The following is a 121,896-nucleotide window of genomic DNA, read 5'->3' on the forward strand; positions in this document are numbered from 1 at the left end:
CATCACTTTCTTGAATTGCCCAGATTTTCACAAATGAAAACCTTAGCGAGCATCGGCGATATACAAAAATGCTTGGGTCGCCCATTGACTTCAATGGGGTTCGTTATTTGAAACGAACCCTCGAGCATCGCGAAAAGTTCATCTCGAGTAACGAGCACCCGAGCATTTTGGTGCTCGCTCATCTCTAGTTATCACATTTCATTATTCTGTGCGCTGAACGCCATAAAAATGAAATCCAAAAAACAAAGGCAGAATTTTTTTTTTTCATAATCTCCCTACAAATTTTTTTACAAAAGTTATGCAATACATTATATATACCCCAAAATGATGCCATCAAAAAGTACAACTTCTCCCACAAAAAACAAGCCCTTATATGGCTGTCAATGGAAAAATGATAAAGTTATGGCTCCTGGGACGCAACTGCAAAATTTGTTGAAATTAAATGATTAGACCATTTAAAAAACCTGCCCTGGTGGGTCTGACAGGGGGGTAAGAAACCCGCCACTGAAGGGGTTAAGCAATCAAAAAATGAATTTTCTTATAACTCTGTGTTTCTTATAGCTCTGCCCCCCAATGCCCCTGTGCCGCTCTGTTCCCATTGCATAGTGTCTCATTGCATCAGGTATATATTTCTACTTCGTAGAAGAAAAATTAGAAACAAGGGTTTTTATTGTTCAAAAATGGAAAAACTTTAAAGTATTACAATTATTTTGTAATCGTAGCGACCCGCAGAAAAAATGTATTGTGTCATTTATGTAGCATTATTAAGATTGTAAAAAAAATTCAAAATCAATGTGTTTTCTCTCTGCTCTCAAAAAAACATTAATATAAATTTTACAATACATAATATGTACCCAAAAATAGCACCAATGAAAACTAGTTTGTCACGTAAAAAAGATCCCTCACAGGGCCATGTTGACGGAAAAAATAAATAGGTTATGGCTTTTGAAAAGTGGAGATGAAAATCCACCAAAATCGTTGCAGCCTTATGGCCAAAATAGGCCATGTCCTTAAAGCGCTATGGTACATCTGCAAATTTAATTTATTTTTTGCTGACTTTGTTTTTTGGTGGATTATCAAATGTTATCATTGAGAGAAATCCTCGTTTAGGCCTTGTTGACACAAGTGCTGTTTTAACGCAGTATAGGTGATTAAAAAAAAAAAGAAAAAGAAAACGCACCTTTACTGCACTAAAAATTGCGTGAATAGGCAGCTGCTCGAGTAGAGAGAGAAGCCCCACAGGGCTTTGGGATTTCCCCATAGCAGGGCTATGGGTTAATCCCCCATAGCTCCGCTCTCTCTCCCTGCTATGGTACATTAACCCATAGCCTGTTCTCTCTTTCCATCATCTGGGGATCCTCGAGGGTTATACCCATAGTGCAGAGAGTGGGCAGGGGACATAGGGCTTCTCACAGGGATTCCCCATAGCAAATATAGAGGGGGCAGAGCCAGGGGGATCCACCCTCTAGTCCCACCTCCTCAGAGAAGCCCTATAACCCTGCCCCCTTCTCTCTCCCCACTATAGGAAAACACCTTGAGGAGAGAGGCGCAGGGAATCTCTTACTGACCCCCACTGCTGGGGAATTGTCCAGCAGCGGGGCAGGAGAAACACCTTGCTGTTTTCAGCTGGACATTTAAAACATGCTGCCCAGAAGCACATTGTAAATGTCCCATTGTAAATTCCTGTTAGTCCCCAAGGGGATTAACAGTAACTCCCCCCCCCCCCCGAGTCCCCTCATCCCAGCAGGGACTAACAGGAGTTTACATCTGGGACATGTGCTTCTGCACAGCAGGTTTTAAATGTCCTGCTGTAAGCAGCGAGGTATTCAAACTAAGTAGTCTCCTTTGTTTTTTTCCAAATTTCCATCCTTTTCAATATCATTTTGAAGCCACAATGTGCTAAAATACAAACATGGAAGGTAAAGTTTAACTCACCTGGTGCACGGTGGGTAACACGAGCTAAGGAAATCCCACCAACATCCGCAGTCAGCATGTGGGTATGTAGATAGATCCTTTTTCCACGATCCAGTGGGCCTGGAGAGACGTCTGGACCAAGGAAAAAGCTACCAGGAGAACCAGGAGCTTGCAATGGAGAGGACCAAGAAGGCGAAAATAGCACCCCACGCTCTTTATGGAAGAAGGTAAACTTTTTCCATTAAAAAAATAAAGTATGGATATCCATGGGTAGTTTAGAAAACTATACACATTATATATAAACATGTATTTTACAGTAAATATACTCATTTTAAAATTAAACTATAAATTGCAAAAAAATTTTTTTAGCTTTTTTACCCCTCTAGCTGAAGAAAGAAAAAAGAGGGCAGTAAAATAACCACATGGGGGTAAAATCCCTAAAAAATGGCTGGACTAAGAAGGTGAAAATAGCTCCATGCTCCTTATGGACGAAGGTAAACTTTTTCTATTAAAAAGTATATAATGGATATCGGTGGGTAGTTTAAATCCATAGGTTTATTGCAACGCGTTTCAGGATTTTGAAACCCTGCCTTTCTCAAGCATAAAACAAAACTCACATAGACTAATACATATATATACATTTAAAATAACTCACAATGAGGCGTCCGTCTCGGAATACGTAGATAGACTGCTGCGGAAATATGTATTCTGCCTACCGACTCACCTAAAAGATACAGGGCACCTACTGGATTTAATGAAAAATGTTAATTGGAAGACTAAGTACATCTGGTGTACTGTAGATGTCGAAGCCTTATACACTGATATCCCCCACCACCTCGGAGTGTCTGCAGGTAAATGGTTTCTGAACCATCCACTCATGCCCCTCAACAAAAAAAAACGTCATTTCTGAATCTATAGATTTCATTCTAAAGAATAATTATGTCACCCATGAGAATCAATCTTATTTACAGACCAATGGGACAGCGATGGGGAGCAGATTCATCCCATCGTTCGCAAACCTATATGTGGGGTACTATGAAAAGGAAGCATTCCTAGACACTCGGATAAGATTCCATCGCAGATTCATTGATGACGTTCCGATAATATGTGAAGGAGCAGAAAGTGAATTAAAATCATTTATCAATCATTCATCAATGGTCTAAATCGTAATAAAATGAACCTGTGCTTCACGGACACCAGAGATAAAGGTAGAATAGTACTTCTAGATTTAGTTTTAACACAGAAGAATGGTTCCATCAACACCATTACACATTCCAAAAAGGTTGCCAAAAACAGCCACCTACATTATAACAGCTGTAGAGATGAGCGAGCATACTCGCTAAGGACAAATACTCGAGCAAGTATCGTCCTTTTCGAGTACCTGCCCGCTCGTGAGAAAAGATTCGGGTGCCGGTGGGGGTGAGCGGTGTGTTGCGGGAGTGAGTCGGGGGGAGCGGGGTGGGGGGAGAGAGAGATCTCCCCTCCGTACCCCCTGCTGGCACCCAAATCTTTTCTCACATGCAGGCAGGTACTCGAAAAGGGCAATACTCGCTCAAGTATTTGTCCTTAGCGAGTATGCTCGCTCATCTCTAAACAGCTGGAAGAACAATATTCCCTTCAGCCAATTAAAGAGAATTAAAGGGAACTGTACGCACGAAGATGACTGAGACTCAGGAAGAAATGATTAAAACACTCTTCACGGAGAAGCAATACCCAGTTACATTGATAGATAAATAATGCATATAAGAGGCTTCAAACTGAAACTGAAAAGGAGGGAAATTTGGAAAAAAACAAAGGAGAAAGAAGAAAAGAATATAAAAGTAAAGAAAGAACATGCGCTTCAAAAATGCACTTTTTTTTCTTTAAGTATAGTAATAATAATGGGGAAATAAAACGAATTTTAAAGAAAAATTGGAAGATTCTTAAATGGGATCCGTATTTGGAAAAAATAATAAAAAAAACATCTTAAAATAATTTTTTTCAAAATAAGACGCTGCAAAATACATCAGCCCCTACAGACCGGAGTACAAAAAAGAAGAAGAAAAACAAAAATCTACAAAGTGCGGGGGGCTTTTTTTTGGGGGGGGGGGGGATGGATTAGATGTAATAAGAATAGATGTAAGTGCTGCCCGCTCATGATGCCTAAAGGAAATGAAATTAAACAGGGCGATGACATCATATCTATAGAACAAAGAGTCACCTGTGATACTAAAGATGTGATTTATGTGTTGGAATGTCCGTGCGCCATAAAATACGTGGGTCGTACGATCAACAAGCTGCGTACCGCATAAATAAGCACTGAATGAATATCAAAAATAATTATCAAAAACACAATGTATCCAGACACATTTGGGCGAACAACATAACTGCGATCATAAAGAGTTAAAAATAACACCGCTTCAACATCATATGTCAAATTAGGTCACAGAACTAAGAAAAAAAAAAGAGACGCACTGGATATTCCGTTTAACGACCCCGAGGCCCCACCTATTCAGAGGTTTACGGTAGAGGCTAGCATGGGTTTTCTCAGATCCTAAAATGCACATTTGATAAAGTTTGTTTCAATTGTGGTAAGCACGAACGTTCCAGTATCAAGTCACGTGTTCTGTCTAGGAGGGTAAGTCCCTCCCCGATAGTGACGTCACAGCGTACCACGGGGTACCCAAGACGGACGCCTCATTGTGACTTATTTTAAATGTATATGTATACACCTATGGATTTAGACTACCCACCGATATGCATACTATACTTTTAATGGAAAAAGTTAACCTTCATCCATAAAAAGCGCAGGGATATTTTCACTTTCTTGCTCCAGACATTTTTTAGGGATTTTACCCCTATGTGGTTATTTTATTGCCCTTTTTTTTTTCTTCAGCTACCAAAATTATTTTTCCCGCATTTTTTAGGGCTATTTAGGGCTGTTTTTTAAATCTTTTCTTACTGACTTTTCTTTTTTTAGTTTTATTAGGGGTAAAAAAGCTAAAAATTTTTTTTTTTAAATTTATAGTTAATTTTAAAATTAGTATATTTATGGTAAAATACATTTTTATATATAATTTGTATAGTTTTTTTATTACAGGGCCCATATGGCGATGTTTTGGTTGGTGTCGGCTTCAGGTAATTTTCTTTTATCATTTTTTTTTCATTTCATTCTGTAATTTTGTTCTTTCACTTATTTTTGTAACTATTTTTTCTACATCTATGTCCTCCATGAAATAAGATCTCTGGGGGTCATTCACATGTCCTTTTTTTATTTCATACTTTACCACTGCAACTGGGGCATCCATATGACCAGCATCCATAGGAGCCCCAGTTACAGGGGAAAACATTCAATAGTCACTAACAACAGCTGATCAGGGCTAGTAGGACCTGCAGCTCTGCTATAACATGGGGGCACCCAGAGGTCACATGATCACCGGGTTGCATAGAGGAACTAGCACTTCCGCTTTCACTCTGATGTACATAGCGCTCATTTAGCGCTACGAGGCTGAGAAAGGAGAAGGCAGAAGCTTCTCCCTTCTCCTCCAGGTCCTCGGCTAAATGAAATCTGTATTGCATTTATTCAATGCATTTTCAATGCCTCAGATGGGTAGCATATATCGACCGGCCGTGAAAAAGTGGCCGATATACGCTCATGTGAATGAAGCCTGAGGATGAAAAAGTCTAGAAAAGCTCCAGACCTGCAGGTACATCAGTCTATGGTTATTATCTACAGATGGAGCACATGCAGGACTGTTCTACTCTCCTGTTACATCACTCCAAGAGCACAACTCACAATCCTGCAAGAGGGGAGAAAGAACCCAAGCGAGCAGCAGAGGACCAATAGAAGACCGTATAGACACCTCTGGTCATGTGTCCACTATTAGCGTATGTTCAAACTGCAATCGACTGCAGAGAATCTGCAGCACCTCATACTTGGCGAATCCCGAGTGGGTTTTGGTGAGGAAACGCCACGGATTTGCAGCGGATTCTTGTAATGGTTATTGTCCACATTGAAAAGCTGCAGCATAAAAATTGACACGCAGCGGATTTTACATCCGCACCTCGTTATCCTTAACACACAGATTTAGCAGCTGCAGGAAATGTTTGGTGGAAGGGATTTACTTTTTCTTGCAATTGTAGATGCAGAATTAACACCTAAATCCTAAGGCCACTCTCACACACCGCTTTTACTGTGGCATCCTGAGCGCCGCACTAACCACAGTATACTGTCTGTTCTATTGTCTCGCGTTTTATTGCACTTCACCGATCACAATGATCGCGTGCGCTAAAAAGCGCTGTCAATAGCTGTGACATGCATTCAAAAACGCTGCTCAAAATCAAGCTAGAAATGACGCCTCCATCTTGGCTACAAGATGTGATACGGGTGGGCATGGAGGCTCTAGTTGCCTGTTGTATCACCTCTAGCTTGGATACAAGATGTGATACGGGCAGGCATGGAGGCTCTAGTACCCTGTTGTATCACCTCTAGCTTGGATACAAGATGTGATACAGGCAGGCATGGAGGCTCTAGTACCCTGTTGTATCACCTCTAGCTTGGATACAAGATGTGATACAGGCAGGCATGGAGGCTCTAGTATCCTGATGTACCGCCTCTAGCTAGGCTACAAGATGTGATACGGGCAGGCATGGAGGCTCTAGTACCCTGTTGTATCACCTCTAGCTTGGATACAAGATGTGATACGGACTGGACAAGGAGGCTTTAGTACCCTGTTGTTTCGCATCTAGCTTGGATACAAGATGTGATACGGGGGGGGGGGGGGGGGGGCATGGAGGCTCTAGTGGTATTCTTGTATCTACCAGAAGTGTGGGTGGTGAAAAGATACAGTCTGCTTGACAGGCCGGCCACTCCCCCGTCAGGTCCTGGCACTGACTAAAAGCGCCTTAGCCGACGCTGGAGTGGCCTGCATAATCGGACAGTGCCGCAGTGGCTTTGCTGCCGGGCTGTCAGCATTCTGCAGCGGTGGGGGAGACTGAGTGGACGGAGGCACAGTGTGTTCTCAGTCGGCCTGCCTGCACTGCCTAGTGCTGGCGGAGAGTCAGGGAGCGGCGGCACCAGCAGAGACGCTTCCCTGTCAGCCTCCCTGCACTCAGCAGTGGGGGCGGATTTTGGGGGACCTGCGGCGGCCACAGCACAGCGCTGCCTCAGAGTGAGTGACGGAGAGAGAGGGACACAGAGGCTGGAGGGCAGCGGCGGACAGTGAGGGAGCGGCGGGGGCGGCAGAGCAGTGGCCGCGGACACTAAGGGAGCGGGGGACCTGCGGAACTGATAGTCAGTCAGGGAGGGAGGCAGGGGGCGGGGATGCTGGAGGGCAGCGGCGACACTGAAAAGAAAGGGCGGGGACAGAGCTGGCTGACGCTGTGGCTGGGATGGAGGGTTACAGTTAATACAGAGAACAGCCGTAAGCCTAACCTTCCATCCCAGGATTAACAAAATCCACAGTCTTGGCAAATCCCTAGTGGGTTTTGGTGAGGAAACACCATGGATTTGCAGCGGATTCTTGTAATGGTTGAAGTCCACATTGAAAATCTGCAGCATAAAAATTGACACGCAGCGGATTTTACATCCGCACCTCGTTATCCTTAACGCACGGATTTAGCAGCTGCAGGAAACGTTTGGTGGAAGGGATTTACTTTTTTTTCCAGCACCTAAATCCTAAGGTCACTTTCACACACACCGCTTTTACTGTAATTAGCGGTACAACAGTCCCACTGATTTTAATGGGACTTCACAGACCCGCACTTGAACGCAGCATTTCTAACACCACGATTTTTGAGCACTGTCAAATTTGTGTGTTTTAGAACTTTTTAATGCACCTCATCACCCATCACAATGATGGGGTGCGGTAAAAGGCGCTGCAAATACTGACACACAGTCAAAAACGCTGCTCAAAATCACTGTAAAAATGCCGCCTCTAGCTTGGATACAAGATGTGATACGGCGGGCATGGAGGCTTTAGTACCCTGTTGTACTGCCTTTGGCTTGGATACAAGATGTGATACGGATGGGCATGGAGGCTCTAGTACCCTGTTGTACCGCCTCTAGCTTGGATACAAAATATGATATGGGCGGGCATGTAGGTGAAGGCTCTAATACCCAGTTGTACCTCCTCTAGCTTGAATAAAATGTAATATAGGCAAGCATGGAGGCTCTAGTACCCTATTGTAACACCTCTAGCTTGGAAACATGATGAGATATGGGCGGACATAGAGACAGAGGCTCTAGTACCCTGTTGTATCACTTCCAACTTGGAAACAAGATGTGCTATGGGCAGACATAGAGGCTCTAATACCCTGTTGTACCGCCTCTAGCTTGGATACAAGATGTGATACAGGGGGGCATGGAGGCTCTTGTACCCTGTTGTACCGCCTCTAGCTTGGATACAAGATGTGCTACGGGCAGACATAGAGGCTCTAATACCCTGTTGTATCACCTCTAGCTTGGATACAAGATGTGATACAGGTGGGCATAAAGACTCTACTACCCTGTTGGTCAGCCAATAGCTTGGCTATAAGATGTGATACAGGCTGGCATGTAGGGCAACAGGTTCCGTGTGGTATCCTGCGGCATATCGATCCACATTTACTGTAAGTCTCTAGATAGATAAAACTCGTAAGCTATCAAAGTTAGCGTCCCAGATGGTCCCATACATGATCTATTGGTGAGAAATCTGGTGACTGGGCAGCCACGGAGGTGTGACAATGTTGTGGGGGCTCCTGTGACCCTTATGTGTGCGGCTGATCCTAATACTGCTGGAAGCCTCCATGAGAGGAACACATGTGGCTAAAGGATGTCCTGCTGAGCTGTCATTGTCCCTCGTACCACTACTAGGGGTGACCGACTGTCATATGCGATGGCCCCCTGACCATCACACCAACAGGGGGCAGTATGCCCCTCCACAGCAAAGGCAGGATTGAGGCGCTCACTCTGAGGTCTCCAGACACGAATACGGCCGTTGTCTGCGCCCAAACTAAAGCTAGACTCGTTTCTGAAGTCAACCCGGTTCCCCTCCATAGCAGTCCAGTTTCTGCACTTTCCACGCCACTGCAAATGGTGACAGCAGGTGTCAAAGGCCGTACACATAATGGGCACCGTGAGACAAAATAACCTTCAGCGAAGCAACTAAAATGGCTCCAACAGACACAGAGGTGTAACGATGGCGCCCCCTGTCTCTGGATGGCAGGAACGAAACAGTTGGAGCTACTCGTGCTTGTTGGATGATCCTCTCTATTGGTGGTCTGTCGGGGGTCCTGAGCCCAGTCACCTTGAGTGCCCCCATCCACTGGTCCCAACACCTCTTAACAGTCTGTTGAGAACGGTTCAGGTGGGGCACAATTTTCGATATAAGCATTAAGCTCCTCACATCCAATAGTGCGCCTCTCTTAGACTCTGGTAAGGCGGTGAAATCTCTTCTCTGCATTGTAGAGGCATCTAGTGGTCAAGAAGCTCTACAAGCGGAAGAAGAGGTCACTACACACAAGGGGCCTCCGAGAGCCTGTCACACACAGCTCTGCTACATGCGCGTGTCACACACAACACACACAGCTCCGCTACACATGCGCATGTCACACACTACACAGCACTGAAACATGCGTGTCACACACAGCTCTGCTACATATGCATGTCACACACAGCCGTGCTACATATGTGCGTCACACACAGCTATGCTACATAGTCTTCACCGGCCTCTGCTAGTTTAGCATCTGTGATGACGTCACCGTGACATTGTAGGGGCAGAGCTAAGAGCCGATGTTTGATCACATGACAGTGACATCATCACAGGTCCTATCAGCAGATGGCTGCTGTCAGGACCTGCAGGTTTTTAGTAAAGTGAAGCACCAGTGATGACGCCAGTGCCCTGTGATCAGGGGCAGAGGCCAGGTGACTGATCACATGATGGTGACCATCACAGGTCCTGTGAGCACAAGGCTGCTGTCAGGCTCTGCATGTTTTATGCTTTAGGACCTGCGATGACGTCACCATCATGTGATCAGGGGCGGAGCATGAGAAGCACTCACACACGGACAAGTGGTTGTTAATACTTTAATCCACACACATACAAGCAGTGATAATCGGTCACAAACAATCAAAACTGAATACAAACATCAATAGTTCACCCCCCACGTTGCGTCTGTGATTACGTTTCTCAGTTGCCCTGCTGTATAACTACATTATAGGGTGGGGGTGCTGCTTTTTATACTCACCCGAATCCATGTTCCAGTGCTGCACCCCCAAGAAATCAGTGTGCACAGTGTGACTCTTCAGAAGGCTGTGTGCACTAAATCCTATAGAGATGATAAGGGGTATTATTACCTCTGTGAAGTCAGCACCCCATCTTTCAAAAAAGTTAATTTTTTTATAAGTTCTGGATGCACCCCAAAGAGTTCTAGAGTTCCCAATTAATTTTTAAAATAGTTCTAGCAAATTAGGCAAAAAAATCAACAAATGTATCTCTGCGGTGCTAACTTCCAAAAATGATATTACTAAATCAGCGAGAACTTTGTAAATATTGGTTCTAGAGCTTCGAGCATTAAGAGCTTTCTTCAGAACTCTAATAAAATCGCAGGATTTCCCAAAAAATTATTTACACATAATAACTGAAATTTGTTTGATCCGGCATTTGAAAATCAGCAGAACTTTGTAAATATTGGTTCTAAAGCTTCGAGCATTAAGAGTTTTCTTCAGAACTCTTGAGGTGCTACCCAAAACTCTTATAAAATCGCAGGATTTAAAAAAAAAATTAGTTCACATAACGTTGAAATTTTTCTATCCGGCATTTGAAAATCAGCGAGAACTTTGTAAATATTGGTTCTAAAGCTTCGAGCATTAAGAGTTTTCTTTAGAACTCTTGAGGTGCTACCCAGAACTCTAATAAAATCGCGGGATTTCCCAAAAAATTATTTACACATAATAACTGAAATTTTTTTGATCCGGCATCTAAAAATCAGCAGAACTTTGTAAATATTGGTTCTACAGCTTCAAGCATTAAGAGTTTTCTTCAGAACTCTTGAGGTGCTACCCAGAACTCTTACAAAATTGCGGGATTGCCCAAAAATTTTGTTACACATAACTGAAATTTTTGGATCCGGCATTTGAAAATCAGCGAGAACTTTGTAAATATTGGTTCTAGGGCTTCGAGCATTAAGAGTTTTCTTCAGAACTCTTGAGGTGCTACCCAGAACTCTAATAAAATCGCAGGATTTCCCCAAAAATTATTTACACTTAATAACTGAAATTTTTTTGATCTGGCATTTAAAAATCAGCGAGAACTTTGTAAATATTGGTTCTAGAGCTTTGAGCATTAAGAGTTTTCTTCAGAACTCTTGAGGTGCTACCCAAAACTCTTATAAAATCACGGGATTTCCCCCCCAAATATTTACACATAATAACTGAAATTCTTTTGATCAGGCATCTAAAAATCAGCGAGAACTTTGTAAATATTGGTTCTAGAGCTTCGAGCATTAAGAGTTTTTTTCAGAACTCTTGAGGTGCTACCCAGAACTCTTATAAAATCGCGAGATTTCCCCCAAATTTTTTTACACAAATGAAATTTTTGGATCCGGCATTTGAAAATCAGCGAGAACTTTGTAAATATTGGTTTTAGAGCTTCGAGCATTAGGAGTTTTCTTCAGAACTCTTGTGGTGCTACCCAGAACTCTTATAAAATCGCGGGATTTCCCCCAAATTTTTTTACACATAACAAATTTTTGGATCCGGCATCTGAAAATCAGCGAGAATTTGTAAATATTAGTTCTAGGGCTTCGAGCATTAAGAGTTTTCTTCAGAACTCTTGAGGTGCTACCCAGAACTCTTAGAAAATCATGGGATTTCAAAAAAAAAAAATATTTATCCATAACGTTGAAATTTTTGGATCCGGCATTTGAAAATCAAGCCTTGGTCACACGGGCGTTTTTTCCCGCGATTTGCGGATCTCAAGACGGATGCGCATCCGCAAATCGCGTGACTGGGGCCGAAAAATCGCCCCCAAATTCTGCTCCTAGCCACGTTTCAATAGAAACGGGCCGGAGCAGTTCAGCGCTGTCCAGCGCATTGAATTCAATGGAATCGGCAATACAGCCAGCTCCATTGAAAGCAATGGGCTGTGGGCGATCTCACGATGAATTTTCGGGAAGGGCTTAAAAATATATGCCCTTCCCTGAAATTCATCCAGAAGTGTGTAAAAACAAAAAAAAATATACTCACCTGGTCCCGGCAGACGGAGTTCAGCCACGGCCGGCCGGCAGTTCTCCTGAACTGCTCAGAGTAGTATTCAGCAGCCGGGGCTTTAAAATCCCCGCCTGCTGAATGAGCTGCCTCTGATTGGTCACAGCCTGACCAATCAGAGGCAGCTCTCACTCACACCCATTCATGAATGGGTGAGTGAGTGCTGCCTCTGATTGGCTCAGCGCAGGGACCAATCAGGGGCAGCTCTCAGCTGAATGACAGCTGAGAAATCTCAGAAATCTCGTCCACACGGGATGGCAAATCCGCTGCGTCTAAGCCGGCAGAAGCCGCCGCTGCGGATTTGTGTAAATAATTTTTTTTAAAATTCCGCGATTTTATAAGAGTTCTGGGTAGCACCTCAAGAGTTCTAAAGAAAACTCTTAATTCTCGAAGCTCTAGAACCAATATTTACAAAGTTCTCGCTGATTTCCAAATGCCAGATCCCAAAATTTCAGTTATGTGTAAAAAAAAATTTGGGAAATCCCGCAATTTTATAAGAGTTCTGGTTAGCACCTCAAGAGTTCTGAAGAAAACTCTTAATGCTCGAAGCTCTAGAACCAATATTTACAAAGTTCTCGCTGATTTTTAGATGCCTGATCCAAAAATTTCAGTTATTATGTGTAAATAAATTTTTAGGAAATCCTGCGATTTTATAAGAGTTCTGGGTAGCACCTCAAGAGTTCTGAAGAAAACTTTTAATCCTCGAAGTTTTAGAACCAATATTTACAGTGTTCTCGCGGATTTTCAAATGCCGGATCAAAAAAAATTCAGTTATTACACTACCGTTCAAAAGTTTGGGGTCACATTGAAATGTCCTTATTTTTGAAGGAAAAGCACTGTACTTTTCAATGAAGATAACTTTAAACTAGTCCTAACTTTAAACAAATGCACTCTATACATTGCTAATGTGGTAAATGACTATTCTAGCTGCAAATGCCTGTTTTTTTGTGCAAAATCTACAAAGGTGAATAGAGGCCCATTTCCAGCAACTATCACTCCAGTGTTCTAATGGTACAATGTGTTTGCTCATTGGCTCAGAAGGCTAATTGATGATTAGAAAACCCTTGTGCAATCATGTTCACACATCTGAAAACAGTCTAGCTCGTTACAGAAGCTACAAAACTGACCTTCCTGTGAGCAGATTGAGTTTCTGGAGCATCACATTTGTGGGGTCAATTAAACGCTCAAAATGGCCAGAAAAAGAGAACTTTCATCTGAAACTCGACAGTCTATTCTTGTTCTTAGAAATGAAGGCTATTCCATGCGAGAAATTGCTAAGAAATTGAAGATTTCCTACAACAGTGTGTACTACTCCCTTCAAAGGACAGCACAAACAGGCTCTAACCAGAGTTGAAAAAGAAGTGGGAGGCCGCGTTGCACAACTAAGCAAGAAGATAAGCACATTAGAGTCTCTAGTTTGAGAAACAGACGCCTCACAGGTACCCAACTGGCATCTTCATTAAATAGTACCCGCAAAACACCAGTGTCAACATCTACAGTGAAGAGGCGGCTGCGGGATTTTGGGCTTCAGGGCAGAGTGGCAAAGAAAAAGCCATATCTGAGACTGGCCAATAAAAGAAAAAGATTAAGATGGGCAAAAGAACACAGACATTGGACAGAGGAAGACTGGAAAAAAGTGTTGTGGACGGATGAATCCAAGTTTGAGATGTTTGGATCACAAAGAAGAACGTTTGTGAGGCGCAGAACAAATGAAAAGATGCTGGAAGAATGCCTGACGCCATCTGTTAAGCATGGTGGAGGTAATGTGATGGTCTGGGGTTGCTTTGGTGCTGGTAAGGTGGGAGATTTGTACAGGGTAAAAGGGATTCTGAATAAGGAAGGCTATCACTCCATTTTGTAACGCCATGCCATACCCAGTGGACAGCGCTTGATTGGAACCAATTTCATCCTACAACAGGGCAATGACCCTAAACACACCTCCAAATTGTGCAAGAACTATTTAGAGCAGAAGCAGGCAGCTGGTATTCTATCGGTAATGGAGTGGCCAGCACAGTCACCAGATCTGAACCCCATTGAGCTGTTGTGGGAGCAGCTTGACCGTATGGTACGCCAGAAGTGCCCATCCAACCAATCCAACTTGTGGGAGATGCTTCTAGAAGCGTGGGGTGCAATTTCACAAGCTTACCTCAACAAATTAACAGCTAGAATGTCAAAGGTGTGCAATGCTGTAATTGCTGCAAAAGGAGGATTCTTTGACGAAAGCAAAGTTTGATGTAAAAACAATGTTATTTCAAATACAAATCACTATTTCTAACCTTGTCAATGTCTTGGCTCTATTTTCTATTCATTTCACAACGCATGGTGGTGAATAAGTGTGACTTTTCATGGAAAACACAAAATTGTTTGGGTGACCCCAAACTTTTGAACGGTAGTGTATGTGTAAATAATTTTTGGGGAAATCCTGCGATTTTATTAGAGTTCTGGGTAGCACCTCAAGAGTTCTGAAGAAAACTCTTAATGCTCGAAGCTCTAGAACCAATATTTACAAAGTTCTCGCTGATTTAGTAATATCATTTTTGGAAGTTAGCACCGCAGAGATACATTTGTTGATTTTTTTGCCTAATTTGCTAGAACTATTTTAAAAATTAATTGGGAACTCTAGAACTCTTTGGGGTGCATCCAGAACTTATAAAAAAATTAACTTTTTTGAAAGATGGGGTGCTGACTTCACAGAGGTGTATTATTGTATCTTGACTCCACTGGAACCTAGGGGTTTGACAGGAGGCACGCCCGTCAAATCCCTAGCTCCTGATAGGGTGAAGGCACAAAGGTCCTAGCTGTAAATTCTGCCATGTTACTGCTGTAACATGGCAGCATTTACATGTCATCATGTAAGGCTAAGAACTGTAGTAACCCTCAGCCTAAGGCTGCAGCACCGGGACAAATCTATGCAGACGCTGCAGCGTATCAGGTCCGTCCCGGCCGCCATTTCAGCCAAGCGTGGTACGCGCCCAGCCGCCATCTCCGTTGCGCCGGCTGCATCAGTGGTCCATAACGGGCGTTACCGGGAAAGCAGAGTCACTTGGATGTGGGCTCCCTGCTGCCAACGGCGCACAGCGGTTCTACACTGAGGGAGGTTCTGCCTTCTGGGCCGCCACCGTGGAAGGCACTCGCTCCTGGGGGTGCACGGCGGCAGAGACCACTGTATGGCTCTTCTATTAATCTTTCGTGCCCTTGCAGGACCTGCAGCCGAACACCCTGTGCAGCCAATCAGGTTCAGGGGGCGTCACCCTGTCAATCTTGACTCCACCAGGAATTCCTGGTGGCGTCAAGATACAATAATACCATGATAAGGTGAATACATGCAGTCACAGTGTGCACGCGTGTGCTGACCTGCTGGGGGCGCAGTGCTGGGACGGGGGACTTGGGGAGTATACGGCTATGTTCACACAGGGTGAAATTTGCTGTGAGGTACAGCAGAGCCGCAGCGCAACATCCACATCAAAATCATCTGGTGCGAGAATTCGCCCTACATTAGAAGAGGTGGAATCTGCGCCAAAACCGGGTCCAATCAGACGGTGCGGATCAGAACCAGAACCGCAGCACAGAATATATGGGGGATGCCTGTACGGACCCACATAACAATCCCCAATGTGTGAGAGCGCCCTTATAACCGCTCCCTGCGTCCCTCTACCCCCATCTATGACCCCATGAGGTAGTTCAGTAACCACCATGGTGATGACAGAAGCCCTGTGCGGTCGGACCGCCCTCATGGTTACCTTCCCGCCGCATTTTTCCCGCCCTTCGTTCGAGGAGTCACGTGACCGTCACCACACAGAAGCCCCCGCAGCCTCTCCCACCTATCAGTCACGTGACCGTCATCACACAGAAGCCGCCGCAGTTTCCCCGCCTAGCAGTCACGTGACCGTCACCACACAGAAGCCGCCGCTGTCTCCCCGCCTAATAGTCACGTGGTCTGCTTGGCGAGCTTTTTGACGAGCAGCAGGTTTCCCTCACGGTCGGCGAGATGCAGCGGCAGTCACGGCTGAAGCGGGAGCTGCAGCTCCTCAGCACCGAGCCGCCGACCGGCATCAGCTGCTGGCAGGTGGACGATAACATGGAGCAGCTGCGGGCGCAGGTGGTGGGCGGCTCGGGCTCTCCCTACGAGGGCGGGGTGTTCAGCCTGGAGGTCGCCGTGCCGGAGAGATATCCCTTCCAGCCGCCGCGCCTGCAGTTTCTCACCCCCATTTACCACCCGAACATAGACACGGCCGGCAGGATCTGCCTGGACATCCTGAAGCCGCCGCCAGAGGGCGCCTGGAGGCCCGCGCTGAACCTGTCCTCCGTCCTCACCTCCATCCAGCTCCTCATGAACGAGCCGAACCCGGAGGACCCCCTCATGGCGGACATCGCCCGGGAGTACAAGTACCACAGGGCGGCGTACACGGCCACAGCGCGGGAGTGGACCGAGAAACACGCCAAACCCCGGGAAGCGGCTGTCAGTACCGGACAGAAGCGGCGCAGCGCTGACCAGCCCGAGCCCGCCAAGAAGCCGCGGCCCGGACTGCAGTGACTGTACAGGACAGTGCAGTAGCCTCCCTCGCCACCAGGTGGCAGTAGTGTCGGACTGTTGTGTTTGTAATAAAAGCATATTGTATACAGAGAGGTCAGCTGTCCTGCCGTGAGGGGTGACCGACAGCAGGGGGCAGCAAACTTCTCACCACATCAGTATTATAGTTACTGACAAAGTGCTCATTCACATGGATGTATTTACACTCCATATTACAGCTGTATTATTTCTGTGTGTAATTAGCGCCGCCTGCACAGGGGGGATTTGAATTGTGGAATCCAAAGCGGGCGTCCACCACCTCCAGATTCGGCAGCACATAAGCCCCTAGCACGCTACGGCAAATCGTGATCTCATCTCCACGAGCGGAAATCAATTGTGCTTTTCCTCTCGCGGAGAAGAAAAGGCATCCTGCTGCGATCCTGTGTAGACTCCTCATGGACGACTACTATTGAAGTCGATGGAAGCCGTCAGATCAATGACCTTGTGGAAGGGTTGTGGATTCTGCGTCGTCGCTAGGTGATGACATGGGAAAACCAGTGATTGGAAAAAAAAAGATGAACGAACAGCGCGCGATGGCCGCGTGTTTACACACAACGCTTGTTGCTCAAAAGATGGCGTTTGAGCGATAATTGTCTAAATTGGCCATTACTTTCATTGTCTCCATTAACCGCGTATCACATGCAACGCACACGTAATGTTTGGTGAAAAAACTCCTGTGGACATGAGGCCTAAATATGAATGTTACATGTGTTATATAGTATTACATATGTATATTACACTATGCAGAGGAGAGGTCTGACATCACAGCTCTCTTCTGCGTAATGTTGACCCCCACCCCCTGACATGGGAGCTGTACAGGGAAATCTCAATGTCGGATGAGATCAGACGCTAAGGCCGCCTGCAGACGAGCGGGTCGGATCCGGCAGCGAGAATTCTCGCCACGGGACCCGACCCCAGAGCCTGCAGGGACGAGCGCGTACTCTCCCGCGCCTGGCGGCCCCGGCTCTTTCATATGCCGGCTGCAGCGCAGCCGGCGCATGCGCAGACCGGAGCCGGCGGCCAGGTGAGTGCGTGCCCCGCACAAAAATAGGACACGCCGCGGTTTGTTTGCTGCGCGAGATTTCGCGCGGCCAAACCGCGGCCATCTGCATAGGAGTGCGTATTGTAATACACTCCTATGCAAACTTTCAGTGGCGGAAATACCGCTGCGGGATTTCCGCCCGTGTGCAGGCGGCCTATGGGTTCCTGTCCACAGCAGTGATTTCGCCGGTGAATCACTCCAGTCGCCCATAGCATTGCTATGGAAAGCGCCAGCACCTGTCCACGAGCAGAGGATCATTGCGATTCTCCGCTCACGGCGGGCAATTTGTAGCATGCTGCGAATTGCCCCGATTCTCCGTGGCCAGCCTATCTATCCTGCTCCCGCGGCGGAGATCTGCCGCGGGACTTTGCATCGCCCGTGGACAGGGGGCCTAAATTGGAAAGGGTTAAACACCATTGTCTTGCATTGGGTTATTCAGACTCTTCACACAAGTATTTAACGCACCTAGAAAAAGAAGAATCAGCACGTCCTATTGTGGTCCTTGTTACGGACTGTAATTGCTCATTAAAGTTAATAGGATAGCGTAAATACACAGTGCATACCCATGTTATATCTGTGTGGTTGCAGGAGAAACTTGGGACCTTGTGTTTTTTCTTTTTTCTTGCGCAGGTAAAAACGCAGGAAGGCCCAAATACACACAGTTTTGGTCCATGAAAATATGGTGTATTGTACAGACCGAAACAGCATCCGTGTGAATGAGCCCTACATGTAACTACTTCCTACATGGCTGTAACCATATGAGGTCTCTGCCGACGGGGCGTATGGGCTGTAATGTGTACAGCACTGTGGGAGACGAGTAGCGTTGTGCGCATATGTTTGTGTGAACAAGGCCATAATCACACAGTGAACTGATGAGCGCTGCCTACAGCTACACGCACCTGAGCGGGAAAACCGTGCGCTGCAAGACCCACAACTCATACGAATTCGTATAAGGAGCGGCATAGTCAGTCTTTTCACGCCCCTCAGACCACATCGCCCGTTGTTTTCAAAAACTGGAAATGTGATGCAAGGTTTTCAGCCGTGGACGGTCCCTGGCCACGTGATTGCCGTTATCCAATGGATAATGGCGATCATGTAAAAGTAAAAAAAAAGGTTTACGTTTAATTTCCTACTCACTTATCACATTGGTGAGGGGAGATGACACTTCTTACCTAAGGCCTCCACATCTGAACCCTGATGCAATCCTCCTCCACGGACCTTCCCTGGTTTCTGTGCATCCGCAGGAGCCGGGGAGGGCACAGGAAATTAAAAATCTCCTTGCTCCCGTCTACCAACAGTCGCCGAGAGCCTGGAGCAGTGACCGCAGGCCTCATTGAGCGGTCCCCAGTCACATAATAAAAACGTAGCGATCTATTTAGGCCGGCTGCACACGGCCGTGATGGGTCTGCCGTGGAATATTCCGCGGCGAAGTCCGTCATGGCGTCCCCCAGAGACCCCATACTTACCAGCGGATCCGGCGTCCTGGGTCCCGCATGACGCTTCGGCGTGACATGCCGGCCACGTCACAAGACACGCCCACAGCGTCACATGACGCGGCCGTCCGTGTCATATGACGCGGTAGGCGGAGAGGCGATTTCACGCTACAGCGGAAGATAGCGTGAACGGACGGCTTCCATTGACTGCAATGGAAGCCGGCCGCGCGTATACCCGCGGCAAATAGAGAATGCCGTGGGCGAGGATGGGAGATTTCACGGTGCGGAATTCTGCACCGTGAGCATTGACCTATTAGGTTCAATAGAACCTAATAGCTGCGGGCAACGCGGCGGAAATCTGTCCGTGGGAAGGAGGCCTTAGGCCGGTCTCACGCGACCAGATAGGAATTGCGGATTCCGCATGCGTTTGGTCCGTGGTAATACGCAGATCAATCAAATGCGTAGGATTACACAATTTCGCTCACATTAGGTTGGCTGGAATTACGTAATCTACTCGCAGAAGACAACACAGCAGGTTCTATATGCTGCAGATATCCACAACAAAGAGCCCATTGTGCTCCATGGTCGCGGATATACCCGCAGCCCATATGCAACTACATTGTGTACGGGCTGCGGGTACCCGTGTCATCGCTAGGTGACGGCACAGGAAATCTAAACCAACAAAATGTGTAGTGGGCATGACCACCTGCGTGCATATGCAGTTATGCGCATTAGATTACGCAGTCGTATGCAGGGCCACGGCCGGGTTCACAGCTGCAGGCCGCCGCAAGTGGCTTCCACATACGCCCATGTGAGTCTGCAATATTCAAATCATGTAGATTGCATCTTACAGGTAGCGAAGTCCCTCCATTGAATAGCTGTAATTGGTTCATCGAGCACCGGCTCTGAGGGTTCTTGAGCGCCGCTGCTCACCCAAATCAGAGCAATCTCTTCCTGGAGGCAGGGTTTTCAATTCCCGTTATCAGAAGAGATGCTCTGTCGGCGCTGACAACTGCACGGAGGCCTGGAGGAACGCTGGAGAGCAGCAGAAGGGACCCAGACGGCGCCTGCTGGGTGACTGAGACATCCCCTGAAAATAAGACCCCCGTGCCTTATTTTTAGACAAAAAATATCACACAGTTCAGTTACGGCATCCAGCTTCCTTGGCTGCGTTAAAATGTAGCAAAAACGCATGACAACGCTGCTCAAACCACAGTAAGTGCAGCATTTTTGCCAACGCCTGTGTGAGGGAGGCTGAAAATGTGAAAAATGACCACTTTTTTTCCCCCCAAAATATTCTTAATTTTGGCGCTTTTAATACACACATTTTAGCGGCCTATTTTTACCACCTAAACTAAGTACAATATGTGGTGGAAACACTGTCAGAATCACTGGGATATGCAAAACCTTTACGGAGTTATTCTGTGTTAAAGTGACACAAGTCAGATCTCCAAAATTTGGCTGGGTCATTTAGGCACAAACAGGCTGGGTCACTAAGGGGTTAATCATTTTAAAACCTGCATGTGATTTTGTGATGTGTTTATTGGCTCTGCAATGTTTTTTATAGGTCAAAAACTTATTTTGCATGTTTCTCTTGTAAAAAAAAAAAAAAAAGGGTGGCCAGTAACCATATACCAGATTGGCATAGAACTGAATGTAGATTTAAAGCGTGGTTTAGGCTGGATTCACATGAACGTATATCGGCTCGGTTTTCACGCCGAGCCGATATACGTCGTTCTCATCTGCAGGGGGGGGATGGAAGAGCCAGGAGCAGGAACTGAGCTCCCGCCCCCTCTCTGCCTCCTCTCCGCCCCTCTGTACTATTTGCAATAAAAGGAGGCAGGGTGGGGGCGGGGCTAAATTCTGCAAATTAGCCCCACCCTGCCTCCTTTCATTGCAAATAGTGCAGAAGAGGCAGAGATGGGGCGGGAGCTCAGTTCCTGCTCCTGGCTCTTCCATCCTCCCCCCCCCCCCTGCAGTATATCGGCTCGGCGTGAAAACCCAGCCGATATACGTTCGTGGGAATGCAGCCTCAATCTGCAGTTTTTGAACCACCTGCCAGAGTGATTTGCAGTGCAAAATGTGCATCAGATGGTGCAGTCTTTGTTGTGATTGTAAGTGCAGAGATGCTGCCTCTTTGCCTCCGCTACCCACAGGGTGAAATGTGATGCACCAACAATTTACCTGCTCCAAATATGAAATCTGCACTGCCTGTCGATTCTGCGTTTCCCCCTTCCCCCCCTTCCCTACTCCCACGAGAACTTGTCCTATTACACCTATTGGAGAACACAGGACCTCGCCGCCTCTAGAGGATCTGATGATGTGTGCTAAACTTGTGGGCTCATAGGAGCTGAATCGCTGAGTGCCAGGTTGCATCAGATAGACGAGGGCGGAACTCCTATCGGATGTCGCATGGACAAGTCTGTGCTGTCTGATATACATGGGCACATCATGCTGACCATACAATGGACACTAATAGGGCCTGCCAAGAGTTTTTCCATGTGGACCGTTAATCCACATGAAGACGTCTGTGTATAGCCTTACGGGCCATAATTGAGCCATATGCTGTCCGTGGAATTTCACAGATTGCACGCGGCCCCATAATGCATTGGTGTGGCCGAGGCCTAATATTCATATCCCCATACTCAGCATTTCAGCTCCTAGGAGTATAAGTTTAGTTTATGGGGCTCTTTGGAGCTGGGAATCCTTTTAACTAGGCAGTAGAGCGCAGCTTGGGAATGGCGCCTTTGGCACGGAATAAGCTGGGGGTCCGGTGATTAGAACCACTTTTATGTTTTTGTACCATCCTGAAAAGAGCTTAGGCTGCCTGTCCACGGGCATTGTGAAATCCCGCTGCGGATCTCTGCCGTGGGAGCCGCGCCCGGGAGCAGGAGCCGGCAGACGGATCTCCACTGTCACCCTGTCTGACAGGCTGACCGCAGAGAATCGCGACAATTTGCAGAATGCTGCAAATTGCCATCCGCGAGCGGAGAATCGCAGTGACTCTCCGCTCATGGACAGGGGAGCTGCGCTCTTCATAGCAACGCTATAGAGAGCATTCACTGCATTCCCCACAGCCGGATTATCGCCGCGGGGAACGCAATTCAATAACGCCCGGTGAGAGGCAGCCTAAAAAAACAGATATAAATATACGTCATGTAGTTGTGAAGTGTACATGGAGCAGGCATGGGAACCGAGCCTTCTCTATAGCCGGTGGTTATCGGCTCTTTTTGACAACTGATAGCCACCAGCAATTACTGGACCGGAGATGCATGTCAAATCGCGTCCTGCGACATACGGGCTTCCCTTTTGGGAGCTACTATTATTTTGTCTATGTAATAGCATCCTTTTGGCATCTGGTGTATTTTGACTTGACTTAAAGATTTTTTTTTTTTGCATTGAGGTATTATCCAAAAAAAAAAAGGCAAATCATGAGCAAAATTAGTCCCAGCAAACAGCCACAGATTAAAAATAAGCTGGACTGTCTATATTGCCTGTAGCAACCAATCACAGCGCAGCTTTCGGTTGTCGTTTAGTGTTGAACAAACCGAAAGAGTCGAACGGTTTCAAATCAAAATTTTCTAAAACTTCGATTCAGCGCAAACCCGAACCTGGGGAAGTTTTCTTCAGCTGAACCACTGAAAGGAAAAAGACAAACACGTGGGGAGATGTACAGCTGACCAGCAGGCTTGCCAAAAAGCTACAATCAGCCAAGGATACGCGGGAGAAGGTTGTGCGCAGTAATCAGGCCGTGTAAGAGGGATTTACTCACCAAGCTCATTCTGTCTGTTATAACTGTTCTTTTCTCGTCTCTGCTCTCTTTGTGTATCCTTGCTGTGATATGTACACTAAGGCCACTCATGCAGGTGGTTTTTACCACGACATTCGATTTCAATAGGCATCTGATCGCGGAGCATTGCAGCGTTGTGATTTTCGAACACTGTCTGCTCTATATATTTTTTTTAGCATTTAGCACTCCATCACAATGATGGGGTGCGCTAAACACACTGTCGGCCGCAGAAATCCGCTGCCGAAAATGAAAGTAAAATCGCAACACTTTGCCCCATCCATGTGTGGGAGTGGCCTAAGACCCGTCACCACGGGATAGCTGGATTCTGCTATTACTGATAGGGCAGGGCTAGACCTCAATGATATAATCTATGAAAACCTCCGATCGGAGCAAGTCCACCAGCCATGAATACCGCCTGCTTCTCTGCAGAAGATCCCGATCGGTTACAGAAACTGAAGTAAAAAAAAAAAAGGTCAGATCTGTGTTAGCGAGATGTATGGGTTTTGATGCTAACCCAGGAGTACTCAACCATTTTGCCCATATCTTAATAAATTTGTGGCATATATTCCCCTCCCCCATGGTATTCTGTTAACTTGGTCTCTGAATCCTCCCAGTATGGGGACATCTCATCTAACCGCTGCTGCGCTATCAATGTCCTCCCGATATATAATTTTGCTAGTGCTATTTGTTCTTGCTCTTCCACCAGAAGGTCGCTCACATATCCCAGGATGCACACTTAGGCTCTATTCACATGGGGCAGTACGGTTGCAATAAAAAACGCATCAAAAAGTGCATTTGCAAAACTTACAAACAGTAAAAACACACATAGCTTCACCAGTGCACTTTTTGGTGTGGTTATTATTGCAGCCGAACCGTCCTGTGTGAATGGAGCCTAATGGTGTGAGATCTAGACTGACTTTATACACATTGTTAATCAGGGAGTGTACTTCAGTCCAATACCTATTTAGTTTTGGACGATGCCACATCATGTGTATCAGCCTCACAGTTTGTAAAAAAGTTGTAAGCCTAGTATGCACTGTAAAACCCAACCTCATATTCCTATATCCTAATTTGATGAACTTTTGCTTAAAAACAAATATTTTATCAGAAAAAGGTCACCCGAAATCAACAATTCCATTTGTTTTATATATTAATGATTTATCTAATATGCATGTACTTTTGTGTACGTCATCAAGCTGGTTCCAATTTTACTCTTGTATTTTCTGGCTGGTTGACAAGTACTCTCATCTACATAGTTGCTGTCTTTAGACTCTGTATTACTACCACTAGGTAGTGGATCGTAAGATGTTGATGCAGCTAGGCCTGTTGAGTGCCCCACTTCTGCTTTGCTTTCCACTTGTAGATAGTAGTGTTGTTTGTCTTCAGTGGATAACCATTGGCTGTTACCTTTTGTAACAACAAACAGGTCATTCAGGGCAGCATGTTTTCCCCTCCGGACATATTCATCATAAGTCTTCAGCACTTTGTCAAGCTTTGCTTGTATTACTTGATCCGACACATGTGGAAAATTCAATTTATTGTACCATGATTTCTCAACTTCCTTGGATTATTTCCGTTATTCGCACCTTTCTTCCTTTGATTTCTGCTCCACGAAACGTGTACCATCCAATAACTTGCAATTCTGCGTTTTTCTTCTAGTGATGATTCTAAAGGCACACTTCCTCTTCTTCTATGTGACTGCTGATATCTCATCAGATTACTGGTTCAGATATTCTTCTGTACTGTATTATAACTTATCTTGTGCAACATTGCATATGGCTCCTGAAAAAAATATAAACAAGTAGGAAGTTGAATTTTTTTACTCAAAAGTCTTTTACACACTCAAGTGAGTTCTAGAAAGTTTCATAAAGTTCTAAGAAGTATTAGAAAGTGACGCTACTTCTTTATTTAATTATGTTAAATAAATTGTGATTCCAATTTATTTTCTTGGGGTGACCTTTATTAAAAATTTAGAAGAATTTTGGTAGTTTTCAGTGTTTTTATATACAAGTTCATCCATTTATGATATTTGTCCAGCCTTTATTTGAACATTTCCATTGAAGAACTCGCCCCTTCATCGTAACTTGTTCCACTCATTGATCACCCCCACTGTCAGAAATATGTAATATCTAATCTATGTCTCCTCCATTTCAGTTTCATCCCATTACTTCTAGTCTTTCCTTGTGCAGATGAGAATAGGGCTGATCCCTCTGCACTGTGACAGCCCTTCAGATATGCCCAGATGTAGGACTTTGCATTTCTCCTACTCTACAGTAGTTCAATATTTTTGTTAGAGCACAATTACTTTGTTTGACCAGCGGTATTACTGACAGATATGTGGAGCAACGATAGGGGCCAAATTGTCTCCATCTCCTGCTAATTTGATTCTTGGTGGGAGGAAAGGAACATATTTTCAGATAATAATCAGCATCTTCATCACATTCTCTGGTATGGTCGTTTCATCGATGATATTCTGATAGAGTGGAATGGAGATACCAACCAAATATCCAATTTTGTTTCTTTTTTAAATGATAATGATGTTAATCTACAATTTACTAATATTTCTCACAAACATTTTATTAACATTTTGGATATTATGTTAAGTGGAAATTCTGAACTAGGACCAGTAGTTACAACACCCTATGGCAAAGATATAGCTAGGAATAGTATTCTTCATGCCTCCAGCAGTCATCCACCACATACAGTAACCTCTATACCAGTGGGGAAAGTTATCAGACACAAGCGTGTTCAGACACTGTGGTTTTTGACGTACAAGAAGAGTTAATTACAAACAGATTCACCAAACAAGGTTTTCTGTGTTGGGTTGTAAATAGAGCTAAATGTATAGTTCGGGTTATAGATAGATAGAGAATTTCTGTTTTCTTCCAAATGAAACTTGAGGAAACCCTCCCCATCCTCGAAATGTCTGATGTAACTTTCTTCACTGTTTACAATATGGAATATAAACAGGTTGTGGACATCGTTAGCACATTGGAGTGCTGATTCAAGATGAGATACTAAAAGATATTTTAAGTAAAGGGTGCTGTTTTGTAGTGTTATAGTAATATTTGTATTTAGTTAATATCTTAGTAAATAGCAGCAGCTAGATGGTTAACTTGTTCAACAGTATACACTAGGATGTATTAGATTCTTGTATTCACCTCTCACAGACCTTTCTTACGTGAGAGGTCTAAATTCTGATAAGAGAAGCTGCTCATTCTCCTCCCTTGCATTCCTTAAGCCAAGCAGTAGTATTAAGAAGTTTTTTCTCCCATTAGTTTAGTTTCTTCTTGTTTCTTGGAAATCATGTGTTTTAGTAGTAATACACACCTTAAGGTATTAAAATATGTTAATCATTAGAAACTAGAGCATATCCTGAGTTCTTAGGACTTTAAGGGTATGTATCTCTATTGCTACGTCATTTGGAGTTTATTTGTACCATGGTGCTTTTAATACATCAGAAGTAAACTGCTTTTGATACATGATCTGTATCTGCATGCACGCCTTCTCAATAATCAATTTGAAACATACAGTGAAATCAGAAGGACCTATTGGGGTTCCGATAACAGCAGCAAGGAGGGGATGTATCCTAGAAAATCACTTGTCACCCAGTCTATTCAGATAATGAGAGGAAAAATGTGGCTGCCCCATAATGGAAATTTTAAGTGTGGGAGGAATATTTACAAGTCTATAGGTTCACATTCCCAATAAACAAATTCACCAATGCGAAAGGCAGACATTCTTTTGATATCTGTTATAAAATAAATTGCAACAGTAAATATGTAGTATATATCACTGAACGCTCGGCATGCTGGCTGCAATATCAGGCATAATGAAACATCTGGATGGGGAGAACAGATGTGAGGGACCACTAGACAACTAAAACACAGAATTCTTGAACACATTTCTGACAAATATTAGAGAAGCCAAACATCTATCGGGAGCCACTAAGCACTTTATCTACCAGCATAATTATGATTTTACCTTTTTCTGACACTATGGTATTGAAAGGGTTTTTAAGCCCATCTGCAGAGGTGATAGAAAGAGGAAGCTGTTATACAGAGAAGTTCTCCAAAAGTCCATTGGAGCATCCACAGGCGCTCTCCAGGAAACTGGATGCAATCATAAACTGCGGGATTGGGTGAGCTAACACTTTCTCATGAAAAAATTCTGTAGACCATAATGCTACTACCATAGGCTTGTGTTCTTCCAGCAATGATTGCAGTGTGTTTGTTCTCTAATGTTTCTCACCTGATATGCCAATGTCCTTCCATTCAATGAAAAAGAAAACATGGCCAATCAGCGGTGGTTCAATTCTGATACTGCTGTGCAAATTGAAGCTTTTTCTTCAGATGCACCTTTGTTACATAGGTGCAGTGACCATCCATCTGCTTCAGAGCCCCATATGCCGTATGGTTCACTGAACTGTTGTATTAGACACACCTCTGGTAGCCCCCTGGTTCCTTTTTATGGTTAGCTGCTTTACTGTAGTGTCAGTTGGACCTTGCACACCTAAGTTGCCAATGTTCACCTTTCACATCAATAACATGTGGTGCTCTGCAGTTTTCACGTCTGTTATTCCCAATAGTGCCATTTGTCCACTCATGATGCACTTTCACCACAGTAGTGTACAAACAGTTCACAAAGTGCGCTAGTTGAGAAATACCGCCACCCTTGGCCTGAAAGCCAATAACCATCCTTGTTTTTAACTCTGATAAATTACCCCTTTTACCCCTGACACGATATGTGAGCACACGGCCTATCGTACACGTTATGTACCCAAGTCAGCCCACCAAATGTCACTTCCTTCATGGGCTATGCGCTACTGAAGTCGAAAGCAGGAGGTGATCATGATAATGTGACTCGATTGTGTATATGTCTGTAGTAAGAGCAAAATGTGATTGTTCTCAGTAAGAGAAACCAAGTTATCTTGTAGTTATAATACCTTTTAATGGCTAACAAAAATACATGATATTAAAGTGAGCTTTCAGACCTACTCTGGGCCCTTCATCAGGCATAATGAAACAGATCTGGATTGGAAGAACAGATGTGACGGCAACTTTAAATCACAGCGTCACAGAAGAATTTGGGAGTATAAATTTATGGCCATTTTTGATTCCCCTTAAGAATAGAATGAACCTTGGATCAAGGTTCTTGCATCAGTGTAGAAAATTAAAGGTCTGAGGGAAGTTGGGGAAGTATACTTGGGGGGCACCCTGGGTGGTGTGAGGAGACACCTGGGGGGGTGGATCAAGGGATGGTGTGGTCTCTTTCCAAGGAGAACACCCAGAAAGGGTGATATTCCCAATCACTGTTCTTCAGGCTTGGTGAAGGGTCTTACATTGATTTGAGGGAATACTACCACCCAGTAGGTGGCACTGCAGACGTAGTGTTCCATCTTTCTTATGTGCAGGTCTGAAGTAGAGACAACTCACAGGCCTGTGAGCCCTCAACATATCAGTTTGGAGATCATAAACCTGCTATATTCCTTACCAGGGAATGTATTTACTTCTCTGCTTATCTTGTCTGTATTGTTTTAAGTGCAAATTAGTCTCCCTATGTCTGTGCCTTTACATTTGTAAAAATATATCCCATCCAGATCTGTTTCATTATGCCTGATGAAGAAGTAGGTCTGAAAGCTTGCCCTAACATCATGTATTTTTGTTAGCCATTAAACGGTATCATATCTACAAGATGACTTGGTTTCTCTTCCTGAGAACAATCACATTTTGTACTAATGGCTAACGTAGTACCAAACCCCGCTTTTTTGTAGTAAGAGCCGCACACATATCACCATGTTAATGTGGCCTCAGGATACAATATGTCCAGCATACATTCTACCCCAGGGCCATTGTGACTTGAAACCATATTCAAGACAGACAATCCAAATCTGCAGCACATACACTTTGTTGGAAAATTCAGCCTCTAAGCATGGACATTTCACTGGTAAACACATGTATTACTGTAGTGCCTGCCCTGATTAGCTGTCTGGTAGCGCTACCCTATGATAAAAGTGTGGTACTACATGCCCGGTACTGCTCTGTATCTGTACCACGATGAGCGGCTCCTTTGAACACCAGTTGAGAGCAGCTACATGTTATTTTCTGGTGCATTGTGTACTCTACAGAAGCCCCTGCCCTCATCATAGGAAGGGGTTACAGCTTCCAGCAGCTCTTTCTGACTCTTAAATATATGGACCTGCTCTATCTGTATCAGTTATCTGCTTCATTAGAACGAATTACCAGTTTTCCATTGAGTTATGGCTTCAGCATACATTTTTTTTCAACATACAATGGTTCTCTTGGAGCCATTTAATATTGTATGTTGACTTTTTGACTCTGTAACTGAGTTGACTCGCCGGGGAAATTGCTTTCCACCTATTCCTGGTTTTATTTTTGACCATTATTAAAAAATAAATAAATATATATAATGCGTTGAGGTCTGATATTAACACAACCAGTTATCTCCTGACTGAAAAACATATTAAGTTTGAGGTCACATTGCTTTGGTTGAGATATACGCCCCAATAGTCGCTGAGTCTCTTACTTTTGCTGGCTGAAACTAATGGTGCTGCAAGCTTGCATGATGCACTACACGTACTATTGGCAATGACACCCTCCCTATACAAGCATTATGTGTGTACATATAATACTAAGCAGCCACCCCTCCCAAATGTTATGGTGTGTGAGTGGTTTCTCATCAGTATGTTGTACGTGCTACCTGCCCCATATAGGAGTTTCCTCCTGCATGCAGTTGGGAACTGGTCCATGTACCTGCCCTTGAGATATACGCACCAACAGTCACTCAGCCTATGCCCTTTCCTACCGGAACCAGTAAGTTTCACCTTTCTTGGGGTCCCCATTATCTCTCTACCTCTGCTCAGCTGCCCTGTGTTGACATTTTCAATTTGTCACTTTCTTTGAGTGTCTTCTTCCCGTCTTTAGATGATTGAGGAATCTGGGACTTTAGTTTTGTGTTTTTTGCAATGTCCCACTGACTGTCACCTACAGATCTTTGGTGCTCTCCATCCAGCTGACTAGCTGCTACCTCATCGCCCTTATGATTGCCCAGTGGAGTTGCTCGCTGGTGCTTCTATTCTGTTCAGGCGGATCTACCACCTTTTTGAACGGGAGTTGAAGGTACTCTGAGAATACCTGGACGAAAATTTGAAAAAGGGGTTCATTCAATTTTCTTCTTCCCCAGCTGGGGCGCCCATATTTTTTGTGGAAAAGAGTGACTTAACCCTGCAACCATGTATCAATTTCAGGGAGTTAAATAAAATTACAGTAAAGAATTGCTACCCCTTCCCATGATTGCAGAGACTCCGCTCTGCCAAGATCTTCACTAAACTAGATCTAGGTGGGGCCTATAACCTTGTATTGGGATGAATGGAAGACTGCTTTTAAGACAAGGTACAGTCATTTTGAATACCTAGTGAATGCCATTCAGCCTTTACAGTGCTCCCGCCACCTTCCAGCACTTTATCAAAGATGTATTTTGAGACCTGTTGGACCAATTCATATTGGCATATCTCAACTACATCCTTATCTTCTCTGATAACTTGGAGGAACATCACAGGCATGTTTGGGTGGTCTTGGAATGACTGCAAAAGAATAATCTCTACATCAAACTAGAGAAGCGCGAGTTTTAAAAGACCCAAATGAAATTCCTGGGAGACATTATCTCCCCAGTCAGCTTAAGTATGGATCCCAGTAAGATTAAAGCCATGCTGGATTGGCCCATTCTAAGAAATTTGAAGAAAGTACAGCACCTGATTGGTTTTGCGAACTTCTCAAAAGATTTACTAAGGACTTCAAAAAGGTTATCTCTCCTATTACCTCCCTCAAAAAAAAAAAGCACATGCGTTTTCCTGGTTCCTGGAAGCGCAAATTACTTTGGAGAAACTAAAGACTCTGTTTACTTTAGCAACAGAACTGATCCACCCAAGACCAGAATTGCTTTTTGTTGTTGCATTGGATGCCTCCGACTCTGCAGTGGGCGCTGTCCTGTCACAACATATTATCACCCATGGAGAAAAACTATGACGTCGGAAACAAGGAGCTTCTAGCCATCAAGGTGGCTTTCACCGAATGGAGACACCTCTTGGAAAGAGTCAATTATCCAGTAAAGGTTCTTATTGACCATAAGAACTGAACCTTTTGGCAGAACAGAGAAATTCTATCTGTGAGACAAGCACGAAGGCCCCTGTTTTTCTCCAGGTTTAATTTTTTCCTATCCTTTTGCCCCGATTCCAGAAACGGCAAGGCAGATGCTTTGTCCAGAAAATTTCCGGAGCCTGAAGAGGGGTCAAACACTGACTACACTTAATTTTTAGGTATCCTGCACTCTGAAGACCTTCTAACAAAGTTTAAGGGAGGATACAAAAATGATCCTTTCCTGAGTCGTCCTTCTAAGGATGTGAAGCTTTCTTTCAAAAATGGACTTTGAAGACTAGAACACCAACTATATGTTCCCGAGGCTGGTTGACTCAAAGCCCTTTAACTAGTTCATAATTCCAAGCTTGCCAGTCATCTTGGGGTCAAAAAGACTTTGGAACTTCTGCTTTGTTCCTTCTGGTGGCCTGACTGCAGGAGGGATGTGATGAGGTATTTCACCTCTTGCGAAGTATGTGCTCAGAACAAGACGCCACAAGCTCACTGTTCCGTTCGTGTGGGCAAGTGAGCACCGGGCCCACATAAACGTTACCAAGAAGGTTAGGAAACACCAGGTGAACTACCACAGATTAGCACCTTTCCCTATCTTCTGTTAGGGTTAGTGACAGACCTACTTGAGCGGGGACATCACCCCAATAAGGGGGGCCCAGCGGTCTTTGGATCTGGGCCCTAGCTGCCCCTAGGACCCACGCACCCTGGATAGGACACATACACATGCCACCACCAACAGAAATAATTGGACAGGGTAAGAAAGCAGAGCCAGAATCACACCATACAGCAGCAAACATGCAAACACTAACAGCAGATGTTAACTCTATAAATGCCAGGTATTAGTTGACACTTTGATCACAATATGGAAGGTAGCAAGCCACTTCATGCTAGTCCCTACACTAACCAGGAGTCCAGCGACATAACCAAACAAACACAAACCTTTCTTGCAGCCACCAAACATAGAAACTGCTCACACCAGAAACAAAGACAGACTGAATACAGAGACAGCTGACCACACCCACACCTGGGGAGACAGCTTTATGTGTACTGACACAGAGCGATTGGCTGACTGGCTGAGCCACACACACACCCAGCCAGCACAATCCCCAACACCTGAGCAGGAGAGATCCAGAGCACCTGTAACACCACAGGTCTCAGAAGACAGATGTGACACTCGTCCTCTGGGTTTCCTACAACCTCTTCCAGTCCCATGCAGGCCATGGGGATCTATATATATAGACTTTATAGTGAATCTGCCCCCCTTGAAAGGAATGACTACCATCCTTGTTGTTGTGGACCGACTTGCGGAGATGGCTCACTTGATCCCCATACAGTCGTTTCCCACCACCGAGCATACTGCGGAGTTGAAATTTTCCGACTACATGAAATTCCTGATGATGTGGACTCTGACAGAGGGGTTCGGTTCACGTCAAAATTCTGGAAACACTTCTGCACGGTCCTGGGCACTACAGTGATTTTCTCCTAAGCTTTTCATCCTCAGTGTAATGGCCAGACCGAGAGAACAAACCAGACTCTGGAACAGTATCTCCGCTGCTTCATTTCCCATCTTCAGGGCGACTGGGTGGATTATCTACCAAGGGCGGAGTTCACCTACAATAATGCCAAACACAGTTCAACTGCCCAGAGCCTGTTCTTTGCCAATTATGGTACTCGTCCCGTCTTTATACCTGGCCTTGAGATCAACACTCCTGTCCCAACAATCACAGACTTACAGTGTTGACTAAAACACAAGAGAAGTTGAAGGAAACATTAAAGGAAGCCCAAGATGCTTATAAGGTGTCAGACAAGCATCGCCAAGCAGCCCTTACCTTCCAAGTGGGTGATAAGGTGTGGTTATCTACCAAAAGTTTAAAACCTCATGTACCTTCTCCCAAACTTGGACCAAGATTCATCAGACCCGTCCAAGTTACAGCAAGAATCAGCCAGGTGGCCTTCCGTTTAAAGCTCCCGGAAAGCCTCAGAATCCATCCAGTTTTCCCACGTGTCCCTGCTTAAACCTTTTCAGGAAATTACCTTTGCTCAAAGACAACCACCTCCCCCTCCTGTAAAAGTACAAGGGCAGGATGAGTTTATTGTGGAAAAGATCCTGGACTCCTGTAGGCACCGAGGCAGGTTGCAGTGCCTGGTGCAGTGGCAGGGATGTGGTCCAGAGGTAACCGGCCAACAATGTTCAAGCTTCTAGGCTGGCAAGGGAGTTTCATGGCAGGTATCAAGGAAAACCAGCCCTTGGGATATCCGAAGATCATCCTGGAAGTAGGAGGGAACTGTCAGGATGTTGTCCCCTCCCAGTGAGCTATCCAGCTTGCTGGACAAGTTCCCCTGCTGAACCTAGCCTTGTTCCATAATCCCGGTTATCTAGTTCCTGCCTCTTGGTCCTGGCCCTACCCTGCTTCTAATCAGGCTCACTATAAAAGCCTGACTCTGCCACTGCACCAGCGCATGATTATAGTGCTTCACAGCCTTAGTCAATCTCCTCTCCTGCCTCCTCCTCTACAAACCACCTGATACCGACTTCTATCTTACCTCCTGACCATTATACCCACCTCTTCCTTTGTACTGCAACCTTAGACCATCTGATACTGATCTCTGGCTTTCTTCCTGACTACGATACCCATTTCCTTCTTTGTACTGCAACCTGAGACCACCTAATATAGACCTCTGGCTTCATCCTGACTACTGTTCGGACCTGTATGGTTTCTACACCCTCAGCTCCAAACCTAGCACCAGAAATGCTACAGAAATCCTTCTTATGCACTGGGATCTGGTTGGGGATTAACTGGTGGAACCTACTTGCCCTGATCCAACTGTGCTTTTTTTTTTTTCTTTCAAATTCAAATGTTTATTAAGTTTATGATAAAAAAAAACAGAGAACCAAATAGCATACAACTATAATAGAAGAAAAAGAGTCCAATTCTGCAGCTGAGATCCAGGGTAGTCCTGAACAAACCAATTGTAATATGTAGACTAGGCAAAAGATAACATCAATAACAGAGTGGAATCCATGCCATACATAAGTGAATATGTGCAGGCATATGCTGTCCGAGTGTTGCTGAAACCTGAGTCTATGGATTAAATAAGCCTACAAAAAAAATTGGCACTAGTCACAATAAGGATTAGCGAAAATGGGGAGGGTGGTAAAGAGAGATGCAAAGAGAAAGAAAAGAAAGAGATAGGAAGAAGAAGTAAGAGGTTAATTCTAGAGGCACTAGATTCCCTGAGGGATATAAGTACTAAGGGGTACCAAATACTGGAGAGCATTTGTTCCATGGTTCTGAATAGATGATACTGTGTAAAAGAGGGGCACACTCCAGAGCATCCAAAAAGCAGTAGGGGCCTATTTAGAAAGTAGACTAACATACAAGAGTGCAATATGCCAACAATAGTTTAAAGGTTTCCCAATGAAATCAAATGTCAACGCATCAAGTTCAATCTTCTGGAGAATGGTTGACCAGTTCCTTTATTTCCTTCCCTGCATTACGGCTATTTCCGCAAGCCAATCTTCTTAGGTTGGAGGGTCCCTAAATTTCCATTTTCGCAGAATCACTGACATTTATATGCACATCCGGGAAACATGTAGATCAAAGCTGCTTCTAGCAAGTGTGGGATAAGGATGTTAGTAACCTGATGTATGACTTTAAGAACCATGTCCTAGAATCGCCGGAGGGCTGAACAACCCCACCAGACATGAGACGTAGTGCCACCCAGTCGCTACATCGCCAGCAGTTATCTGGTACTGAGGGATACCACTTATGGAGTGTTGCAGAGACTTGCTACCACCTTGTCAGGATTTGAAAAACTGTTTCTTGGGATTTCATCTCAATCAAAGCTTTATGAGATAGATGAAAGCATCAAGTCCACTGTGCCATCATGAATTTACCCAATTCCCTCTCCAAAGCCCCGCAATGTACAGGCAGATGCTGAGAAAGTAGGGAGAGGAGTAATTTGTAAATTGGCGATGCCAAGAGTGTTTTTACATGCAGCAGCCATCAAATTACAGTAGTTATTTCATATGTATTGGAATGTATGTTAACCATATGGCTTCTTTCCATTATTTCATAAACTTTGGCAAATTGTTTCCTTTCAGAGGCGATGCCCATATGTTGTGTAATCTCTCTTATGTCTTCCATTTCCTGGTAGAGAGCTGACATACAAGGCTTTATGTTACTGAATGATATTTTCCTTCCTTGCCTATCTGCTTTCCTTACTTCCTTTAAGTAACGTTTATTTTGTGTATCTTAATTATTTACATTTAGGGCAGCTAAAGGGGGTTTCTGGTCATTCTCTATTGATGACCTGTCCTCTGGATAGGTCATCAGTAGTTGATTGGTAAGGCCGCTGTCAGTGCAGCAGAGCTGGATGTTGTCTTTGAGGTTGGAGCTGGATGTGTAATAGAAGGCATCTCTTTTATTGAAATCAGTAAGAGGGAAGCCTTCTATTACACTTACACCTTCAACCTCAATGTGGATTCCCAATTCTGTTGCACTAACAGTGGGCCAGATAATCAGCTAATCATGGGGATTCCAAACGGCTGACCCAATCGATCAACTACTGATGAACTGTCCTTACATGAGGCAGAAGGCTTAGATTGCCTTAGGGTAGAGACACCCCTGGATGTGAGAGATATGGCTGTGTGAGGGGTGGTAGATATTGTGAAGGGGAAGATGTGGTTCTGAGGGTGGAGGATAGACTGGAGGAAGTTAATGTCCAAGATGCCACATTCACTAGAGATGATCTTTCTGAGAAAGGAAGGGAAACAATGTGAAGTAAGGGGGTGCTGTTTTAACCCTTTCCCTGACACCTGGAGCTCCTTTCTACTAGGGAGAGCCTGCACCACACTACACCGCCCTCCATGAGCATAGACCAGCACCTAAGATCAAGTTCCTCACCACCATCTTTTACTGTAGTGCATCGGGGTGGGAGTCAGAGTGATAGCCACCATGACCCAAAGCTGCTCCTGTTCTGGTGCGCTGCAACAACACCATAAACAAAGTTATGGTGGTGTTAGGTGACGTGACAGGGAGCTGGGTAATGCATTTCTTATACTCAATGGCTCCCACAATGCAGCAGTGTCCCCCTTTGAAGTCGGTGCATGGCACGAAAATCTGACTCATCAGTCCTGTGCGCATGCTCTCCCATAGACTTGAATAGAAGAGTGCGCATGCAGGATTCTGAAAAGAGTCAGATTTTCGTGACACACACCGACTTCAGAGGGGGACAGTGTTAGATTTTGGGAGCTGGTGAGTATAAAAAAATACATTCCCCGACTCCCTGTCACGTCCCCTAAATCTTGTTTATGATGCTGTGGTTTATTTCTCTTTACGAAGCCAAGACCCTTGCTCTACACCTTGCAATCACATATATATAACATGGTCACGTGACATACAACAATATACATTTTTCAAACATAACCCAGACAGTAACCCATTTAGTGCAATACACAACAAATTAATTCACATAGAAGACACTGACAATACAGATGCACAGGGCAAACACACACACTTTTGCAGGGGCCCCTTTAACTCTGGGCTACTACACACCAAATTGATGAAGAGATGTAAAAGGAAATAAAGATAGTCTGCTATTTGAGAATGTTCGAGTTACGAACTTTGCAAGATACGAACAAGCCTTTCCTGCAGTATAATGTAATGCTTTGGCATTACCTCATACTGTGCAGCGATCGGACAGGCTTCTATCAAGCCATATCATAGCATAGTTTGATAGGCACTCTGCATAAGCAGCACTGGGGCATTTCAGAAGGCCCCCGGCTGCTGTGGCAGCCGCATGACATCCCGCGAGGCCATATGGGACCCCTGAACGTTGGGTGCCAGCTGTTTCTTACAGCTGGCACCCAGCCGCAGCAGCCTCGACAAGCCATGCTGCTCATCGGAACTGTAAGCTCTTTAAATGCCGCCGTCAATTCTGTGAGTGGCATTTAAAGAGTGAACTGTTCCGATAAGTGGCGCAGCTTGTTGGGGCTGCTGTGGCTGGGTGCCTGCTAGAAGAAAATGCCAGCATCTGACGTTGTATGGAGCAAGAGCTACCCGTGATCCCCCTCCATACAAGCACTTAAGAACAGCTTTCTGGAACCCATGTAGGGGACTTTCTGTACATGAAGAAGACTTCTATGAGTCAATGAATCAAGGTATTAAGGAAATAATGAATTCTTAGTATATATAGAATGTGAATATTTATTGATGTAGTGGCCCAGAACCAGCGGGCCCCTCCATAATGTTATATGTCTGTCTCATGCCATTTTCCCGTCTGTGTCTTAATTGTGGAATGCATCAGAGTTATGTGTATTGCACCTTTGCAGCTGAGCGATTTCCTTCTGCTTGGCCTGGGACCAATCTACTCCGAATATGCCCGTGCTATCACTGAATGCTGAGTGAGAGAAGGACCGTTGCTTGGCCAGAAGTAAGACACAGGAAACGTGAGTGTTGACTGATAGAGAATAGGAGAGAAAGAGAGTCACTGGGAGCGGATCACACAGATAACTAGGACTGTGGATTGTCTGGATTACCCTGAGAGTCCTCCCTGTCACACCACCTTGACTTGTAATGCCTGTGCCAAGCTAGTGTTATTAGTTGGAATTCGCCGAAGTTACAGTTAACGGACACTACCGACCGTTCCCCATTTGTCCAGAAAGTTTCCCTGTGTGTGGACTAAGTTATTTACTTCACTAAGATTCACTGCAGAGGATGGATCCTCTCTACCCCACCATCTCCTCATCTGTGGGCCCGCTCCTCGGAGGCTGCATTAACCAAAAACAATACAGAGTGCAATGCATTTTGGAGCTGTAACCGCTCCTTTCTGAAGCACAAATCTAATGTACGATAATAACAGATGTTTAAAAGTATCAATATAGATTATGAAAGGTGCGAAAAGAGGAAGAGTATAACACACGAAAAAGGGAAAAATACACGGAAAATACATGATTAACCCCTTTCCGCTCCAGGGTGTAAGTTTATGTCCTGGGAGTGGGGTACTTCCCACTGGGACCTTACGTCCTAGGGATAGCGCGGGATCACATATGATCCCACGCTATCCGGCAGCGGGAGCCGGCTGTCAGTCACAGCCGGCGTCCCGCTGCAACAGCGGGGATGCATCGGAGATGCGCCCCCCCCCCCCCAGCTGTTAACCCCTTCCCTGCCACGATCTAAGTAGATCGCGGCAGGCAAAGAGTTCACAGAGGGAGCGCGCTCCCTCTGTGTCTTCGGCCGACTCTCGCGATGTTATCCCGAGAGCCTGGCCTGTCGCCATGGCAACAGGATGCCAGACACTGGTGTCCTGTGTTGCCAGTGCCTGAGATCGCTGTATAAGCGATAAGGCATGGCAGGGCTACTGCATGCCTTATAACAGTGATCATCAGGGCTGTGGTGAAAGTCCCCCAGGGGGACACAAATGTTGTAAAAAAAAAGATTTAAAAAATGAATTAAAAAAAAAAGTTTAAAAAACCCCTTTTTTATGCTTTTTCTCAGATTAGCATAAAAAAAGGTAAAAAAATTAAAAACCCCACATATTTGGTATTGTTGCATCCGCAACGACGCGCACAATAAGTTGCACATGCTTTTGACTGTGCACGATAAAAAGCGTTTTAAAAAACGCTAAAAACGGAGGCAAAATGCTAATTTTTAGCATTTTGCCTCACTAAAAACGCAATAAAAGTGATCAAAAAAGCCGTATGTACCCCAAAATGGTAACACTAAAAACTACAGCTCGTCTCACAAAAAATAAGCCCCCATAGAGCTCCGTACATCAAAAAATAAAAAGGTTACAGGACTTTGAATGCAGCAATTTAGAAAAAAATCTTTTTCCAAAAAAAGGGTTTTTATTGCAGAAAAGTGGGAAAACCTAAAAAAAAATGTAAGAATTTTGGTATCGTTGTAATCGTACCGGCCCGCAGAAAAAATGGATTGTCTTATTTATGCTGCATGATTAACGCTGTAAAAAAAAAAAATCTATGGCAGAATTGATGCGTTTTCTTTCCCTTTTATCACTAAAAAAAAAAAAAAGTTTTACAATATAGTCTATGTACCCAAAAATTACGCCGATAAAAACTACAGTTCGCCACGCAAAAAACAAGCCCTTATACGGCCATGTTGACGGAAAAATAAAAAAATTATAACTTTTGATAAATGGAGAAGAAAATCCGCCAAAAATCCTTGCGTCCTTAAAGGGGTAGTCTCGCGGCAGCAAGTGGGGTTATACACTTCTGTATGGCCATATTAATGCACTTTGTAATGTACATCATGCATTAAATATGAGCCATACAGAAGTTATTCACTTACCTGCTCCGTTGCTAGCATCCCCGTCGCCATGGTTCCGTCTAACTTCGGTGTCTTCTTGCTTTTTTAGACGCGCTTGCGCTGTGCGGTCTTCTCCCTTCGGCTCCGCTCGGCAGCATCGGCCATCATTGGCGTTTTGGCTCTGCCCCCTTGTACGCATCATCGCGTAGCTCCGCCTCCGTCACGTGCCGATTCCAGCCAATCAGGAGGCTGGAACCGGCACACGTCACGGGGCGGAGCTACGCGATGACGCATACAAGGGGGCGGAGCCAAAACGCCGATGCTGCCGAGCGGAGCCGAAGGGAGAAGACTGCACAGCGCAAGCGCGTCTAAAAAAGCAAGAAGACACCGAAGTTAGACGGAACCATGGCGACGAGGACGCTAGCAACGGAGCAGGTAAGTGAATAACTTCTGTATGGCTCATATTTAATGCACGATGTACATTACAAAGTGCATTAATATGGCCATACAGAAGTACTTAACCCCACTTGATTTCGCGAGACAACCCCTTTAAGCCCAAAATAGGCCATGTCCTTAAGGGGTTAAAAATCATATGGTTATGTAATGAAAGACTTCAAATTTATACATTAAAGATATAATATGCCTGATCTGAAATACATGTCTGAGTAGATTAATATACAAGACTGGGAGCATAAAAGAAAGCATATAAAATGAAGCACAGAGAATCAAAGCTGGAATACACAGCCTAAACTAATGACAAGTCACCTAAGATGAAGGTAGTGGCATATAGAGTGTTAAAAAAAACTAGCATATCTTACATAATACATTCCCTTAGGTAAAAATTAGTATCGGCATCGGGGTGAGCAACAGTAGACAATAAATAAATGTAAACATAGATACAACCATGAACTGGCATATCTTTCATAATGCATATCGGAAACGGGGTAAGACGATCATGCAGAATGTTTTTCACACAATGTTGCTCGGAGCTATAATGGGTGGTGAAAAGGCGCCATTTTCCAGCATAAATAACTTACGAGTACAACCCACACGCATACAGAAGCAGAGCCGGCCCTGGGTAAGTTCGCTTAGTGTTTTCTTCTTTCAGTGCTTCCTGTGATGAAATACTTTAATACTTTGCGCTCCGACTGTTCTGATCAAACCACAATTTCTACTATCTGCATGTATTTAATGTATCCCAGTATTTTGTATGTTCACCGCATGATTCAACCAATATCCCTAGGGGATGTTTTTACCTTCCATATAGACCTCTATTGTTACATCCACCTGCTGCTTGATCATCTACTGCCTCTTGCCCCATTTCCAATAGTTATCTGCACCTGAGATCTCTCGCCGTTTCATGCATCCCCATCTCCTCTTGACAGCAGCAAGGCACACGTTGCCAGGGCTCTCTACTTATGCCCGACATCTGCATCACCGCCTCAACTCTAACCATTCTCACTCCTTAGTAGCTGCGCCCTTTATTGACAGGATATGCCATGTTGTATATATTCAACTCAGAAACAGAGTCTTTCACTGCCATACTTGACTACAGCTGACCTTTAATGCTCTGTAGGAGCTGCGTCCATAGTTCGCAGGATGCACAACGTCATAGTAATTTCACTGAGGTTGTAACACATATAGCTTCAAACACTATGCTGCTGCATACCCATAGGTGCCTTGTTGTACTATTAAAATCACAATAATGAAGAGGTTACATGGCATCCTACACATTACGTCGTAACAGCATCGCACATTAACCCACAACCTACTTAAGGCCTTGCATTAACTCAAACTATGACGCCATCACTACATTTCGCTAACAGTATCACAGTCCCAGCGAGTCCTCAGGCCTATCCTGGTGAGTGATTTCACATTACGCAGTAATAGTACACTCATACTTGCACAATACAATTTTGCCGTTCTTCTCCGATTCTTTCTTTGCTTGTGCTGTCTTCAAACCTCAGACCTTATGAAGCATGCATAGCATATCTTTGGCACCAAATCACTATGGTGTCCAGCTCTGCAGCAAAAAAGACTCCCTTTCCTCCCATGCACTGCGGGGGCTTTCACTTTTGGTCTGGCAGCCATTGTGTGGCTGCCTCTCCATCTGTGCAAAGGGATAGAAAAGGGGTGGAGGAAAACCCAGTCTGTATGAGGGTGTGGAGCCTGGTATGATGTCCGGGTGCAGAAGCATCAAGGAGCTGAAGAAAAAAGAGTAGATTTGTGTGAAAATTAATTTCAGTAGGAAGTGCTGCCGACCAGATAAAGCCACCAACTGGTGGACAAAATGGAGCAAATGGAGAAACAATACTGGTAGCCCAGCACCACTTTCCAATGAATTTCAACAGGCAATGGGATAAGATTTATCCAACTTCTCTTTTTTGTTGTGTCAATTAAAACTAGCAGGTACGCGTTTCGGGGTAGGCCCCTTCATCAGTCAAGTTGGTTAGACATAACTCTTGGGGCTGCAGAATAAACCCAAAAATGCTGGTGTTACCAGAAGGCGCTGTGAGCCTACCAGGGAACACCAGGAGAAGTGGTCTGGACATAGAAGTCACAGCGCCTTCTGGTAATACCAGCGCTCTTGGGTTTATTCTCCAGCCCCAAGAGTTATGTCTAACCCAGCTTAACTGATGAAGGGGCCTTCCCCAAAAGGTGTAGATGCTGGTTTTAATTGACACAATAAAAAGAGAAGTTGGATAAATCTCCATCTGTGCGACTTGTTTGCCTCTCCACCCCCAGGTCATCAAAGGCCCTTTTCAGTTCCTCAGCATGAAGACAACTCTCTGGTCATGGCTCTCAACGGCTGCAGCCACGTCATTCACTGGCCTCCAGTGACTATTGGCCTGCAGCTACTGAGTGCTGCTCAAAGACTGACTCTGTGACACAGCTTTGTTTTCTAATGTCCCAGGCACCTCAGGTGTTGAGAACTTTTTAACTCATTCTCTAGTGTGGGTGGGCTTAGTTCTTAATTTTTTCCCTAACCTTAGTCGCAGTCTTATGGGCGGTCATGCATTATTTGCATCCCTGCTTGCGACGTGGAAGGGGTGGAGCCTTCCCTTGGCAGCCTCTGAGATTTCAGCAAAATTGTGCTCCTGTGCTTGTCATCCCTGCTTCCTGCCAATGCTTTGTGCAAGGGGAGCAGAACCTCTCATACCAGCTGTTTTGCTTTAAGAAGCAACACTTATGTTTGGATACAGTTTTAAAGAGAGTAAGATAATATGAAAGATTTACCAAGAATAGTTTATTCAAATTAAGTAATAATGGAGCATAGTGATGAACAATTGTACTTTTGTAAATTATATCTATACACAAAGGACAATATCTATATACAAATGATAAAGGTTGCACCTTACATCACAAAGTATAAAGATTGCAAATTATATCACATTCCTATCTATATATAAAGATCACAACTTACATCGCATCACTCGAAAAGTAGCATGATCTGCCTTAACAGAGAACCTTCTCTATGAGTTTACCTTGCATCCCTGGCAGATAGCATCATCTGACTTGTATATCAGCAGCCAGAGATGCCCACCTCCAAACGGCACCAAGACAGAGAACCTCTCCTGGAACTGGATGAGTAGAATGTCCCTATACTTGTCTGGATGGCTTTTGTCTTGGTTCTGGAAAGTAAAACTTTTATTGGCCCAGAGTTGGGCACTACAATAGTGTATGTGGTCACTTTCATTTAATGGGTACGTATGTGTTTATTTAATATGTTTTTATGAAATATTTTTTCAATTAAACAGAATCTCCATTCACATGCAGGGCTTGCAAATATAGTCATACATTTATATTAGGCTGTCTATCAAATTGCATAGTACAAGATTTTTAGGATATACTTCCATCAGTAAGTCCATTATTGCGTTTAGAATTATTTTCTTTTGGGTTTCTGCCCCAGTATATGAAAAGGAGGGGGGTGGGGGGAGGAAAGAAGGGGAGGGGTATAAGGAAGGCGACAGGTGTAAGGTTAGGAGCCCTGCCTTGTTATGGAAAATCTGTTTTATTGCGACAAGGTTTTATCAAGCATCTTTCCATTGAGCAGGGCTTCCACATGCATCCAGGACATGCACTAAGGGATATATTTTTCTACGGAGCTATACACATTATTACATTATAGGGTTGCATATTGTATCTTTCATCAGGACAGCTACCGCTTCTCTCTAGATTTCTTATTTTCTCCTTTTCCCCTAGTGTACGCAGGGAGGGGTGAGGGGATCAAAGTCTCAAGGTGGTGGGGGTTGTGGGGGGGGGGAGGGAAAACATATGTAGGGGTCACATTACTTAACCCACTACGGAAACATCCTTAAAAATAAACCATTTTGACACCTGATACTTTACAAAATCGGTTTCTAACGTCTCTCCTCCTCCGCGAATATCCAGTCCAGTCGTCTGTTCTTTATAAAGAGATGTCCGTTTTATGCCCCAGCACGTTGGCCCCAAAGTATTCCCCATGTCAGGTCAAGTCCCACTAACCGGGTGGTCTCCGGATATAGATCTCTCCATATACCATATGATTGTTTTGAAGGACTCTTCGATTGCCCTTTTCACTCGGTGCGGTAGGACATCAATGAAACTCTCCCACACTTCAAAGAATCCTTCCAGTATGTATGTCTTTAAAAGTGTTTGACTTACGTCTGTAACTGACTGCATAGTCTGCCTGATAAGCAACTGTGTCCCTTATTGGCAGTCAATTCCCTCATTCCTAGCTACAGGGTAGAGATTGGCTGACAGAATAGTGAGAGCCCATGATTGGTGGAACAGCTCTCCGCACGGGTTGGTTAGTAAATTCCTGTTAGGAGCAGTGGCAGTTAGAGAAGCAGTTGGAGATTAGCAGCTGAAGAGAGAGGAAGCAGAAGCAAGAGCAGGAGAGAGAGAGAGAAAAATCAGTGCGGTGAAAAGGAAGCAGCGTGAGTACACAGAAAGGGTGACATCAAAGATAGAGGGAGGAAAGAAGGAACAGTTTATGTGATAATAAAGATCAAGACAGGATAGATTGTGCGTAAAGAAGATCCAGTTAGCAGAAGTCCATAGAGGAGAAGACAGAGAGAAGAGTGGAGGGGCAAAGCATAGCGTACAGAAGAGGTTCCTGTACTTACCTTGTCATTAAGCCCCCCAAAGCAAACAGAAGTGGTTCCTGCACTTACCTATTAAAGCATGCAGATGTAGTTCCTGTACTTACCTCACTAAAGCATAGAGATGTGGTCCCTGTACTTACCTCTTAAAGCATGCAGATGTAGTTCCTGTACTTACCTCACTAAAGCATAGAGATGTAGTTCCTGTACTTACCTCACTAAAGCATAGAGATGTAGTTCCTGTACTTACCTCACTAAAGCATAGAGATGTGGTCCCTGTACTTACCTCTTAAAGCGTACAGATGTGGTACCTTTGCTTATCTGGAAATACCTACCTCATAATGACATTTCTGCCGTCAGACATGTCCAACATATGAAATTATTTATGGAAGACCTCTACGGAAAATAAATTGTTCTTATGTTTTACTGTTCATCCTGTCCCTTGAAGTTTCCTTCTCACCACCATGACATCTGCACTGAAGTTTACCACATCGATACTCTAGGGAAAGCACCATTCCCCATTTTATTTTACTTTATCAATTTTTTTAATTATTAATTTGCTTGGAACACGTTTAGAACTGTATATGGGCTGGCATCACAAACTTTGACATTTATTTACCAACATGCCCTGCCTGCCCTTCACGGGTAGCACCACAATGCCACACTAGAGACATTTTTTATACTGTCAGTCGTTGCCATCATTTTGTGTGAGGAATCTGCGGAGTTACTGCCACGCAATTTACCACATGCCAGGCGGCTGCCCATTACACTGTCTTAGCAACAATGCCTATGTGTTGATTGCCCTAGTCTTCATGACAGAATAATGCAGTGCACACCGGTCGTGTGCACTGCAGTCTCTATCTAACACATACACAGCCCATCCTCCTCGCAGACGAACGATATCATGACTTTTTATTGTGTGCTAACTTACTCTTAAGAGATACCCATCTTCATTTTATTACACAGTCATAAATACCTCATTAAACATGGACTTTAGAATAAGTCTTTAGTTCTTGTTTGTCTGAGAGAAGCAAAATAAAAGTCTAAATAATCACACAATCTACATATTCCTACCACCGGCGCCTTCATGCTCCTTCTGCGCTCCCTTCCCTCCCCAGGCTTGACTCTATCTGGTGGAAAGGGAGCCTCACATGGCACTTGAAGCACCCTGCTTCCTCCTCTTCCAGCCACATCACAGACCAGTAGGAGGCAGGGCATACTCAGAGGCCTGTCTGGTGTGCTCACTATTATTTGTGCTCTATATGGCCCTGTGCGGTGTGCTCACTAGTATTTGTGCTCCCTATGGCCCTGTCCGGTGTGCTCACTATTATTTGTGCTCCATATGACCCTGTCCAGTGTGCTCACTAGTATTTGTGCCCTATATGGCCCTGTGCGGTATGCTCACTAGTATTTGTGCTCTATATCGACCTGTGTGGTGTGGTCACTAGTATTTGTGCTCCATATGGCCCTGTGCAGTGTACTCACTAGTATTTGTGCTCCATATGGCCCTGTGCAGTGTACTCACTAGTATTTGTGCTCCATATGACCCTGTCAGGTAGGCTCACTAGTATTTGTGCTCCACATGGCCCTGTGCAGTGTGCTTAGTATTATTTGTGCTCCATATGACCCTGTCCGGTATGCTCACTAATATTTGTGCTCCATGTGGCCCTTTCCGGTGTGCTCAATAGTATTTGTGCTCCATACGACCCTGTCAGGTAGGCTCACTAGTATTTGTGCTCCATATGACCCTGTCCGGTGTGCTCACTATTATTTGTGCTCCATATGGCCCTGTCCGGTGTGCTCACTAGTATTTGTGCTCCATATGACCCTGTCCGGTGTGCTCACTAGTATTTGTGCTTCATATGGCCCTTCCTGGTGTGCTTACTAGAGATGAGCGAGCACCAAAATGCTCGGGTGCTCGTTACTCGAGACGAATTTTTCGTGATGCTCGAGGGTTCGTTTCGAGTAACGAACCCCATTGAAGTCAATGGGCGACCCGAGCATTTTTGTATATCGCCGATGCTCGCTAAGGTTTTCATTTGTGAAAATCTGGGCAATTCTACAAAGTGATGGGAACGACACAGCAACGGATAGGGCAGGCGAGAGGCTACATGTTGGGCTGCATCTCAAGTTCCCAGGTCCCACTATTAAGCCACAATAGCGGCAAGAGTGGACCCCCCCCCCTCCCAACAACTTTTACTTCTGAAAAGCCCTCATTAGCAATGGATATCTTAGCTAAGCACCACACTACCTCCAACAAAGCACAATCACTGCCTGCATGACACTCCGCTGCCACTTCTCCTGGGTTACATGCTGCCCAACCCCCCCCCCGCACGACCCAGTGTCCACAGCGCACACCAAATTGTCCCTGCGCAGCCTTCAGCTGCCCTCATGCCATGCCACACTCATGTCTATTTATAAGTGCGTCTGCCAGAGGAACCGCAGGCACACACTGCAGAGGGTTGGCACGGCTAGGCAGCGACCCTCTTTAAAAGGGGCGGGGCGATAGCCCACAATGCTGTACAGAAGCAATGAGAAATCCAATCCTGTGCCACCTCCATCTGGAGCTGCACACGTGGGCATAGCAATGGGGAACCTATGTGCCACACACTATTCATTCTGTCAAGGTGTCTGCACACCCCAGTCAGACCGCGGTTTTTTATAAATAGTCACAGGCAGGTACAACTCCGCAATGGGAATTCCGTGTGCACCCACAGCATGGGTGGCTCCCTGGAACCCACCGGCGGTACATAAAAATATCCCATTGCATTGCCCATCACAGCTGAGGTAGTAATGTCATGTTAAATGCAGGTGGGCTTCGGCCCACACTGCATGCCCCAGTCAGACTGGGGTTCTTTAGAAGTGGACACAGATTCATTTACAACTCCCTGTGGACCGACAGCATGGGTGGGTGCCAGGAAGCCACCGGCGGTACATAAAAATATCCCATTGCATTGCCCAACACAGCTGATGTAACGTCAGCTGTAATGCAGGTGGGCTAAAAATTCATTTGATTACACTGTAGGCGAGGACCCACAAAAATTGCTGTATCAACAGTACTAATGTACATCAGAAAAATTGGCCATGCCCAACCAAGATGGCAGGTGAAACCCATTAATCGCTTTGGTTAATGTGGCTTAATTGGTAACTAGGCCTGGAGGCAGCCCAGTTAAAATAAAAATTGTTGGAGGTGAAAGTTTCAACGCTTTAATGAGAATTGAAACGTATAAAAATTGTTTAGAAAAATTATATGACTGAGCCTTGTGGGCCTAAGAAAAATTGCCCGTTTGGCGTGATTATGTGAGGTTTCAGGAGGAGGAGCAGGAGGAGGAGGAGGAATATTATACACAGATTGATGAAGCGAAAAGGTCCCCGTTTTTGATGGGGATACAGAACGATGCTTCCATCCGCGGGTGCAGCCTACGTATTGCTTAGGTATCGCTGCTGTCCGCTGGTGGAGAAGAGAAGTTTGGGGAAATCCAGGCTTTGTTCATCTTTATGAGTGTAAGCCTGTCGGCACTGTCGGTTGACAGGCGGGTACGCTTATCTGTGATGATTCCCCCAGCCGCACTAAACACCCTCTCTGACAAGACGCTAGCCGCAGGACAAGCAAGCACCTCCAGGGCATACAGCGCGAGTTCAGGCCACGTGTCCAGCTTCGACACCCAGTAGTTGTAGGGGCAGAGGCGTCACGGAGGACGGTCGTGCGATCGGCTACGTACTCCCTCACCATCCTTTTACAGTGCTCCCGCCGACTCAGCCGTGACTGGGGAGCAGTGACACAGTCTTGCTGGGGAGCCATAAAGCTGCCAAGGGCCTTAAAGAGTGTTGGCCTGCCTGTGCTGTACATCCTGCCTGATCTCCGCGCCTCCCCTGCTACCTGGCCCTCGGAACTGCGCCTTCGGCCACTACCGCTGTCGTATGTGAATTTTACCATCAGTTTGTCCGCCATGGTCCTGTGGTATAGCAACACTCTCGAACCCCTTTCCTCTTCGGGTATGAGAGTGGAAAGGTTCTCCTTATACCGTGGGTCGAGCAGTGTGTACACCCAGTAATCCGTAGTGGCCAGAATGCGTGTAACGCGAGGGTCACGAGAAAGGCATCCTAACATGAAGTCAGCCATGTGTGCCAGGGTACCTGTACGCAACACATGTCTGTCCTCACTAGGAAGATCACTTTCAGGATCCTCCTCCTCCTCCTCAGGCCATACACGCTGAAAGGATGACAGGCCAGCAGCATGTCTACCCTCACCAGTGAGCCAAGCTGTGTCTTCCCCCTCCTCCTCATCTTCCTCCTCCTCCTCCTCCTCCTCCTCACCACGCTGAGATATAGACAGGAGGGTGCTCTGACTATCCAGCGACATACTGTCTTCCCCCGCCTCTGTTTCCGAGTGCAAAGCGTCTGTCTTTATGCTTTGCAGGGAACTTCTCAAGAGGCATAGCAGAGGAATGGTAACGCTAATGATTGCAGCATCGCCGCTCACCACCTGGATAGACTCCTCAAAGTTTCCAAGGACCTGGCAGATGTCTGCCAACCAGGCCCACTCTTCTGAAAATAATTGAGGAGGCTGACTCCCATTGCGCCGCCCATGTTGGAGTTGGTATTCCACTATAGCTCTACGCTGCTCATAGAGCCTGGCCAACATGTGGAGCGTAGAGTTCCACCGTGTGGGCACGTCGCACAGCAGTCGGTGCACTGGCAGATTAAACCGATGTTGCAGGGTGCGCAGGGTGGCAGCGTCCGTGTGGGACTTGCGGAAATGTGCGCAGAGCCGGCGCACCTTTCCGAGCAGGTCTGACAAGCGTGGGTAGCTTTTCAGAAAGCGCTGAACCACCAAATTAAAGACCTGGGCCAGGCATGGCACGTGCGTGAGGCTGCCGAGCTGCAGAGCCGCCACCAGGTTACGGTCGTTGTCACACACGACCATGCCCGGTTGGAGGCTCAGCGGCGCAAGCCAGCGGTCGGTCTGCTCTGTCAGACCCTGCAGCAGTTCGTGGGCCGTGTATCTCTTATCTCCTAAGCTGAGTAGTTTCAGCACGGCCTGCTGACGCCCACCGCTGTGCTGCCACGCCGCGCGACACCGACTGCTGGCGACGTGCTGCTGCTGACACATCTTGATTGCGAGACAGAGGTTGCGGAGGAGGAGGGTGCTTTAGTGGAGGAAGCATACACCGCCGCAGATACCAGCACCGAGCTGGGGCCCGCAATTCTGGGGGTGGGTAGGACGTGAGCGGTCCCAGGCTCTGACTTGGTCCCAGCCTCCACTAAATTCACCCAATGTGCCGTCAGGGAGATATAGTGGCCCTGCCCGCCTGTGCTTGTCCACGTGTCCGTTGTTAAGTGGACCTTGGCAGTAACCGCGTTGGTGAGGGCGCGTACAATGTTGCGGGAGACGTGGTCGTGCAGGGCTGGGACGGCACATCGGGAAAAGTAGTGGCGACTGGGAACTGAGTAGCGCGGGGCCGCCGCCGCCATCATACTTTTGAAGGACTCCGTTTCCACAACCCTATACGGCAGCATCTCCAGGCTGATAAATTTTGCTATGTGCACGTTTAATGCTTGAGCGTGCGGGTGCGTGGCGGCGTACTTGCGCTTGCGCTCAAACACTTGCGCTAGCGACGGCTGGACGGTGCGCTGAGAGACATTGGCGGATGGGGCCGAGGACAGCGGAGGTGAGGGTGTGGGTGCAGGCCAGGAGACGGTAGTGCCTGTGTCCTCAGAGCGGGGTTGGATCTCAGTGGCAGGTTGGGGCACAGGGGGAGAGGCAGCGGTGCAAACCGGAGGCGGTGAACGGCCTTCGTCCCACCTTGTGGGGTGCTTGGCCATCATATGTCTGCGCATGGTGGTGGTGGTGAGGCTGTTGGTGTTGGCTCCCCGGCTGATCTTGGCGCGACAAAGGTTGCACGCCACTGTTCGTCGGTCGTCTGCACTCTCAGTGAAAAACTGCCAGACCTTTGAGCACCTCGGCCTCTGCAGGGTGGCATGGCGCGAGGGGGCGCTTTGGGAAACAGTTGGTGGATTATTCGGTCTGGCCCTGCCTCTACCCCTGGCCACCGCACTGCCTCTTGCAACCTGCCCTGCTGCTGCCCTTGCCTCCCCCTCTGAAGACCTGTCCTCAGTAGGCGTAGCAATCCAGGTGGGGTCAGTCACCTCATCGTCCTGCTGCTCTTCCTCAGAATCCTCGGTGCGCTCCTCCCTCGGACTTAATGCCCTTACTACTACCTCACTGATAGACAACTGTGTCTCATCGTCATCGGCCTCCTCACCCACTGAAAGGTCTTGAGACAGTTGCCGGAAGTCCCCAGCCTCCTCCCCCGGACCCGGGAACTTTGCAATGGTTGGGCATCAGTCACGATAAACTCCTCTGGTGGGAGAGGAACCACTGCTGCCCAATCTGAGCAGGGGCCCGAGAACAGTTCCTGAGAGTCTGCCCGCTCCTCAGAATGTCTCATTTTCATGGAGTGAGGAGGCTGGGAGGAAGGAGGAGCAGCAGCCAGAGGATTCTGAGTTGCAGCAGTGGACGGCGCAGAACTCTGGGTGGACGATAGGTTGCTAGAAGCACTTTCTGCCATCCACGACAGGACCTGCTCACACTGCTCATTTTCTAATAAGGGTCTACCGCGTGGACCCATTAAATGTGCTATGAATGTGGGGACGCCAGAAACGTGCCTCTCTCCTAATCCCGCAGCAGTCGGCTGTGCTACACCAGGATCAGGAGCTCGGCCTGTGCCCACACCCGGACTAGGGCCTCCGCGTCCTCGGCCGCGCCCACGTCCTCTAGGCCTACCCCTACCCCTCAGCATGCTGTATTACCAGGAATGCAGAAACACAACACTGTAATTAAATGTGCCGCTTATTGGCCTGTGGTTTGAGGCTGAGTTCGCTTACGGAACGCCAGGAAATAATTTTGCGCAAGCCTGCTGTAACACTTAGCTGGCTGCGTATTTTTTTGGAGAAATTTTACCCCCTGCAGACACGGACCCAGAACACTGAGCAGAGTGACAGGCAGGCCAAATAGATTTTTTTCTAATCTTTTTTTGCACAAGGACCACTGCGTATATTCAATCTATATATATCTTCTGGCCCTGCCTACACAATTCTGTCCCTGATGTGTGTGTCACGGAACTGTAGTGTTGCACTGTTATTAAGTGCAACAGAGCGGTGATTTCAGAGGCAGGAAATAATTTTGCGCAAGCCTGCTGTAACACTTAGCTGGCTGCGTATTTATTTGGAGAAATTTTACCCCCAGCAGACACGGACCCAGAACACTGAGCACAGTGACAGGCAGGCCAAATAGATTTTTTTCTAATCTTTTTTTGCACAAGGACCATTGCGTATATTCAATCTATAAGATGTCTTCTGGCCCTGCCTACACAATTCTGTCCCTGTAGTATTACTGCAGGGTGCAATGCTCTGCACGGCCGATATAGCAAAAAAAAAAAAATGTGTAACACTGCTAAAAGCAGCCTCCACAGTACTGCACACTGTTAGATGTGGCCCTAAGAAGGACCGTTGGGGTTCTTGAAGCCTACACTAACACTTAACGCTCTCCCTACAGCAGCTCCAACACTATAGCACTGTCCCTCAGCTATCTCACAATGCATCTGAGGCGAGCCGCGGGAGGGGCCGATTTTTATACTCAGGTGACACCTGATCTCGCCAGCCACTCACTGCAGGGGGGTGGTATAGGGCTTGAACGTCGCAGGGGGAAGTTGTAATGCCTTCCCTGTCTTTCAATTGGCCAGAAAAGCGCGCTAACGTCTCAGAGAGGAAACTGAAAGTAACTCGAACATCGCGTGGTACTCGTTACGAGTAACGAGCATCTCGAACACGCTAATACTCGAACGAGTATCAAGCTCGGACGAGTACGTTCGCTCATCTCTAGTGCTTACTATTATTTGTGCTCCATATGGCCCTGTGCGGTGTACTCACTAGTATTTGTGCTCCATATGGCCCTGTGCAGTGTACTCACTAGTATTTGTGCTCCATATGGCCCTGTGCAGTGTACTCACTAGTATTTGTGCTCCATATGGCCCTGTGCAGTGTACTCACTAGTATTTGTGCTCCATATGGCCCCGTCTATTGTGCTCACTAGTATTTGTGCTCCATATGGACCTGTCCGGTGTGCTCACTAGTATTGTGCTCCATATGGCCCTGTCCAGTGTGCTCACTAGTATTTTTGCTCCATATAGCCGTGTCTATTGTGCTCACTAGTATTTGTGCTCCATATGGCCCTGTCCAGTGTGCTCACTAGTATTTTTGCTCCATATAGCCGTGTCTATTGTGCTCACTGGTATTTGTGCTCCATATGGCCCTGTGTGGTCTGCTCCCTAGTATTCGTGCTCCATATGGCCCTGTCCGCTGTGCTCATTCGTATTTGTGCTCCATGTGGCCCTGCCAGGTGTACTCACTGATATTTGTGCTCCATATTGCCCTGTGTGGTGTGCTCACTAGCATTTGTGCTCCATATGACCCTGTCTGGTGTGCTCACTAGTATTTGTGCTCCACATTGCCCTGTCCAGTGGGCTCACCAGTATTTGTGCTCCATATGACCCTGTCGGTGTGCTCACTAGTATTTGTGCTCCATATGGCCCTGTCCGGTGTGCTCACTAGTATTTGTGCTCCATATGGACCTGTGTGGTGTGGTCACTAGTATTTGTGCTCTATATGGCCCTGTGTGGTGTGGTCACTTGTATTTGTGCTCCATATGGCCCTGTCTGGTGTGCTCACTAGTATTTGTGCTCCACATTGCCCTGTCCAGTGTGCTCACCAGTATTTGTGCTCCATATGACCCTGTCGGTGTGCTCACTAGTATTTGTGCTCCATATGGCCCTGTCCGGTGTGCTCACTAGTATTTGTGCTCCATATGGACCTGTGTGGTGTGGTCACTACTATTTGTGCTCTATATGGCCCTGTGTGGTGTGGTCACTTGTATTTGTGCTCCATATGGCCCTGTCTGGTGTGCTCACTAGTATTTGTGTTCATATGGCCCTGTGCGGTGTGCTCACTAGTATTTATGCTCCATATGGCCCTTTCCGAAGTTTCACTAGTATTTGTGCTCCATATGGCCCTGTCTGGTGTGCTCACTAGTATTTGTGCTCCATATGGCCCTGTCCGGTGTGCTCCCTAGTATTTGCTCTCCATATGGCCCTGTGCGGTGTGCTTACTAGTATTTGTGTCCATATGGCCCTTTCCGAAGTGTTCACTAGTATTTGTGCTCCATATGACCCTGTCCGGTGTGTTCACTATTATTTGTGCTCCATATGACCCTGTCCGGTGTGCTCACTAGTATTTGCTCTCCATATGGCCCTGTGTGGTGTGCTTACTATTATTTGTGCTCCATATGACCCTGTCCGGTGTGCTCACTAGTTTTTGTGCTCCATATGGCCCTGTCCGGTGTGCTCACTAGTATTTGCGCTCCATATGGCCCTGTGCGGTGTGCTTACTATTATTTGTGCTCCATATGGCCCTGTCCGGTATGCTCACTAGTATTTGTGCTCCATATGGCCCTGTCCGCTGTGCTCATTCGTATTTGTGCTTCATATGGCCCTTCCTGGTGTGCTCACTAGTATTTGTGCTCCATATGGCCCTGTCCGGTGTGCTCACTAGTATTTGTGCTCCATATGGCCCTGTCCGGTGTGCTCCCTAGTATTCGTGCTCCATATGGCCCTTTCCGGTGTGCTCCCTAGTATTTGCGCTCCATATGACCCTGTCTGGTGTGCTCACTAGTATTTGTGCTCCACATTGCCCTGTCCAGTGTGCTCACCAGTATTTGTGCTCCATATGACCCTGTCGGTGTGCTCACTAGTATTTGTGCTCCATATGGCCCTGTCCGGTGTGCTCACTAGTATTTGTGCTCCATATGGACCTGTGTGGTGTGGTCACTACTATTTGTGCTCTATATGGCCCTGTGTGGTGTGGTCACTTGTATTTGTGCTCCATATGGCCCTGTCTGGTGTGCTCACTAGTATTTGTGCTCCACATTGCCCTGTCCAGTGTGCTCACCAGTATTTGTGCTCCATATGGCCCTGTCCGGTGTGCTCACTAGTATTTGTGCTCCATATGGCCCTGTCCGGTGTGCTCCCTAGTATTTGTGCTCCATATGGCCCTTTCCGGTGTGCTCCCTAGTATTTGTGCTCCATATGACCCTGTCCGGTGTGCTCACTAGTATTTGTGCTCCATATGGCCCTGTCCGGTGTGCTCACTATTATTTGTGCTCCATATGGCCCTGTCCGGTGTGCTCACTAGTATTTGTGCTCCATATGTCCCTGTCCGGTGTGCTCACTAGTATTTGTGCTCCATATGGCCCTGTCCGGTGTGCTCCCTAGTATTTGTGCTCCATATGGCCCTTTCCGGTGTGCTCCCTAGTATTTGCGCTCCATATGACCCTGTCCGGTGTGCTCCCTAGTATTTGCGCTCCATATGACCCTGTCCGGTGTGCTCCCTAGTATTTGTGCTCCATATGGCCCTTTCCGGTGTGCTCCCTAGTATTTGTGCTCCATATGACCCTGTCCGGTGTGCTCACTAGTATTTGTGCTCCATATGGCCCTGTCCGGTGTGCTCACTATTATTTGTGCTCCATATGGCCCTGTCCGGTGTGCTCACTATTATTTGTGCTCCATATGGCCCTGTCCGGTGTGCTCACTAGTATTTGTGCTCCATATGGCCCTGTCCGGTGTGCTCACTAGTATTTGTGCTCCATATGTCCCTGTCCGGTGTGCTCCCTAGTATTTGTGCTCCATATGGCCCTGTCCGGTGTGCTCCCTAGTATTTGTGCTCCATATGGCCCTTTCCGGTGTGCTCCCTAGTATTTGCGCTCCATATGACCCTGTCCGGTGTGCTCCCTAGTATTTGTGCTCCATATGGCCCTTTCCGGTGTGCTCCCTAGTATTTGCGCTCCATATGACCCTGTCCGGTGTGCTCATTAGTATTTGTGCTCCATATGGCCCTGTCCGGTGTGCTCACTAGTATTTGTGCTCCATATGGCCCTGTCCGGTGTGCTCACTAGTATTTGTGCTCCATATGGCCCTTTCCGGTCTGCTCACTAGTATTTGTGCTCCATATGGCCCTGTCCGCTGTGCTCATTCGTATTTGTGCTCCATATGTCCCTGTCCGGTGTGCTCCCTAGTATTTGTGCTCCATATGGCCCTGTCCGGTGTGCTCCCTAGTATTTGTGCTCCATATGGCCCTTTCCGGTGTGCTCCCTAGTATTTGCGCTCCATATGACCCTGTCCGGTGTGCTCCCTAGTATTTGCGCTCCATATGACCCTGTCCGGTGTGCTCCCTAGTATTTGCGCTCCATATGACCCTGTCAGGTGTGCTCACTAGTATTTGTGCTCCATATGACCCTGTCAGGTGTGCTCACTAGTATTTGTGCTCCATATGACCCTGTCCGGTGTGCTCCCTAGTATTTGCGCTCCATATGACCCTGTCCGGTGTGCTCCCTAGTATTTGTGCTCCATATGGCCCTTTCCGGTGTGCTCCCTAGTATTTGCGCTCCATATGACCCTGTCCGGTGTGCTCACTAGTATTTGTGCTCCATATGGCCCTGTCCGGTGTGCTCACTAGTATTTGCGCTCCATATGACCCTGTGCGGTGTGCTCACTAGTATTTGTGCTCCATATGGCCCTGTCAGGTGTGCTCACTAGTATTTGCGCTCCATATGACCCTGTGCGGTGTGCTCACTAGTATTTGTGCTCCATATGGCCCTGTCAGGTGTGCTTACTAGTGTTTGTGCTCCATATGGCCCTGTCCGGTGTGCTCCCTAGTATTTGTGCTCCATATGGCCCTGTCCGGTGTGCTCCCTAGTATTTGTGCTCCATATGGCCCTTTCCGGTGTGCTCCCTAGTATTTGCGCTCCATATGACCCTGTCCGGTGTGCTCCCTGGTATTTGCGCTCCATATGACCCTGTCCGGTGTGCTCCCTAGTATTTGTGCTCCATATGGCCCTTTCCGGTGTGCTCCCTAGTATTTGTGCTCCATATGACCCTGTCCGGTGTGCTCACTAGTATTTGTGCTCCATATGGCCCTGTCCGGTGTGCTCACTATTATTTGTGCTCCATATGGCCCTGTCCGGTGTGCTCACTATTATTTGTGCTCCATATGGCCCTGTCCGGTGTGCTCACTAGTATTTGTGCTCCATATGGCCCTGTCCGGTGTGCTCACTAGTATTTGTGCTCCATATGTCCCTGTCCGGTGTGCTCCCTAGTATTTGTGCTCCATATGGCCCTGTCCGGTGTGCTCCCTAGTATTTGTGCTCCATATGGCCCTTTCCGGTGTGCTCCCTAGTATTTGCGCTCCATATGACCCTGTCCGGTGTGCTCCCTAGTATTTGTGCTCCATATGGCCCTTTCCGGTGTGCTCCCTAGTATTTGCGCTCCATATGACCCTGTCCGGTGTGCTCATTAGTATTTGTGCTCCATATGGCCCTGTCCGGTGTGCTCACTAGTATTTGTGCTCCATATGGCCCTGTCCGGTGTGCTCACTAGTATTTGTGCTCCATATGGCCCTTTCCGGTCTGCTCACTAGTATTTGTGCTCCATATGGCCCTGTCCGCTGTGCTCATTCGTATTTGTGCTCCATATGTCCCTGTCCAGTGTGCTCCCTAGTATTTGTGCTCCATATGGCCCTGTCCGGTGTGCTCCCTAGTATTTGTGCTCCATATGGCCCTTTCCGGTGTGCTCCCTAGTATTTGCGCTCCATATGACCCTGTCCGGTGTGCTCCCTAGTATTTGCGCTCCATATGACCCTGTCCGGTGTGCTCCCTAGTATTTGCGCTCCATATGACCCTGTCAGGTGTGCTCACTAGTATTTGTGCTCCATATGACCCTGTCAGGTGTGCTCACTAGTATTTGTGCTCCATATGACCCTGTCCGGTGTGCTCCCTAGTATTTGCGCTCCATATGACCCTGTCCGGTGTGCTCCCTAGTATTTGTGCTCCATATGGCCCTTTCCGGTGTGCTCCCTAGTATTTGCGCTCCATATGACCCTGTCCGGTGTGCTCACTAGTATTTGTGCTCCATATGGCCCTGTCCGGTGTGCTCACTAGTATTTGCGCTCCATATGACCCTGTGCGGTGTGCTCACTAGTATTTGTGCTCCATATGGCCCTGTCAGGTGTGCTCACTAGTATTTGCGCTCCATATGACCCTGTGCGGTGTGCTCACTAGTATTTGTGCTCCATATGGCCCTGTCAGGTGTGCTTACTAGTGTTTGTGCTCTATATGTCCCTGTGCGGTGTGCTTACTGGTATTTGTGCTCCATATGGCCCTGTCCGGTGTGCTCACTAGTATTTGCGCTCCATATGGCCCGTTGTGACTTACTATGTGGATACAGCTTGTTCACTGGTTTTTGCATTACTTCAAAACAGATTTATATTTCATAGCAGCCCTTTAAGGTAAAACAACCTGACAATGCGTCTCTCACACCTAAAAAGTTTGTGCAGCCAAATGTAGACCAAGCATAAGGTGCATTTAAGGGTGTCCTTACTCACTGTATATCTCCGCCGATTGCTAGAAAGCACCAGGACTTGTCATTCTTTCAGTTGGGAAGTCTGGGTTCATTGTGAATATGATTGAACCTGCCGTACCATTCTGGGCCATTGCACAATGTATGAGCTCTGCTAGGCCGCCATATACCTGGTTGGTGAGGGTGCCGGATGTCAGACTCTCGCCGGTCTGCTTTTGATGACCTAAGCTTAAGGTCAGTAATTTTACAATCTTGAAAAACCCTTTTAATATTTGTGTTTTGCAGCTTGTCTTTTTTGTCAAGGAATGAACAAAGCATACCGAGAGACAGCTGTGAACATATCATTCTCCAAGATCATTGCTAAACATATCATGGCATCCAGTCTCTCTGCAAAGGTAAAAAAAGCTATAGATGGGGTCGTATAAGAACTTGGCTAAGACTTTGTTATACCAGCATGCTCCATATCACTATATACAGGAGATGTATAACATATAGCAGCTGCACATATATAATTATATACAACGGACGCCCAAGTTATACCAGCATGGTCCATATCACTATATATAACAATATAGTGCACAAGACTACTTCAGAGTAGTGTGCGTTTTTGGTGTGTGCGCATGTTTTTACCACTGTTTTGTATCTGTGTGACATTCGTTCTTCACATGTGCAAAAAAACCCACAATAAGGTCCAATTAATGCCATATTCTTTTTCTCACTGTCTTTTGGCACATGTGTAAAAAGACAGTGAATACACATGTAACATCTGTATTCACTGCAGAGTTTTTTATGCATCCATAGACTAAGGCCGCCTGCACACGGGCGGAAATCCCACGGCGGGATTTCCGCCGCTCAAAGCCTGCATAGGAGTGCATTACAATACGCACTCCTATGCAGATGGCCGCGGTTTGGCTGCGCGGCATGTCCTATTTTTGTGCGGGGCTCGCAGAGCCTCGCACAGAAACGTCACTCACCCGGCCGCCGGCTCCGGTCTGCGCATGCGTCGGCTGCCCGGCAGCCGGCACATGAAAGAGCCGGGGCCGCCGGGCGTGGGTGAGTACGCGCTCGTCTCTGCAGGCGCTCGGGTCAGGTCTCGCAGCGAGAATTCTCGCTGCCGGATCCGACCCACTCATCTGCAGGCGGCCTTAGACTTTGAATATGGACCAAAATAGAATATGCCGTGATTTTTTAAATATATATATATTTTATGCGGAACATTCAACTGTGTAAAATGTGCGCACCTGAATGCACCGAATTAATTGATTGGGTCCGTGTGCTGTCTGTATTCACTAAAAAATATGCACTGAAAATGGACAGAAAATACACTCTTGTGGATGTGCCCTTAAAGCCTATGGACACCATTGTGCATGACATATCAAAATGCAGCTCTTTCCAAGTCCCCGCAGAAACAAATTATGCGCCTAACTGTTTTTTGCATTGAGTTTTCATTCTCATGCATTTAGAAAGTTTCATACTTGGTCATGATCTACAGGCTCTCCTACATTCAAGTTCCTAGCTGAGGGGTGTTCCCAGTACTGATCTGCAGGTCTCTCCCATGAAGGCACACAAGCTCAGCTCCGCCTTCACTCTTTTCACAGTTGTAGCATAACCATTCAGACTGAATGCAACAGAGCTATCCCTCTCATCCTCTCTCTGAGTGGCTGAAGGTTCTCTCTCCCTGCTGATAAGACCAGCAAATTCACCAGGAGTGCGGCTGGTTTTACATTTGTGTCGGACCTTCTGGTTGGCGGCTCCGCCGCAGATCCGGCTCAAAATGCAGGACGAAAAAGCACTGCATGCAGCACTTTTTCTTTTGGTAAGGGGCCAGGCAGCTGAGTAGAAACTGAACGAACCCCTTTTAGTCAATGGGAGCCGTCTGTGACAGACAGCCAGCCCCCTGCTGCAACACTGGAGATAACTGAGAGTATAAATCTCCACTGCTACCCTCTACATGCCACGATCTGTGTAGATCGCGGCCTGTAAAAGGTTCACAGAGGGGGTGCGCTCCCTCTGTGATGATGTCATCAGAGCTCTACAATGTAATTAAGGATGACCGATGGGTTACCATGGCAACATAAGGCCAGATACTGGTGTCCTGGCTTGCCATTGCCCAAGTCCTGCAATGCAATGCATTATCATAGTGATCATAGCAGTTATGGTTCAAGTTCTCAACATGGACATAAAAAATGTAAAAACAAATAAAAGTAGTGTCAAAAAAAACGTAAAAGAAATTTCAAAAATCCCACATATTTGGTATCATTATATCCGTAATGACTTGTGCAATAAATTAAATGCACTATTTATCCTGCACTGCAAAAACTGTAAAAAAAAACAAACAAAACAAAACCCTAAAAAATGCAGGCAAAATGCTTATCTTGTTAGCTTTGCATCCCAAAAAAAAGCAAATAAAAGTGATCAAAAATGCTGTATGTACCCCAAAATAGTGAAAACTACTGCTCGTTACATAAAAAACAAGCCCTCATAGAGCTCCGGCCATGAAAAACAATAAAAAGGTATGACAATTTTTTTTCCAAACAAAGGGTTCCTATTGCGAAAAATTTCGAAAGTGAAAAAAAAACTAAAAAATAATAATAATTTAAGTAATGTTGTAATTGTGCCAACACGCAGAAAAAAATCTATCATGTCATTTATGCTGCATGATTAACGCTGTGAAAAAAAAAACTGGCAAAATTGATGTCTTCCTCAAAAAAACATAAGTTTTACAACACATAATATGTACCCAAAAACGCTACCAATACAAATTACAGTTCGCCACAGAAAAAAAAATGTGGGTTTTGAAAAGTGGAGATGAAAATCCCCCAAAAATCGTAGCGTCCTTGGGGCCAAAATAGGTCATGACCTTGATTGGTTAAATGTTGCTTCCTACGATATGTCATGATGTTTTTTTAGTGAGAATCATATGAGAACATTGTGAGAGTGAGTCCAAATGTAGGAAATACACTATTATATTTTCATTATTGCGGCCTCATAAATTTCCTGTGTTTCTTCTTTCCTCTTTTAGGCCACAAAGCCATCTGGTTTAGTATCACAGGTAATCCGTGACAACAAATACAGGTAAATGATTAGACAAAGTAAACCTTTGACCATAAGTTCAGCGTTCCAAATGTCACCCAGAAAGTTCCCAAATGTAATCACCATCCCATCAGCCTTTAGAAAGAGAAGAGTACACAGCAATACTCAAAAAAATCCATCAGCCTTCAAACAGATCATTACTGTATATGTATGAAATGCAAACAGTAAATGATAGTCAGTAGGGTTGCCCCTACCATGAGGTGACCTGAGCCTGCTGTCACAAGTGGAAGTCTGCAAGACCTCAAAGAGGCAGCACTAGGGTTGCCACCCAGACGGTATTTTTTTTTACCATCCATATTAACAGCCGGTAAAAAATAATTGCCAGCTGCTCCTACAAGCCAGCCCGGCAGCAACCCAACAAACCTTTAATTCACGTGCTCCTGTCTGTTGGCGGTGCTGCTGTAATTGGTCTGGGACCCCGGACCTCTTTAACCGGCATCTGCGTTCTTGCACGCAGATGCTGGGCTGAGAGGTGTAGGGTCAAAGACTGAAAACAGCAGCAGTGCTGCCTCTGGACGGGAGAAACTGAGCGAGTGTGTTACATGTTTGTTGGGTTGCACCCTAACAGTGAGGGTGGTCAATGAGTGGAATAGCTTGCCATGTGAGTGGTGAGTTCTCCTCCAATAGGGGTCTTCAAACAGAGGCTGGATAGGATAATTTAGTCTGGGATTATTTAGTGATCCTGCATTGAGCAGGGGGTTGGATCTGATGACCCTCGAGGTCCCTTTCAACTCTACAGTTCTATAAAATCATTGTCTCTAGTATTATTCTAACTAGTAGGGACCCGAACTGACTGAAGAAAGGGGATGTGTACAAGGATGAAATGTCAGGAGGTGGAAAAAACTGACAGGTAATTCACTTCAGTGGGTGGGAGCTGTAATACCAAACCAGGTGTGGCAAGTTGGGGTCTGCTTGCCACAGGATCACCCAACTTTGAGATACCGGAATGGCCGCCTCACACAAGTTATGCTCCAGAAACTGAAGTTTTTCTTCAAATCTGGTTCCTGCCAGCCTTTATTCCACAGCACACAAGGAAATTATTTACAGTCCACAAAAGCAAATAGGGTTCGCAACCCACAGGGCTCTGTCACTAACCCCTCCTAGAGCGTCTGGAGGGTGTCTCTTCCTCCATCAGACGATGTGACAGACCCAACTGGTCCACACTGGACCTCAGCTTGCAGCCTGTACTGCACTGCCAAGCTGTAACTTCCCCCTGAGTTTATTAGAAACTTTTATCTAGTTCCTGCTCCACCCCTTGGTGTTAACCCTAACACCAGAAGTCCTGTCTGCAGCCCTCTACAGGCCCTTCTGTGTACTGCACTACTACACAGGCTTCTGCCCTATGGTAGTCCCAGCAATAATAGTGACTCCCTTACAGTAGCCTCAGCAATACTAGTGTCCCCCATAGTATCCCCAGGAAAAATAGTGATCCCTCACAGTAGCCCCAACAATAATAGTGCCCCCCCATAGTAGCCCCAGCAATAATAGTGCCCCCCGAGTAGCCCCTACAATAATAGTGACCCCCTCACAGTAGCTCCAGCAATAATAGTGACCCCCCCATAGCAGCCCTAGCAATAATAGTGCCCCCCACAGTAGCCCCATAGTATTAGCGCTCAATCTAGGAGCCATATACTTACATCTTCCTGGTCTTCACAGTGCCAATGCTCCTCTCAGCGCTGCTGCCGGCGTCCAGAAGTGTGTGCAAAAGTGTCTCCTCCCCTTTTCCTCGCCTGCGGAACCAAAGAGGAGAGGTGAGGGGAGGGGGGAGGACGATCCTGGATGCACACACTAGTGTGTGCACCCGGCCCGTGTCGCTGCAGAGTGATTACTAGCTGGGGAGCCATGGCACCCCGGCTGGTAATCACTATAATGGTAACCTGATGTCCCGAAAGCGGGAAAATGGCTGTCCCACCTAAATCGGGACGTCTGGTCACCTTACGCCTGTAACCAACATGTGAATGTGTCTGGTTGAGTGATTTTATTGCTTTAATTTGGATTTTGTCTTATTTGTTGTGTATTCTAAATCTCTGGGATCGGTGGATCATCCTGAATACAATATAATGAGCCTTGCAGGGTCTCTATTATTTAAGGGATCATACGGGCCTTAATTGCCCCTTTTTTGTATTTTATGAATTCATTATTCTTATAGGTTTTTAATATTGTATAGGTATTTATGACCTTTTTTTCTTTCACATATGAGATTTATGAAGATGTATTTTGGTAAATGATTATGTAATGTGATGTTTTTACACTTTATGATGATTTTACACAGGTTTATCTGTTTTACGTGTGGTATAGTATGCAGAGATTTACTGATATAACTATATATTTGTGTCTTTTCACTAGTCACTTTCTCACTATGGGAAGCACTGCATGGAGTCACTTTTTATGATATTTTCACTACTTGTTTGTTTTTCCCTCTTGTACATATTTTGATTGGCTAGAAGTAACATAGTAAGGCAAGAGAATGCAATCGAATATTTAGATAGTATTAGTATATAGCGATTGCATATACAAATTCTTGTTTCACTGATCCTAACTTAGAAATTTTGCTTTTACGCATGTCTGAAGAAAGAGCGCAGACATGTTAAAGATTTATAATCCCATACATGCGATTGTAACTTCCGGCCAGGCGCAATTGGGATCTGGTTAATGATATGGAACAGGTGTATGAGGTAGATATAAGGAGAGTGTTGGACTAATTGATTTACATCCCCTGGAGGCGAAACGCATGTTGGGATGGGGCAGGGAGAGAGTAATGGGGAGATACAAATGCTGACAATATGTGCTTGGTTTTGTGTGTGCTTATTATTGTGGATGTTACGCCTCTTTCACATGGCTACTGTAAAAGCCCTCAACTAAGCCCTAGCTGCATAAAAAAAGGAATACATCACCTCTCCGGCGCTGTCATCTTCCCACGCATCTTCCCTGAAGCTTCCCGAAAGGTTGCTTGACATTCTCCTGCAGAGTTTCTGGCCGGGACTTTAAAAATCCCCGCCTCCAGGAAGCTCTGTCTCTGATTGGTGCCCGAGTGTGAGGCTCAGCCAATCAAAGCCAGCACTTGAGGAACCAATCACAGCCATTCAATGAAACAATGAATGTTTGTGATTGGTTCATCAAGTGTTGGCTCTTATTGGCTGAGCCACAGTGCTTGTGAATCAATCACAGCCAGCCCTTTCTGGAGGTGGGGATTTTGATCCTCCAATCCAGGAAGGGCTGGCAGAAGACTGAAGACTGGTGCCGGAGAGCTTCAGTGGAGAAGACGCACTGGAGATGACAGCGCTCTTAGGTGATGCTTTTTTTAATATACGTGTTGCTACAAAGTCACGCGACTTTGTAGTGTCACCAAATTGCGTTACCGCCGTGAGAAAATGCAGCGATATTGCACAGACCACCGATGCGATATCGCTGCTGTTTTCTCGCATCCATATCGTGTCGCCCGTGTGGATGCGGCCTAAATGTAATAAACACGTTTTATTAAATGTCGATAATGGATTGATTTTTGTACCTGCTTTTCTACATATCTGCTGTTCTATTTTGCCAGTGTTATATACATTTGTTAGGACTCCGTAGAGATGTATTGTGCATTCAGAGTGTTACTCATGTCGGGTTTGTTGGAATATTACATATATAAATAAGTTAAATAAACAGCTGACTTTGGACCTCAGTTTTACGGCTTCTCATTTCTTTAAGGATTGAGGTGAACTCAACGTTCCATTGCCTGAAAACCGGGATCAAATTTGAGGTGGAATCCAAAGCGATTATTGAATATTCAGTGCAGTATGACAATGACTACATGAACCTGATCCAGAAGAACGGCTATGAGTTACTGGGCCCCATGTTCAATGTACAGGTCGTATCTGGCGCTGTATCAGTGGTCCACTTACCACATTATGTATGTCTGGACGGTAAGTTACACAGTTCATTCCTGTTTCCACTTTTCCTGTTAGGAGTAAATTGTATTGCTGGGATCATAAATGTGGTTTATGGCCAACCGGTACAGTTTACAGCTAAATATAATGGGTGTAGAATTGATAAGTTAAGTAACTTGCACTGATCATTTCTTATACGCCAGTCACATCGGGACCTACAGACACAGTACTGAGGAAGATCCTCTCCCACTATTCACTGCATGTTCAGTGTGTTCACAAAATGACTTGCATTCGGAAAGTGGATTTATGAACACTAGGCACTGTACAGTATACTCTCCCAAAATGCAGTGCAGTCCAGGGCTTCTCTTTAGAGGAACTTAGTAAAAATGGTATCTGTGGAAAAGCATATTTGCTCATACAGCTCTGGAGTATAATGCAGTATCAGTACTGGATAAGTAATGTATGTATACAGTGACTCCACCAGCAGAATAGTGAGTGCAGCTGTGGAGTATAATACAGGATGTACTCAGGATCAGTACAGGATAAGTAATGTATGTACACAGTGACTCCACCAGCAGAATAGTGAGTGCAGCTGTGGAGTATAATACAGGATGTAACTCAGGATCAGTACAGGATAAGTAATGTATGTACACAGTGACTCCACCAGCAGAATAGTGAGTGCAGCTCTGGAATATAATGCAGTATCAGTACCAGATAAGTAATGTATGTATACAGTGACTCCACCAGCAGAATAGTGAGTGCAGCTCTGGAGTATAATATAGGATGTAACTCAGGAGCAGTACAGGATAAATAATGTATGTACACAGTGACTCCACCAGCAGAATAGTGAGTGCAGCTCTGGAGTATAATACAGGATGTAACTGAGGATCAGTACAGGATAAGTAATGTATGTATACAGTGACTCCACCAGCAGAATAGTGAGTGCAGCTCTGGAGTATAATACAGGATGTTACTCAGGATCAGTACAGGATAAGTAATGTATGTACACAGTGACTCCACCAGCAGAATAGTGAGTGCAGCTCTGGAATATAATGCAGTATCAGTACCAGATAAGTAATGTATATACACAGTGACTCCACCAGCAGAATAGTGAGTGCAGCTCTGGTGTATAACACAGGATGTCACACAGGATAAGTAATGTATGTAGACAGTGACTCCACCAGCAGAATAGTGAGTGCAGCTCTGGGGTATAATACAGGATGTAACTCAGGATCAGTACAGGATAAGTAATGTATGTACACAGTGACTCCACCAGCAGAATAGTGAGTGCAGCTCTGGAGTATAAGACAGGATGTAAGTCAGGAGCAGTACAGGGCAAGTAATGTATGTACACAGTGACTCCACCAGCAGAATAGTGAGTGCAGCTCTGGGGTATAATACAGGCTGTAACTCAGGAGCAGTACAGGATAAGTAATGTATGTACACAGTGACTCCACCAGCAGAATAGTGAGTGCAGCTCTGGGGTATAATACAGGCTGTAACTCAGGAGCAGTACAGGATAAGTAATGTATGTACACAGTGACTCCACCAGCAGAATAGTGAGTGCAGCTCAGGAGTATAATACAGGATGTAACTCAGGATCAGTACAGGATAAGTAATGTTTGTACACAGTGACTCCACCAGCAGAATAGTGAGTGCAGCACTGGAGTATAATACAGGATATAACTCAGGAGCAGTACAGGATAAGTAATGTATGCATACAGTGACTCCACCAGCAGAATAGTGAGTGCAGCTCTGGAGTATAATACAGGATGTAACTCAGGATCAGTACAGGATAAGTAATGTATGTACACAGTGACCCCACCAGCAGAATAGTGAGTGCAGCTCTGGAGTATAATACAGGATGTAACTCAGGATCAGTACAGGATAAGTAATGGATGTACACAGTGACTCCACCCGCAGAATAGTGAGTGCAGCTCTGGAGTATAATGCAGGATGTAACTCAGGATCAGTACAGGATAAGTAATGGATGTACACAGTGACTCCACCCGCAGAATAGTGAGTGCAGCTCTGGAGTATAATGCAGGATGTAACTCAGGAGCAGTACAGGATAAGTAATGGATGTACACAGTGACTCCACCCGCAGAATAGTGAGTGCAGCTCTGGAGTATAATACAGGATGTAACTCAGGATCAGTACAGGATAAGTAATGTATGTGCACAGTGACTCCACCAGCAGAATAGTGAGTGCAGCTCTGGAGTAAGGTGTGGTTTGTTGGAGCTCCTCAGAGAACCAGGGTGTGGCTGCAGTCCCAGCTGGAAGCCTGTTTTGGATCCCAGGATCAGTGCACTCATCTGGGCTTCTTGTTCTATGGAGCCACGCAATTCCCCCCCCCGGCTTCGGTCGGAGGGGGGGGGGAATGCTGAGAAGGCAGCGACAACACCATCAGCGGCGCTGGCGGCATACGTGGTTTCAGCAGCAACAACCAGGAAAGCCGGAGCAGCTAGTAAAGCTGCGAAGAGAGAGGGTCCGGGTCGCAGGCGCAGTGACATGGCCCAGCAGGTTGGTGCAGCTGCATCTGACAGCGCCGGAAGTGAAATGATGACCCGCAGTCAAACTCGCAGCCAAACGCTCAGCAAAGGAGGTAAGCCGCAGTGGAGTGATCGCAGGAAAGGGGAGTCGGTGGTAGAGCTGGCCTCCCGTCTGGCCACCAGCATGGCGGACTATGAGCGTGCGGGGAGAGAAATCCTCCTGCAGAAGGAGAAGCTGCGGTCGGCCAGGTCGCTAAAGGACCAGACCACTGCTAAAGGCAAGAAAGATGTAATAAGCAAGACTATACAGGACTGTAAAGACTGCATACAGAGCTGCAAGGAAGAGAGGGACAGGATTCTGGAGCAAAGTGGTCCCTTTAGGGAAAAGTTACTTAACGGTGATAGATTTTCCAAAATGGCATCAGGATACAGTGGTCACAAGAAGGCTGATCACTCCAGCGATGGAGACAGCGGTGGTGACTGTACTGACGAGGATGCCTTTGAGGATAGCCTGAGGGAACAGCCTTTCTGCTCAGGAGAGCAGACCCAGAGTGGCACTACAACCACCAGCAGCCTCCGGCCGGAGCAGGTTGCGCTGCCTCTAACCTCCGGGGATTCAGATCCAGAGGAAGATAAAAGCGATGGGGGCGCTTTAATAATGCAGCAGATAAGGCTGTTGGAATCCCCCCCTAATATGAGCAGCCTTAAGTTTGGTGATGATTTACCAGAAGAGGATGTGAAAATCAAGACAAAAAAAGGGAAAAAAAAGAATTTGGTGCAGGAGAAATTTGTGTATGTGACGGGGGGTGCTGGTTTGGCTGCAAAGTCGGATCAGGGCACCCCCACCCTGAGAACCCCGGTTTCTGACTCTGCAGTGGGTTTTGAACATGGGAACAGGGATAAAGGAGTTAAACTGGCCGGGTCCTCTGTCCCTGTTTCAGTTAGTGCAGTGACAGAAACAGCCAGCAGGGCGGCCAGCACAGGACAAGGCAAGGTGGCAAAAGAATTTGGCAGTGGCGGAACTGCCAGCACCAGTAAGGCCAGTGATGCGGAGGGTGCTGCGGGGTCGGGATCGGGGGTCCCCCGTGCGACAGGTCGGTCTGCAGGGGTCCCTCAGTCTAGGTCCCAGTCTAGGTCCCAGGCACCCAGTGATGCGGAGGCTGCTGGCAAAAGTAAGGAAAAAAGCAAAAATAAAAATACTAAAAGTGCTGGAATGCAGAGTGCTGACCATGGGGGGGGTCATTACGGTGGTTGCAGCTGCGCAAGATGGGGCAGCAGTGCCACCCCCAAGGTCTACCAAGGCCCAAAATAAAAAAGCTGCTTCCAACCCAAAGTCTGGTCCAGAGGGTCTTGGTATGAAAGGTCTTGGTATGAAAGGTGTGGATATGTCTGGTGCGGCCCGTGTGTCTGATGCTCCGACGCACTCGGAGGCACGGGCTGCAGCTACTGTTCCCGGCACAGGGGCACCTACTGTAAATATAGGCACAGGTTCTAGGGATGGTCAGGGCACATCACAGGTTCCAGTCGCCCCTCCGGTGGCGACCACAGCTGGTAGGAGTTATGCCAGTGTCGCCGCTGGAGGGGAGGGGTCCTCCTTGTCTCCAGGCTCTAGAGAGGGCGTATTGCAACAGCGCCTCCTGGGGGCTCTACGGAAGGGGGAGAGTTCAATCACAGTTGGAGGAAGAGAGGTGAACCTATCTCTTTGGACAGAGAGACACGGCTTAGGAGCCTTCCGAGAGCAAAGGGGGGAGACCGTATGGTCCCTACCAACACCCGGGCAGGACGCAGGTCGTAGGAATGTGGTCCGTCTTCGTTGGAGGGGCAATGATACATGCCCCCCGAGGGCGAGAGTAGTGGAGCTTCTACTGAAGATGGGCTTCAGGGCGGTTGACATCTTTGCCCTGATCCATCCCTTCGGCACGTCTGAGTTTGACATCAGCTTCGTTCGCCCAGAGGGGCTAGAACTCTTCTGGGGGAATTACGAGCTGATGAAAAGCGAGCCCGGCTGGCGAGACTTTGCTGTCCAGGTGGTGTCTCGCCAGAACGAAGTCAAGAAGGTGACCGTTTTGACTCGTAACGAGTCGCTTTCTTGTTTTGATATTATGACGTGGCTCGGTCGATACGGAGAGGTGACAGACATGCCCAGAAAGAACCGGGATGAGCACGGCATCTGGTCCGGGGCCTGGACATTCATGGTCAAGCTGAAGCGTTCAGGAAACTCAGTGGCACACATACCTTCTGCAGCCTTCCTCGGCAGGGATCGTATCTTGGCCTTTTACCAGGGGCAGCCGAAGCTCTGCCACAGGTGCGGCGACCCCTCACACTTGAGCGCCGCTTGTAAGACCTTGAAGTGCGCTCTGTGTGGGGGTGTGGGTCATCTAGCCGCCTCCTGTGCAGAGATTAGGTGTAACCTGTGTGGTGACCTTGGTCACCCATTCAGTCCCTGTCCACGCTCCTTTGCCAATGCGGTCTCAGCACCTACGGATGGGGGCCACGGTGCGGCCTCTGGGGGTGAGGGGACTAGCAGAGGTGGAGGAGCTCAGGAGCCAGGGAAGAACCGGCAAAAGACGCCTGCTGAGCAGAGGCGTCAGGACAAGCGCAGACGGAGCAGGGAGCTGACAGGAGCGCCCACAGCAGGTGGATCAATGGTGGCCCCTGTTCCTGAAGCAAATCTCGCGGCTGAGGCTTTGAGGGACAGCGAAGTGGATGAAGAGGACAGGAGGATCCAGAGGGAGGAGAGAAAGACCAACTCTTCAGATTCCTCCCACTATGAGAGTGTGGATGAGGAAGGAAAGAGGTGGTTAGAGAAACGGCGTAAGCTAGGTGCCACTAGGAGAAAGCGAAGGGGGGATTCAAGATCTTCTCCCACCCCTGGCCAAGTACTGGAAGGAGAAGCCTGCTCGCCTCCAGTTGGACTCTCCAATAGGTACCGGGTCCTTCAAGACATCTCTTCCTCCTCTGAGGGGGAAGCGAAGGGCAAGGTGCCTGGGGCAAAGAAAGGGTCAACAGGGGGCACTGAGTCTCCTCCTCGTGGAGGCCTAGTTCCTTCCGGGGAGGGGGCTACTCTGGAGCCTGGAAACAAGGACGATGGGGTCGGGGGATCCCCTGCTATGGACACATCTGTGTCCAAAAAAAGAAGCAAGGGGCTTTCCTCCGACCCCGAAGAAGCGGGTGTGAGGAAGAAAGCCATCTAATTTAATCACTCATGATGGCGGCACCCACTCCGCTGACTCTGGCATCAATTAACGTTGCCAGCATTAAGTCAGATACGGCTAGATTTGCGGCCTTTGATTTTCTCGGCCGCGTTGAAGCCGACATTTTATTTTTGCAGGAGACCAGGCTGTCTGATTTGGCAGCCATACATAAGGCAAAAAGGGAGTGGAGGTCAGGCCCTTCCTACTGGTCTCTTGCGGCCGAGCCGTATAGCGGAGTGGCGGTCCTTTTTACCGCAGCGGTCGAATGCCGACAAGTAATTGAATTAGAAATGGGAAGGTGCCTGATCTTAGATGTCCTCATGAAGGGACAAGAATTGAGACTTGTAAACATCTATGGTCCCCAGTCAAAAAAGGACAGGAAGAGTCTCTTTATGAGGATCAAGCCCTACCTTTTTACCAGCCGCCAAGTTGTCTTTGGAGGTGACTTTAATACAGTCACAAGAGCCCGCGATAGGGGAGGCTCTGGAGACAGGCGGTTGACTTTTGATGGCGTCGCACTTAATAGTGTAGCTAGCGAGGCTCGCCTGGTGGATGTCCACATCCGGCACACCCCAGGCCACGAGGGGTTCACCTATTATAGAGGTCAGAGCAGGTCTAGAATAGACAGGTTTTATTTGAAGGAGGAAGCCATCTCTTCACCAGTGTCCGTTGTTGAGGTGGAATTCTCCGACCACTGTCTGATTTTGTTTTCTCTGAATGTTGCAGAGACCCCCCGGATGGGTAGAGGTTTGTGGAGACTGAATTCATCACTCCTGGAGGAAGCAGAGATAAGACAGTCCTTTGAGGATTTTCTGCAGAGCCAGGTACCATTACTGGATCTCTGTAGCAGTAAGTCAGAGTGGTGGGAGATGTTCAAGAGGAGGGCGGCGAGGTTCTTCCGTGAGCTCTCCAACCTCAGATGCCTGGACAGGTACCGCCTGTACAATGGCCTGAGGAGGAAACTCGAACATCTCGTTTCGACTGGAGGTAGCCGCGAGGAGATCTCCAGAGTGAAATCTTTACTCAAGACGTGCCAGTATGACAGACACGCATCCTTGGTTTTTGAGAGGGATTTCGGGAAGTACCGCTCGCCCGACCCTTACAGAAACTGTAGGATGTCAGTGAATAGTAAAGTGGTCACTGGACTGATTGACAGTACGGGGTCCCTGAATCGATCCAGATCAGGGATTCTGGAGGTCGTCAGATCCTACTACTCGCAACTCTTGGGAAAGAGGGATCTAGATTCGGAAGTGATGTCGGCTTTCCTGGCTGAAGCTGTCCCTGGGCCAGGGGTAGACACCTCTCTTGGCGTTTTGACAGAAGAGATCAGAGAAGAGGAAGTTAGACTGGCGATTGATGGGCTCCGGCCCAAAAAGTCGCCAGGTCCGGATGGATTAACATCTGAGTATTATAAGACCTTCAAGGACCTCTTGAGTCCCCTCTTGACGGAGGTATTAAATGAGTGTCTTTCCTCGGGCACTCTGCCAAAGTCAATGAGGAGGTCGGCCTTGATCATTCTGTCAAAAGGTAAAGACTCGAGCCGTATTGAGAACTGGCGTCCCATAGCGCTTCTCAATACGGACAGGAAGGTTCTGGCAAAAGTGCTGTTTAATCGGCTGGTCAAGTTTGCACCCCGGCTCCTCTCGGGGGCACAGCATTGCTCTGTTCCAGGCCGTAGCACCTTTAGCGCTGTTCTCGGTGTCCGGGAGGCAGTGGAGCAGGGTAGGGCTGGTCACTGGGAGGGGTACCTGCTGTCCTTGGATCAGGCCAAAGCGTTTGATCGGGTTAATCACGAGTACCTCTGGTCCGTCCTTCTGAGATACGGCCTGCCAGTGGGGTTTGTTGATTGGCTGCGAACTTTGTATGCAGGGGCTGAGACTTTCCCGCTGGTGAACGGTTGGCCCGGCCGCCCTTTTGAGGTGGGGTCCGGCGTCCGCCAGGGCTGTCCTCTAAGTCCCCTGTTGTATGCGTTTGCGATAGATCCCTTCCTTAGGAGGGTTGATTGTGGACCTATAGCAGGGGTCGGGATGGACCGGGCGGTGCCGGAGGCTACCCTGAGGGCAGTGGCATACGCCGATGATGTCACGCTCTTCGTGTCCTCGAGAGAGGAGGCGGAGTTTGTGGTGTCGGAGGTGGACCGCTACTCGGAAGCTTCCGGGTCTATGGTCAACTGGGATAAGTGTGAAAGTCTCTGGTTAGGAAGGGGGGATCCTACGTTTGATCTCCCGGACACCCTTCCGGTGCCCCAAACTTCAGCAAAAGTACTTGGCATCAAATTCGGCCAGGGGGATTACCCCATGCAAAATTGGGTGGACAGGCTGGATGGTGCAACTCACAAGGTAAATCAGTGGAAGGGTTGGTCTTTGACCCTTCGGGAAAGAATTAGCCTGATCAAAACATACCTGCTCCCGTTATTCATCTACCTGGGCAGCGTATGCATTTTGCCAGAACCTCTCTGGACTCGGGTCTACAACCTGTTCTTCCTAATGTTGTGGGGGAACAGGTTGAACCTGATCAGGAGAGATGTTACATACCGCACGAGGAGACTAGGGGGGTTGTCTATGGTCAACCCCGTGGTGTTTCTTGTAAACACTTTTTTTAAGATCAACATAGGCAACCTCTGGCAAGAGAGGGCTCCTCCGTGGGTCTACTCCTGCAGGGGATGGTTTCGGCCCTTCTTCCAGGAATGGGAGACAGGAGGGCGAGTGAAGGACCTTCGCACGCAGCACGGACATCTCCCGGCTTACGCTACCTTGGTTCTGAAGGTGATACGCCGGTGGGGTCTGGGGATGTGGGAGATCAGGACTCTGACGAGGAGCCTCCTCGACGAAAGAGTCCTGTTGACCCATTTCCAGAAGCCCCTGGCGCTCAAGGACTGCCCAAGTCGGGACCTGGAGGGAGGGTTACGTTTACTGAATTCAACCCGGGTCCCCTTGAAGTTTTGGGACTTGGCTTGGCGCTGCTTTCACGGGAGACTGTATGTAAGGGGTAACTTGAAGAGCAGGCCTCTGATTGACAGGGGTTGCCCCCGTCAGGAGTGCAGCGACGTGCTGGAAAGCATGGAGCATTTCCTGCTTCAGTGCCCCTTTAATACAGAGGTATACCAACGGGTAGGGGTCTCCATAGGCTGGCCTCAGCTGGCACACCTCTCCTATGCGGAGTGGGCTTATGGAGCGTTCAGAGGCCTTGGTGGCAGGGACCGCTGCACTTTATTTCTAGTTAGCCTAGTGGTCAGGTTCCACATCTGGAGTGCACGGTGTTTAATCTCGACGGAACTGAAAGTCCTCCCCGTGGATACGGTATGTAGGAACATCCTGGGTGACCTGGTGAAGGTGCGTTCTTTGGAGTATGAGAAGCTGGGCACATCTAAAGCTTCTCTCCTATGGAGAGGGCTTGTATTTCGTTAGGGACAGTTTGTTTTTCTTAATTTTCTAGGGGCAGAGTAGGGAGAGAGGAGGGACAGGATAGGGAGAGAGGAGGGATAGGGCAGGGACAGTTTTCCATGAAGGGTCAGACTGAGGGGCAGACTAAGGACAGTCTAGGGCAAATTAGGGAAAGAATAGGGAGAAAATGCAAGGGATAGTACATTAAGATATCTGTGCCCGGCTTATCACCTCCAATCCCGGTGGCGGGCTGTGAGTGCACCATAAAGCTTTTTGTTTTGATTTGGGCAAAATGGAGTGAAGTAGGGCTGCAGGTGAGCCGACCTTAGGCTTTCGGGTTATGTTAATATATATCGTGTATGTCATGTATATTGGTTATTGTATGTTTTATATGTATATATTCACGTTCTGGGTGGTAGTTAGGTTGGGTGGGGGGTTGGGGGGGAGTGGTTTCACGCCTTGAGCCGTAGCCTGGCACGTCCCGAACATTGAACTCTGGGCACGGACTGGTGGAGTGGGCATGGCCCCCAGGCTGCGGCAGGCAGAGTGTTGTACAGTTTATATATATTAAAAAAAAACAAAAAACCCTGGTGTGGCTTGGCACGTCCTGAACTTTAGAACTCTGGGCACGGACTGATGGAGCAGGCATGGCCCCCGAGCTGCACTGGGGACCCAAAAAAAAAAAAAAAAAAAATTTTTCTTTAGTTATTTTTGTATGCCGGTTGGCTTGGTCTTTATTTTCATATTTAGTTAATTATTGGTATATATATATGTTATGTTTACGTTATTGCCTAATTTTGTTTATGATGGGGATTCAGTGCGGTACGGCTGGACCTGGAGTTTTAGTTTTAGTTTTATCTTCTGGATAGCTGGATGCTCTTCTTTTAGGTATATTGTGTTATGTGTTGAGTGTGTGTGCGAGTGTGCGGCGGGGGGAGGGGAGCCCAGACATGGGGTTTCTTTTGTTTGTGGACCATGGACTCTGGGTGAAGGGCCTTATCTCTGTATACGGTTGTATTATTATTATTTACTATTGTTACAGTTTGATTTTATTGTTATGTTTCATACTTTTATAATAAAAGATCTACAGGCTGTAACTCAGGAGCAATACAGGATAAGTAATGTATGTACACAGTGACTCCACCAGCAGAATAGTGAGTGCAGCTCTGGGGTATAATACAGGCTGTAACTCAGGAGCAGTACAGGATAAGTAATGTATGTACACAGTGACTCCACCAGCAGAATAGTGAGTGCAGCTCAGGAGTATAATACAGGATGTAACTCAGGATCAGTACAGGATAAGTAATGTTTGTACACAGTGACTCCACCAGCAGAATAGTGAGTGCAGCACTGGAGTATAATACAGGATATAACTCAGGAGCAGTACAGGATAAGTAATGTATGCATACAGTGACTCCACCAGCAGAATAGTGAGTGCAGCTCTGGAGTATAATACAGGATGTAACTCAGGATCAGTACAGGATAAGTAATGTATGTACACAGTGACCCCACCAGCAGAATAGTGAGTGCAGCTCTGGAGTATAATACAGGATGTAACTCAGGATCAGTACAGGATAAGTAATGGATGTACACAGTGACTCCACCCGCAGAATAGTGAGTGCAGCTCTGGAGTATAATGCAGGATGTAACTCAGGATCAGTACAGGATAAGTAATGGATGTACACAGTGACTCCACCCGCAGAATAGTGAGTGCAGCTCTGGAGTATAATGCAGGATGTAACTCAGGAGCAGTACAGGATAAGTAATGGATGTACACAGTGACTCCACCCGCAGAATAGTGAGTGCAGCTCTGGAGTATAATACAGGATGTAACTCAGGATCAGTACAGGATAAGTAATGTATGTGCACAGTGACTCCACCAGCAGAATAGTGAGTGCAGCTCTGGAGTATAATAGAGGATATAACTCAGCAGCAGTACAGGATAAGTAATGTATGTACACAGTGACTCCACCAGCAGAATTATGAGTGCAGCTCTGGAGTATAACAGGATGTAACTCAGGAGCAGTACAGGATAAGTAATGTATGTACACAGTGACTCCACCAGCAGAATAGTGAGTGCAGCTTTGGAGTATAATACAGGATGTAACTCAGGATCAGTACAGGATGAGTAATGTATGTACACAGTGACTCCACCAGCAGAATAGTGAGTGTAGCTCTGGAGCATAATTAGCTGAGGATCAGTGTAGGGTATGAAATGCAATGCAGTTAGCCAGTTCTAGGTTGTACAAAGGTCTAAGTTACATGACATTACCCACACTATTTGTGACAGTTGCCTGCGATCTTGGGAAACGTTTAGGTTACATTGCCGTAATCCAACCTAAAGTTCCGGCAGACCTTACTGTAATCCACCGGTCTGCACACTTCTTGCTTTATACAAGGTGAGCGGATCCTGTGTAGATCTTCTGCACTGCCCTGTAATGAAGAAATGCTCCTTACAAGAAGAAACCTGTGAACAGGCAGCACAGCAAGGAGCACACAGGCTGCAGCCCGGGGGACTAGGAAGATTCCTGACTATATCTGAAAGATGAAACTATTAATGAGCATCTAGCTGAATACTTGTATAATATTTTGCTTCATTTCTTCCTTACAGGTTTTAGAGACCAATCAATGATTAAATTTGGTCACTTCAAAGATGGGAATGTTATCTTGGAAATCCCAACTAGAATTGAACCTTCTTATATCGTACTGGAAAATCCCACATTTTCCTGTGTTGCTGCTATTGGGGAACAATATACATCAATTTGGAGAAGAAAGAAGTCGTATCCAATTAATGGGAAGGTTCTTATATACTTCCGGGTCGTCTGTCCAGGGCAGGATGATATTATGGAGTACAGGATTCACCTCTACCTGCTTCCTGCTGGCATACCCTGTTTGGAGGTAAAACTGGAGTAATCATTGTATAATGCAGAATATGGTGGGGAAAAAACACCCAATACAGGGAGGTGAAAAGCAGGGGACTCCTTAGAGAGCCCTCAGGAGTATCGCAAAGCTAAATCAATCAGTGACTCAGTGTACCAGCCCCTGCAGCGTGAGTTTGTCCACTTTTTAAAGTGTTTTTGGAATGATATTGCCATTAGGAGAAGTGACTTAGTTCTCGGTCTAGAAAGATCATGGATACCTCACTGATGTTGGGCGTTAATGTTAGACCCCAGTTGTTCACATTGAGGCACTCAGAGAAAGTCTTGGCTTCAGTAATACTCTCTGGCCAGGTCGTCATCTATATACATCCACTAGTAAATCACTCTCTCAGCCAAAGGCAACAATTGTGGAGACAAAGGAGCATTTTACTTCAAATTGCAACTTTACAGAATTTAGTGTCATCTACAAAAATGTTTTTTTTTTTTTAAAGCACAGACATCGATCACTCGGATTCACAACATTTCCTCCTAATCTTAGAAAGAACATTGAGCCCCTCTATAGCTGGTAACTGCCCCTTTTCCATACTGTACTAAGGGCCATTTACATGGGATGATTTTCACTCACAATTCATTCAAACAAACAAAATTGAGCGATAATTGTCCCATATAAATGCAGAAACATTGTTTACTATTCGTTCATTGTTCGTTATCGCTGACTTGCAATCAGCATAAAAACCATTGCTGGATGGCGGTCTTGTCGTTCAGTGTAAATGCTCCCCGCTTCACATAGAATATGAAGCATTGAACGAGAAGCCCGCGATCCAGTGGTGAAGTCTGCCAGTCTAAACGCTCTGTGAGAGCACTAACGAACTTAGCGATGATGTCAGCGCTCCTGCAGTCATTTAGATGACTGTCGTCCCACGTAGAAGGGAAATTAGGTCATGTTCATAGGTGACTGAAGACTGCACACAATCCATCTACTTCCATGTACATTTCTGTGCCTAGCACTTGTCAGAGCTTTCTTTTTTTCCCCAGGACCTTGATGACCTGAAGAGAATTAATAAGTTTAAAAGGGTTGATAAACCGTCCCATACCACCAGCAGCGTGTACACCAAGACAAAGTACATGATCGGTCTGACTAAAGAGCTTAATCCACGTATATGCCCCGAGGTAATCGTAAGTCAGGCTCACGTGACCATAACTTCACTGCATATTATGCACACAGTGTATACACATGTAATACGCGGTGAATGGAGTCAATGAAAGTACACACTGATTTTCATTGATCCATTTACACTTATGAATATTCATTGCGTATGATACGTGTGTAAAAAAGAAGGCAATATGTTCCATTTTGCCACATATCACACATGATAGAGCCCATGCTTTAAAATTCAGGCAACAATATGTATCTGAAGCATTACAGTGATATCACCAGTCCTCCTACAACCGTGATGGCGAACCTATGACACGCGTGTCAGCACTGACACGCGTAGCCATAGTCATTGACACGCGGCCGCTCCCCCGTTAATCAATACTGGCATGGGCCGCGGCTCCCCTGCCGGTATTCATTAACCAGCACTACTAACAGCGCTGATCCCGGCGCACACTGTGATGTCAGTGTGCACCAGGATCCTCCTCCTCCCGTCCTCTGACGTTTCCTACCTGTTGGTTCCGCAGGAGCGTCCGGGGGAGAAGGCGTCCTGCAACACACTGACGTCACAGTGTGTGCCGGAGATCATCGCTGCTGGAGGGCGCCGGGCACAGGAGGAGCGGAGCATCCACAAGGTAAGTACATGGGTCTGGGGGGTCCGCTGTGAGGGGGCAGTCACGGCTGGGGGAGCATCTGTGTGGGGGGCAGGTAATGCTGGGAGCCGCTGTGTATGGGATAGGTAATGCTGGGGGCCGCTGTGTGGGGGGCAGGTAATGCTGGGGGCCGCTGTGTGGGGGGCAGGTAATGCTGGGGGCCGCTGTGTAGGGGGCAGGTAATGCTGGGGGCCGCTGTGTGGGGGGCAGGTAATGCAGGGGGCCGCTGTGTGGGGGGCAGGTAATGCTGGGGGCCGCTGTGTGGGGGGCAGGTAATGCTGGGGGCCGCTGTGAGGGTCAGGTAATGCTGGGGGACGCTGTGTGGGGGGCAGGTAATGCAGGGGGCCGCTGTGTGTGGGGCAGGTAATGCTGGGGGCCGCTGTGGGGGGGGCGCTGTCGCTGCTGGGGGCCACTGTGGGGGGCGCTGTGTGGCGCGCTGTCGCCGCTGGGGGCTCTTCATTACTGAGATAAGTGAGGGGGAGGCTAGGAGAGGCGAGGGCCTGTGCTACTGGTGTTTTGGGTTTATTAAATACAGTTATACATTACAATTATACATATTTGTTATTTAAACTATAAATATCGCGAATTTATGGATTTTTTCTCGAAGTGACACACCACCCGAGTTATGCTCGGTTTTTTGGCGAATTTTGACGCACCGAGCTCAAAAGGTTTCCCATCACTGTCCTACAATAACCATGCCTCTTCACTCTGTGACATTACTAGTCCTGACCCTATAGTCCTGTCTCCTCATTGTGGGTACAGCAGTTTTCCGCCTTATGCCCTCACTCTTTGATATCATTAGTCAGGCACAGATATTCCTGCATTTAACCCACACACCCAAACAACCTTGCACTATTAGGGTACTTTTACTTGGGATCATTGTTAAACACCTGACAGCGGTCCCTACGATCTCAAACTGGCACACCCCAACAAGTTTACAAAGTTGGCAGAAGAGGGGGATGCTATTACAGGGTAAGCACTGCTGCAGCACGACACGGCCTCTGACCACCAGGGGGAAGTCTGCTCCAGTAGGAAGGGGAATAGGAGTGCAGGGTAGACCAAACAGGTCCTGGTAGTGAGGGAATCAGTTACTAAGGGGACTGACAGGGCAATCTGCTACAAAGACCGGGAGCATAGAATGGTGTGTTGTCCTCCTGGTGCTCAAGTTCGATACATTGTGGATTGGATTGACAGATTACTGAGAGGGTCTGGTGAGGATCCAGCGGTCATTGTGCACATTGGCACCAATGACAAATTTAGAGTTAGGTGGAGGGTTCTTAAAATTATTTCAGGCAACTAGAATGTAAGCTATGGGTAAGGACTTCCAAAGTAGCATTTTCTGAAATACTACCTGTACCACGTACTACTCAAGAAAGGCAGCAGGGCATTAGGGAGGTAAACAAGTGGCTCCAGAGTTGGTGTAGTAAGGAGGGTTTGGGTTCTTGGAGACCTAGGCTGACTTTGCTGTCGGCTAAGAACTGGGGGGGGGCAACCAGAGAGATAGGGGGGAAGACAGTGTAGGCAGTGCACTGGGACTAAGTAATGGAAATGGGCGTGGAGCAGTGGGAGGGGTTAGTACAGTTAGAACTAGCAGAGCAGTCAGAAGGGATACACATAATATAGAAAATAACCAAAACCATCTAAACTGTATGGTGACTAATGCCAGAAGTCTGACTAATAAAGTAGATCAACTGACAGTAATATTGTCTGAGGAAAACTATGACATAGTGGGAATAACGGAGACCTGGTTGGATGAAAGCTGTGACAGGGCAGTGACTATACAGGGTTACAGTCTGTTCAGAAGTGATTGTAAAACACCGAAAAAGGGAGGGGTTTGTTTTTATGTAAAATCCTGTTTAAAGCCTACATTACAGGACAATGTATGGGAGGGAGATGAACATGTGGAATCTCTATGGGTGGAAATACCTGTAGGGGAAAACAACAATAAAATCTCATGGGGGTTTTCTATAGACACCAAATATAACAGAAGCCATTGAAAATCTATTATTGAAGCAAATAGATGAAGCAGCAAATTACAATGAGGTAATTATTATGGGGGACTTTATCCAGATATAAACTGGGAAGCTGAAACCTGCGGATCTCATAAAGGTAACAACTTTCTGTCTACCAAACATAATAACTGTTAGGTTGTGCTGCTGGAACCTGTAGTACTGTGGTTTCTAGCAGCACAGCCCCACAGGTGTGGAATGATTGAGCTAGCTGGTTGTGGTGATCTCCTGCTAGCCAATCCCCTGGGTCTTTGCTCACATATAAACCCAGCTCCTGTCAGTTTTTGGTATCCAGAGTGAGCAGTCATGTATCTTTCTCCGTTGCAGCTTGCTGTGTGTTTTGTGTCTTGCTGGTTCATGTCCGTTCTTACATTTATTTTCTGTTATTATGTCAGTTTGTCCCTGTTTTGTCCTGCTGAGTTATTTGCCATTTCTGGGCTAGGGTGGCCCTTAGGGTCCTCTAGTCAATGTGTCTTGCTAGTGTAGGGACCGCAAGACACGAGGAGCCTTGTCGTGGCCTTGTGACTTAAGTTCATTGGCTAATGTACGAATCAATACCTCGTACTATTATGGCTATAACATCTGATTATGTTTACAAGTATGCAAGGTGAGTGTTTTAGTCATTTTTCAGTCCCTATGTTATGCCTGTCCGTCAGTCAAGTCCGCAGTATGAAGTTCTTTGTCCAGTTGGTGTTTCCGTCAGCACGTCCAGTCTGAATTCCGTTTGAGGTCTCCGTGTTTGTGTTATAACCAGCCTTTTTTGGGCATTCGTGTGGGCCCTGTGCATATTTGCCTACACAAACGTAATAATAACCTTACTCAACTTGTACAGGGCCCAGTTAAAGGGTTGGTCATTTTGGACTTAATACTAACCAACAGATCTCACAAATAGGGGACAATAAACAGTAAAAATAAAGTGTTTAAACTACTAACACAAGAAGGCAGGAAAGAAGTACTGAAAACCCATAAGGAAAAACATAAATTTTGTAAAACTCAGATTAAAACAGCAAAGATAGAGACAGAAAAACTTATTGCCAAAGAGAGGGAAACTAACCCTAATCCGTTCTTTATTTAACTATATAAATAATAAAAAGATTAATACTGAAAGTGTTGGCGCATTAATAAATAATGTAGGAGAAATTGTAGAGGGTGATGAGGGGAAAACAAATCTATTAAATAGTTTTTCCTCCAGTGTATTCACAGAGGAAAATGAAATGTCAGATGAGATACACTGCATACACTTCTGCCCAATTCATTCTTTGTATGCGTCAGATAGCTGAACAACGCAATGGGAAAGCCTTCTGCATCCTACCCAAGTCATTCAGTGTATTTGCGCCAGATAGCTGAACACCGCGCTGGGAAACCTTTGTGCACCCACGGCACAGGTGAGCCCCTAGAACCAAGGGACAGTATTAAATATGAAAAAATCAGAGTGCCCAAACATGGCAGAGTTTCACCCCACCCAGGACCATAGCATCTGCCCACACTTCTGCCCAATTCATTCTTTGTATGCGTCACATAGCTGAACACCGCAATGGGAAAACCTGCTGCATCCTACCCAAGTCATTCAATGTATTTGTGCCAGATAGCTGAACACCGCGTTGGGAAACCTTTGTGCACCCACAGGACAGGTGAGCCCCTAGAACACAGGGACAGTATAAAATATGAAGAAATCAGAGTGCCCCAACATGGCAGAGTTTCACCCCACCCAGGACCTCGGCCTCTGCCCACACTTCTGCCCAATTCATTTTTTGTATGCGTCAGATTGCTAAACACCGCAATGGAAAAGCCTTCTGCGCTCTACCCAAGTTATTCAGTGTATTTGTGCCAGATTTCTGAACACCGCGCTGGGAAACCTTTGTGCACCCACAGCAGAGATGAGCCCCGGGAACCCAAGGACAGTGATAAATATGAAAAAATCAGAGTGCCCAAACATGGCAGAGTTTCGCCCCGCCCAGGACCTCAGCCTCTGCTCACACTTCTGTCCAATTTATTCTTTGTATGAGTCAGATAGCTGAACACCGCATTGTGAAAGCCTTCTGCGCCCTACCTAAGTCATTCAGTGTATTTGTGCCAGATAGCTGAACACCGCGCTGGGAAACCTTTGTGCACCCACATGACAGGCGAGCCCCTGCAATCCAGGGACAGTATTTAATATGAAAAAATCAGAGTGCCCCAACATGGCAGAGTTTCACCCCACCCAGGACCATAGCATCTGCCCACACTTCTGCCCAATTCATTCTTTGTATGCGTCACATAGCTGAACACCGCAATGGGAAAACCTGCTGCATCCTACCCAAGTCATTCAATGTATTTGTGCCAGATAGCTGAACACCGCGTTGGGAAACCTTTGTGCACCCACAGGACAGGTGAGCCCCTAGAACACAGGGACAGTATAAAATATGAAGAAATCAGAGTGCCCCAACATGGCAGAGTTTCACCCCACCCAGGACCTCGGCCTCTGCCCACACTTCTGCCCAATTCATTTTTTGTATGCGTCAGATTGCTAAACACCGCAATGGAAAAGCCTTCTGCGCTCTACCCAAGTTATTCAGTGTATTTGTGCCAGATTTCTGAACACCGCGCTGGGAAACCTTTGTGCACCCACAGCAGAGATGAGCCCCGGGAACCCAAGGACAGTGATAAATATGAAAAAATCAGAGTGCCCAAACATGGCAGAGTTTCGCCCCGCCCAGGACCTCAGCCTCTGCTCACACTTCTGTCCAATTTATTCTTTGTATGAGTCAGATAGCTGGACACCGCATTGTGAAAGCCTTCTGCGCCCTACCTAAGTCATTCAGTGTATTTGTGCCAGATAGCTGAACACCGCGCTGGGAAACCTTTGTGCACCCACATGACAGGCGAGCCCCTGCAATCCAGGGACAGTATTTAATATGAAAAAATCAGAGTGCCCCAACATGGCAGAGTTTCACCCCACCCAGGACCTCAGCCTCTGCCCACACTTCTGCCCAATTCTTTCTTTGTATGTGTCAGATAGCTGAACAATGCAATGGGAAAACCCTTGTGCACCCACAGTATAGGCGAACTCATCAAACCTTTCTGTAGGAATAGTATAGGCGAATCCCTTCAACATTTCTGTAGCAATAGTATATACGAACCCCTGAAACATTTCTGTAGCAAGAGCATAGTCAGATTCCTGAAACATTTCTGTAGCAAGAGTATAGGTGAACACCAGAAGAACATTTCTGTGGCAAGTGTATAGGCGGACCCCGGAAGAACATTTTTATAGCAAGAGTATAGGCGAATCCCTCACACCTTTCTGTAGCAATTGTATAGGCGGACCCCTGAAACATTTCTGTAGCCAGAGCATAGGCGGTCCCCTCAAACATTTCTGTAGCAAATTTATAGGCGAACCCCTGAAACATTTCTGTAGCAAGAGTATAGGCGAACACCAGAAGAACATTTCTGTAGCAAGTGTACAGGCGAACCACTGAAACACTTCTGTAGCAAGAGTATAGGCGAACCACTGAAACACTTCTGTAGCAAGAGTATAGGGGAACCCCTCAAATCTTTATGTAGCAATAATAAAGGCGAACCCCTGAAACATTTCTGTAGCAAGAGCATAGGCGGACCCCTGAAACATTTTTGTAGCAAGATTATAGGCAAAACCCAGAAACCTTTCTGTAGCAATAGTATAGGTGGACCCCTGAACCATTTCTGTAGCAAGAGTATAAGCGAACCACTCAAACCTTTCTGTAGCAATAGTATAGGAGAACCCCTGAAACAGTTCTGTAGCAAGAGTATAGGCATTTATAGGCAGTATATTAAACATTTCTGTAGGAAGTGTATAGGCGGACCACTGAAACATTTCTGTAGCAAGAGCATAGGCAGACCCCTCAAACATTTCTGTAGCAAGGGTATAGGCGGACCCCCTCAAACATTTCTGTAGCAGAAGTATAGGCAGACCCCTGAAACATTTCTGTAGCAATAGTATAGGCGAATACCGGAAGAGCATTTCTGTAGTAAGAGTATAGGCGAACCCCTCAAACCTTTCTGTAGCAAGTGTATAGGCGGACCTCTGAAACATTTCTGTAGCAAGAATATAAGCGAACCCCTCAAACCTTTCTGTAGCAATAGTATAGGTGAGCCCCTGAAACAATTCTGTAGGAAGAGTATAAGCGAATTCCTCAAACCTTTCTGTAGCAATAGTATAGTCGGACCCCTGAAACATTTCTGTAGCAAGAGTATAGGCGAACAACGGAAGAACATTTCTGTAGCAAATGTATAGGCGGATCCCTGAAACATTTCTGTAGCACGTGTATAGGCGGACACCAGAAAACGTTCTGTAGCAAGTGCATAGTCGGACCCCTGAAATATTTCTGTAGCAAGAGTATAGGCGGACCCCTGAAACATTGCTGTACCAAGAGTATAGGCGAACCCCTGAAACATTGCTGTACCAAGAGTATAGGCGAACCCCTAAAACATTGGTGTACCAAGAGTATAGGCGAACCCCTGAAACATTGGTGTACCAAGAGTATAGGCGAACACCTGAAACATCGATGTACCAAGAGTATAGGCGAACACCTGAAACATCGATGTACCAAGAGTATAGACGAACACCTGAATAAATTTGTTTACCATGAGTATAGGCGAAGCCCTGAAAAATTAGTTTGCTAAGAGCATAGGCGAAGGCCTGATAAATTGGTGTGCCAAGAGTAGAAGTGTACCCCAGAAAAATTGGGTTACCCCGAAGGCAGGTGAAACCCATAAACATTTTTTTAAAGATAGAGCTCGTTGTTGCCTGGAGGCAGCCTTCTGAAAAACTAGTTTTAACAGAGCCTTTTGGCGAACAGAAAAATTGGCAGTTCAGTGTGCTGACATGCTGTTTTAGGAGGAGGAGGAGTAAGATCCGAGAGGGATAGACCAAGCTAATTCTCCCCATTTTTGAGGTTAGAGAGAGGATGCATATTTCTCCTGTTGCAGCTAAAAGAATCTTTATGATCCACTGCTTTCCACCGGTGGAGAAGAGAGGTCTGGGGAAATCCAGCATTTGCTCATCTTAATGAGTGTAAGCATGTCGGCGCTGTTAGTTGACAGGCGGGTACGCTTATCTGTGATGATCCCCCCAGCAGCACTAAACCACTCTCTGATAAGACACTAGCGGCAGGACAGGCCAGCACCTCCAGGGCATACAGTGCGAGTTCGTGCCACGTGTCCAGCTTTGACACCCAATAGTTGTATGGAGCAGAGGCATCACGGAGGATGGTGGTATGATTGGCTATGTACTCCCTTACCATCTTTTTGCAGTGCTTCCTCCAACTCAGCCTTGACTGGGGAGTGGTGACACAGTCTGGTTGGAGAGCCATAAAACTGGCAAAAGCCTTGGAGAGTGTTCCCCTGCCTGCACTGGACATGCTGCCTGATCCCTGCACCTCCCCTGGTAAGTGGCCATCTGAACTACGCCTTCTACCACAAGCGCTGTCAGATGGGAACTTTTGCATCAGTTTTTCCACCAGGGCCCTGTGGTATTGCATTACTCTTGTACCCCTTTCCTCTTTGGGAATGAGAGTGGAAGGGTGTACACCCAGTAATCCATGTTGGCCAGAGTGCGTCTAACGCGAGGGTCACGGGAAAGGAAGTCTAACATGAAGTCAGCCATATGTGTGAGAGTCCCAGTATGCAACACATCGCTGTCCTCACTAGGAGGAGGACTTTCATGATCCTCCTTCTCCTCCTTAGCCCATACATGCTGAACAGATGAGAGGGAAGCAGCATGGGTACCCTCTGCAGTGTGAGCAGCAGTCCTTTCCCCCTCCTCCCACTTGTCCATTAGTCTGTTGTTAAGTGGACCTTCCCAGTACCGCGTTGGTGAGGGCGGGAGACGTGCTGGTGTAGGGCAGGGACAGTGCACTGGGAAAAATAATGGCGACTGGGGACCAAGTACCAAGGGACCTTCGCCGCCATCATGTTTTTGAAAGCCTCTGTTATGACTAGCCTGTAAGGCAGCATCTCCAGGTTGAGTAATTTGGCAATGTGCTTGTTTAAAGATTGTGCGTTCGGGTGGATGGCGGCATATTTCTGCTTTCGCTCCATCTCTTGTGTTAGCGACAGCTGAACACTGCGCTGAAAGACATTGCTGGAGGCAGTGGAGGACCATGGAGGTGAGGGTGTGGGTGCAGGCCGGGAGGCGCTCATGCCTGTGTCCTGGGAGGGGGATTGGATCTGGCTGGCAGGTTGTGGCACAGGGGAAGAGGCAGTGGTGTGACCCGGAGGCGGTGAATGGCCTTCATTCCACATCGTGGGGTGCTTGGCCATCATATGCCTGCGCATGCTGGTGGGGGTGAGGCTGGTAGTGGTGGCTCCCCGGCTGATCTTGGTGCGACATAGGTTGCACACCACTGTTCGTCCGCGCTCTCACTAAAAAACATCCACACCTTTGAACATCTAGCCCTCTGCACGGAGGCTTGCCGCGAGGGGGTGCTGTGGGAAACAGTTGGGGGATTCTTTGCTCTAGCCCTGCATGTTCCCCTGGCCACCCCACTGCCTCTTCCAACCTGTCCTGCTGCTGCACTTGCCTCCCCCTCTGAAGCTCTGTCTTCAGTAGGCTTAGCAAGCCGGGTAGGGTCAGTTACCTCGTCGTCCAGCAGCTCTTCCTCTGAATCCTCTGTGCGCTCCTCCCTCCAACTTCCTTACCTTACAACGACCTCACTGAGAGACAACTCTGTCTCATCATCTTCATCCATAAAAAGTTCTTAAGACAGTTGCTGGAAGTCTCCAACCTCATCATCCGGACCTTGGGAAATTTCCAAATGTTGATCAACGGTCACGACAAAATCCACTGGTGGGTGAGGAACCGTTTTTTCAGACTCAGGGCAGAGACTTGAGAACAGTTCCTAGGGGTCTGCCTGCTCAGAATCTGTCATTTTCATGGAGTGACGAGGCTGGGAGGAAGGAGGAGCAGGCAGAGGATTCAGAGGTGCAGTCCCTAGGCAGGGAGTAGTGGACTGCATAGAAAACTGGGTGGTCGAAACATTGCTGGACGCGTTATCCGTGATCCTCAACAGGACCTGTTCACACTGCTGTGCTTGTAATAAAGGTCTACCATGCGGACCCGCAAATTGTGATATGAAGCTAAGGAGCGGAGAGACGCGGTGCTCTCCTAGTCCTTCAGCAGCCGGCTGTGACTCAACCCGCCCAAGACCTCAGCCTGTGCCCACACCCTCACTTGGATGCCCGTGTTCATGTCCACGTCCTCTACCCCTTACCCGTACTCCTCATCATGTCAGATAAAGGATAGAGCAGGGCCCAAATAAATTATCCCACTGTATAGCGCTGAAAACTGTGGCTAATTCACTGCACACAGAGACTTGTAGATACCGGAGGCTCTATGCTGTGACAGAAAAAGTTAAACCGCTGTCTTGCGCTGATACCTAGGGGTAATTTACTGCTCACAGAGACTTGTAGATAAGAGAAGCTGTATGGAGTGGGAGAAGACTCTAAAGCCAGGAGGACATGTTAGCGGGTGGCTGAAGCGCGTTTTTGCTTCTGCCCACACAGGGTCGCAGGCCTATCTCATTTGCCGTGGAATATGAGTAATGGTTTCTGCTATGACAAGTCAGAAGAAGTAACTAGCAAGTAAGGAAAAGCAGATCTGTGTGTTGACCCACCATGTCAGGAGTGTACCCCCGGGGATTGACTATCAGATAATTTAGACTGAAGACACGCAGATTTGGGGAAGAAAAGTGCCTCCTAGGAAACGAATATGTGTATGACAGAGTTGAATCAGAAGGAAGCCTGCCAGAAGTGTTATGTCTGAGACTGTCAACCTAGTTTATTCTTGGAAAGTCAAAGTTGGATTATGTGAGTAAAGAAAAAACATGTAACTCCAGTTTGAAAACTATCTCTTTGTCTGTGGACTCTTATTTAACTACGAGCAACCATTTGCTATAAAAGAGATAATAGAGTCACATGACAATGCCGTTAGGACGGATTACCATTGTTTACATTTACCTATTCTTTTTGCACTGCGAGCGACTGAGCTGGGCCATGTTCTGCCATTGTCGGGGAGAGATCGCAAAAACCACCTGTGACAACCATCTTGAGAACCCCGTGGTTTCCTCCGCCACAGCTGGCCTTCCGCTCAGATGCCGCAGGAGCAAGTTTGATTTTCCAGTGACACCAACTAGAGACGAGCGAGCACACTCATCCAAGCTTGATGCTCGTACGAGTATTAGGGTACTCGAGATGCTCGTTACTCGAGTCGAACACCACGCGGTACTCGAGTCAATTGCATTTCCCTTCCCTGCTTGTTTAGCGCCATTTTCTGGCCAATAAACATGCGGTGAAGGCAGTACCACTTCCTGCTGTGACGTGCCAGCCCTCTCCCCCCCACAGTAGTGAGTGGCTGGGCCGATCAGGTGACCGCTGAGTACTTAAACTGGTCCCGCCCGCGGCTCACCTCAGACGCACGCTGGCAGAGGTTAGGGAAAGTGCTGCTGCTTATATAGGGACAGTGTTAGAGTAGGATCCTGTCTTCAAGAACCCCAACGGTCTTTCTTAGGGCTACTCCTCATCGTGTGCATTACTTTTGTGGGTGGCTGGGAGCAGTAGTGCACCAAATTTTATTTTACGCATCAAGGCCTTTGTAGGCCATTACACCTATACAGTTCTGCGTGTGCAAAGCCGTAGGCAGAGTTAAAGGAAAGAGCTGCTTATACAGGGAAAGTGTTAGAGTAGGTTCCTGTCTTCAAGAACCCCAACGGTCCGTCTTAGGGCTACTCCTCATCGTGTGCATTACTGTTGTGGGTGGCTGGGAGCAGTAATGCACCAAATTTTATTTTACGCATCAAGGCCTTTGTAGGCCATTACACCTATACAGTTCTGCGTGTGCAAAGCCGTAGGCAGAGTTAAAGGAAAGAGCTGCTTATACAGGGAAAGTGTTAGAGTAGGTTCCTGTCTTCAAGAACCCCAACGGTCCGTCTTAGGGCTACTCCTCATCGTGTGCATTACTGTTGTGGGTGGCTGGGAGCAGTAGTGCACCACTTTTTTTTTTAACATCTATCCCTCTGCAGAGCACTACAGCTATAGCAGCTCACTCTCATCGCTAAATGGTACGCAAATATTTTCTAGCCCACTGCAGAACAGCATTTCACAGATACCATTTGATGTGTTGGGTGAAGTTGCCGCAGTTATCAACACAATCCACTGGCTGTATAGCTTTCTGCCCCTGTGCAGACCATCGCACAATACCCTATATACTTGGGTGCGGTGAAGTTGCCCCAGTTATTAGCACTATCCACTGGCAGTATAACTTTCTGCCCCTGTGCAGACCGTCGCACAATACCCTTTCCTTGGGCGTGGTGAAGTTGCTGCAGTTACCAGCACTATCAACTGGCTTTCTATTTTTCTCCCACTCCATACAGCCTCTCTATTATATACAAGTCTCTGTGAGCGGTAAATGACCCCTAGGTATCAGCGCAAGACAGCGGTTTAATTTTTTCCGGTCACAGCATAGAGCCTCCAGTATCTACACGTCTCTGTGTGCAGTAAATTAGCCATAGTTCTCAGTGCTATACCATGGGGTAATTTATTTTGGCCCTGCTCTATCCTTAATCCCACATGATGAGGAGTAGGGGTAGGGGTCGAGGATGTGGATGCGGGTGCTGACGTCCAGGTGAGGGTGTGGGCACAGACCGAGGTCCTGGGCGGGGTGCATCACAGCTGGCTGCTGAGGGATTAGGAGAACGCCACATCCCTACGCTCCCCAGCTTCCTATTACAATTTGAGGGTCCGCGTGGTAGACCTTTAGTACAAGAAGAGCAGTGCGAGCAGGTCCTGTTGTGGATGGCAGATAATGCATCCGGCAATGTATCAAACCCCCAGTCTTCTACGCAGACCACTACTGCCGGCCTAGGGACTGCACCTCTGAATCCTCTGGCTGCTCCTCCTTCCTCCCAGCCTCCTCACTCCATGAAAATGACACATTCTGCGCAGGGAGCCTCCCGGGAACTGTTCTCAGGTCCCTACCCAGAGTTTGTTGTGACCGATGCCCAACCTTTGGAAAGTTCTGGGAGTCTGAGTGATGAGGTTGGGGACTTCCGCCAACTGTCTCAAGAGCTTTTTGTGGGTAAGGATCATGAGACACAGTTTTCTGTCAGTGAAGTAGTAGTAAAGGAAGTAAGTCCGAGGGAGGAGCGCTCAGAGGATTCGGAGGAAGAGCTGCTGGACGATGAGGTGACAGACCCCACCTGGCTTGCTAAGCCTACTGAAGACAGGGCTCCAGAGGGGGAGGCAAGTGCAGCAGCAGGACAGGTTGGAAGAGGCCGTAGGGTGGCCAGGGGGAGATGCAGGGCTAGAGCAAAGAATCCCCCAACTGTTTCCCACAGCACCCCCTCACGGCAAGCCTCCGTGCAGAGGGCTAGGTGTTCAAAGGTTTGGATGTTTTTCAGTGAGAGCGCAGAAGACCGATGAACAGTGGTGTGCAACCTGTGCTGCACCAAGATCAGCCGGGGAGCCACCACTACCAGCCTCACCACCACCAGCATGCACAGGCATATGATGGCCAGCACCCCACAAGGTGGGACAAAGGCCATTTACCGCCTCCGGGTCACACACAAACAATGGGGCGAAAGCGCAAATACGCCGCCACCCACCCACATGCACAAGCTTTAAGCGTGCACATTGCCAAGTTAAGCAGCCTGGAGATGCTGCCGTACAGGCTTGTGGAAACGGAGGCTTTCAAAAACATGATGGCGGCGGCGGTCCCACGCTACTCATTCCCCAGTCGCCACTATTTTTCCCGGTGTGCCATCCCCACCCTACACCAGCACGTCTCCCGCAACATTACCCGTGCCCTCAACAACGCAGTTACTAGGAAGATCCACTTAATGACGGACACGTGGACAAGTACCTGCAGGCAGGGCTACTATATCTCCCTGACGGCACATTGGGTGAACTTGATGGAGGCTGGGACTGAGTCAGAGCCTGGGACCGCTCACGTGCTACCCACACCAAGAATAGCTGGTCATTCCTCAGTGCTGGTATCTGTGGCATATTATGCCACCTCCTTCAACCCCTCCCTCCCCTCTTCCTCCTCCACCACATCTACCTCTCAATTACAAAGTGTAAGCACGTCGCCAGCAGTCGCTAGCGCGCGGCAGCACAGCGGTGGGCAAGCGTCAGCAAGCCGTGCTGAAACTAATCAGCTTAGGTGACAAGAGGCACATGGCCCCCGAGCTGTTACAGAGTATGACGGAGCATACGGACCTCTGGCTTTCGCCACTGAGCCTCCAACCGGGCATGGTCTTGTATGACAACGGCCATAACCTGGTGCAGCTCTGCAGCTTGGCAGCATCACACGTGCCATGCATGGCGCACGTCTTTAATTTGGTGGTTCAGCGGTTTCTGAAAAACTACCCGCACTTGTCTAACCTGCTTGGCAAGGTGCACACATTTCCGCAAGTCCACCACAGATGCTGCCACCCTCAAGACACTGCAACGTCGGGTTTCAGCTGCCAGAGCACTGACTGCTGTGCGACGTGCCCATGCGCTGGAATTCTATGCTGCACATGTTGGCCAGGCTGTACGAGCAGTGTAGAGCAATAGTGGAATACCAGCTGCAACATGGGCGGCGGAGTGGTAGTCAGCCTCCGCAGTTTTTTACAGAGGAGTGGGCATGGATGGCCGACCTCTGCCAGGTCTTAGGAAACTTTGAGGAGTCTACTCAAATGGTGAGCGGCAATGCGGCCCTCATTAGCGTTACCATACCGTTGCTTTGCCTGCTGAGAAGTTCGCTGCTTAGCACAAAGGCCGACGCTTTGCGGTTAGAAGAAGAGTCAGGGGATGACAGTATGTCGCTTGATAGCCAGACCACCCTCACGTCTATATCTCAGTGGGTTTTGGAGGAGGGGGAGGGCGAGGAGGAGGGGGAAGAGACTGCTGGCTACACTGCAGAGGGTACCCGTGCTGCTTGCCTGTCATCTGTTCTGCGTGTATGGGCTGAAGAGGAGGAGAAGCATCCTCCTAGTGAGGACAGCGATGTGTTGCATACTCTGGCACACATGGCTGACTTCATGTTAGGCTGCTTTTCCCATGACCCTCGCGTTAGATGCATTCTTGCCAACATGGATTACTGGGTTTACACCCTTCTCGACCCACGGTATAAGGAGAACCTTTCCACTCTCATACCCGAAGAGTAAAGGGGTACGAGAGGGATGCAATACCACAGGGCCCTGGTGGAAAAAGTAATGCTAAAGTTCCCATCTGACAGCGCTAGCAGTAGAAGACACAGTTCAGAGGGGCCAACTAGCAAGGGAGGGGTGTGGATCAGGCAGCATGTCCAGTGCAGGCAGGGGAACACTCTCCAAGGCCTTTGCCAGTTTTATGGCTCCCCAGTAAGACTGTGTCACCACTCCCCAGTCAAGGCTAAGTTGGAGGGAGCACTGTAAAAAGATGGTGAAGAAGTACATAGCCGACTGTACCACTGTCCTCCGTGATGTCTCTTCTCCATACAACTATTGGGTGTCAAAGCTGGACACGTGGCATGAACTTGTGCTGTACGCCCTGGAGGTGCTGGCCTGCCCTGCTGCTTGCGTAATGTCAGAGAGGGTGTTTAGTGCTGTTGGGGGAGCATCACGGATAAGCGTACCCACCTGTCAACTGACAGTGCCAACATGCTTACCCTCATAAAGATGAACAAAGGCTGGATTTCCCCAGACTTCTCTTCTCCACTGGTGGAAAGCAGAGAATCCTAAAGAATCTTTTCACTGCAACAGGAGAACCATGCATGCTCTATCACCCCAAAAAAGGGGAGAATTAGCTTTGTGTATCCCTCTTGGATATTATTACTCCTCCTCCTCCTCCTAAAACAGCATGTCATCACGATGAACTGCCAATTTCTATGCTGCCCAAAATGCTCTGTTTAAAATTTTGTAACGTTTTAAAAGTTAATCTTAAACCAATTTTTGCAGAGGGCTGCCTCCAGGCTCTGTTACAAATTAACCAATAACGAGCTGTATCTTCAAAAAATGTTTGTGGGTTTCACCTACCCTCGGCGTTCACCAATTTTTCACAGGTACACTTGCACTCTTGGTACACCAATTTTTCAGGCCATTGACAATACTTTTAGCAAACTAATTTTTTAGGGTTTCGCCTATACTCTTGGTAAACTAATTTTTACAAGTGGTCGCCTGTACTATTGGTACACCAATGTTTCAGGGGTTCGCCTATACCCTTGCTACAGAAATGTTACTGGGGTCCGCCTATACAATTGCTACTGAAAGGTTTGAGGGGTTCGCCTATACTGTTGCTACAGAAATGTTACTGGGGTCCGCCTATACTCTTGCTATAGAAATGTTACTGGGGTTCGCCTATACTCTTGCTACAGAAATGTTACAGGGGTTCCCCTATACTTTTGCTACAGAAATGTTACTGGGTTCCGCCTATACTCTTGCTACATAAATGTTACTGGGGTCCGCCTATACAGTTGCTACTGAAAGGTTTGAGGGGTTCGCCTATACTCTTGCTACAGAAATGTTACTGGGGTCCGCCTATACTTTTGCTACAGAAATGTTACTGGGGTCCGCCTATACTTTTGCTACAGAAATGTTACTGGGGTCTGCCTATACAGTTGCTACAGAAAGGTTTGAGGGGTTCGCCTATACTCTTGCTACAGAAATGTTACTGGGGTCCGCTTATACTCTTGCTACAGAAATGTTACTGGGGTCCGCCTATACTCTTGCTACATAAATGTTACAGGGGTTCGCCTACACTCTTGCTACAGAAATGTTACAGGGGTCCGCCTATACTTTTGCTGCAGAAAGGTTTGAGGGGTCCGCCTATACTCTTGCTACAGAAATGTTACTGAGGTCTGCCTATGCTGTGGGTGCACAAAGACTTCCCATCGCGGTGTTTTACCTGTCTGGCACAAATACACAGACTGACCAGGGCAGAAATGTGTGCCAAGGCCGAGGTCCTTGGTGGGGTGAAACTCTGCCATGTTTGGGCACTCTGATTTCTTCCTGTGTAATCTATGTGCACCAACAGCATAGGTGAGCCCAAGGAACTCAAAGACTGCCCATTGTGGTGTTGAGCTATCTGACACCTACACAAAATGAATTGTGTGGGGACACATGGATTTCCCATTGCTATGTAACTCACGGCACCTTGGGTCACACAAGTTGGAGGATGGGACCAAGCCTGACCCTGGGCCCGCTCATGTGCTTCTCACACAGAGTATTGCTGCATTGTGGAGATGTGTAGAAGTGCTGGGACCTGAGTCCCCTTTATGCCCACATTTGCGGCTCCTGACAATTTTGTGACAGAGGTGGCATGGGATTGGAATGATGATCGTACGTCAATTTATCATCAATTCCCAACAGCATTGTGGGCTATCGCCCACACTTTCAAAGAGGGTCGCTGCCTGCCTCTGCCAACCCTTTGCAGTGTGCGCCACCGGTTCCTTCTCATCCAATATGCACTTATAAATAGACATGAGCGTGGTGTGGCTATGGAGCAAGCATGGAGCATGAGGACCTCATGCCACACAGTTGCTTAATAGCCACAGGCAGGGCCTGGCAGCGACCTTCTATAAAATTGTAGGTGATAGCCGACAATGCTGATGAGAATTGCTAATAAATTAACGTACAATCATCATTCCAATCCTATGCCACCTCCGTCATGAAATTGTCAGGAGCCACAAACGTGGCAATAAAGTGGACTCAGATGCTAGTTCTTCTACACATCTCCACAATTCAGCAACGCATTCTACAACCAAAGATTAGTTTTAAGCAGGAAGTGTCACAAACGTTGCCACCACAGGCATACAGTGAAACTGTCAATGTCTCATGAGATCAGTTATGCTTCCTTTGATCGCTACAAGGACAGTGGGACCCATGAAGAAATTTGAGGGGCCAAAGCAGGTCAATTCATTCTGTCTAGGTGTCAGATAGGTGGACACTGCGCTGGGAAACATTTGTGTACCAAGAGTATAGGCAAAGCCCTGATAGATTTGTTTACCAAGAGTATAGGCGAACCCCTGAAATATGTGTGTACCAAGAGTATAGGCGAACCCCTGAAACATTAGTGTACCAAGAGTAAAGGCGAACCCCTGAAACATTTGTGTACCAACAGTATAGGCGAACCCCTGAAACATTTGTGTACCAACAGTATAGGCGAACCCCTGAAACATTTTTGTACCAAGAGTATAGGCAAACCCCTAAAACATTTGTGTACCAAGAGTATAGTCGAAGCCCTGAAAAATTTGTTCACTAAGAGTATAGGCGAAGCCCGTAAAAATTTGTAGATTAAGAGTAAAGGTGTATCCCTGAAAAAACTTCTTTACCCAGAGTGCAGGTGAAACCCTGAAAAATTGTTTTAACATACAGCTCGTACTTGCTTAATTTGCTAACAGAGCCTGGAGACAGGCCTCTGAAAAAAATAGTTTTTACAGAGCCTTTTGGCCCTCTGAAGAATTGACTGTTCCTGGCATGCTGGTTTAGGAGGAGGAGGAGGAAGATCATAGAAGCTACTTCTTCCCTTTTTTGGGGTGCTAGAGAGTGCATGGTTCTCCTGTTCCAGCTTAAAGAATCTTTATGTGGCGCTGCTTTTCACCGGTGGAGAAGAGAAGTCAGGAGAAATCAAGGCTTTGTTCATCTTAATCAGTGTAAGCCTGTTGGCGCTGTCAGTTGACAGGTGGGTATGCTTAACCGTGGGAATCCCCCCAGCAGTACTAAACACCCTCTCTGATAAGACGCTAGCGGCAGGGCAGGCCAACACCTCCAAGGCGTACAGCGCAAGGTCATGCCACGTGTCCAGCTTCGACACCCAATAGTTGTATGGAGCAGAGGGATCACGGAGGACGCTGGTACAGTTGGCTATGTACTCCCTCACCATCTTTTTAGTGTCCCCTCCTACTCAGCCTAGACTGGGGAGTGGTGACACAGTCAAGCTGGGGAGCCATAAAACTGGCAAAGGCCTTGGAGAGTGTTCCCCTGCCTTCACTGGACATGCTGCCTATTCCCCGCATCTCCCCTACTAGTTGGTCCACTGAACTATGTCCTCGACCACTAGCGTTGTTAGATGGGAATTTTAGTATCTGCCTTTCCACCAGGGCCTTGTGGTATTGCATCACTCCTTTCCTCTTCGGGAATGAGAGTGGAAAGGTTCTCCTTATACCGTGGGTCGAGAAGGGTAAACACCCAGTAATCTGTGTTGGCCAGAATGCGTCTAACGCGAGGATCACGGAAAAGGCAGCTTAACATGAAGTCAGCCATGTGTGCCAGAGTCCCAGTACGCAATACATCGCTTTCCTCATGAGGAGGGTGACAGTCTCCTCCTCCTCTTCAGCCCATACATGCTGAACAGATGTGAAGGAAGTAGCATGGGTACCCTCTGCACTGTGGGCAGCAGTGTCTTCCCCCTCCTCCTCCTCCTCCAATACGTGCTGAGAAACAGACGTGAGGGTGGTCTGGCTATCAAGCAACATATTGTCATCCCCCATCTCCTGTTCTATCCGCAAAGCATTGACCTTAGTGCTTAGCAGCAACCTTCTCAGCAGGTTGAAGCAGCGGGATGGTTACGCTGATAATGGCCACATCGCCACTCACCATTTGTGTTGACTCCTCAAAGTTTCCTAAGACCTGACAGATGTCAGACATCCATGCCCACTCCTCTGTGCAGAACTGTGGAGGCTGACTACCACTCCGACGGCAATGTTGCAGCTGGTATTCAACAATGGCTCTACGCTGCTCGTAAAGCCTGGCCAAAGGGTTGCCTCCCTCTCTCCACCCCTGGCCGGAGGCTATTGTTTAAAGGTCGGGCAGAGACTGGCAATCACTTCCAGTTATTGGTTTCCCTCAGTGTGCTAGCTAGTCTGCCTCAGTTGGTCTCCTGCTTCTGTCATCTTGTCTGCTATACTTTTCTATTATCCACCAGGTTTTTCCATTTTCCTCAGTTCTGCTCAGTATTTTTTGTATTGGTTATTTACTTTTCTGTCAGTTTTCTACCATTCCATCAGGTACGCCAGCGTCCCTTTTTCGGTCCCTAGTGAGAGTAGGGATCGCTGCCCAGTTGGCTGCCTGGGGTTAACCAGGAGTGGAGGCAAGTAGGCAGGGACAGGGGTTGTGAGTGAGATCTAGGGCACCCGGGCTGGAGTATCAAGTGTAGTATACCGTAACAGCTACACAAAATGCACGTTATTTTGCCTAAGCTTATAAGCCAAAATAGACACAATAAACAGTGTATATTGTTGTTGGATAGCGTAGATTCTCAGCACCCAAACACAGGTATATACTGTAGGCACAAAAAATATTTAAAGTGTGTATACTGTTGTTAGACAGCATAGATTCCCACCACCCAGACATGGGTACATACCGTACACTATCAGCAGGGCCCCCCAAAAATTCAAAATGTGTATACTGTTATTAGCGATGATTCCCACCACCCAGACACGGGTATATACCGTAGGCTTTCAGCAGGCACAAAAAATATTTTAAGTGTGTATAGTTAGATAGAAATCACCGTGGCAAATCTGTTCTTTATGAACTATCTATAATCCTCACCGAAAAGAACCTTAATGATTATTAAAATATAACCTTTATTGGTAGTCCTTAACCCCTTAACGACCGCCCCATCGGGAAACTACGTCCTCAGAAAGTGGGCCTTAAACCTAGAGGACGTAGTTTTATGCATCCTCTTTGGATTGATGCCCACTGGCCTGAGGACGTGACAGCTCCATGCTGTTGGTGCCCGCAGGTAGTCGACAGCATGGAGCTGTCATCCCAGGATGCGGGCAGTCCCCCCCGGCATTGCGATCGGCGCTATAAAATGAATAGCGCCGATCGCAAAAAAGTAAATAAAACAGTGTAAAAAAGTAGTAATTCAGCTGCTATGATGGATCGGATCCATCACGGCAGCTGAAAATACTCACACGGCTTGTCGGCGGTGTTCCCCGGAGATCTGGTCCTCCCGGACCCGCCGGCGGCCTTCTGCGCATGCGCGCCAGACGATGACGTCACGCGCACGCGCAGAAGCCCGGGTGTCCCCGGCAAATTTAAAATCTCCTGGCTCCCGGCTCCTGAAGGTAGCCGGGAACCAGGAGGTGTTACCGGGGACCACTGTGAGCGGTCCCCGGGCCCGCGATCACCGCTATCCATTGCGATAGCGGTGATCGCGAAAAAGTTGAAAAAGTAAAACAAAAGTAAAGTTTCACCTCCCCTCATGGATCAGATCCATGAGGGGAGGTGAAGATACTCACCCCCCGGTCCTCTGCGATGTCCCGATGTCCCGGGACCCGAAATCCTCGTCTGCGCATGCGTGCCCGATGATTGACATCGGGCGCGTGCACGGGGGGCTCGAGCCCCGGGAAATTCAAAATTGCTCTGCTCCTGGCTGCCATGTGTAGCCAAGAGCAGAGGGATGTCACCAGAGACATGATCACTGTCATCCAATGGATGACAGTGATCATGTAAAGTAAAAAAAAAGTGCAAAAAGTAAAAAAAATAAAATAAAAAAAAGGGGTAAAAGGTAAAAAAAAAAAAGTACAAAAAGTAAAAAAAAGTTTAAAAAAGTTTAAAAAAAAAGCTTGTGTTTCATCTCCCCCCATGGATCATATCCGTGAGGGAGGATGAAATGACGTACCTAAGGCCTGCGGATTTATCCGCGGACCTCACCCCAGCTTCTGCGCACGCGCCCGTCGCCAATGTAGCAGGCGCATGCGCAAAAGCCATGGTTTTTTAAAATCTCCCTGCTCCTGGCTACAAAACTTAGCCGAGAGCCTGGAGATTTCACGGAGGGCCGCGGTGAGCGGTTCCTGATCACGTGTTCGCCGTTATCCAAAGAATAATGGCGATCACGTAAAAGTTAAAAAAAGGTGAAGGTTCATCTCCCCTCAGCGATGCGATCGGTGAGAGGAGATAAAACTTTTTACCGGAGGCCTCCATATTTGCACCCCGACGCAATCTTCTTCCGTGAACTTTCCCGTATTCTGCGCATGCGACCGCCGGCAAAACACCGGACACATGCGCAGGAGTCGGGGAGCCCAGGAAACTTAATACCTCCTTGCTCTCGGCGACCGTTGGTCGCCGAGAGCCTGGAGCAGTGACGGGTGGCCTCGTTGAGCGGTCCCCGGTCACGTGAAAAAATGGTAGCGATCTACCTTTGGCCGGTCTCACATGACCGGATAGGAATTACGGATTCCGCATGCGTCTGATCCGCGGTAATACGCAGATCAATCGCATTGGATTACACAATTCCGCTCACATTAGCGGGTTGGAATTGTGTAATCCACTCGCAGAAAAGAGAACGCAGCATGTTCTATTTTACCGCGGATATCCGCAACATAGAGCCCATTGTGCTCCATGGTCATGGATATACCTGCAGCCCATACGCAACTACGTTGTATACGGGCTGCGGGTACCCGCGTCATCGCTAAGCGACGGTGCGGGAAATACAAACAACAAAAAAAAAAGTGTACTGCGCATGACCGCCCGTGTAAGTACGCAGTTATGTGCAGTACATTACGCGGCCGTACGCAGGGTCACGGCTGGCTCACAGCCGGGATCCACCTACGGCTGCGTAAGCCCGGCGTTATTCAGACCGCTACCTGTAATACGCAATTTACAAGAAGCCCCGGGAACGCTCGCCTTCCTGCAGTTCCAGGAGCAGCTTGTTGAGCGTCTTCTGTGTGAGACCGCCGCACCTCATCAAGCTTACGGAGACTCACAGAGCGCCACTTTTTACACCCCATGCCCGCCACTGAGGTCAAGAAATGACCCCCAAAAAGTATGAGAGGAGGGGGGATACCCGATTTTATTGCCCTATGTGCCCATCCCCACCAGCCTCCATAATTACCCGTCTTTGGAAATACTACACAGTTCACATTATTACTTTTATCTAAGATTTGGGGAACGCTGAAAAGGGCGTGGAGGTAGGGGGGGGGGGGTTTTTAGGGAGTCAATTTTTATTACGTACAAATGAACAATGGGGCCTGGAATGTATTCAGTTGTGCCCTGCAATCCAACGGGTGTTCCCTCCATTACAGGCCTTGCCATGTTTCCTGTAAGTAGATTAGGGCCACAATGGGTATGTTTTTGAACACGGGACAAACGGGGAGATCCATTTTGGGGTGAAAGTCTTCATTCCTATGTATACTGTACAAAAAAAAAGTTTTTAAATTGACAAAATTGCCAAAAAAATGAAAATCGTAATTTTTTTCCTTCTGCTTTGCTGAAATTTATTCAAATACTGTGGGGTCAAAATACGCAGTACAACCCTAGATGAATTTGTTAAGGGGTCTAGTTTTTAAAATGGGGATATTTGTGGGGGTTCTTTATAGTTTTGGACGCTCAATGGCTCTATAAGTGGGCAATGGGGCCTGGAATTTATTCAGTTGTACCCTAAAATCCAACGGGTGCTCCTTCCATTATAGGCCTAGCCATGTGTCCTTTAAGTAGATTAGGGCCACAAGGGGTATGGTTCTGAACACGGGACAAACAGGGGTATCCATTTTGGGGTGAAAGTCTTCATTCCTATGTGTGCTGTACAAAAAAAACAGTTTTTAAATTGATACAACTGCCAAAAAAATGAAAATTGTAATTTTTTTCCTACTGCTTTGCTTAGATTTATTCAAAAATTGTAGGGTAAAAATACACAGTACACCCCTAGATAAATTCGTTAGGGGTCTAGTTTTCAAAATGGGATCATTTGTGGGGGTTCTCTGTCGTTTTGGCCGCTCAAGGGCTCTACAAGAGGGCAATGGGGCCTAAATCGCCTTCATGCTAAATTTCTGTTCTGAAAGCCACCGACTACTCCTTTTATTTTGGGCCCCGTTGTGCATCCAGACAAAAGATTAGGGCCACAATGGGTATGTCTCTGAACACGGGAGAAACAGGAGTATCCACTTTGGGGTGCAAGTCTTCATTCATGTGTGTGCTGCACCAAAAAAGCAGTTTTTAAAACGACAGAATTGCCAAAAAAACGAAAATCACAATTTTTTCCTTTTGCTTTGCTTCAATTCATTCAAAAACTGTGGGGTCAAAATGGTCAGTACACCCCTAGATAAATTCGTTAAGGGGTCTAGTTTTCAAAATGGGGTCACTTGTGGGGGTTCTCTTTGATTTTGGCCGCTGAAGAGCTCTACAAATGTGCTATGGGGCCTAAAATGCCTTCAAGGAAAATCTATGTTCTTAAAGCCACCGACTACTCCTTTCGTTTTGGGCCCCATTGTGCATCCAGACATGAGATTAGGGCCACAATGGGTATGTCTCTGAACACGGGAGAAACAGGGGTATCCATTTTGGGGTGAAAGGCTTCATTCATGGGTGTGCTGTACAAAAAAAAGCTGTTTTTAAAATGACAGCATTGACAAAAAAAGAAAATCACAATTTTTTCCTTTTGCTTGGCTTGAATTCATTCAAAAACTGTGGGGTCAAAATGGTCAGTACACCCCTAGATAAATTCGTTAAGGGGTCTAGTTTTCAAAATGGGGTCACTTGTGGGGGTTCTCTTTGTTTTTGGCCACTCAAGAGCTCTACAAAAGTGCTATGGGGCCTAAAACGCCTTCAAGCAAAATTTATGTTCTGAAAGACACCGACTACTCCTTTCATTTTGGCTCCCGTTATGCATCCAGACATAAGATTAGGGCCACAATGGGTATGTTTCTGAACACGGGAGAAACGGGGGTATCCATTTTGGTGTGTAAATCCTCATTTTCATGGGCTCTATAGGAAAAAATATGTCTTTAAAATGACATATTTGCAAAAATATGAAATTTTATTTTTTCTCCCCTAAATTGAACTAATTCCTGAAAAAAACTGGTGGGGTCAAAATACTCAGGACCCCCCTCAGTGAATACACTAAGGGGTGTAGTTTTTAAAATGGGGTCATTTGTGGGGATATCTATTATTCTGACACTTATGAGCCTTTGCAAACTTGGCTTGGTGCAGGAAAACAAAGTGCTCCTCAAAATGCTGAAAAGTAATGTTAAATTTGTACGTCCTCTAAATGGTTAAAAAAAACACAAAAGTTTTTCAAGTGTGCATTCAGAATAAAGTAAACAGATGGAAATACATATCTTATCAAATATTTGTACAGTATGTTTGGACATATTTGAGATATTACGGTTGAAAATGTGAAAAAATGACAATTTTTCAAAATTTTTCCAATATTGGTACTTTTAATAAATATACACAAATTATATCGGTCTCTTTTTACAATCTAAATGAAGTACAACATGTGGCGAAAAAACAATGTCAGAATCACTGGGATATGTAAAGCCTTTACGGAGTTATGCCACGTTGAACGACGCATGTCAGATTTCCAAAATTTGGCTCCGTCACTAAGGCGCAAACAGGCTTCGTCACTAAGGGGTTAAAAAAGCTTTCGTGTACAGACAAACAAAAAAATTTTAATTAAAAAGAATGTTTATGTGAGGTCAATGGCCCTCTTTTTCCAAAGCATGTCATTAAAGCCACAGACTTATGCCTAGTGATAATTAAGGCGATGAATAAATTGCCTCTATGAGGTCTGTTGTCTTGGCCCCAATTTATCGCTCTGCATTGATGAGGGTATCACCAAGTTCCCATAAACATTCATATGCGGTCACTCTTACAATATACCGTGCCGCTCTGCTGAAGAACCCACTCTTCCAAAAGGTGTGTGAACAACATACAACACCTTACGTTTGGTAATTTTGATGAAGCCGTCTATATGATACTCCGATCACATCCAGACACAACAGACTAATGTCATATCCAATCCTCAAGGGATTAGATTTTCATTTTTTATACTTTCTTTATTATAACATTCATTCCATCTCAGTTATTCCATCGACGCGTTTCCATGACACTGGTTAGTGTGTCATTTCATCAGGATGGAGATTAGTTACTCGTCTGCTTGTTATTCAGCATCCAGAGAGCTAATTGTTGTAACGCTCTTGTGTATGTTACTCTTTGTTAATCTGAGTTGTCATACGTTCTCTCTCTTTGAATGTAGTGTGTCTATGTTGACATAAACAGACACAAAATACGTACTCCCCTATACCCCAGTGTGGCCTTTCAAGCTGCTATAATGTCACACAGCCAGACTCCTACTTCTCATAGATTTTGCTCTTCGTTAGCGCCTCTTATCCTCCTGCTCTCATTACTTTGAGCATGAGTCGTTGGTGGAGGTGTTTATACTGATATAGATAGATCCTAGATGTGCCCCTTAGGTTTATCTGCATGTGACTTATACGGCAATCTGTAGATAAAGATTGTCAGCTTGTGTTACTGTTAAGCTCTATATAGAGTCTTAGTCTCACATGCACTCATCTCTCACTTAGTACATCTTTATTCTCCTATTATATTGAGCATAGAAGGACAAGTGAGTTGTCTATATTGATATAAATAGACATCAACTTCGTGCTTAAAGTCACCTGAGTGTGATCTGACCAGCAGCAGACGGCTTCATCAAAATTACCAAACGTAAGGTGTTGTATGTTGTTCACACACCTTTTGGAAGAGTGGGTTCTTCAGCAGAGCGGCACGGTATATTGTAAGAGTGACCGCATATGAATGTTTATGGGAACTTGGTGATACCCTCATCAATGCAGAGCGATAAATTGGGGCCAAGACAACAGGCCTCATAGAGGCAATTTATTCATCGCCTTAATTATCACTAGGCATAAGTCTGTGGCTTTAATGACATGCTTTGGAAAAAGAGGGCCATTGACCTCACATAAACATTCTTTTTAATTAAATTTTTTTGTTTGTCTGTACACGAAAGCTTTTTTAAGGACTACCAATAAAGGTTATATTTTAATAATCATTAAGGTTCTTTTCGGTGAGGATTATGTATAGTTAGATAGCGTAGATTCACAGCACCCAGACACGGGTATATAGCGTACGCTATCAGCAGGCCCCCCAAAAATTAAAACCATGTATGCTATTGTTAGATAGCATAGATTGACAGGACCAACACACAGGTATATAGCATACGATTTCAGCAGGCAAAAAAAACCTAGAAAAATGATAGTTTTGTTACTTCCTATCTAGTCTCTGTACACCAGTAGCAGTATACTGCATAAAACAGGTAACAGTATGCAGTATACAGCCGGGATGCTTGAGAGAAAATTTGTGCACACTACTGGTCCCAGCCAGCCAAAATGCTGATGCACACAATGAGAGGAGTTGTAGTCCTAAAAAGAACTGTTGGGTTCTTGGAACAAGGATCCCTGCCTAACCGCAACCTCTAACCTACACTATCACTCTCCCTGAATGGCAGCAGCTCTGTCCCTCAGCTAATGCAGCATGCGTCTGAGGCGAGCCGCAGGTGACCAGAGTTTTAATACTCGGAGGTCACCTGATCAGCCCAGCCAGTCACTGCTATGGATGTGCACAGGGTTGGCACGTCACAGCAGGAAGTGGTAAAGCCTTCCCTGCATGTTTAGTGGCTACAAAATAGCGCTAAACATGCAGGCAGGGAAGATGATAACGAACACCTTCGAGTATGCTACTGCTCGAACAAACATCAAGCTCGGACGAGCATGCTCGCTTATCTCTAATCCTTAGTCATTGATTAGCTTTTTTTTAAATTCTTTAGGGAAACAATGGAGATGAAACAGTAATTCTGCCTTTGTTATTTGGCACTCATTTTTATAGCATTTACACATTTTTTTTTTCTTGATAAAAGTGCATTTTATATTTCAACAAATGAGGTATTGTTTTTTTAGTCCCATAATGAGACTTGACTGCGTAATTCTTAGATTGCTTCACTATTAAACTTCATTTGCAATGTATTATTGCCTATCAGTGCCTTACAGACGAACAATCTATTAGGCAGATTGCTAGGCCCCAGGCTGCCATGGCAGTCTAATGGTATCCTTTTATTATGTACAAGGTAACAAGGGGGAGCCAAGCTTCAATTAAACTCCTTAGATACCGCGGTCGCTATTGACCATTGTATATCGTAGTTAAAGGGATACTCTGGTGAAAACATCTTTCCATGCCTGCCCCCTTCATGTGATTGCTTGTCACACTCTGGGGGTATTCTGTGTGTATTATAGCCATTTCCTTGCCTGATACTTGCAGGCTCCATCTTGAGAATGTGACATTTTACTTTCAATTACTTCGATGATGCATCAGTACAGCAGGCTATACCATTTTTTACCTGCTGAGGGGGAAGTATAATTATCATTACCTTCTCTTGACACCTAAATAAACTACAGATCATAGTTATACAGTCAGGAGGATGAGCTGTGATCTCCTTTATTGCAACTGTGTGACAGGAGCTCTGTGATCATCATCAGTCACTGTGCTAGGAGATTCTGTATCCTCCTCAATACAGTTTCGGTAGTAAATCTCTGTAACAGCATTGCACAAGCTTACAAATTGACTGGAAAATGAATCCATAATCTCCAAGCAGATCTGAGCTGGCCAGAACTGAGATCACATGACCATGTGAGATAAAAAAAAGGCCAGGAGATTCAGATAGAGATAACTAACCAAAGTAACATAGGCTCACTTATATATGCTGGGGGATAGCTCCATAGTGAATGAGTTTTAAAAAATCACTGGGGTGGCCCTTTAAATGATCGAAATCAAAGTTAGTTCTGATCCCAACTATTGTGTGTTACAGCTAACACCCACTGCAGATGGTGTGGAGTCCGCCTGTGCCATCCCTGCAATCTGCTGTAACTGTAAAAAAGTAGTCAAAAGAAACACAAATGTCATATTGTCAGAACCTAAAGATAGCAATGAGCAGCGCCAGAAGTGGTTAGGTTTCCTTTAAAAGTGCATCAACGGATGCTTCTTTATTAAATCAGAGAAGTCCAGTAAAAAACACAACGTTTCGACCCGACTAAGGGTCTTTTTCAAGTGCATAAAGTCTACATGATACATACAGAGTATTTATGCAACACCTCCACCTATCACCACACAAACACATAATTAAAAACGCCCACATACAGCTGAAAACAGTGCTGTTACCGTCATCCATGCTGCTCCACAACCATTTATCTCATATTGGGACGGCGTCCGACGTCATCAAGAGGCGTCGCCTGAGCACATCGCAACACCCTCCGGTGTTCTAAGTCCGGATCTGCGCATGCGTCCCGGATTCCAAGTTACCACGTAGTTTGATGCGTGATGACGACAACCACCACTCGCCGCTCGTTACCACAAACAGTATCGGGAGGCAGGTTCTCGCGAGACTTCATGTGTGCATTCCATGTTCTATCTGCTTACAGCTACGGCTGCGGCAGATCATTACCATGGAAACCTCAAGCGTTCTTTGCCTATATCTACGGCTGCAACAGATAATAACTATGGAAACCTTAAGCTATCTTTATTCAATATTATTAAACTACATAAAAAACCGCTAGAGAATGTTAATAGCGATCCATATTATATAGATATTAAGAGAAAACTTTTTCAAAAGAAAAATTCTTTATAGATAAACAAATGACTATATGTCTCTCTATAATGCAAGACCTATATCATTAATTGCTGTTCAGAATGAATCACTTAGTCTCTATAAACCAGAATGCCGATCTGCAAGTAAAACATCTTTTTATTGGTGCTGAGTGCATCGCAACTATTCATTATTGATACTGAGTACATTTCGGCCGTTAATTTCTCAGGGATACTCATACATCTTCTAGTGGCCAAACACAATAATTGATTGTGATGTGAAGAGTGTGGAAGGTTGTGGACGCAGCAATGATGGCGGCACATAATCTGTGGGAATAAAAGAAACAAGAATAAAAATATATACAAAAATGGATGGATCAATTTTTAGAGTAATGGCAGGGGATCATATTCTAGATTAAGCCCATGGGATTGCAATGCATCTAATTCAAAGATCCACCGTGCTTCCCTGAGTTTTAAACATCTCTCCCTATCACTCCCTCTCTTATTAGGTGGCTCACAATCTATTATTTGGAATTTAAGTTGACTTATGGCATGATGGAATTCCAAAAAATGTTTGGCGACGGGTACATCAGATTTTTCTGTACGGATCGTACTCTTATGCTTCGATATTCTAGTTCTTCATTCCTTTGTTGTCTCGCCTACATAGATGAGGCCACACGGGCATGTAATGACATAGATGACATAAGTCGTATTACACGTAAACCTGTATTTAATCGGGTAACGTTTCCCTGTCCGAGGATGTATGAACGAGCTACCTTTGGTCATGTTATGGCAGCTAGAGCAGCCAAGGCATGGAAAATTCCCCAATCTAGGTGGCGCAAGTACCGTCTGAGTTGTTGCTTGTGTCTTTTTTTGTACCGTATGTACCAATTTATCCTTAAAATTAGGACCACGTCTATAGGACATGAGGGGTGGGTGTTTAAATTCCGCAACCTCGGGGTGGCAATGGTTCAAAATCGACCAGTGTCTCCTCAAGATGTTAGCTATACGTCCACTCATTGGGCCAAAAGTAGTCACATATGGAATTCGCATCAGTGTATTGTCTTTTTGTGTCACGGTGAGGAGGGTATCACGTTTGATGTCCCGTGCTTTTTTGACCAAAGGTTTAACCACCCCTTCCGGGTATCCTCTTGATTTGCACTTATTATACATTTCGTTAAGCCTATGGTCAACATGTTCATCCCCCACTATCCTGCGTACCCGCAAAAGTTGGCTCCAAGGTAAAGAGTCGCGCATCCTTGGCGGGTGGCAACTGCTATATAGTAGTAGGCTGGTTATTATCTGTTGCAGCCGTAGATATAGGCAAAGAACGCTTGAGGTTTCCATGGTAATGATCTGCCGCAGCCGTAGCTGTAGGCAGATAGAACATGGAATGCACACATGAAGTCTCGCGAGAACCTGCCTCCCGATACTGTTTGTGGTAACGAGCGGCGAGTGGTGGTTGTCGTCATCACGCATCAAACTACGTGGTAACTTGGAATCCGGGACGCATGCGCAGATCCGGACTTAGAACACCGGAGGGTGTTGCGATGTGCTCAGGCGACGCCTCTTGATGACGTCGGACGCCGTCCCAATATGAGATAAATGGTTGTGGAGCAGCATGGATGACGGTAACAGCACTGTTTTCAGCTGTATATGGGCGTTTTTAATTATGTGTTTGTGTGGTGATAGGTGGAGGTGTTGCATAAATACTCTGTATGTATCATGTAGACTTTATGCACTTGAAAAAGACCCTTAGTTGGGTCGAAACGTTGTGTTTTTTACTGGACTTCTCTGATTTAATAAAGAAGCATCCGTTGATGCACTTTTAAAGGAAACCTAACCACTTCTGGCGCTGCTCATTGCTATCTTTTGGAACTGACGGTTTTTTGGAGGACTCAAAGGAATCGGGTCCTCATAGATGAGCTTTTGCGCATTATCTTCTCCTACCTCCCAGCATAGTGGTGTTTGGATCTAATAGAGTGCTGCTGTGATAGCGATTATCTGGATGATATTGTCAGAACCTGCCTGCACTATGAAGTGGCCAGCCAGCATTAGGTCAGACCAGATAAACACTGTAGAAGAGGGTTGGTCAGAGAATCAACATTCAATAGAAATGTTTGTGAGTTCAGCGCAATTTCCAGATGAAAACTCATGGCAAAATTGTGACTTCTTTTTATAAAGATGTCCTAGTGGCTTTATGGTAATGCATTAAATATTACTTGTGTTGTTTTTCATAGAAATTGCAGTTCATGGTTCATAAAGAAATCAAAGAACACCCCTTCACAGAGATCAACATCTCAAAAAATGCAATCTTAAAAAGTACAAATTCGATTTCATTACAAGTATTGGCAGAAAAGAGTTCAGAGTCCGAACCTGTGTGGGAAGGTCAACTTTCAAGAGGTATTACTGCGTTTATACATGTTTATGGGATTCATTGTACTGTTGCTCAAAAAGTGCACACTTTTCCATTTCCCCATCAGATCATATTCTTTCATGTCCAGCTACATCCCTGGAGTAATCATAGAGCGGTTCCAGTGAAAATGTTGAAGGATTTTATGCAAATACAGTTCTCATTGAAATGGATATTAAAACTAGTGGTGGTGTCAAGTGGAAGATGCTACAGCCACTTATGATAGTAGAACTGGTCAGTGTAGTAGGTAGGGTCGGTCCTTTGGCTGGGGGGAAACAGCAAGGAAAACCTGATGGTGTCTTATGGGTGGCTCTACTATCTACTCCGGATGCATCTCCCGGCCCAGCCGCGTACAGGGCCCAGTAATGGCAACCGTGCTAAACAAATTTATTACTTATTTATCCACGTGACACCAGTGCCTCTTCCAAGTGATTGAACACCTGGACCAAATAACAGAGTCCACAGCTAAAGAAGTAGTTTCAAACCGGAGACACATGGTTTTCCTTTACTCACAATTTAAACTTTGATTTTCCAAGGACAAAGTATTACAACAGACTTAGACATAACAGTTCAGGCACATTTTTACTTTTCTGCAATCTCCCACACATTTGCATCTAGAAGACACTCTTCTCACCCGACATATGAACATCCTCAGTCTCAGTTATCTGATGGATGAACCCTGGGGGTGGGGGTACTCCAGACACATAGGGGAGCACACACAATGCCCTTTCATTCACTTGTTACATCCTCTTCTCACTCTGTTTCAGTAGCACTCAACAATCTGGTTTCTTACTCCCAACTCGTACTCTGGATTGTGGTAGTTAAGCGGGGAAGATATGCGATCACCATCGCCGACTTCTGCGACAGGATTTGAACTCCGCACTCCATTCCCCAGAGAAGATGTATCCCATGACAGATGAGATAGGTCCAAGGCTCTGCTCAGGAAGAAGCATCAAAGCTTCAGCCTCCTGCTCCTACATCCTCCTCCACGACTACATTTTTCTACTCTCCTCTCTTCCTGCAAAACTCCACCCCCAACGTTCCTAACCAACCAAACACGTCACACACATTATGTTACAAAGACAAACGCACTACTAAGATGGATAACACCAGCATAAACAGACACAATTACAGTGATGCAAAGACAATCCACATGAGGTAGACAAACCTCACAGTCCCTTGCACGGTTCCGAGTTCTGAATTACATGGTCCAATAACTGAGCAGGAGTTTTTGCCTGAATGTTATTTTGCCTGATCATTGGGCCATGTAAAAGTGCAAACGATCAGCTGCCTAACGAACAAACCCTCACTTGTCAGCTCATTTATACGAGCTTAAAAATGGTTTTTGGTCAACTGTAATTCTCCCTATGTTAAGGTTTTTTTCTGGTAGACAAGTGCCGGGTAATGAGATCACTGATTGTCTACTTGGCCAATACACATTGCCCAATATAAACTCTATTAGGGGACAAATGATTGTTAGTACCATCGTTCATCCCCCATTGAGCTGTCATTAATTGGTTGAATACAACTAACCAGCGAGCATTTTTATTACCTCATAAGCAAGCTGATTAGCTGCACAAATATTTTTTTTAATGTGTTGCCACTTTCAAAGATCCATAACATTTTTACATTTTGACTTGTCTGTGGGCAGAGCTGTATGAAGGCTTGTTTTCGCAGGATGAGTTGCATTTTTTAGGAGTATATTTTGTGGCACAAGTATAGTAGTGTATTAGAAGAATGAGAAAATGATAATCCCACTTAGTGGGACAAAAATGACTTTTTGATCAATTTGTATATCATTTCATGGGAAGCAGGATACAAAACAGCAATAGAGATTTTTTTATGGAAAGTGGATTCTGGTGTGCATCTGTACAAAAATCCATGTGTTACATTAGGGTTTTGGTGCTAGTTTTGATTCAGGTTCCAACCTCCCCCCGCAACCCTATCAATTTAAAGAAACTCACAGAGGCAGTAGTCTATTCTTAAAGTAAGACCTTTCACAGCGTAGACTATTTTTACATTAAAACTAGATTTTATTTCCAAATATTAAAATACCACCATGTGGGGGCACACCAACAAAAGCAAACAACATATAAATAAAGCCCTTTATAGGGGACTAAATCAAGACCAGGTTACCAGTTTAATGAGATAACAATGGGGGAGCCTACCAGTGGTACTATTTGTTGTTGCGTTATAAACCAGATATGATGGTTAACGCAGTCCCACTGGTTGTAAGAAGATTTGGAGGAGTATAACCCCTTAACGACCGACCCATCGGGAAACTACGTCCTGCTGTTGCAGGACGTGTATGGAGGGAGGTAGCACCGCTATCTCCCTCCATACAGCGCGGGCATCAGCTGTTTATTACAGCTGACACCCGCGGGCAATAGCTGCGCTCGGCCGATCGCGGCTATTAACCCTTTAAATGCCGCTGTCAATTCTGACAGCTGCATTTAAATCCCCCGAACGTTGTTCGGGGGTCCCGCACGGCCCCCCCCCCGCGGCGAGATCGGGGGAGCCGTGCATGTGTCATGGCAGCCGGGGGCCTAATGAATGGCCCCAGGGCTGCCTTAGCAGACTGCCTATCAAGCCATCCACACAGGGTGGCTTGAAAGACTGCCTGTAAAAAAGCAGTATGACGTAATGCTATAGCATTACGTCATACTGCAAGAGCGATCAAAGCATCGCATGTTAAAGTCCCCCAGGGGGACTTCAAAGTAATGTAAAAAAAATAATCAATAAAGTTTTTATAATTGTTAAAAAAAAAAAAAAGTTATAAAAGTTTAAATCACCCCCCTTTTGCCATATCCATTATTAAAAAATCAAAATCATAAAATAAAAATATGTATTTGATATCGCCGCGTCCGTAAAAGTCCGATCTATCAAAGTAGTGCATTATTTTTTCCGCACAGTGAACGTCGTCTGAAAAAAAAAAATAAAGAACACCAGAAATACACTTTTTTAGTTACCCCGTCTCTCAGAAAAAACGCAATAAAAAGTGATCAAAAAGTCGTATGTATTCCAAATTGATACCATCGGAAACTACAGGACATCCCGCAAAAAATGAGCCCTTGCTCAACTACATCGTCGAAAAAATAAAAAAGGTATTGCGCGCACAAAATGACCGCAGAAAATAATTGAAAAAAATTAAATATCTTAAAAAAAAAATAAAAGTACTACAGCAAAAAAAATACTATATAAGTTTGGTATCGTAGTAATCGTACTGACCCATAGAATAAAAATATCAGGTCGTTTTTGTTGCAATTTGTGTGCTGTAGAAACAGGACGCACCGAAAGATGGTGGAATGTCGTTTTTTTTCCATTTCCAAGAATTTTTTAAAAGTTTTTCAGTAAATTATATGGTACAATAAATAGTGCCATTGAAAAATACAACTCGTCCCGCAATAAACAAGCCCTCATACAGCGACTTCGATGGATAAATTAAGGAGCTACGATTTTTTAAAAGGGAGTAGGAAAAAACAAAAATGGAAAAAAAGCAAAAAAGCTCTGTCACTAAGGGGTTAAAAGACACTTTCACTATTACTCAATAAGGCCTGATGGTGCCGGTATCATTTATAGGTTTCCGTTAGTGTGTTGATACACTTGTCTCATGAGGATTAGTATCTATAGTTCATTTATGTTCGATCTTTTATTGAGTTATGAAGGTAGGTACATGTATATCTTATTCGGTTTTATGAAACTTCAAGGTAGGTACATGTGCATCCTATTGGGTTTTGTGAAACTTCGCCGCGTTTCCTCGCCAATGAGGCGGATCATCAGGAAGAGCCAAGAGCCTGGAGCAGTGACGGGTGGCCTCGTTGAGCGGTCCCCGGTCACGTGAAAAAAAGGTAGCGATCTACCTTTGGCCGGTCTCACATGACCGGATAGGAATGACGGATTCCGCATGCGTCTGATCCGCGGTAATACGCAGATCAATCGCATTGGATTACACAATTCCGCTCACATTAGCGGGTTGGAATTGCGTAATCCACTTGCAGAAAAGAGAATGCAGCAGATTCTATTTTACCGCGGCTATCCGCCCATTGTGCTCCGTGGTCGCGGATATACCCACTGCCCATATGCAACTACGTTGTATATGGGCTGCAGGTATCCGTGTCATTGCTAAGCGACGGTGCGGGAAATGCAAACAAAAAAAAAAGTGTACTGCGAATGACCGCCTGTGTGAGTAGGCAGTTATGCGCAGTACATTACGCGGCGGTACGCAAGGTCACAGCCGGGCTCACAGATGGGATCCGCTGCGGGCCTCCGCAAGCGGATTCCACCTACGGCTGCGTGAGCCCGGCGTTATTCAGACCGCTACCTGTAATACGCAATTTACAAGAAGCCCTGGGAACGCTCGCCTTCCTGCAGTTCCAGGAGCACCTTGTTGAGTGCCTTCTGTGTGAGACCGCCGCACCTCATCAAGCTTATGGAGACTCACAGAGCGCCACTTTTTACACCCCATGCCCGCTACTGAGGTCACGAAATACCCCCAAAAAGCATAAGAGGAGGGGGGATACAAGGTTTTATTGCCCCCTGTACCCATCCCAACCAGCCTCCATAATTACCTCTGTCTTCGGAAATACCACACAGTTCACATTATTACTTTTATCTAAGATTTGGGGAACGCCGAAAAGGGTGTGGAGGGGGGGGGGGGGGGGATATTTTTAGGGAGTCAATTTTTATTCCGTACAAATGAACAATGGGGCCTGGAATTTATTCAGTTGTGCCCTGCAATCCAACAGGTGTTCCCTGCATTATAGGCCTAGCCATGTGTCCTGTAAGTAGATTAGGGCCACAATGGGTATGTTTTTGAACACGGGATAAACGGGGGTATCCATTTTGGGGTGAAAGTCTTAATTCCTATGTACATTGTACAAAAAAACAGTTTTTAAATTGACAAAATTGCCAAAAACATGCAAAATTGTAATTTTTTCTTTCTGCTTTGCTTAGATTTATTCAAATACTGTGGGGTCAAAATACGCAGTACACCCCTAGATGAATTCGGTAAGGGGTCTAGTTTTTAAAATGGGGTCATTTGTGGGGGTTCTTTATCATTTTGGACGCTCAATGGCTCTACAAGTGGGCAATGGGGCCTGGAATTTATGCCGTTGTACCCTGAAATCCAACGGGTGCTCCTTCCATTATAGGCCTAGCCATGTGTCCTTTAAGTAGATTAGGGCCACAAGGGGTATGGTTCTGAACACGGGACAAACAGGGGTATCCATTTTGGCGGTGAAAGTCTTCATTTATATGTGTGCTGTACAAAAAACTGTTTTTAAATTGATACAACTGCCAAAAAAATGAAAATTGTAATTTTTTTCCTACTGCTTTGCTTAGATTTATTCAAAAATTGTAGGGTAAAAATACACAGTACACCCCTAGATGAATTCGTTAAGGGGTCTAGTTTTCAAAATGGGGTCATTTGTGGGGGTTCTCTGTCGTTTTGCCAACTCAAGAACTCTACAAGTGGGCAATGGGGCCTAAATCACCTTCATGCGAAATTTCTGTTCTGAAAGCCACCGACTACTCCTTTCATTTTTGGCCCCGTTGTGCATCCACACATAAGATTAGGGCCACAATGGGTATGTCTCTGAACACGGGACAAACAAGGGTATCCATTTTTGGGTGCAAGTCTTCCTTCATATGTGTGCTGTACAAAAAAAGCTGTTTTTAAAACGACAGAATTGCCAAAAAAACAAAAATCACATTTTTTTCCTTTTGCTTTGCTTGAATTCATTCAAAAACTGTGGGGTCAAAATAGGCAGTACAACCCTAGATAAATTCGTTAAGGGGTCTAGTTTTCAAAATGGGGTCACTTGTGGGGGTTCTCTTTGGTTTTGGCCGCTCAAGAGCTCTACAAAAGTGCTATAGGGCCTAAAACGCCTTCAAGCAAAATTTATGTTCTGAAAGACACCGACTACTCCTTTCATTTTGGGCCCCGTTGTGCATCCAGACATAAGATTAGGGCCACAATGGGTATGTTTCTGAACACGGGAGAAACGGGGGTATCCATTTTGGGGTGTAAATCCTCATTTTCATGGGCACTATAGGAAACATATCTCTTTAAAATGACATATTTGCAAAAATATGAAATTTTATTTTTTCTCCTCTAAATTGAATTAATTTCTGAAAAAACTGGTGGGGTCAAAATTCTCATGACCCCCCTCAGTGGATACATTAAGGGGTGTAGTTTTTAAAATGGGGTCATTTGGGGGGATATCTATTATTCTGACACTCATGAGCCTTTGCAAACTTGGCTTGGTGCAGGAAAGCAAAGTGTTCCTCAAAATGCTGAAAAGTAATGTTAAATTTGTACGTACTATAAATGGTTAAAAAAACACAAGTTTTCAAGTGTGCATTCAGAATAAAGTAAACAGATGGAAATATATATCTTATCAAAAATTTGTACAGTTTGTTTGGACATATTTGAGATATTACAGTTGAAAATGTGAAAAAATGACAATTTTTTCAAAATTTTTCCAATATTGGTACTTTTAATAAATATACACAAATTATATCGGTCTCTTTTTACAACCAAAATGAAGTACAACATGTGTCGAAAAAACAATGTCAGAATCACTTGGATATGTAAAGCCTTTACGGAGTTATGCTACGTTGAACGACGCATGTCAGATTTCCAAAATTTGGCTCCGTCACTAACGCGCAAACAGGCTTCGTCACTAAGGGGTTAAACCACCACATAGGTAAAATCCCTAAATGGTATCTGGTCCTCAAGGTATAAAACAGCCTGGTCCTTAAAGGGTTAATATCAGAACAAAGGGTTTCCTTGCTGGTCCCAGAAAGAGCACAGGACCTCAACACCCCTGTAGTGTGGGTGTGAACAGGCAGAATAAATATTGATGAGCTCTGTTTGCCAGAACATAAACTTCCATCTGTTAGGTCAACTCAACTTTTCCCAGACCAGAAAGATGGCTGACGATCTACCAGTATCACAGTCATCGATTCATGCTGCTTGCGCAAAATTCTGACCTCTTGTCAGCATGGTGCAACAGAAATCTGGATCAACTGACTAAGAGTTGCTTTTCTGCTGCTCAGTGATACAATTATTGCACTTTTTTGCCAGCTTGAGTCTCATCTTTCTGTATCTCTTAGACACAATAGCGAGGGAACTGTTCATCTACAGTTAGAGCCCATATCCCGTTAGGAACGGCGAGTTGTATGTTCAGACATGTTAGTTGGAGCACCAGTGTTGTATTCAGCTGATCTGATCTATGCAGCACCTGGTGGTCAGAACAATTCCTGACATCCTCCTCTGACCCTTTATGCTGACGAGTCCACAGGATCCGTTTGGCTGCATGTTTTTCCTTGATCACGCCATTCTCAGTATACGCTCCACACCGTTACACAAGTAAATCCTACGCAGTTGGCAGTGACCCCCAGCTCCGGCTAGTCTAGCACTGATGACCGGCCTTGTTGGAATCACTCAGATCGCTGGATTTTCCCATCTAATGTGCATTTACACTGAAACTGATCCATGGAAATCTTGCACGTGATTTTATGCCACACTCCGGGGTTAGGGCTCTTTTTTCCATACAGGGAACCTCCAGTTGTGAGAGAGCCGAGTGAGTGGGGTCTACTAAAGGGGCCGTCCAGTGTATGTCCAAATTACCTGTACAAGTGCTAGAACCTCGCGCTTTTCTATAATTCACATGTAATTCCCATTTTCTCTTCTGTCTGATCTATAAATGTATTCTTTTCATTAGCAGATATAGAAGAACTGTCAGAAGCCGTTCCGAGAGGTAAAATTAAATAATAGCAGCACGTCTCACTTTCATGTTACGAACCATTTCTGTTATTTAAGATGATAACAGTTTGGATGCGCCCTAATGTTACTATTCCACTGTTTTTGGTGGAAAATGATGCTTGGATCCTCATTTCCTCCTGGAAGAAACATTACTTTCCCTCTATAAGACCCATCATATTCAGATTGTACTTCCCTTTGTAACGGTCTTCAATGACTGAGATGTCTTGTGTGTGGAATACAAAGTGGATAGAACCCATTCACTTCAGTGGGCTCGTTCAGATGAGCGCATTTTTTCACATGATGTACAATCGCGTGAAAAAATACGGAGCATAACCTTGTTGGGGCGTGTAACATACTGCAATAAGCCGTTCAAGTGACTGGGTGGACACAAATACGCAGTGAGTATGCAGGAAACCTGCTTATTTGCACACCATTTCAATGAGCCTGTCTACATTGTTTTTTCATGCACAAATATACATTGTATTTGTAGAGCAGGCAAAAAACGCGGGTGTAAGCGATTTATGGTCGTGCAAATGCATATCACATTTGCACAACTGGAATGCACTTACGTCCATGGGAATGAGCCCCAATAGTGACCCCTATAGTGGCCCTAGTAATAATAGTGACCAACACAGTGGCCCAGAAGTAATAGTGACCCCCACAATGGCCTCAGTAGTAATAGTGACCCCCACAGCTCCCCCAGTAGTAACAGTGTCTCCTATATTGTCCCAAGTAGTAATAGTGACCCCCATAGTAGTCCCAGGGATGTTTCCCAGCCAGAGGCTAATAGCAACCCTGCCATTGGATCAGGAATAGGTAATCTTCTGTCATGAGACACAGGTCTTTTTGCAGAAGGTATATCTGGATACAGAATGTTATCTTTCTGTTTACTGGAGAAACCTTTGGTATTTGTCATGCAGAAGTAACAGTCACTATGGTGGTGTTTTTGTTCTTGCCACACCATTGAAATGGCAAATGCCATTCTACTCTTGCCTTTCAGCCCCTGTGTGAGATGAGCGATACATGACACAGATGATGGCGGTGCCACTTCTTATCTTGGTCACCAAGCTTTATTCTGAAATGTATAATACACTATGTTAGAAAAATATATGTCACCGCGCTGCAAGGTACTTAGTATTATATGAAGAACACTTTTCCTTTAGCAGTAGGCTTAAAGGGAAGCGGTAGCATAAGAAAGACACTTACTGGGGAGGAGGGGGGTGTGTGGGAACAGAAACCCCCTCCTTGAAGTGTAGACTCCAATCACAGAAGATGGTACACGCCGGTGTACTAGATAAATCCAAGGTTCTTTATTGGTGATAAGGCAACGCGTTTCGGTGTCACAATGACACCTTTCTCAAGCCATAAAATACATCTTCTGAAATACTTGTGATAGGCACAATGTACCAAGGATGTTATGTTACTCCGCTGTGTCTTTGTTGTGAACTATACTCAGACATAGCAGAAATTGTTGAGTTTTGCAGACATCCATATATTGTTATTAAGTAGTCCTAGTCTAACCAATAACCTGTAAAACTCAGTTCATTGCTTACAACTTACTGGTGGATGATCCGCAGCGTTTCTGCCATGTAGAAGCATACCCTATATGTTACATAAACCTACCCTTATAGTGTTCAGTCAGCGTGTGGCGTGTAACGGTGATTGTGAAATAGTTGTGCAATCACTTTATTTTTTGGAAATATACCTATACAATTAATCCAGTCAGCTCGCCATTAACCTTGCTTAATAAAAAGAACAAAAGTACAACGGCAATTGGATTACATTATTCCCCATAATTGGAAAATCTTACATGGCAGAAAAATTATCTGCGACTTCTCTGCTTATCTGTTACAAAAACTGTGCTGCACAGTGTTATCGTTGATTTCCACTTGTTTGAACGATTTTTTGAACGCTAAGTGTTCCATCTAAAAGGCCTTTTACACGGCCAACAGTCAGGTAAACAACTGCAGAGCGCTGATGTCACCGCTGAAGTCGTTAGCGCTCATTCAGAATGTTTACACGGACAGACTTCACCGCTGGATCACGGACTTCTTGCAACCTTCTCACTTAGTGCTTTACCTTCAATGTGAAGCACACAGCAGAGAGCGTTTACACAGAGCGGTAAGCCGATGATCCAGCAATGGTTTTTAAACTGACTGAAAGGTCAGCTCTAAAAAGCCGTGAATGAAAAGCGAGCGATGATTTGTGCATATACACTGCATGATTATCGCTCAGATTAACTATTAAGCAATAATCGTCCCATGTAAATGACCCATTAGCCACTTCAGAGATGTTATTACGTCTAAGGATTATACATTAGACTAGGAAAGGTGTCCAGAGGAAACTGTATTACAGATTTATTTAGCCACCAATCACAGCTATCGCATTGGTTCATCAAGCACTGCATTGATTGGCTCAGTCGTAGCGCTCGAGAACCAATCAGAGACATCGCTTGCTGGAGGCGGGGTTTATGAACCCCGTTACCAGGAAGCAATCTTCTGTCTGGGGCTGACGACTGCAAGCAAGCACACTGGAGCTCCAGAGACCAGCGGGAGGAAACCGGGAGGGCGCCTGCTAGATAATGTATTGCTTTTTTTATGTGGTGTAGCTTGGGCTTATTTTTAGTAGGTCTTATAAAATTAAAGCCTCCTCCTGAAAATCAGGATAGGGCTTATATTAGGAATATGTCTTATTTTGGGGGAAACACGGTAGATAAATAATGTAATTTTTTATAGTACAGGTTGTTATGGATGTGGAGATATCAATTATGTGCAGCTTTTTAATTCCTTCTATTTTTCAATAATTAAAGCCTTTATATGAGGGGGAAAGATTTTTTTATTTTTGTTCTGTACAACCGATTAGATGCCACAGTCAGCAATGACTGCAGCATCTGCGAGGTTAAACAGTGTAGAGGAGTAATGAGATGAGCAAGTTTTCATCATTTTACTCCTTTTCTGGGCAAAAAGTGTGACAATCAAAGAGTAAATATGCTCTTTGATTGACGGGGGGAGGGTGATGACATGAACCAAAATTCATAAAATAGAAGACTTGGCAGCATAATTTGGTGCAGATGATGAAAACATTCACCCATAACACAGAGGAAAGACAGCAAAGTTTCGCCCTGTATGGCCTCTCACAAGCTTGCTGCCAAGCCTTCTATTTTGTGGATTTACTTGGGAAACGATGGTTTGGGTGTTCGGCTGGCTGTTGCATTAAGCCTCTAGTCCAACCCAGTGAGGGTTTACAAAGAGTGCTGCCTGTACAATCCTTTGCTACATTGTGAACCAAAATTCATGTCACCCCTCCCCTGCAACAGTGGGAGAGATAGGAGTATAGCAGATCTTCTCTGCTGCCCGCTTGTTCCCCCTTCCTCTCTCCTCTGCACACGCTGACTGAAAAGTGACAGCATCTGTTTTTTTCAATGCAGAAATCCAGGGGATTCCAAAGGGTTCACTTACCTTTTCTTGCAACTGCAGCATTGTATAGTTATAGTATAATAGTCTGTTCACATAAAGAGCTGAAGACAATTGAGGAGATGGGTTGTAATGTTCATTATATTCTGATATTTGTAGGAACTCCTTCGGGGCATTTCGTGGATAAATATTGTGTACCGCTAATACAAAGTGTGACGTACATCAAACCTGTTCTAGACGACCTCAAGAAGCAGGAACTCCTGAAAGAAGAACACTGTAATAACATAACAAGTCAGCAGACTCCTCAGGATCAGATGAGAGAACTCCTCAGCTTTGTGCGGTCTTGGGGCCATGAAGACAAGAACACGTTCTATAGGATTGTAAAGCACCACAATGGGCCAATCATCAAAGAGATGGAAAGAAAGAACTGAGCCCACAATCAACGTCGGGTTCAGCTACTGATCCCTGATGAAGACTGATGTGCCTCCTGTAAATACACTGTTAGGCCTTAGTCAGACGGGCGTTTTTTCGCGCGATTTGCGGATCGCATGACGGATGCGCATCCGCAAATCGCGTGACCGGTGCCCGAAAATCGCCCGAAAATCTGCTCCTAGCCGCGTTTCATTAGAAACGGGCCGGAGCTGTCCAGCGCATTGCATTCAATGGATCCGGCAATACAGCCAACTCCATTGAAAGCAATGCGCTGCGGGCGAGTGTGGGATGAATTGTCGGGAAGGGCTTAAATATATAAGCCCTTCCCTGCAATTCATCCAGAAAAGTGTTAAAATAAAAAATATATATATACTTACCTGGTCCCGGCAAACGGAGTTCAGAGCGGCCGGCCTGCAGTGGGTGTGAAAGGGGTGTGAGTCAGACTTGCCTCTGATTGGCTCAGCGCTGAGTCTGACTCACACCCCCTTCACACCCACTGCAGGCCAGCCGCACGGAACTCCGGCTGCCGGGAGCAGGTGAGTATATATATATTTTTTATTTTAACACTTTTCTGGATGAATTGCAGGGAAGGGCTTATATATTTAAGCCCTTCCTGACAATTCATCCCGCGCACGCCGGCAGCCCATTGCTTTCAATCGAGTCGGCTGTATTGCCGGCTCCATTGAATTCAATGGGCAAACATCGTTCTTCTCTGCCACAGCTGTTACAGCTGTGGCAGAGAAGAAGGATTTGTCTTCTATATGTTCTCAATGGGGTCGGCGCTGCTGCCGCCGGCCCCATTGAGCGCATATAGAGAAGAGAACAGGAATCGCAGATAGGT

General features: G+C 46.2%; 2 protein-coding genes across 2 annotated transcripts; both read left to right on the forward strand.

Annotated features, from left to right (window-relative positions):
- The first annotated feature begins 16,066 nt into the window (after positions 1 to 16,066).
- On the forward strand, positions 16,067 to 16,763 carry LOC136577668 (ubiquitin-conjugating enzyme E2 T-like). The gene has a single exon (XM_066577578.1). The coding sequence runs from the start codon at positions 16,128 to 16,130 to the stop codon at positions 16,671 to 16,673; it is 546 nt and encodes a 181-aa protein (XP_066433675.1). The 5' UTR covers positions 16,067 to 16,127; the 3' UTR covers positions 16,674 to 16,763.
- Positions 16,764 to 44,255: 27,492 nt separating this feature from the next.
- LOC136577669 (NACHT, LRR and PYD domains-containing protein 1a-like) lies at positions 44,256 to 121,285 on the forward strand. Its single transcript, XM_066577579.1, has 9 exons — positions 44,256 to 44,325; positions 58,242 to 58,351; positions 60,979 to 61,031; positions 64,743 to 64,957; positions 76,602 to 76,888; positions 77,905 to 78,039; positions 109,270 to 109,432; positions 117,170 to 117,205; positions 120,783 to 121,285. Exons 2-9 carry the CDS (start codon positions 58,262 to 58,264, stop codon positions 121,052 to 121,054), a joined length of 1,251 nt encoding a protein of 416 aa, XP_066433676.1. The 5' UTR covers positions 44,256 to 44,325; positions 58,242 to 58,261; the 3' UTR covers positions 121,055 to 121,285.
- The last annotated feature ends 611 nt before the right edge of the window (positions 121,286 to 121,896 follow it).

The sequence above is a fragment of the Eleutherodactylus coqui genome, chromosome 8 (genome assembly GCF_035609145.1).
Source record: "Eleutherodactylus coqui strain aEleCoq1 chromosome 8, aEleCoq1.hap1, whole genome shotgun sequence".
Lineage (NCBI taxonomy): Eukaryota > Metazoa > Chordata > Amphibia > Anura > Eleutherodactylidae > Eleutherodactylus > Eleutherodactylus coqui.

Excerpts from the sequence above, each read along its gene's own strand:
- LOC136577669 (XM_066577579.1), top strand. The coding sequence starts at position 58,262 with ATGAACAAAGCATACCGAGAGACAGCTGTGAACATATCATTCTCCAAG. Across the intron at positions 64,958-76,601 it reads ACATTATGTATGTCTGGACG|GTTTTAGAGACCAATCAATG; the intron begins GTAAGTTACACA and ends TCTTCCTTACAG. Across the intron at positions 76,889-77,904 it reads CTGGCATACCCTGTTTGGAG|GACCTTGATGACCTGAAGAG; the intron begins GTAAAACTGGAG and ends TTTTTTCCCCAG.
- LOC136577668 (XM_066577578.1), top strand. The coding sequence starts at position 16,128 with ATGCAGCGGCAGTCACGGCTGAAGCGGGAGCTGCAGCTCCTCAGCACC.